The sequence below is a fragment of the Bos taurus genome, chromosome 1 (genome assembly GCF_002263795.3).
Source record: "Bos taurus isolate L1 Dominette 01449 registration number 42190680 breed Hereford chromosome 1, ARS-UCD2.0, whole genome shotgun sequence".
NCBI classification, from domain to species: Eukaryota; Metazoa; Chordata; class Mammalia; order Artiodactyla; family Bovidae; genus Bos; species Bos taurus.
In genome coordinates this window covers 177,203-321,381 of record NC_037328.1, presented here as the reverse complement: position 1 = coordinate 321,381, position 144,179 = coordinate 177,203, and the positions used below count along the sequence as shown (strand labels likewise).

General features: G+C 41.5%; 2 long non-coding RNA genes and 1 pseudogene across 2 annotated transcripts; all 3 read left to right on the top strand.

Annotated features, from left to right (window-relative positions):
- The first annotated feature begins 30,850 nt into the window (after window positions 1-30,850).
- On the top strand, window positions 30,851-36,671 carry LOC112447074 (uncharacterized). Its single transcript, XR_003035148.2, has 3 exons — window positions 30,851-32,450; window positions 33,295-33,559; window positions 36,243-36,671. It is a non-coding gene; the product is annotated as an uncharacterized lncRNA (long non-coding RNA).
- A 1,587-nt stretch (window positions 36,672-38,258) lies between these two features.
- Window positions 38,259-92,942, top strand: LOC101903639 (uncharacterized). Its single transcript, XR_003035135.2, has 10 exons — window positions 38,259-42,577; window positions 46,196-46,310; window positions 52,599-52,734; window positions 57,155-57,222; window positions 60,024-60,057; window positions 64,598-64,658; window positions 64,751-64,947; window positions 78,556-81,351; window positions 81,447-81,519; window positions 92,050-92,942. It is a non-coding gene; the product is annotated as an uncharacterized lncRNA (long non-coding RNA).
- A 10,859-nt stretch (window positions 92,943-103,801) lies between these two features.
- On the top strand, window positions 103,802-113,449 carry LOC112447009 (ankyrin repeat domain-containing protein 26-like; annotated as a pseudogene).
- Window positions 113,450-144,179: the final 30,730 nt, after the last annotated feature.

Below are 144,179 nucleotides of genomic sequence, written 5' to 3'. Positions count from 1 at the left end.
CCCTGGAGTTCCTCTTGAGTTTCAGTGTCAGTCCGGTCTCCTCCTGAGGTGCGACGGGAACCTCGGGATTCCTTTGCAGACGAAGCAGGGGAATGGACCCTCATCTCGAGATGAGGATATGAACCCGGGGCTCTTCATGAATTGTGGTGGGAAGCTTGGTGTTCCTCTCGAGTGGAGACGGATATGTCGGGGAACTTCTTGTGTTGCCTAAAGGGTGTCAAGTACCCTTTTGAGGCTCAAGAGGGAAGGTGGGATTTCTCTCGAGATGATGCAGTGGGAAGGGGCAAAATCTCACGTTGACTGTAGAATCCTCTGGGGTTTCTCCAGTCGCAGCTGGAAATTTGGGGTTCCTCTTGAGTTGCAACGGGGACCTCAAACCCTCTCATGTTGCCTCAGCAAAGTCAAGTCTCCATTCGATTAGCGAGGGGCCTCTCGGGATTCCTCTCTAGTCGGTGCAGAGGCATACAGCCTCATCTCGAGTTGATGCTGGAACCTTAGGGTTCCTCTCCAGTTCTGACATGGATCTTGGGGTTCTTATAGAGTCTCAACAGGGTAGTCAGGCCTCGTCTCGTGTGGAGACATGGAACTCTGCTTCCCTCTCGAGGTTTCTAAGAGATGTCAGGCTTCCTGTCGAGTGGACCTAGGGGTCTGGGGTTTTTTCTCGAGGTGCCATGGGGCTATCACACCTCCCTTCGTGTTTTGAGTCGATCCTTGGGGTTCCAGTCGAGTCAGTGCAGGGGAATCAGGCTTACCTGGAGTGGCTGGGAAAATCGGGGTCTTTTCAAATTGAGGCGTGACTCCCGGGGATGCACCCGAGTTTCAAGGTGAGACTGGCCTCCTCTTGAGGGGCAACGGCAACATCAGGATTCCTTTCCGGAAGAAGCAGGGGAATCGACCTTCATCTCGAGTTGAGGAAGGAGAAAACGGGGCTCTTCTTGAGTTGTGTCATGAAACTTGGTGTCCCTTTTTAGTGGGGACGGGTATCTTGGGGACCTTCCTGAGTTGCATCAAGGGTGTCAAGTTCCCTTTTGCGTTTCAAGAGGGATCGTGGGATTTTTCTCAAGACACTGCTCTGGAAAAGGGCCTCATCTCGCGTTGAGGGGAGAATCTCGTTGTTTTTCTCGAGTAGCAGCCAAAAACTTGGGTTCCTCTCGAGTTGCTATGGGGACCTCAGGGACCTGTTTGTGTTGCCTCAGTGAAGTCAGGTCTCTTTTCGAGTTGCAAGGGGCACGTCAGGATTCCTCTCGAGTCGCTGCCTGTGAATAGGGCCATGTCTGGAGTTCAGTCGGGAAACTCAGTGTTCCTCTCCTGTGGCGACTGGGATCTCGGGCTTCCTATCAAGGTGCAACTAGGGAGTCAGGCTTCGTCTGGTGTCGAGGCATGGAAATCTGCATTCCTCTTGAGTTGTCCAAGGCGTGTCAGGCCTCCAGTCAAGTTCAGGTGGGGAATTTGGGCTTTTTCAAGAGGATAGGCAGGGCCGAAAGGCCTCCCATTCTGTCGTGAGAGGATACTTGGTGTTCCATTGGAGCTGGTGCAGGGGAATCAGGCCTTATCTGGAGTGGATGGAGACATCAGGGTCTTTTCAAACAGTGGCACGACCCCTGGAGTTCCTCTGGAGTTTCAGGTGAGACTGGCCTCCTCCTGAGGTATGACGGGAATGTCGGGATTCCTTTGCAGACGAAGCAAGGGAATGGACCCCATCTCATGATGAGGAGGGGAAACCGGGGCTCTTCTTGAGTTGTGGCGGGAAGTTCAATGTTCCTCTTGAGTGGAGACGTGTTTGTCGGGGGAACTTCTTGCATTGCCTAAAGTGTGTCAAGTACCCTCTGGAGGCTCAAGAGGGAAGGTGGGATTTCTCTTGAGATGCTGCAGCAGAAAGGGGCCTCATCTCGCATTGAGGGGAGAATCTCCTGGGGTTTCTCGATTCCTGGCAGAAAACTTGCAGTTCCTCTCGAGTTGCGAAGATGACCTCAAACCCCTCGTGTCGCCTTAGGAAATTCAAGTCTCCATTCGAGTTGCGAGGGGCCTCTCCGGATTCCTCTCCAGTCGGTGCAGGAGCATAGTGCCTCATCTCGAGTTGAGGCCAGAACCTCAGGGTTCCTCTCCAATTATGACATCGATCTCGGGGTTTCAGTGGAGTTTGAACTGGGGAGGCAGGCCTCGTCTTGTGTTGAGGCGTGGAATTCGGCTTGCCTCTTGAGTTAGGAATGGGGTGTCAAGCCTCTTGTTGAGTTGGTTTTGTAACCTGTGGCTTTTTATGGAGGATGCAACTGGGGTGTCAGTGCCCCTTGGTGTTGCGACTCAGTACTTGGGGTTCCATTCGAATCAGGCCTTATCTCGAGTGGATGGGGAAATCGGTGCCTTTGGGATTGTGGCACAACCCACGAGGTTTCCTGTCGAGTGTCAATGTGAGACTGGCCTCCTCTTGAGGTGTGACGGGAAGGTTGGCATTCCTTTCCAGACAAAGCAGGGGAATTGAACCTCATCTTGAGATGAGGAGGGGCAAAGGGGCTCAGATTGAGGTGTGTCAGGAAACTCGGTGTTCCTCTCAAGTGGGGACGGGTATGTCAGGGAACTTCTTGAGTTTCATAAAGGGTGTCGAGTACCGTTTCGAGTTTCAAGAGAGAACATGGGAGTTCTCTCGATACCCTGAAATGGGAAAGGGCCTCATCTTGCATTGAGGGGAGAATCCCTTGGTTTTCCTAGAGGCTCGGCGTGAAGTTTGGCGTTTCTCTCGAGTTGCGACTTTGACCTCAGCATCCCGCTCGTATTGCCTCAGGGAAGTCAGGTCTCATTTCGAGTTGAGACGGGAACCTGGGGATTCCTCGCAAGTCACTGCAGGGTAAATATTCCTTAGATAGACTTGTGTCCAGAAACTCCATGTACCTCTCCAGTGGGGACAGGGATCTTTGGGTTGCGTTCAAGATTCCCCTGGGGAGTCAGGCCTTGTCTTGAGTTGAAGCAAAGAACTTTATTCTACTCTCGAGTTGCAACAGGTATCTCCTGGACTCCTTTAAGTGGCCTCAAGGGAGTCAAGACTCCTATGGAGTTTTCAGAGGGAACTCGGGATTCCTCTCTAGGCACTCCAAGAAAGAACGACTTCATCTAGTGATGATGGGGGAATCTTGTGGTTTTTCTCGAGTTGTGGCAGGAAGTTTGGGGTTTCTCTCGAGATACGACCAGGAACAACTGAGCCTCCCATGTTGCTCCAGGGAAGTCCAGTCTCCATTATATTTGAGATGGGAAATGTGGGATTTCTCTCGAGTCATGGCAGGGGAATCAGGCCTCAATTCATGTTGAAGGGAGAATCTAGAGGCCTTTCTTGAGTTGTGGCAGGAAACTTTGGGGTCCCTCGAGTAGCTACGGTGACCTCAGGCAACTTCTCATGGTGCCTCTGGGAAGTCAGGAATCCTTTCGTGTTGGGAGGGGCCTCTTAGGATTCCTCTGGTGTCAGTACAATGGAAGAGGGCCTCATCTCCTGTTCAGCTGGGAAATCAGGGTTCCTCTCCTGTTCTGATGTGGATCTCGGGCTGTGTCTGCAGTTTCAAATGGGAAGTCATGTCTCAACTGTGTTGAGGCATAAAACTCTGCTTTTCTCTCCAGCTGTAAAAGAGGTTTCAGGCCTCCAGTGGAGTTGACCTGGGGCTTTTCTCGAATTTCAAACCTGGGTATAAGTCCTCCCTTCGTGTTGTAAGTTGATTCTTGGGGTCCCGTTCGAATCAGTTCAAGGGAATCAGGCCTTATCTCGAGTGGATGGGGAACTCCGTGTCTCTCGAATTGTGGCAAGACCCCTGGGTTCCTCTCCAGTTTCAACTTGAGACTGGCCTCCTCTTGAAGTGTGACGGGAACATTGGCATTCCCAGATGAAGCGGGGGAATTGACCCTCATTTGAAGTTGAGGAGGGTATAAAGTGGCTCTTCTTGGGTTGTGGCAAGAAACTCAGCATTCTTCTGGAGTGAGGACGGGTATCTCGGGAAGCTTCTGGGATTTCGTAAAGGTTGTCAACTTCCCTTTCTACTTCCAAGATGGAACTTGGGATTTCTTTGGAAACACTGCAGCGAAAAAGGGCCTCATCTCGCGTGGAGGGGAGAATTCTGTGGTTTTTGTGGAGTGGTAGTGGGAAGCTTAGGGTCGCTTTCAAGTTGCATGGGGACCTGGGGGACCCGCTCGTGTTTCCTCAGGGAAGTCAGATCTGCTCTCGAGTTGCGAGGGGCACCTCGGGATTCCTCTTGCATTGCTGAAGGGATGAATAGGGCCTCATCTTGAGTTGAGGCGTGAACCTCAGGGTTCCTCTCCATTTCTGACATCGATCTCTGTTTCTGTGGAGTTTGAACAGGGGAGGCAGGCCTCATCTTGTGTTGAGGCATGGAGCTCGACTTCCCTCTTGAGTTGTGAATGGGGTGTAAGGCCTCTTGCAGAGTTGCATTTGGAACCTGTGGCTTTTTCTGGAGGATGTAACTGGGGTGTCAGTGCCCCTTGGTGTTGCAACTCAGTACTCGGTGTTCCATTCGAATCAGGCCTTATCTCGAGTGGATGGGGAAATCAGTGTCTTTGGGATTGTGGCATGACCCACGAGGTTTCCTGTCGAGTTTCAGTGTGAGACCAGCCTCCTCTTAATTTGCGACAGAAATGTCAGGATTCCTTTCCAGACAAAGCAGGAGAATCGACCCTCATCCTGAGATGCAGAGGGGCAAAAGAGCTCAGAATGAAGTGTGCCTGGGAACACGGTATTCCTCTCAAGTGGGGACGTGTATGTCGGGGAACTTCTTGAATTGCATAAAGGTGTCGATTCGAATTTCAAGAGGGTATGTGGGATATCTTGAGAGATGCTGCAGTGGGAAAGGGCCTCCTCTTGCTTTGAGGGGGGAATCCAGTGGTTTTCCTCGAAGTTTGGCAGGAAGTTTGGGGTTCCTCTTGTGTTGCAACCTGGACATCAGGGTCCGTTCGTATTGCTTCAGGGAAGTCAGGTCACTTTTGAGTTGTGACGAGCACTTCTGGATTCCTTGCAAGTCACTGCAGGGGAAATAGGCCTCAGATAGACTTGTGTCCAGAACCTCCGTGTTCCTCTCCAGTGGTGACAGGGATTTCTGGGTTGCATTCAAGGTTCACCTGGGGAGTCAGGCCTCGTCTCGAGTTGAAGGAAGGAACTCTGCTCTCCTCTCGAATTGCAACAGGCATCTCCTGGAGCCCTTGAGTGGCCTAAAGGGAGTCAAGCCTCCTATGGAGTTTTGAGAGGGAACTCGGGATTGCTCTCTAGGCCCTTCAGGAAAAGAAGAGCCTCATCTCGCGATGACGGAGGAATCTCGTGGTTTTTCTCGAGTTGCAGTGGGAAATTTGGGGTTTCTCTCAAGTTATGATGGGGAACTCAGGGAGCCTCCCGTGTTACCCAAGAGAACTCCAGTCTCTATTTGAGTTGTGTTGGGGAGCAGGGGATTGCTCTCGGGTCACGGCAGGGGAATCGGGCCTCAATTGGCGGAAAAGGGGGAATCTCAGGGTCTTTCTCGTGTTGTGGCAGGAAACTTTGGGGTCCCTCGAGTTGTGACAGTGACTTCAGGGAACTTCTCATGGTGCCTATGGGAAGTCAGGAATCCTTTCCAGTTGTGAGGGCACTCTTGGGATTCCTCTGGGGTCAGTGCAATGGAAGTTGAGGTGGGACCCTCAGGGTTCCTCTTTTCTGACATGGATCTCAGTGTGTGTCTGCAGTTTCAAACAGGGAGTCAGGTCTCGACTTATGTTGAAGCATGGAACTCTGCTTTCCTCTCGAGCTGTAAAAGAGGTTTCAGGCCTCCAGTCGAGTTGAATTGGGGACCTGAGGCTTTTCTCGAATTAGGAAATGGGGTATAAGTCCTCCCTTCATGTTGTGAGTTGATTCTCGGGGTTCCATTAGAATCGGTACAAGAGAATCAGCCTCATCTGGAATGGATGGGGAAATCCGTGTCTCTTGATTTGTGGCAAACCCACGGGTCCTCTCCAGTTTCACGTAGAGACTGACCTCCTCTTGAGATGTGAGAGGGACATCGGCATTCCTTTCCAGATTAAGCATGGGAATCGACCCTTATCTCGAGTCGAGGAGAGGAAAACGGGGCTCTTCCTGGGTTTTGGCGGGAAACTCAGCATTCCGCTGGAGGGGGGACGGCTATCTCGGGAAACTTCTGGGGTTTCATAAAGGGTGTCAAGTTCCCTTTCGAATTCCAAGAGGGAACGTGGGATTTCTTGGGAAACGCTGCATTGTAAAAGGGCCTCATATTGTGTTGAGGGGAGAATTTTGTGGTTTTTGTGGAGTTGTGGCGGGAAGCTTAGGGTTCCTCTCGAGTTGCGTGGGGATCTGGGGGACCCACTCGTGTTTCCTCAGGGAAGTCAGATCTGCTTTCAAACCCGAGGGGCACTTCAGGATTCCTCTCCCATCACTGCAGGGATGAATAGGGCCTCATCTCGAGTTGAGGCGGGAACCTCAGGGTTCCTCTCCATTTCTGACATCGATTTCAGGTTTCTGTGGAGTTTGAACAGGGGAGGCAGGCCTCGTCTTTTGTTGAGACATGGAATTCGGCTTGCCTCTAGAGTTGTGAATGGTATTTCAAGCCTCTTGTCGAGTTGGATTTGTAACCTGCGGCTTTTTATGGAGAATGCAACTGGGGTGTCAGTGCCCCTTGGTGTTGTGACTCAGTACTCGGGGTTCCATTCGAATCAGGCCTTATTTCGAGTGGATGGGGAAATCAGTGTCTTTGGCATTGTGGCACGACCTTCGAGGTTTCCTGTCGAGTTTCAATGTGAGACCGGTCTCCTCTTCAGGTGCGACAGGAACGTCGGGATTCCTTTCCAGACAAAGAAGGGGAATCTCCCCTCATTTCGAGATGAGGAGGGGCAAAGGGGCTCAGATTGAGGTGTGTCAGGAAACTCGGTGTAACTCTCAAGTGGAGACAGGATTGTCGGGGAACTTCTGAGTTTCATAAAGGGTGTCGAGTACTGTATAAGTTTCAAGAGGGAACGTGTAATTTCTCTCAAGACACTGCAGTGGGAAAGGGCCTCATCTCCTGTTGAGGGGAGAATCCCGTGGTTTTCCTCGAGGCTTGGTGGGAAGTTTGGCGTTCCTCTCGAGTTGTGACGTGGACCTCAAGATTCCGCTCGTATTACTTCATGGAAGTTCGGTCTCATTTTGAGTTGTGACGGGAACCTCGGGATTCCTCCCAAGTCACTGCAGGGTAAATATTCCTTAGATAGACTTGTGTCCAGAAACTCCATGTTCCTCTCCAGTGAGAACAGGGATCTCCAGGTTGCGTTCAAGGTTCCCCTGGGGAGTCAGGCCTTGTCTTGAGTTGAAGCAAAGAGCTCTACACTCGTCTCGAGTTGCAACGGGTATCTCCTGGACTCCTTTAAGTGGCCTTAAGGGAGTCAAGACTCCTATGGAGTTTTCAGAGGGAACTCGGTATTGCTCTCTAGGCCCTCCAGGAAAGAAGGGCTTCATCTCGCGATGATGGGGGAATCTCGTTGTTTTTCTCGAGTTGTGGTGGGAAGTTTGGGGTTTCTCTCGAGTTACAACTGAGAACTCAGGGAGCATCCAGTGTTGCCCCAGGGAATTCCAGTCTCCATTACATTTGAAGTGGGGAGCGTGGGATTGCTCTTGAGTCACTGCAGGGGAATTGGGCCTCAATTCACGATGAAGGGGGAATCTCGAGGTCTTTATCGAGTTGCAGCAGGAAACTTTGGGGTCCCTCGAGTTGCCACGGTGACCTCAGGGAACTTCTCATGGTGCCTATGGGAATTCAGGAATCCTTTTGTGTTGGGAGGGGCCTCTCAGGATACCTCTGGTATCGGTAAAATGGAAGAGGGCCTCATCTCCTGTTCAGGCGGGAACCTCATGTTTCTTCTCCTGTTCTGACGTGGATCTCGGGGTGTGTCTGAAGTTTCAAGTGGGAAGTCATGTCTCAACTGTGTTGAGGCATGAAACTCTGCTTTTCTCTCCAGCTGTAAAAGAGGTTTCAGGCCTCCAGTTGAGTTGAATTGGGGATCTGGGGCTTTTCTCGAATTTAGAATCGGGGTATCAGTCCTCCCTTCATGTTGTGAGTTGATTCTCAGGGTTCCGTTCAAATCTGTGCAAGGGAATCAGGCCTTACCTCGAGTGGATGGGGAACTCCGTGTCTCTCAAATTGTGGCAAGACCCCCCGGTTCCTCTCCAGTTTCAATTTGAGACCGACCTCCTCTTCAGGTATGATGGGAACGTCGGCATTCCCTTTCAGATGAAGCAGGGGATTTGACCCTCATTTCGAGTTGAGGAGGGGAAAAAGTGGAACTTCTTGGGTTTTGGTGGGAGACTCAGGGTTCCTCTGGAGTGGGGATGGGTATTTCGGGAGGCTTCTGGGGTTTCATAAAGGGTGTCAAGTTCCCTTTCTACTTCCAAGAGGGAACGTGGGATTTCTAAGAAACACTGCAGCATAAAAGGGCCTCACCTCACATGGAGGGGAGAATTCCGTGTTTTTTTTGTGGAGTTGTAGTGGGAAGCTCCGGGTTGCTCTCAAGTTGTGTGGGGACCTGGGGGACCCATTCATGTTTCCTCAGGGAAGTCAGATCTACTTTCGAGTTGCAAGGGGCACCTCGGGATTCCTCTTGCATCACTGCACGGATGAATAGGGCCTCATCTCGAGTTGAGGCGTGAACCTCAGGATTCCTCTTCATTTCTGATATCGATCTCAGGGTTTTTTTGTGAAGTTTGAACAGGGAGGCAGGCCTTGTCTTTTGTTGAGACATGGAATTCGGCTTGCCTTTCGAGTTGTGAATGGGGTGTCAGGCCTCTTGTCGAGTTGCATTTGGAACCTGTGGCTTTTTCTGGAGGATGCAACCAGGGTGTCAGTGCCCCTTGGTGTTGTGACTCAGTACTCGGGGTTCCATTCAAATAAGGCCTTATCTTGAGTGGATGGGTAAATCGGTGTCTTTGGGATTGTGGCACGACCCACGAGGTTTCCTGTCGAGTTTCAATGTGAGACCAGCCACCTCTTGAGTTGTGATGGGAACGTTGGGATCGCTTCCAGACAAAGCAGGAAACTCGACCTTTATCTCGAGCTGAGGAGGGGTAAAAGAGCTCAGAATGAAGTGTGCCCTGGAACTCGGTATTCCTCTTAAGTGGGGACACGTATGTCAGGGAACTTCTTGAAGTGCATAAAGGTGTCAAGTACCGATTCGAATTTCAAGAGGGTATGTGGGATATCTTTCGAGATGCTGCAGTGGGAAAGCGCCTCATCTCACTTTGAGGGGAGAATCCCGTGGTTTTCCTCAAGGTTTGGCAGGAAGTTTGGGGTCCCTCTCGAGTTGTGACGTGGACCTCAGTGTCCCGCTCGTATAGCCTCTGGGAAGTCAGGTCTTATTTCGAGTTGTAACGGGCACCTCTGGATTCCTCTCAAGTCACTGCAGGGGAAATAGGCCTCAGATAGACTTGTGTCCACAAACTCTGTGTTACTCTCCAGTGGTGACAGGGATTTCTGGGTTGCATTCAAGGTTCCCCTGGGGAGTCAGGCCTCGTCTGAGTTGAAGCAAAGAACTCTACTCTGCTCTCGAGTTGCAACGGGTATCTCCTGGAGTCCTTTAAGTGGCCTTAAGTGAGTAAAGACTCCTATGGAGTTTTCAGAGGGAACTTGGGATTGCTCTCTAGGCCCTCCAAGAAAGAAGGGCTTCATCTCGCGGTGATGGGGGATCTCGTTGTTTTTCTCGAGTTGTGGCGGGAAGTTTGGGGTTTCTCTCGAGTTACAACCGAGAACTCAGGGAGCATCCTGTGTTGCCCCAGGGAAGTCTAGTCTCCATTAGATTTGAGAATAGGAGCACGGGATTGCTCTCGAGTCACGGCAGGGGAATCAGGCCTCAATTCGTGATGAAAGGGGAATCTCGAGGTCTTTATCGAGTTGCAGCAGGAAACTTTGGGGTCCCTCGAGTTGCCACGGTGACCTCAGGGAACTTCTCATGGTGCCTACTGGAATTCAGGAATCCTTTCATGTTGTGGTGGGCTCTTGGGATTCCTCTGATGTCAGTACAATGGAAGAGGGCCTCATCTCCTGTTCAGCTGGGAAATCAGGGTTCCTCTCCTGTTCTGACGTGGATCTCGGGGTGTTTCTAGTTTCAAATGGGAAGTCAGGTCTCAACTGTGTTGAGGAATGGAACTCTGCTTTACTCTCCAGGTGTAAAGAGGTTTCAGGCCTCCAGTTGAGTTGAATTGGGGATCTGGGGCTTTTCTCGAATTTAGAATCAGGGTATCAGTCCTCCCTTCATGTTGTGAGTTGATTCTCAGGGTTCCATTCAAATCGGTGCAAGGGAATCAGGCCTTATCTCGAGTGGATGGGGAACTCCGTGTCTCTCAAATTGTGGCAAGACCCCCAGTTTCAATTTGAGACCGACCTCCTCTTCAGGTGCGTCGGGGAAGTCGGCATTCCCTTCCAGATGAAGCAGGGGATTTGACCCTCATTTCGAGTTGAGGAGGGGAAAAAGCGGAACTTCTTGGGTTTTGGTTGGAGACTCAGGGTTCCTCTGGAGTGGGGATGGGTATTTCGGGAGGCTTCTGGGGTTTCATAAAGGGTGTCAAGTTCCCTTTCTACTTCCAAGAGGGAACGTAGGATTTCTTAGGAAACACTGCAGCATAAAAGGGCCTCACCTCGCATGGAGGAGAGAATTCCGTGTTTTTTGTGGAGTTGTAGTGGGAAGCTCCGGGTTGCTCTCAAGTTGTGTGGGGACCTGGGAGACCCACTCGTGTTTCCTCAGGGAAGTCAGATCTACTTTCGAGTTGCAAGGGGCACCTCGGGATTCCTCTTGCATCACTGCATGGATGAGTAGGGCCTTATCTCGAGTTGAGGCATGAACCTCATGGTTCCTCTCCATTTCTGACATCAATCTCAGGGTTTCTGTGGAGTTTGAACAGGGCAGGCAGGCCTCATCTTGTGTTGAGGCATGGAGCTCGACTTCCCTCTCGAGTTGTGAATGGGGTGTAAGGCCTCTTGCTGAGTTGTATTTGGAACCTGTGGCTTTTTCTGGAGGATGCAACTGAGGTGTCAGTGCCCCTTGGTGTTGCGACTCAGTACTCGGTGTTCCATTCAAATCAGGCCTTATCTCGAGTGGATGGGTAAATCGGTGTCTTTGGGATTGTGGCACGACCCACAAGGTTTCCTGTGGAGTTTCAATGTGAGACTGGCCTCCTCTTGAGTTGTGACAGGAACGTCGGGATTGCTTTCCAGACAAAGCAGGAGAATCGACCCCAATCTCGAGAAAAGGAGAGTTAAAAGAGCTCAGAATGAAGTGTGCCCTGGAACTTGGTATTCCTCTCAAGTAGGGGAGTGTATGTCAGGGAACTTCTTGATTTGCCTAAAGGTGTCAAGTATCCATTCGAATTTGAAGAGGGTACTTTTGATTTCTCTCAAAACGCTGCAGTGGGAAAGGGCCTCATCTCGCTTTGAAGGGGAATTCCTTGGTTTTCCTCGAGGTTTCGCAGGAAGTTTGGGGTTCCTCACTGGTTGTGACGTGGACCCCAGGGTCCTGCTCATATTTCCTCAGTGATGTCAGGTCTCAGTTCGCATTGTGACGGGCACCTTTGGAGTCCTTGCAATTCACTGTATGGGAAGTAGGCCTCAGATAGAATTGTGTCCAGAAACTCCATGTTCCTCTCCAGTGGGGACAGGGATCTCCGGGTGCGTTCAAGGTTCGCCTGCGGAGTCAGGCATCGTCTCGAGTTGAAGGAAGGAACTCTGCTCTCCTCTCGAGTTGCAACAGGCATCTCCTGGAGCCCTTGAGTGGCCTAAAGGGAGTCAAGCCTCCTATGGAGTTTTGAGAGGGAACTCGGGATTGCTCTCTAGGCCCTTCAGGAAAAGAAGGGCCACATCTCGCGATGACAGAGGAATCTCGTGGTTTTTTCCGAGTTGTGGTGGGAAGTTGGGGTTTGTCTCGATTTATGACGGGGAACTCAGGGAGCCTCCCGTGTTGCCCAAGAGAACTCCAGTCTCTATTTGAGTTGTGTTGGGGAGCGGGGGATTGCTCTCGAGTCACGGCAGGGGAATCGGGCCTCAATTCGCAGAGAAGGGGGAATCTCAAGGTCCTTGTCGAGTTGCGGCAGGAAACTTTGGGGTCCCTCGAGTTGCGACGGTGACCTCAGGGAACTTCTGATGCCTATGGGAATTCAGGAATCCTTTCGAGTTTTGAGGGGCCTCTTAGAATTCCTCTGGGATCAGTGCAATGGAAGAGGGCCTCATCTCGAGTTGAGGCGGGAACGTCAGTGTTTCTCTCCTGTTCTGACGTGGATCTCAGTGTGTGTCTGTAGTTTCAAACATGGAGTCAGGTCTCGACTTATGTTGAGGCATGGAACTCTGCTTTCCTCTAGAGCTTTAAAGTGGTTTCAGGACTCCAGTCGATTGAATTGGGGACCTGAGGCTATTCTTGAATTAGGAAATTGGGTTTAAGTCCTCCCTTCGGGTTGTGACTTGATTTGCGGGCTTCCATTCGAATGGGTGCAATGGAATCAGGCCTTATCTCGAGTGGATGGAGAACTCCGTGTCTCTCGAATTGTGGCAAGACCCTCAGTTCCTCTCCAGTTTCAATTTGAGACCAGCCTCCTCCTGAGGTGTGATGGGTACTCGGCATTCCCTTCCAGATGAAGGAGGGGAATCGACCCTCATTTTGAGTTGAGGAGGGGAAAAAGTGGCACTTCTTGGATTGTGGCAGGGAACTCAGCATTCCTCTCGAGTGGGGACAGTTATCTCAGGAAGCTTCTGGGGTTTCATAAAGGGTGTCAAGTTCCCTTTCTACTTCCAAGAGGAACATGGGATTTCTTGGGAAACCCTGCAGTGTAAAAGGGCCTCATCTCATGTGGAGGGGAGAATTCCTTGGTTTTTGTGGATTTGTCGTGGGAAATGTAGCATTGCTCTCAAGTTGTGTGGGGACATAGGGGACCCTCTCATGTTTCCTCAGGGAAGTCAGATCTGCTTTTGAGTTGTGAGGGGCACCTCGGGATTCCTCTTGCGTCGCTGCACAGATGAATCGGGCCTCATCTCAAGTTGAGGCACGAACCTCATGGTTCCTCTCCATTTCTGACATCGATCTCAGGTTTCTGTGGAATTTGAACAGGGCAGGCAGCCCTAATCTTGTGTTGAGGCTTGGAACTTGGCTTCCCTCTTGAGTTGTGAGTGGGGTGTAAGGCCTCTTGCAGAGTTGCATTTGGAACCTGTGGCTTTTTCTGGAGGGTGCAACCGGGGTGTCAGTGCCCCTTGGTGTTGCAATTCAGTACTTGGGGTTCCATTCGAATCAGGCTTTATCTCGAGTGGATGGGGAAATCGGTGTCTTTAGGATTGTGGCATGACCCACGAGGTTTCCTGTCGAGTTTTAATGTGAGACTGGCCTCCTCTTGAGTTGCGACGTGAACGTCGGGATTGCTTTCCAGACAAAACAGGAGAATCAACCCTCATCTCGAGATGAGGAGAGTTAAAAGAGCTCAGATGAAGTGTGCCCTGAACTCAGTATTCCTCTCAAGTGGGGACAGGTATTCAGGGAACTTCTTGAATTGCATAAAGGTGTCGAGTACCGATTCGAATTTCAGGAGGGTACTTTTGATTTCTCTTGAAATGCTGCATTGGGAAAGGGCCTCATCTCGCTTTGAGGGGGAATCTCGTGGTTTTCCTCAAGGTTTGGCAGGAAGTTTGGGATTCCTCTCTGGTTGCAACGTGGACCTCATGGTCCCGCTCCTATTGCCTCAGGAAAGTCAGGTCTCATTTCACGTTGTGTCGGGCACTTCTGGATTCCTCGCAATTCACTGTATGGGAAGTAGGCCTCAGATAGAATTGTGTCCAGAAACTCCATGTTCCTCTCCAGTGGGGACAGGGATCTCCGGGTTGCATTCAAGGTTCGCCTGGGGAGTCAGGCATCATCTCGAGTTGAAGGAAGGAACTCTGCTCTCCTCTCGAGTTGCAACGGGCATCTCCTGGAGCCCTTGAATGGCCTAAAGGGAGTCAAGCCTTCTATGGAGTTTTGAGAGGGAACTCGGGATTGCTCTCTAGGCTCTGCAGGAAAAGGGGCCTCAACTCGTGATGACGGGGGAATCTCGTGGTTTTTCTCGAGTTGTGGCGGGAAGTTTGGGGTTTGTCTCGATTTACGACGGGGAACTCAGGGAGCCTCCCGTGTTGCCCAAGAGAAGTCCAGTCTCCATTCGAGTTGCAATGGGGAGTGTGGATTGCTTTCGAGTCACGGCAGGGCAATCTGGCCTCAATTCGCGTAGAAGGGTGAATCTCAAGGTCTTTCTCAAATTGCGGCAGTAAAGTTTGGAGTCCCTCGAATTTTGACAGTGACCTCAGGGAACTTCTACTGGTGCCTATGGGAATTCAGGAATCCTTTCGAGTTGTGAGGGGCCTCTTAGGATTCCTCTGGGGTCAGTGTAATGGAAGAGGGCCTCATCTCGAGTTGAGGCGGGAACGTCAGTGTTCCTCTCCTGTTTTGACATGGATCTCGGTGTGTCTGTAGTTTCAAACATGGAGTCAGGTCTCGACTTATGTTGAGGCATGGAACTCTGCTTTTCTCTAGAGCTGTAAAAGAGGTTTAAGGCCTCCAGTTGAGTTGAACTGGGGACCTGGGGCTTTTTCTGGAGGATGTATCCAGGGTGTCAGTGCCCCTTGGTGTTGCGACTCAGTACTTGGGGTTCCATTCGAATAAGGCCTTATCTCGAGTGGATGGGGAAATTGGTGTCTTTGGGATTGTGGTACGACCTACGAGGTTTCCTGTCGAGTTTCAATGTGAGACCGGCCTCCTCTTGAGGTGCGATGGGAACGTTGGGATTCCTTTCCAGACATAGCAGGGGAATCGCCCCTTATCTCTAGATGAGGAGGGGCAAAGGGGCTCAGACTGAGGTGTGTTGGGAAACTCAGTGTTCCTCTCAAGTGGGGACAGGAATGTCATGAAACTTCTTGAGTTTCATAAAGGGTGTCGAGTACTGTTTCGAGTTTCAAGAGGGAACGTGTGATTTCTCTCAAGACACTGCAGTTGGAAAGGGCCTCATATCACGTTGAGGGGAGAATTTCGTGGTTTTTGTGGAGTTGTGGTGGTAAGCTTAGGGTTCCTCTCGAGTTGTGTGGGGATCTGGGGGACTCGCTCGTGTTTCCTCAGTGAAGTCAGATCTGCTTTCGAGTTGTGAGGGGCACTTTGGGATTCCTCTTCCATTGCTGCAGGGATGAATAGGGCCTCATCTCGAATTGAGGCGGGAACCTCAGGGTTCCTCTCCAGCTCTGACAGGGATTTGGGGGTCCCTATGGAGATTCCACTCGGGTTTCAGATGTCGTATCGTGTTGGGGCATGGAACTCCACTTCCCTCTCGAGGTGCAAAAGTGGTGTCAGTCCTCCTGTCGTGTTGAGGTAGGGATCAGGGACTATTTCTAGAGGTGCCACGGGTCTCTCAGTCCTCCCTTCATGTCGTGAGTTGACACTCGGGGTGACATTCGAGTCGTTGCAGGGGAATGTGGTCTTATCTCGAGTGGATGGGGACATCAGGGTCTTTTCGAATGGTAGCACGACACTGGAGTTGCTCTCGAGTTTCAAGGTGAGACCGGCCTCCTCCTGAGGTACGACGGGAATGTCGGGATTCCTTTGCAGACAAAGCATTAGAATGGACCCTCATCTCGAGATGAGGAGGGGAAACCGGGGCTCTTCTTGAGTTGTGGTGGGAAACTCGGTGTTCCTCTCAAGTGGAGACGGGTATGTCAGGGAACTTCTTGAGTTGCCTAAAGGTTGTCAAGTACCCTTTTGAGGCTCAACAGGGAAGGTAGGATTTCTCTTGAGATGTTGTAGAAGAAAGGGGCCTCATCTCGCGTTGAGGGGCAAAATCTCCTGGGGTTTCTCGAATCGGGGCATGAAACTTTGGGTTCCTCTCAAGTTGTGACGGGGACCTCAAACCAGCTCGTGTGGCTTCAGGAAAGTCAAGTCTCCATTCAAGTTGCGAGGGCGAGCACAGGAGTGCTCTGGAGTCACAGCAGGGGGAATCAAGCCTCAATTCGCATGGAAGGGGGAATCTCAAGGTGTTTTTTGAGTTGTGGCTGGAAGTGGGGGTTCCCTCGAGTTGCCACGTGGACCTCAGGGTACTTCTCATGGTGACTATTGGAAGTCAGGAATCCTGTCTATTTGTCAGGTGCCTCTCAGGATTCCCCTGGGGTCGGTGCAATGGAAGAGGGCCTCATCTCCAGTTGAGGTGGGACCCTCAGGGTTCCTCTCTCATTCTGACATGGATCTTGCGGTGTGTCTGCAGTTTCAAACAGGGAGTCAGGTCTCGACTTGTGTTAAGGAATGGAACTCTGCTTTCCTCTCGAGCTGTAAAAGAGTTTTCAGGCCTCCAGTCGAGTTGAACTGGGGACCTGGGGCTTTTCTCGAATTTTCAACTGGGGTATCAGTCCTCCCTTCGTGTTGTGAGTTGATTCTCAGGGTTCCATTTGAATCAGTGCAAGGGAATCAGGCCTTAAATCGAGTGGATGGGGAACTCCGAGTCTCTCGATTTGTGGCAAGACCCCTGGGTTCCTCTCCAGTTTCAAGTTCAGACCGTCCTCCTCCTGAGGTGTGATGGGGACATCGGCATTCCTTTCCAGACGAAGCAGGGGAATCGACCCTCATCTCGAGTTGAGGAGAGGAAAATGGGGCTCTTGTTGGGTTTTGGTGAGAAATTCAGTGTTCCTCTCTAGTGGGCATGGGTATCTCGGGAAGCTTCTGGAGTTTCATAAAGGGTGTCAAGTTCCCTTTCGAGTTCCAAGAGAGAACGGGGCTTTTCCTGGGATATGCTGAAGCATAAAAGGGCCTCATCTCATGTGGAGGGGAGAATTTCGTGGTTTTTTGGAGTTGTGGTGGGAAGCTTAGTGTTCCTCTCGAGTTGCGTGGGGACCTGGGGGACCTGCTGGTGTTTCCTCAGTGAAGTCAGATCTGCTTTCGAGTTGCGAGGGGGCACTTCGGGATTCCTCTCACATCGCTGCAGGGATGAATAGGGCCTCATCTCGAGTTGAGGCAGGCACCTCAGGGTTCCTCTCCAATTATGACATTGATCTCGGGGTTTCCGTGTAGTTTGAACAGGGGAGGCAGGCCTCATGTTGTGTTGAGGCATGGAACTCGGCTTGATTCTCGAGATAGGAAGGAGATGTCAAGCCTTTGTCGAGTTGGATTTGTAACCTGTGGCTTTTTCTGGAGGATGCAACTGGGGTGTCAGTGCCCCTTGGTGTTGGAACTCAGTACTTGGGCTTCCATTCGAATCAGGCCTTATCTCGAGTGGATGTGGAAATAAGTCTCTTTGGGATTGTAGCAAGATCCACGAGGGTTCCTCTCGAGTTTCAATGTGGGACCAGCCTCCTCCTGATGTGGGATGGAAATGTCGGGATTTCTTTGCAGATGAAGTGGGGGAATGGACCCTCATCTCGAGATGATGACGGAAAAAAGGGTCTCTTCTTGAGTTGTGGTGGAAAACTCAGTGTTCCTCTCGAGTGGAGATGAGTATGTCGGGAACTTCTTGAGTTGCCTAAACGGTGTCAAGTGCCCTTTTGAGGCTCAAGAGGGAAGGTGGAATTTCTCTCGAGATGCTGCAGTGGAAAGGGGCCTCATCTCGCCTTGATGGGAGAATCTCCTGGGTTTTCTCAAGTTCGGGTAGGAAGCTTGGGGTTTCTCTCGAGTTGTGACGGGGACCTCACGGACCCACTCGTGTTGCCTCAGGAAAGTGAAGTCTCAATTCCAGTTGCGAGAGGCCTCTCAGGATTCCTCTCCAGTTGGTGCAAGGGCATAGGGCCTCATCTCGTGTTGAGGATGGAACCTCAGGGTTCCTCTCCAGTTCTGACATGGATCTCTGGGTTCCTATGGAGTTTCAACAGGGGAGTCAGGCTTCGTCTCATGTGGAGACATGGAACTCCCCTTCCCTATCGATGTGTAAAAGGGGTGTCAGGCTTCCTGTTGTGTTGGCATAGGTATATGGGGCTTTTTCTTGAGGTGCCACGGGGCTTTCACACCTCCCTTCGTGTTTTGAGTCAATACTCGTGGTTCCAGTCGAGTCAGTTCAGGGTAATGAGGCTTGTCTGGAGTGGATGGGGAAATTGGGGTCTTTTCAAAATGAGGTACGACTCCCAGGGATGCGCTCAGGTTTCAGGGTGAGACCGGCCCCCTCTTGAGTGGCGACGGGCACATTGGGATTCCTTTACCAATGAAGCAGAGGAATTGACACTAATCTTTAATTGAGGCAGGGAAAACGGGGCTCTTCTTGAGTTGTGGTGGGAAACTCAGCATTCCTCTCGAGTGGGTATGGGTATCTTGGGAAGCTTCTGGGCTTTCATAAAGGATGTCAAGTTTCCTTTCGAGTTCCAAGAGGGAACGTGGGATTTCTTGGGAAATGCTGCAGTGTAAAAGGGCCTCATCTCGTGTGGAGGGGAGAATTTCATGGCTTTTGTGGAGTTGTGCTGGGAAGCTTAGGGTTCCTCTTGAGTTGTGTGGGGACCTGGTCTACCCGCTCATGTTACCTCAGGGAAGTCAGATCTGCTTTCGAGTTGCGAGGGGTACCTCGGGATTTGTCTTGAGTCACTGCAGGGATGAATAGGGCCTCATCTCGAGTTGAGGTGGGCACCTCAGGGTTCCTCTCCATTTCTGACATCCATCTTGAGGTTTCTGTGGAGTTTGAACAGGGGAGGCAGGACTCTTCTTGTCTTCAGACATTGAACTCGGCTTGCCTCTTGAGTTGTGAATGAGGTGTCAGGCCTCTTGTCAAGTTGGATTTGGAACCTGCATCTTTTTCTGGAGGATGCAACCGGGGTGTCAGTGGTCCTTTGTGTTGTGACTTGATACTCGGGGTTACATTCAAATTGGGGCAGGGTCATCAGGCCTTAGCTCGAGTGGATGGGGAAATCGGTATCTTTGGGATTGTGGCACGACCAACGAGGTTTCCTCAGAGTTTCAATGTGAGACCAGCCACCTCTTGGGGTGTGACGGGAACTTTGCAATTTCTTTCCCGAGAAAGCAGGGGAATCGACCCTCATCTCGAGATGAGGAGGGGAAAAGGGGCTCAAATTGAGGTGTTCTGGGAAACTCCGTGTTCCTCTTGAGTGGGGACGGCTATGTTGGTGAACTACTTGAGTTTCATCAAGGGTGTCAAGTACCCTTTCATATTTCAAGAGGGAACGTAGTATTTCTCTCGAGACACTGCTCTGGAAAAGGGCCTCATCTCGCGTTGAGGGGAGAATCTTGTGGTTTTTCTGGAGTTGTGTCGGGAAGATTGGGGTTCCTCTCGAGTTGTGACAGGGACCTCAGGGACCCGCTCGTCTTGCCTCAGGAAAGGCAAGTCTCTGTTCGAGTTGTGAGGGGCCTCTTGGGATTCCTCTCCAGTCAGTGCAGGAGCATAGGGCCTCATCTCGATTTGAGGCTGGAACCTCAGGTTTCCTCTCCAGTTCTGACATGGGTCTCTGGGTTCCTATGGAGTTTCAACAGGGGAGTCAGGCCTCGTCTCGTGTGGCGACATGGAACTCTGCTTCCCTCTCGAGGTGTAAAAGGGGTGGCAGGCTTCCTGTCCATTGGCATAGGGATCTTGGGCTTTTTCTCGAGATGCCACGGGGCTGTCACACCTCCCTTCATGTTTTGCGTCGATACTCTTGATTCCAATTGAGTCAGTGCAGGGGAGTCAGGCTTGAGTGGACGGGGAAATCGGGGTCTTTTCCAATTGAGGCACGACTGCCAGGGATGTGCTTCGGTTTCAAGGTGAGACTGGCCTCCTCTTGAGGGGTGATGGCAACATCGGGATTCCTTGACTGCCGAAACAGAGGAATTGACACTCATATCGAGTTGAGGAGTGGAAAACGGGGCTCTTCTTGAGTTGTGGCTGGAAACTCAGTGTCCCTCTCAAGTGGGGACGGGTATCTCGGGAAGCTTCTGGGGTTTCATGAAGGGTGTCAAGTTCCTTTTCAAGTTCCAAGAGGCAATGTGGGATTTCTTGGGAAATGCGGCAGTGTAAAAGGGCCTTAACTCGCGTGGAGGGGAGAATTTCATTGTTTTTTGGAGTTGGTGTGGGAAGCTTAAGGTTCCTCTCGAGTTGCATGGGGACCTGGGAGACCCGCTCGTGTTTTATCAGGGAAGTCAGGTCTGCTTTCAAGTTGCGAGGGGCACCTCGGCATTTCTCTCACATCACTGTAGGGATGAATAGGGCCTCATCTCGAGTTCAGGCGGGAACCTCAGGGTTCCTCTCCATTTCTGACATAGATCTCACGGTTTCTGTGGAGTTTGAACAGGGGAGGCAGGCCTCATCTTGTGTTGAGGCATTGAACTTGGCTTGCCTCTTGAGTTATGAATGAGGTGTCAGGCCTCTTGTCGAGTCAAATTTGGAACCTGCGTTTTTTTTTTTTTTTTTTCTGGAGGATGCAACCGGGATGTCAGTGGCCCTTCGTGTTGTGACTTGATACTTGGGGTACATTCGAATCGGTGCAGGGGCATCAGGCCTTATCTCGAGTGGATGGGGAAATTGGTGTCTTTGGGATTTTGGCACAACCCACGAGGGTTCCTCTCGAGTTTCAATGTGTGACCAGCCTCCTCTTGAGGTGTGACGGGAACACTGGGATTCCTTTCCTGAGAAAGCAGGGGAATTGACCCTCATCTCGAGATGAGAAGTGGAAAAGGGGCTCAGATTGAGGTGTGCCACGAAATTCGGTGTTTCTCTCGAGTGTGGACAGGTATGTCGGGGAACTTCCTAAGTTGCATCAAAGGCGTCAAGTTCCCTTTCGCGTTTCAAGAGGGAACGTGGTATTTCTCTCGAGACACTGCTTTGGAAAAGGGCCTCATCTCGCGTTAAGGGAGAATCTCGTGGTTTTTCTCGAGTTTGGGCGGGAAGCTTGGGGTTCCTCTTGGGTTGTGACGGTGACCTCAGGGACCCGCTACTGTTGCCTCACAGAATTCAGGTCTCTTTTCGAGTTGCAAGGGGCAGGTCAGAATTCCTTTCGAGTTGGTGCAGGGGACTAGGGCCTCATCTCGAGTTGAGGCGGGAAACACAGGTTTCCTCTCCAACTCTGACAGGGATGTCTGGGTTCCTATGGACATTCCCTTGGGAAGTCAGAAGTCATCTCGTGTTGAGGCATGGAACTCTGCTTCCCTCTCGAGGTGGGAAAGGGGTGTCAGGCCTCCTGTCGAGTTGAGGTAGGGATCATGGGCTATTTCTAGAGGTGCCACGGGGCTCTCAGTCCTCCTTTCGTGTTGTGAGTTGATACTCGGGGTGACATTCGAGTTGTTGCAGGGGATTGAGGCCTTATTTCGAGTGGATGGGGACATCATCGGCGTCTTTTCAAATGGTGTCCCGGACCCTGGAGTTCCTCTCGAGTTTCAATGTGAGACCAGCCTCCTCCTGAAGTGTGACGGGAACGCAGGATTCCTTTGCAGATGAAGCAGGGGAATGGACCCTCATCTCGAGAAGATTAGGGGAAAATGGGGCTCTTTTTGAGTTGTGGCGGGAAACTCGCTGTTCCTCTCGAATGGAGACGGGTGTGTCAGGAACTTCTTGAGTTGCCTAAACAGTGTCAAGTGCCCTTTCAAGGCTCAAGAGGGAAGGTGGAATTTCTCTCTAGTCGCTGCAGTGGAAAGGGGCCTAATCTCGCCTTGATGGGAGAATCTCCTAGGTTTTCTCGAGTTGCGTCAGGAAGATTGGAGTTCCTCTTGAGTTGCGACAGGGACCTCAGGGACCCGTTCATGTTGCCTCGGGAAATTCAAGTCTCCATTCCCGTTACGAGGCGCCTCTCGGGATTCCTCTCCAGTCGGTGCAGGGGCATAGGGCCTCATCTCGAGCTGAGGATGGAACATCAAGGTTCCTCTCCAGTTCTGACATGGTCTTTGGGTTCCTATGGAGTTTCAATAGGGGAGTCAGGCCTCGTCTCGTGTGGAGACATGGAACTCTGCTTCCCTCTCGAAGTGAAAAAGGGGTGTCAGGCCTCCTGTCGAGTTGAGGTAGGGATCTGGTGCTATTTCTAGCAGTGCCACGGGGCTCTCAGTCCTCCTTTCATGTTGTGAGTTGATACTCGGGATGACATTTGAGTCGTTGCAGGGGAATGAGGCCTTGTCTCGAGTCGATGGTTACCTCAGGGTCTTTTCAAACGGTGGCCCATTCCTTGAGTTCCTCTCGAGTTTCGAGGTTAGACCGGCCTCCTGTGGTGCGACGGGAATGTCGGGATTCCTTTGCAGACGAAGCAGGGGAATGGACCTTCATCTTGAGATGAGGAGGGGAAAATGGGGCTCTTCTTGAGTTGTGGTGGGAAACTCGGTGTTCCTCTTGAGTGGAGACTTTTTGAGTTGCCTAAGGAGTTTCAAGTACCATTTCGAGTCTTAAGAGGGAAGGTGGGATTTCTCTCGAGATGCTACAGTGGAAAGGGACCTGATCGGGCATTGAGAGGAGAATCTCCTGAGTTTTCTCGAGTTGAGGCAGGAAACTTGATGTTCCTCTTCAGTTGCTACGGGGACCTCAGGGACCTACTCGTGTTGCCTCAGGAAAGTCAAGTCTCCATTCGAGTTGCAAGGGGGCTCTCAGGATTCCTCTCCAGTCGGTGCAGGGGCACAGGGCCTCATCTTGAGTTGAGGCTGGAACCTAAGTATTTCTCGCCAGTTCTGACATGGATCTCTGGGTTCCTATGGAGTGTCAACAGGGGAGTCAGGCCTCATTTCGTGTGGAGACATGGAACTCCTCTTCCCTCTCGAGGTGTAAAAGGGGTGTCAGGCTTCCTGTCAAGTTGGCATAAGAATCTGGGGCTTTTTCTCGAGGTACACCAGTGTTGTCACACCTCCATTCATGTTTTGAGTTGATACTCGGGATTGCAGTCGAGTCAGTGCAGGGGAATTAGTCTTATCTGTAATGGATGGGGAAATCTGGGCCTTTTTGAATTGAGGCACGACTGCCGGGAATGCACTCGAGTTTCAAGGTGAGACTGGCCTCCTCTTGAGGGGTGACAGCAACATTGAGATTCCTTTACCAACAAAGCAGCGTAATCGACAGTTATCTAGAGTTGAGGAAGGGAAAACAGGGCTCTTCTTGAGTTGTGGCAGGAAACTCAGCATTCCTCTTAAGTGGGCACAGATATCTTGGGAAGCTTCTGAGGTTTCAGAAAGGGTGTCAAGTTCCCTTTCCAGTTCCAAGAGGGAACGTGAGATTTCTTGGGAAACGCTGCAGCATAAAAAGGCCTCATCTCATGTGGATGGGAGAATTTCGTGGTTTTTGTGGAATTATAGTGGGAAGCTTAGGGTTCCTCTCGAGTTGCGTGGGGACTTGCGGGACCCACTTGTATTTCTTCAGGGAAGTCAGATCTGCTTTCGAGTTGCGAGGGGCACCTCGGAATTGGTCTTGCATCACTGCAGGGATGAATAGGGCCTCATCTCGAGTTGAGGTGGGACCTTCAGGGTTCTTCTCCATTTCTGACATGGATCTCGAGGTTTCTGTGGAGTTTGAACAGGGGAGGCAGGCCTCGTCTTGTGTTGAGGCACTGAACTAGACTTGCTCCTTGAGTTGTGAATTAGGTGTCAGGGCTCTTGCCCAGTTGGATTTGGAAACTGCGTCTTTTTCTGGAGGATGCAACCGGGGTGTCAGTGGCCCTTCGTGTTGTGACTTTATTCTCGGTGTTACTTTGGAGTCAGTACGAGGCATCAGGCCTTATCTTGAGTAGACGGGGACATTGGTGTCTTTGTCTCTTAATTTCTGTCATACTGATAAGGGATTTTAATTTTTTTACTAGTAATATATAGGAATATTTTGGACAATATGAAAAGTCTCATTGATTAAATTATTGTATTTTTATTGATTCTGCTTGCTACTAGTACTGTGATTCCTCTATAGAAGAAGTCGACTGAATTCATGAAATTCATGATTTTTATAGTAAGATTTTAATTTAAAAAATTGTGATAATCCAAAAGCAATATTTTATATAGGCCACATTTTGTTTATTCATTCATCTGTTAATGAAATTCCTCCTTCTGACTATTGTTAATATTGCTGCTTTGAACATTGGTACACAAATATCTGTCTGAGTCCAGAAATTTGAGTAATGGTTTGATTGAGAATTTTGAGTTCCTTTTGTAATCAAGATCTTTCTGTGAGATTTTTGAGAATGAATCATTTTAAATATTTTAGTTTGTTCTCTTCATTAAGAATGAACACTATGACACTATGTCTGCATAGAACCATTTTTCTGAATGACTGTATTTTTCATTTGTTAGGTTTTTTTTTTTTTTTTAGAGATGGGGGTTGCATGGGAATTTTTCAAAGATTATTTTAGTCAGGTGTGACTTAACAAAACCTGGAATATCTTGAACTATTGATGAAAATGATGTTAGAGCATCTCTAGAAAGTAAAATGTAAATATAGGCAGTGTTTATAAGAACTTTCATTAACATTTAGTATTTTATGTGTAAAAGTCTCTATTTTTAACAAATAAATGTTGGCAATTTAAATTCCAGAAAAATGATGAAATCATTTAAGTTGTTTTAGGAAAAGTCATCAATTTTGAAATCTGTTATTGGCATCAATCAGGTTTAAAAACTGTGTTTACTATAAATTCGTATTAACTTGTGAACTCATGAGAAATAATATGTTTAAGGAAGAGTAAGTCTCTCTAGGTGTTTAAAAATAATTTTCTAAACTTGTTTTTTTCTAAGTCTGAGGGTGAAAAGGAACAATTAAAGAAATGCATTGAATTAAAACAATCTCTGATAGCAATAACCCTGTGTATGAGACAGCAAAAGAGACACTGATGTATAGATCAGTCTTATGGACTCTGTGGGAGAGGGAGAGGGTGGGGAGATTTGGGAGAATGACATTGAAACATATATAATATCATGTATGAAACGAGATGCCAGTCCAGGTTCGATGCACGATACTGGATGCTTGGGGCTGGTGCACTGGGACGACCCAGAGGGAGGGTATGGGGAGGGAGGAGGGAGGAGGATTCAGGATGGGGAACACAGGTATACCTGTGGCAGATTCATTTCGATATTTGGCAAAACTAATACAATATTGTAAAGTTTAAAAATAAATAAAACCACACACAAGCACACACACACACACACACACACACACACACACACACACACACACACAAAACAATCTCTGGAAAATAGCTTGGACCAAGAAAAGAAGAAAAAGAAAAGAAGAAAAATAGTGAGTTAGAAAAAGAGATTACTGGGTAAGATTTTAATATTTCTGATAATCTCAACTATTAATTAAAGTATAATTTTATTTTTTTTAAAACCTTAGACACAAATTCATTTTTTATGTGTATGTTCATAATTAAACACATTATCCTATTTCCAGGTTTACTGTGGAAAGTCAGCACAATCTGAAATGTTTTTGAGTGCAGCAGTGTTATACTTATCTGTAATGATTTCTAAAACAGTAACAACCATGCCTCTGCATATAGTAATGTCACTCTCTTCCTCATTATCTATGCTGAATTTTTACTTCTGCAAAGTATCTTTGTTCTTTTTGGTAATCCTGCCTTCTTTTAATTGTGTTCCTTCCCTTCATCATTCAAGTAATTTATTATCTAAAAACCTACTTGTGTTATTGTTGGACAACGTTAAAAAGTATCTTGATTTGTCTTATATTTTCTTTTTGCCCCAAAATTTTAGTTATAAAATGTACATACAAAAATCTATGTGTAACTTAAAGAATAATAAAATTAGTGACCATGTTTTGATCGGTAAGATAAAAAAACTGCTTCTGTTTTTGTTCTGTTTTTTTTTTTTTTTTGCTGAGTGCAGTTAACTCTCATCATCTACAGATTCAGCCAACCCAAGATCAGAAGTATTCAGGGAAAAAAAATTTTTTTGAGAAAGTTCCAAAAAGCAAAACTTGGATTGGTCTCAAGCTGGCAACTATTTCCATAGTGTTTACACTGTATTTATAACTATTTACAAAGCGTTTACATTGTATTAGATAATGTAAGTGATTTAGGGATGACTGAAAGTATAGGAAAATGTGCTTTGGGAAACTTGAGCATCCGTGGATTTTGTATATACAGAGTGTTGGGGGATTTTTGAACCAGTCCTCTGTGGATGCCAAGGGATGATTATACAAAGGGTTCTTCTCTGATTCTCATTAATATTTTTCTCTTTTAATTTTCTCTACATTGCTTTGCATTATGTTAACAATGTGCTGGGCAAGATTTCTACACCTCTTAAAACAGTCTTGAAGAGACTGGTACCCTCGCTCTCTCTTCTGATTTCCTTTCTTCTAAAACTCTCAGCCTGGGTTATTTCCCATTTAACTCAGGCTCCAAATATTTTTCTTTTTCTTTTTTTTTTCTCAATTTTGAGTAAGAATCTTGTTGGCTTTTTGTATCTACTTCCTTTTCTTTTTGTAGAGGCTGTGGTCAATAGGGAAAAAAAACGTGTCTTGTGTCTTTTCAAAAAACATTCATATATAATATCTCTTCATCTTTAGCTTGAATACTGATCTCTGGTTTATAACTAACATTTAATAATAAATTAATATTTCACACTAGCATGCTAAAAATTGATGTTAACTTATTTATAAGAACTCATATATTATATATATCACACACAGTATATTTAAATGTGATAAAATTTTTCTTCATAATATTTATCTAAGATTAGAATTTAGTTATTATACTTTCAAGGAATATTAAATTTGAACAATGAGAAAGGATTATAATTTATAATTTGTTTGTTTTATCTGATAGAACATATATCTGTTTAATTATTAGATATCTGCTCTTAAAGAACTTACTCATTCTATACATTTATACAGATTTAAGAAACTCTTAAAAATGACAAGAAGGAAGTTAAATGAATATGAAAATGGAGAGCTTAGTTTCCATGGAGATTTAAAAACCAGTCAAACTGAAATGGATATTCAAATTAATATGCTAAAACATAAGGTAATTTTTAATCAGTTTTAGAACCCCTAAATCACTTAATTTGGGGAAATATAAATCATTCCATGCTTTCAGCAGTGAAACACAGATTTGTCTATTAATTTTTTAGGTTGGACACCAGTAAAAAAGACAGCTTTTCCCTATATCATTTTGAGATAAAAAGGGCACACTCTTGACTCTCTCTGTCTTGAACTCTGGCTGGTGATCTGAAGCTAACCAGCACAGCATTAATGACCCTAAGCATCCATTGTTTTGGGTGACAGGTTTGTTGAAATCTAATGAACATACCATGCAGTTCATTCATTTAAACCGTACAGTTCAGTAACTTTATTGTGTTTAAAGAGTTATACAGGCATTACCACGTTAGAACATTTTCATCACCCTTCAAAGAAAACACCCTGTGCCAGTTTTCCTTTCCTGATCTTCCCAGTCTGAGGAAACCATGACTCCACTCCCTGACTGTGTAGATGTCCCTTTTCTGGACATTTTGTGTCAGTGGAATCACACAATATGGGATCCTTTGTGACTGCCTTCTTTCATTTAGCATAATATTTTCAAGGTACATCTAACATGTATCAGTATTTCCTTGATTTTATTGCTCATTAATATTCTATTGTATGGATGTACCATATTTGATTTATTCATTTATCATCTGATGGACCTTTGGGGTTGTTTCTACTTTTTGGCTAATGTCAGTAATGTTGCTGTGAACATTTATGTCTAAGTTTTGGTGTGAATATATTTTTTCATTTCTTTTGGGAAAGCAGTTATGAATAGAATTGCTGTATTACACAGCAACTCTGTTTAACCTTTTGAGGACCTGCCTGGAGTGTTTTCCAGCACGGCTGCATCATTTTATATTTTTATCCAAAGTATGTAAAACGTTCCCATTTCTATACATTCCTGTCAACACTAGTCGTTACCTGTCTCTGTGAGTATAGCCATCCTAGAAAGTATGAAGTGGCATCTCGTGGTGTTTTATTTCTCTCTCTGAGGAAAGGACAATGAAGATTGAGTTCTAGATTAATAACTACTCAAAGCTACCCATCTGTTTTAGAATTTCAGTAAATTGAGATGAGGTCAAAAGTCTGATTTTGGTAATTAAACTATTTCTAGTTATTTCTTAAAGTTTGAATCATATGTCTCATTGCTTATTAGTCTTCATTGCTTTCAAACGAGCAGAAATTCTAAGGAGTCATACCTGCCTATTTGTAAGAAATTGTAATTGAAGGGAACCCTGAAAAAACTTCTTCCTGAATAGTTCTTAAGTCTTCCTTCTAGTTATATGCTTCTCATCAACATTGTCATTAAAAATCTCACCTTTTATTATATTCCAGTTTATAGGAGACCAGTTTCTACCTGCATTCAAGTTATGTTTCTTTATTTTCTCTTTTTCAAAAATCCATTTTTCTGTTTTTTCCTAATCAGCTTTAAGTTTAGTGGCTTCAATACACAACATTGGTTTTGTTCAAAATCTACACTTAGGAAAAGGTGGCCAGGACGGCTGGCTTCTTATCCCCTCAGCTTCCGGTGGGGCAGCTCAAGGCCTGGGGGCTGGAATCGGGTGAAGGTGTGTTCATTCCCATGTCTGATAGTTGGTATCTGTGGTTGGCTGGACTTTGGTGAAGGCAGACAAGTGAAACACCTACCCTGAACACCTAGGCTCTCTTTGCAGCCTGGGCTTACTCACAACGTGGAGCCTGGTTGCCAGGTTGAGAGCCAGGCAGAAGCTCTGCTGCCTTGTCTAATCTCGCTTTGCAGTTCACACAGCATCATTTTTATCATCTTCTGTTCAATAGGAGCAAGTCACTTATACTTGGCTTATATTCTACCGTTTTTTACAGAATAAAGTTTTTAAAAATAATGGGTAAATTTAAAACTAGCACAGTTACTCACTGGCCACATTTTTTTTATATTCCTTCCAATGAAAAATACCCTTTTCCCTACCCATTCCCTCACAAGTCTCAGTTGTTAACAGTGTCAGGCCCAGGCTCAAGTATAGGTCTTACCATCTTCATCAGGTACAGGTGGCACATGCAGATGAGGTTTCTGGGTGTGGTTTCTAGAGTGTGACCCTGTGAGCACAACCTTCTCAGTACTAAGACTTGAGAACTAAAGGGATAAGTTATCTGCCACCCACACCCCCACCATTCTGCTGAATGACTAGACTCTCCCATTCAGAAATGGGAAATGGGAGGCACCATAGTCCATAGCAGCTCTGAGGTCCGGTTTGGTGCTGCAAGCTCTTTGATGAGGACTTGGTCCTGCCCATAGGAGTGCTTCTCCTTTGCTCTACCCTCTGAGCTCTATGTGCTGTCCTTTTCATAAGAAATGACCTCTGTCTGTAGCTGAGTCATGTTTCTTAAGCCAGCTTCCTCTTTATTGAACTTCTAAGAAAATCCCAAAGGGCTATTCTTATTTGTATGTCTTGGTCTCTGTTAGGCCAAGCACTGTTTTTTTGCTGCCAAGGTTCTCTTTAAAGCTTTTACTGTCCTGAAAATTGGATTGGGGTTCACGTCATTGGAGAGGCTACCCTCACAAATCTTTTTTTGAGAGAAGCTCTTCACCTTGGGCTTCTTGTGAAGCTTTGTAGGATGATGCCTTTAAAATTCTTATGCCCTTAAGATCTTTAAAGGAATTTGAGGCACCACCTTAAGTCTTTCCATGGTCTTAATGAAGGGTTTTACAGTCTACAGGCTTCACCTTTAGACCATGTTTTCCTGACAGCACCCTAGGTTTTATCTTAGCCCAGAAGCTGTTTCTTTCTTTTAGCATTGTGTGACCACTGGACATGTGGAGATGCTGTAAAGGAGATAACAGATATTGAACCCAAATGTAATTGAGCCTGGTTCCTTTATATTGAATAGCCACCCCCCCTTTTTTTTTTTTGATATCTTATCCCTCTCATTGATGTTACTTTCAACTGGTTCGTAGCAAGAGTCTCCTTTCCCCTGTGTTTCAGTGTTGTTTTCTTCTCTTGCCTAGAAGCTGTTACCAGCAGCCTCTTTAAGGGCCATCAGGATTCAGTTTACAATGTCATGAAGCCCTTTGGGTTTTCATTTCTTTCTCTGAATCCATTCAGATCTTACCTACCTCCAGGTTGAAAGGCATTCTCACATCTTTTAGTTCTTTTTTAATGGCATTTTTAATATCAGTATCTGTGCCAGGTATTTATTGCCAGCAAATTGTATAATAAACCACGCCAAAGCCTAGTGGCTCAAAACAGCATTTACTTTGTTCAAACATTTGTGTTGGGGCAAGACTCAGTGAGTGAGGCCAGCACATTTCTTTTCCAGTCAGCATCAGCTGGGATATCATGAAGGTGGGGACCAGAGTCATCTGAAGATTAGTTCATGCACATGTCTGGCAGTTGGAGATGGCTTTTGTATGGGGCATTAGTTGGGGGCGGTCAGTGGGGGTACTGGGAAGGTGCTCAGCATGTTGTCTGAGCTTCTTCACAGTGTAGTGACTTATGCTAAGGGTGGGCTTTCCCACAGAGCAAAAGTCAGTTTCCCCAGACTCCATCCAGTAGAAATTAGTTACTGAGGCCAGCACATATTTAAGGGGAGGGAATTTCAGAGAAATGTGTCAAAGAATTTGTAGACAGTTTCAATACCACCACATCCACTCACCTCGACTTACTGAGTAATCATTCTGTCTAAAGGAAAGTTCTTTGCAACTCGGTGTCACTGAAATTCCTGCAAATTTTGTTAGTTGTTTTGTTTGGTATGTTCTGTTCTGTGAAAAGTAACAAAAATGGTTACAAAAATGAGGCATTTTTTTGTTGTTGTTTTTGTTCAGAAAAATGTGTGGATCATCTCACTAAGCTATTAGGAGATGGGATTTCTTTAACCTTTTGAATTATTTTTCTTTAGAATGCAGTTCAAATTAGCAAAAACTATTCATAGTTCAGAAAAATACATGGGATTAGAATCCATATTTATAAGATTTATTAATGAGAGTTATTTTCACAATCTTCTTTTGGGAAGTGTTTATTAACTCAGCCCTAGATAACTCAAACTTCTTTAAAACATGGGACATTAAGATGGGGGAAGGAGTAAGAGACATTCTACTAAGAGGTGACTTGTAGTGATTTTATGGAGAAAAAATAGAAAAGAGTGTAAAATCAAGTGCAAATGTTGTGTGACAAAGATGATGACAGTGAAGAATATATTTTGTGACTCCTGGTGGTTTGAACTTCTTTCTTGATTCTCTGAGTAATCCCTGGTCCTACATTCTACAATACAGATACCATCGTATCTATTTGATCCTGGGTTTGAGTTAGGCTGTGCTCAGTCCACTTGCCTCATTACCAAACAGTATTGTTTTATTCTTGCAGATTGATGATCTTACAGCAGAGCTGGAAACTGCGTCTTCAAAATGTCTGCACCTGGATGCAAAAAATCAAGTTCTTCTAGAGGAGTTATTATCTATGAAATGAATGCAAAAGAAATGTGAAAAACTAGAGAATAAAAAGAAGTTGGAGCAAGAAGTAGTGAACCTCAGAAGTCATATAGAAATGAATATGATAAAACACAGTGAAGTAGAGCAGTATAAATGGGAGATTGATGAAAGGGTGAGACAGGATCTCGTAGAGAAATTAAAGGAAGTCAACCTATTTTTGCAGGTTAATTTGTTCATCTGTCATGTTCTTGAATTCACCTCATTGTAAATTACGTTTTGGATCTATACAGCTTCTGTGTTTCCTCTACTTCCCTTAGAGCAGTTGGTTTGGTGGTTTTCTGGAAGGAAGGGGGCATTTGTTTCTCCCTTTAAATATTTCTGTTTCCATCACAGTTATCACCAAATTGACCTATCAGAATGATTCTCACTGGAGAGTCCTTTGAATTATTAGACCAATTGGTATAAAACAAGACTACTAGGAGGAAAAGAAAATATCGTGGTTTAGAACTGGTCCCATCCTCTTGAATTATGTTTAAGTTGTCTTGTTAAATTTTTAAAATTTTAAGTTGATCCTCTTGTTCTTTGAATTATCAGATTAAATAAACACCACTATAACAATAATTCCACTTTAATTTTATAATTCACATTTAATTCACTTCACATTGATAATAATTGTTTTAAACTTCTGCTCTTTTTGTTGTTGTTGTTGTTTTAATTTAATTTTATTTTTTAACTTTACAATATTGTATTGGTTTTGCCATATATCAAAATGCATCCGCCACAGGTATACATGTGTTCCCCATCCTGAACCCTCCTCCCTCCTCCCTCCCCATACCATCCCTCTGGGTCGTCCCAGTGCTTAACCTTTAAAATTGTTTTCTGAATCACTGACTCAAAAGTAAAGGGAGTAAATACCATTTTCCAGGTTAATGATTATTTTTAAAATATTATCTTTTTAAATTTGCCTTAGATACAAGCAACATCTCAGGAGAATTAAGAGCAGTTACAAGAGAAGAATAATGCTTCCATAAGAAGTCAGATGGAACTCAGAATTAAAGACTTGGAATCTGAGCTCTCCAAGAAGATTTTGCAAGAAGATTCTCATAAAGCAGAGTTGGGAAAATATAAGCAACTCTACCTAGTAGAACTAGAAGTTAGAAAGTCATTGGAAGGTAAACTAGACAAGTAAGTCAAAACACAGAATCACAGAAAGTAAATTTAGTTTGTTAATTTGTCTCTAAAGCCTAATTTTTATAGAGCGCAGTTCATGAGATTAGTAGGAAGTGAAAGCTAACTAGATGGTCACTGCTAGAGGGTGGCCTAAGACAAACTATTAACACGGTGTCCTTTTAAGTTTTACCACACAGAGTCGGAAATAACTGAGGTGACTTAGTAGCAGCAGCACACTGCATAAAGGCATGCTTGTGAAATTGGGGGCAATTAACACAGGAGTGAAAGACAGGATAATTCACAGAGTGGCTAGAAATAGTATGGTTATCTGACTGAGGGAGGGTGTGTGGAGGATGGAAAGGGCAGATGGCACCTCCAGTGCCTAGTCCAGGTTTCCCCACTGTCTGAGAGCAGAGCATTCCTAGGAAACCTTTCATAAGCCAAAGCAGCATAAAGCAGAGAAGCAGGTACCCGAGGGCACATTCTGCTAGTTGAAGCCTAAAATGAATATGCACAAGTGAAACACAGGTGCTCCCATATAGGGTTCAGGGTTGTGGTGACTTGACACTGAGATGTGAGGTGTGGCTTCCAGGGAAGGAGCTCAGTGGGGCCAGTCTCCCTGCTTGGGGAGCGCGATGCCTCTCACTGTAAAACATATGCTGAAACTTTTTATATGAAATCAAAAAGTCTCTTCAAAAAAAATTTTTTTTATTATCAAAAACAGATGCTGACTTAGGCCTTTCCTAGAAGTGAAGTAACATAAAGTGAACTTTGGAAAAGCAGGGGGTACTTGTAATTGTTCCTGGGGCTGTTTTAGCTCTTTTCAATAACCCATTGACTTTCTTGTCCTCCCCTCTAGATTGTGACTCTAGATGATTCCTCAGAGCCAAAACTTAATTTCTTCGAGGTCATGAGTGAAACATGTATACAAGGGTGGTGAAAGCAAATGCTTGAAAGTGACTTTGTGGGATGGGGTGTTTCTTCATCCCTGAACTGTTTCCTGGAGGGAGGTGTGTCCCAGAGGGCAGCAGGTGTCACTGTGAAGCCACCTCCCTTTCTCCCTGATGTCCTTTCTCTCCTCTCCCAACTGTGACTTGTTACTTGAGGAGCCTTACTTGACCAAGGTTAGTTCTATTATCTTTTTTTGCGCTGGGTTTTAGATTTTTGATATGAATGATCCTTGTTTTTAATTTGGTGAAATTCTGAGTTGTTTATTTGACTTAATGCACACTAAGTACAAGCCATAATTAGCTATGCTAATAAAGGAGACAGAAATTTTATGATTTTTTTGTCCCAGAGTTCTTGATTTTAAGAGATACTTACTAAATTATTAAATTTCTTGAAAAGCTGCATTTAAATTCTACTTTAGAAATGAAATCTTATTGCCTAGTATCCAAAATTATTCTTTCAGATGTTTCACTTCCTTTCTAATTGATTTCAGTTGGCAATGCTTCATAATCATTTCCAAGCTCTGCTGTACCCAATGAAGTTTTTCTACCTCTAAGCATAAGTGAATCACTGGCATCTAAACACTAACCACATATGGATGCTTTTTGTTTAAAGGAATCCTATGTAAATCCTTTTTATGAATTAAATAAACTTAAAATACTAAACCAAAACATTAATTTCTAGTTTTGGCTTAACATTTTTTGTCATTTTCTTACATAAATTTTGTCGTTTCTTACAAAAATGACATTTTTGTCACTTTCTTTAATTGCTATTTTACCTATAGCATTTTTATTTAAAATTAAAAAAGACAATCTTGCTGAGCATTTGTAGAATATTCCTAGATTTGTAGTTAATTCAAACATTTAAACATTATAAATGAAGATCACTTTATCTCTATCTTGACATCACCTGGATGAATGGTATCTAAGATAGCAATGATGGGAGTTTTAAAATGCAACCAGTTTTCACTGTTAATCATTATGATTAAAATATCCATTTCAGTCAGTGCACACAGGTTTATGGTTTCAATGGTGTTTTCCTGATGTTTGTGATGCACAGAAAAGTAGCCCTTGTTAACTGCAGTCTCAACCTGTTTTTTTTCTTTTTTTTTTTTTTACTGAACAAGTAAGCCTAAAAAAAAAAAAAAAAAGTGTCCTCAACCTGTTTTTTTTCATTTGGCTTCTTGCCATTGTAGGAGAGCAATTAAGGTTTCTTTGACAACACTGCATCTACAATGGGTCTTAGTACTTGAGAGCTGTGAAACTGGAGGATGTGCTTTAGCTGTGTGGTCACAGCGGGCCTCAGAACACTTCATCCCAAGTCAGACACTTCCCCATGCAGGCTTAAGAGGAGGAAGAAAATGCCTGATCCCCGTTCCAGACACAGGCCGCTTACTGCACACCCAAGTTCACAGTGCTGTGGGCACATACATCTTTTAAAAGTAGTGATTTGGAACCAAGCAAGCACTTTGGGAGAAGTTCCTTCTCCCAAACTCACCCATTAGGTAAATCTCCTCACCTCTCATAAGGAGGGTAGGATTATAAGTCCTCACCTTGAAACTTTTCTCCTTCAAGTTCCCTGTCGTGTGTGTGTGTGTTTTTTTTTTCTCTTAAATGTATGTTTATGAATTAACTATATCAAATGACTGCTACATATAGGAGTTTGACAATAATTTACTCTTTTTTTAAGATATTTATTTATTTATTTTATCTTTTTTTTTTTTTTTCACTTTACAATATTGTATTGGTTTTGCCATACGTCAACATGCATCCACCACGGGTGTACACATGTTCCCCATCCTGAAGCCCCCTCCCACATCCCTCTCCATACCATCCCTCTTACCTTTAAAACATGATTTACTTAGAAAGCTACTATGTCATGTCACGTCACAAGCATTATTGAACTATGTAAGAAGGTTTTACATATTCATTTTCTCTGCATTATAGTTAAAAATCTATGTGTTTTTTTCTTAATCTGAGGAAGTAGCTGGCATAGGACTCTGGACTCAGTAAGAAAGTCATTGGCTTTCTTACTTCTTTTGTAGAATTAAGAACTTTGCCTAAATCATGACTCTCATACCTTAAAAAAAGTTTGTTTTTTTTTTTTTCAAAGGAAACAAACTTTCTTTAAAAAAATTTTGTGTGGAACCATATTATATAAAACAGAGATAAGTGTAAACCCTTTTAGCCAAAGGAGTGGCCAGAGGTCCTGCACTTGTGACTTCTCAGTTCCTCAACCCTGCAGTGACCCCTGTGGGACCTTCCCCTTCTATGGGACATAGTTTGGAAACTAACAGTTATGTGTTAATCCTTCTCACTAAACACCTTTAGAATAAAAACTTGCTGGTACATTGTTGCCTTGTGTATAATTTTCTCATCTTTCTGTGTTTTTGTTAAATGGAAAAGTTTAAAGAAAATTTCAGGTGTGTTCTCCTTAAAAACATTCAACTCAAACTACTTCCTCCATTTGAACAGGATCCTCATCTAGAAATCAAAATAAAGGTCTCAGAAGTATGTATTTAGGGCAGGAGCTGTTAGGGGGAGAAGATAGTAATCATGTGGGTCATTCCTAGGATCATGGGTCATTCTCTAATTCTTTGAAATTATGTGTACTCGATAGACTGATATTTATTGTATTTTTTATCAGTTAACGTTCTATATATATGTTCTCTGTTATTTATAAGTGAAATAAGTAGGAATGCATTTTATTTATGTGATTATTTTTCTACTTAAGTAATCTTCAAGTTAGGTCTAGTCGCTAAAAGTATTATTTAAATGTCATATTTAGTAAGCTGTATAACATTCCTATGATAATATCTCTTGCTTAACTTAAAGATAAATAATATTTGACTTATTTCAGATGCAGCAGGAGTTGGAAAGGAGTAAAACTAGAGAACTAAGAGAAGGTATGTTGCCAAAATGTATGAATTAAATTTAGATATTGATTTCTGAAATACACTGTAGACAATAAATGGCATCTCTTTCCATTGTTTGGATTGCAGATGCTATGTTAAATATTTTTTTTCTTATACATGCTGCTGCTGCTGCTAAGTCACTTCAGTCGTGTCCGACTCTCTGTGACCCCATAGACAGCAGCCCACCAGGCTCCTCTGTCCATGGGATTCTCCAGGCAAGAATACTGGAGTGGGTTGCCATTTCCTCTTATACATAGCTAATGAAAAATGTGAAAGCATGAGCAGTCATAGTGAAAAATATCCTTCTTCATTATTTATTCATCATGTTCCATAGTTTAAAAAAATCTCAAAATATCTATGTATTTCTATTTATTTCTGGCTGTATCCTTTCTCTACTACTGCTGTCACTGTGGAACTGTCCATCTGCACCCTGACACCATTCTCAGAAAGCATGGAGTTCATCAACGTCTCAAGTGTCTGGTAGTGGTTAAGGCTAGAACACCCAGACTCACACCGTTATGTTTGTGTAGCTGTCACTTGGTGGGTGACTTTATAATTTCTGTGTCATTGACTTTGTCAGTAGTTTTATCTCTTGCCCTCAGGAAAAGCCCCAAACACCTGCATCAATGTGGGTCCTTCCAAAGTAGTTGGCCTTATCTCTTTACCACCTTATTCTGCCCCTTAGCTGTGCATCTAACCAGCCAGACTGTGTAGGATCCCACAGATTCTTTTCCTCACCTCTGGTCTTTGTACATTCTTCTCCCCTCTGACTCTTGTACTTTTTCCCATCCTTCAGGTAGCTACTTCCATACCACCTCCACCAAAAAGCTGGCAGTATTGACACAAAGCCTGCTGTCCCTTCTTAGTGTTCCTTGTGCCATCTTGTATATCTGTCTTAGTATTTATGATACCATATGGAAATTGTCTGTTCATCTATTTTTACAGTTTATGGCATTATCACTTCTCAGGGTGACTGGGTCACCTTCATCTTGTAATTCCAGTGTTTGTCTCAGCATCTTAGCAGATAGTTATTGAGTAAATGAGTGAAGAATGAGAAATCCAGAAGCTCTGATACTCAGCCACATGTGGGACCATGGGATGATTATATAATTGTAATCTTGTATTTTGTTTTCTGTCATTTATAGATATGTTTAATTTTTCAGAGCACTTAGAAATATCTCAGTTTTTTTTTTTTTTTTTTACTAATACTGAGTTAACTCAAGTATTTTAGATAAAGAATGTAATCCTTTTTCTTTCCAGCTGCTGCTAAATTTGAATCTGAGTCCTATGGATTGTCTCCTTTAGGAGCTACAGATGGGTCAAATCTGTCTCAGGACCTGCTTTTGAAAACATCACAAGAATATGTACAGATTTTGAAGAAAAAATATATGATCTGAAAGATAAATAGTAAAAATTCCCTTCTGGACTGTTTTCATGACATTTTAGTTTTTTCTCATTAAGCATGATGAGAAAATTCTTATTAAAGGGAAATATTTTTGTGTATATGATGAAAATTTATATGGTATTTTAAAAATACTACATTTAAGTAGTATTAATGCACTGATCATAGCAAACACCCTCTTCCAAAACACAAGAGAAGACTCTACACATGGACATCACCAGATGGTCAACACCGAAATCAGATTGATTATATTCTTTGCAGCCAAAGATGGAGAAGCTCTACACAGTCAGCCAAAACAAGGCCGGGAGCTGACTGTGGCTCAGATCATGAACTCCTTATTGCCAAGTTCAGACTGAAATTGAAGAAAGTAGGGAAAACCACCAGACCATTGAGGTATGACCTAAATCAAATCCCTTATGATTATACAGTGGAAGTGAGAAATAGATTTAAAGGACTAGATCTGATAGACAGAGTGCCTGATGAATTATGGATGGAGGTTTGTGATATTGTACAGGAGACAGGGATCAAGACCATCCCCATGGAAAAGAAATGCAAAAAAGCAAAATGGCTGTCTGGGGAGGCCTTACAAATAGCTGTGAAAAGAAGAGAAGTGAAAAGCAAAGGAGAAAAGGAAAGATATAAGCATCTGAATGCAGAGTTCCAAAGAATAGCAAGAAGAGATAAGAAAGCCTTCCTCAGCAATCAATGCAAAGAAATAGAGGAAAACAACAGAATGGGAAAGACTAGAGATCTCTTCAAGAAAATTAGAGATACCAAGGGAACATTTCATGCAAAGATGGGCTTGATAAAGGACAGAAATGGTATGGACCTAACAGAAGCAGAAGATATTAAGAAGAGGTGGCAAGAATACACAGAAGAACTGTTCAAAAAAGATCTTCATGACCCAGACAATCATGATGGTGTGATCACTTATCTAGAGCCAGACATCCTGGAATGTGAAGTCAAGTGGGCCTTAGAAAACATCACTACGAACAAAGCTAGTGGAGGTGATGGAATTCTAGTTGAGTTATTTCAAACCCTGAAAGATGATGCTGTGAAAGTGCTGCCCTCAATTTGCCAGCAAATTTGGAAAACTCAGCAGTGGCCAGAGGACTGGAGAAGGTCAGTTTTTATTCCAATCCCAAAGAAAGGCAATGCCAAAGAATGCTCAAACTACTGCACAATTGCACTCATCTCACACGCTAGTAAAGTAATGCTCAAAATTCTCCAAGCCAGGCTTCAGCAATACGTGAACCATGAACTTCCAGTTGTTCAAGCTGGTTTTATAAAAGGCAGAGGAAACAGTCCAAATTGCCAACATCCGTTGGATCATCGAAAAAGCAAGAAAGTTCCAGAAAAACATCTATTTCTGCTTTATTGACTATGCCAAAGCCTTTGACTGTGTGGATCACAATAGACTGTGGAAAATTCTTCAAGAGATAGGAATACCAGACCACCTGACCTGCCTCTTGAGAAGTCTGAATGCATGTCAGGAAGCAATAGTTGGAACTGGACATGGAACAACAGACTGGTTCCAAATAGGAGAAGGAGTACATCAAGGCTGTATATTGTCACCCTGCTTATTCAACTTATATGCAGAGTACATCATGAGAAACGCTGGGCTGGAAAAAGCACAGGTTGGAATCAAGATTGCCAGGAGAAATACCAATAACCTCAGATATGCAGATGACACCACCCTTATGGCAGAAAGTGAAGAGGAATTAAAAAGCCTCTTGATGAAGGTGAAAGAGGAGAGTGAAAAAGTTGGCTTAAAAGTCAACATTCAGAAAACTAAGCTCATGGCATCTGGTCCCATCACTTCATGGGAAATAGATGGGGGAACAGTGGAAACACTGTGAGACTTAATTTTTTTTGCGGGGGGAGGGCTCCAAAATCACTGCAGATGGTGACTGCAGCCATGAAATTAAAAGACGCTTACTCCTTGGATAGCATATTGAAAAGCAGAGACATTACTTTGCCAACAAAGGTTCGTCTAGTCAAGGCTATGGTTTTTCCTGTGGTCATGTAAGGATGTGAGAGTTGGACTGTGAAGAAAGCTGAGGGCCGAATAATTGATGCTTTTGAACTGTGGTGTTGGAGAAGACTCTTGAGAGTCCCTTGGACTGCAAGGAGATCCAACCAGTCCATTCTGAAGGAGATCAACCCTGGGATTTCTTTGGAAGGAATGATGCTAAAGCTGAAAGTCCAGTACTTTGGCCACCTCATGCGAAGAGTTGACTCATTGGAAAAGACTCTGATGCTGGGGGGGATTGGGGGCAGGAGGAGAAGGGGACAAAAAAGGATGAGATGGCTGGATGGCATCACTCACTCTATGGATGTGAGTCTGAGTGAACTCCAGGAGTTGGTGATGGACAGGGAGGCCTGGCGTGCTGCAATTCATGGGGTCGCAAAGAGTCAGACACGACTGAGCGACTGAACTGAACTGAACTGAATACTACTTTTAAACAGTAGTATCTAAGTACTTTTGATACTATTTTCTCTGCAGCTAACTTAAGTGATTTAAAAACCAGCACTGTTAAGTTTTCCATATTCAAAGTGAAAGTATTAGTCACTCAGTCGTGTCTGACTCTGCAACTAATGGACTGCAGCCCGCCAGCCTCCTCTGTCCTCCACTATCTTGTGGGGTTAGCTCAAATTCATGCCCATTGAGTTGGTGATGCTATCCAACCCTCTTGTCCTCTGTTGTCCCCTTTCTCCTCCTGCCTTCCATCTTTCCCAGCAAAAGGATCTTTTCTGATGAGTCCGCTCTTCACATCAAGTGGCTGAAGTATTGGAGCTTCAGCCTCAACATCAGTCCTTCCAATGAATATTCAGGATTGATTTCCTTTAGGATTGACTCGTTTAATCTCCTTGCAGTCCAAGGACTCTTGAGAGTCTACTCCTAACACCACAGTTCAAAAGCATTAATTCTTTGGCAGTCAGCCTTCTTTATTGTACAACTCTCATATCCAGACATGACTACTAGAAAATAGTGTATATATGTTAACTCCAATCTTCTAATTTGTCCTTCCCCTCATGTTTCCCCTTTCATAACCATAATTTGATTTTCAGATCTTTTGAGTTGGTTTCTGTTGTGTAAATAAGTTTATTTTTATTAAATTCCACATGTAAGTGATGTGATACTTGTTTTTCTCTGTCTGAGTTACCTCATTTAGTATTGTAATTTGAGATCCATCTGTGTTGTTGCAAATGTCGTTATTATTTCTTTTTATGACTGAGTAATATTCCATTTTCGCTGTGTGTGTGTGTGTCTGTCTGTGTGTGTGTGCGCGCGCGTGTGTGTGTATACTGCATCTTCTTTATCCATTCTTCTGTTGATGGACATTTAGGTTGCTTCAATGTCTTGGCTATTGTAAATAGTTCTGCAGTGAACATTGGGGTGCATGTACCTTTTTGAATTATAGTTTTCTCCAGATATATGCTCAGCACTGAGATTGCTGAATCATATGGCAACTCTATATTTAGTTTTTACAGCAAACTTTATAGAGTTTTCTACACTGGGTGTACCTAGTTGCATTCCATAAGCAGTGTAGAAGGATTCCTTTTTCTCTACACTCTCTCCAGCATTTATTGTTTGTATATTTTTTGATGGTGGCTATTCTGATTGGTTTGAAATGATACCTTATTATAGTATTTATGCATTTCTATAATAATTAGTGATGCAGAGCATCCTTTCTGAGCATCCCTCATGTGCTTTTTGGTTGTCTGTAGGTGTTCCTTACAGAAATGTGTATTTAGATCTTATACTCATTTTTTGATCAGGTTGTTTGTTTTTTGATATTGAGCTCTTTGAGATGTTTGAATATGTTATAGATTAATCCCTTGTCAATTGCATCATTTGCAAATATTGTCTCCCATTCTGTGGGTTGTCATCTTTCTTGTTTATGATTTCCTGCACTGTGCAAAACTTTTACATTTAATTATATCCCATTTGCTTATTTCTCTCTTTATTTTCATTACTGTAAGAGGTGGATGGAAAATGATCCTGCTGTAATTTATGTCAGAGTGTGTTCTGCCTATATTCTCCTCTGAGTTTTACAGGACCTGTCTTATATTTAGGTGCCTAACCCATTTTGAGTTTATTTTTGTGTATGATGTTAGGGAGTGTTCTGATTTCCTTCTTATACATGTAGCTGTTGAGTTTTCTCAGCACCACTTATTGAAGGGGCTATCTTTTCTCCTTTGTATAATCTTGCCTCCTTTATCCTAGATTAATTGACCACAGGTACGTAGGTTTCTCTCTGGACTTTCTGTCTTGTTCCATTGATAATTCAATATATTTCTGTTTTTGTGCTAGTACTGTGTTTTGATAACTGAAGCTTGCAGAGTAGTCTGTAGTCAGGGTACCTGATTCTGTTGGCTTTTGCTTTTCTTCCTCAAGATTGCTTTGTCTACTTGGGGTCTTTTGTTTCCATACACACTGTAAAATTTTTTGTTCTAGTTGTGTGAAAAATGCCATTGGTAATTTGATAGAAATTGCACTGAATCTGTAGATTGCTTTGGATACTATAGTTATTTTGACAGTTATACAGTTATAATGTCACTTTCATTTCTATATTTCAGTTTCCTTTTCTATATTTCAGTTTCTTTCCTTCTTAGTTTAGGTAAAGGTTTATTGATAGTGTTTGTTTCTTTCAGGAAATCAACTTACAGTTCTTGCATATGAGCACTGGGCTGGCATGCCAGGCCTCTGTGTGCATGGGCAATGTGTTTAGAAGTGTTGCTTAGCAACGATCATTCTGGGATGAAAGATTCCAAACCGTTGAGCTTCCCAGCTGGGAGGTTTTGGCAGGACGGCTCTGGCTTAACTGTAGTGCTCATGTTGGGTTTAGGGGACTCTGAAGAGCCGAGGGAGAGGTAAGGTGTGTTTGTCTGTAGGCTCTGCGATGAAGATTTTTGGCTTTGGGAGTAAGAAGGGTGTGTAGCGCTTTGGCTCCTCCATCAACCCAGTGAGAGACAGTGGTCATGGAATCAACTTCCAGCCCGGGTACCGCATCCGAGACAAAGACCTCAGAAAGATCCACAAAGCTGCCATTGTGGGCAACGTAGCCAATGTGCAGCATGTTCTGTTATTTGGAAAAAATGGCCTGAACGACAGGGACAAGATGGACAGGTAAGCAGAGTGGAAGGGCCTGGCAGAGATCCCTCCTGTGAGTTTCCCCTCCAAGGCTCCTGGATACCTTCCTGCGATCCAGCATCCCACAGACTTTAAAGGCAGCAAAAAGCCTTAGCTGGTTTTGGACCCATTTATAATTCCCCTTATAGAGCTTTACTGATAGTTTTGAAGTCATTTAACTGAATGTCGGTAATCACAGAAATTAAATGAAACATGAATAGCATCTGTTTTTCCTTTCTTCCTCCTACTTTTTATTCACATGGGTTAGCATGATGTACTCATGAGTAAAAGCTCTCAAGTTACATAGCCTTCAATAAATCTTCTCAACCTTATGGCTCTCACATTTTTTTCTCACGTGATTTATGAATGCACTTCTTCATGGATCGCCTATTGTGGATCATGGCAGTGGACAGATTTCTGGTGTTGTCAATATCTTATTTTTAATGTATACATTTTTTATACCATAAGGTTATATATTACAGAAAACTGCATAGTGAGCAAGATAATTCCCATGCCAAATAAACTTCTGGATTAAAAATTCTTCAGATACATTTCAATGTCCATTTTATATCAGTGTACACTTAGGTGTATGTGTTCTTTGCTGAAGGACCTTAGAAGACAGCTTTGAAGTAGGAAGCTGGCTGTGTCCTTGAATAGAAAGACATTTTCTTAGGATGTATGGTCTTTCTATATTTAAAGCAAATCAACATTTCATGGTTTTAAAGATTTTGGGTTACATATGCTGTCTTTAATTGTTGTGATGAAATTAAAAGTTTTGTATAGTAGAGGAAGATTTACCCTTCTAGATATCAAAACGTGCTATAAGTGCCCACAAAGTGTTCATTTACTAACAACTGTAAAGATAGATAAATGAATAGAACAGAATACCCAAACACCCAAATGTATGTAACACTTTAGAACTTGAAAATGATGACTTTTTCTGTTAGAAATGATAAACTGTGTGTAGATGGTGGAGAAATAACCTGGTAAAAGAGAAAAATAACTCAATTTTTATCTCACCAAAAAGTTTCAGATAGAGTATGGATCAAACATTTCAAATATGCAGAGTGAGAAAAGTACCAGAATAAAACTCAGATTCCTATTTATACATTTTTTATCTGCTAACAGAGACCTTCTGTTTTTTCTATTTCTACTGTTTCTTAACCTTATTTTTTTAATTGGAGAATAATTGTTTACAATGTTGTGTTCTTTTCTGCTGTATAACATCATAAATCAGTTGTAAGTATACATATATCCCCTTCCTTGTGAGCCTTCCTCCCACCCCAAAGATCTTTCTAAGAATGATTTCAAAAGTAAGAAATCTGGAGTTTCCTGGATTTCCACACAACACACACACACACACACACAAAGAAAATAAATCTGGGTGTTGATTTAACATTTTAACAACACAAAAAATTTAAAACTCTCTGTAGATCAAGCTGTCTATAGGCAAGTCAGCTTAGCAGACAGGGCTTGTCTTTTTGGCACAATTTCAATTTATTTTTATTTTATTTTTATTTTTTTGAGGATTGATATTTTAAGACAACTTTCAGCCTTTTCATAAGTCAAGGGAATCTAGGGAGTTCTTTAGTCATCCAGTGGTTAAGACTCACTGTTGTGGGCCTAGGGTTCGATACCTGGTGGGGGAACTAAAATCCTGCCAGCTACTGGAATGTATTGTACAACATGGGGAATATTGAAAATATCATATAATAACTTTAAATGGAGTATGACCTATAAAAATTGTGAATCACTATGTTGTGTACCTGTAATATATAATAATATGTAATATGCATCATCTATATTTTAGCTGGAATCAAGATTGCTGGGAGAAATATCAATAACCTCAGATATGCAGATGACATCACCCTTATGGCAGAAAGTGAAGAAGAACTAAAAAGCCTCTTGATGAAAGTAAAAGTGGAGAGTGAAAAAGTTGGCTTAAAGCTCAACATTCAGAAAACGAAGATCATGGCATCCGGTCCCATCACTTCATGGGAAATAGATGGGGAAACAGTGGAAACAGTGTCAGACTTTATTTTTCTGGGCTCCAAGATCACTGCAGATGGTGACTTCAGCCATGAAATTAAAAGATGCTTACTCCTTTGAAGGAAAGTTATGACCAACCTAGAGAGCATATTCAAAAGCAGAGGCGTTACTTTGCCAACAAAGGTTCATCTAGTTAAGGCTATGGTTTTTCCTGTGGTCATGTAAGGATGTGAGAGTTGGACTGTGAAGAAAGCTGAGGGCCGAAGAATTGATGCTTTTGAACTGTGGTGTTGGAGAAGACTCTTGAGAGTCCCTTGGACTGCAAGGAGACCCAACCAGTCCATTCTGAAGGAGATCAGCCCTGGGATTTCTTTGGAAGGAATGATGCTAAAGCTGAAAGTCCAGTACTTTGGCCACCTCATGTGAAGAGTTGACTCATTGGAAAAGAGTGATGCTGGGAGGGATTGGGGGCAAGAGGAGAAGGGGACGACAGAGGATGAGATGGCTGGATGGCATCACTGACTTGATGGACGTGAGTCTGAGTGAACTCTGGGAGTTGGTGATGGACAGGGAGGCCTGGCATGCTCCGATTCATGGGGTTGCAAAGAGTTGGACATGACTGAGCGACTGATCTGATCTGATCTGGTATTTTAATTAAAAAGAAGCAACCTTAGACAAAAAGACTTTATGGTAATTAGATCAACAGGAAAAATGAGAAATGAGCAAGCAAAAATGCTACCAATTATAGTTGTACAGACATTGTGAATTATAAATTTCATTCCAATGTCAGAGACATTAAAATGTCAGAAAATGAACATATTAGAATCATTGAAGCACAGTGTTGTCTCTAATCCTCAAAATGTATCTGCAAAGGAGGTATGATATCCTTTGACTTCATTGAGATGTTGTCCTTGTAAAATAGTAGTAATAGTAATAAGTATCATTATATTACCTAACAGTTACTGAGCTGTAACCTGTGCCAGGAACAGTTCTAAACTCTGCATGGATCTCATTTAAGCATAGCAGTGCTGTCCTGTGAGAGAACTGCTTCTCTCTCTCCATTTTGTTGATGAGGAAATTGAGGCACAGAGAGGCTGAGCAACAGCTAAGTGACAGAGTGAAAGTCAAATTCAAACCCAAGTTGAGCTGAATCTCAAGGTCATGGTCATTCTATTCAAGTAAATTGTTCTTTCATTAATGTTAAGAAGAGCTAATGCTAATATATAATGTTCTTTCTCCAGAAGGAAATGAAATATTTGTTTTAGAGCGGTAGGAATAGCATGGTATTGAATGTTTTCAATCACAGGAACAATTATTTGTTTTGAAACAGTAACACTACAGTTTCCTGAAAACTCCTCTTGCTTTCATAGGACTGTCCTCCACTTGGCCTGTGCCAATGGCCATTCAGCAGTGGTAACTCTGTACCTGGAGAGAAAATACCTGCTTAACCTCTATGACAATGAAAACAGGACAGCACTGATGAAGGTATGGGGCAGCGAATTGTGTCCACACAAGGTGGATGTGATTTAACTACTGAGACTAAAAGTGAATTCATCTCATTTAGATATAGCAAACTGGTGAAGCTTGTGGACTATTTACTTTGAATTCCTAGAATTTACACTCTGTTTCTTGGCACAACACTGACAAGGCCATAGAATGCCAAGAAGAGGAGTGTGCAACTCTTCTGCTGGAGCATGGTGCCGACCCAAATGTCTTGGATGTCTGTGGGAACACTGCTTTCCACTACGCTGTCTTTTGCCAGAATATATCACTCGCAACAAAGCTGCTTTCCTGCGATGCCAATATAGAAGCCAGGAACAAGGTGTATCTCAACTAACTTTATTTACAAAATATTTGCAAAGCATTTTTTTTTTAAACTGCTGCTGCTGCTAAGTCGCTTGAGTCATATCCGACACTGTGTGACCCCATAGACGGCTGCCCACCAGGCTCCCCTGTCCCTGGGATTCTCCAGGCAGGAACATTGGAGTGGGTTGCCATTTCCTTCTCCAATGCATGAAAGTGGAAAGTGAAAGTGAAGTCACTCAGTCGTGTCTGACTCTTTGCAACCCCATGGACTTCAGCCTACCAGGCTCCTCCGTCCATGGGATTTTCCAGGAAAGAGTAGAAGTGTTTTATTTCTAACTATGTAAATAGGTAAACTGAATAGTGTCCATCAAGCCCTGTTACAATGGAAACAACTCCAAAGCCACTGCAGTGGGAAACATGTTGGAGCCCACAGAGAGGGCAAAGCTCTGTCTCCCAGCCAGCCATCTACCCCAGAAGGAAGATTTCCCATCATAACATGCCTGGAGTGGGTGGTAGACTGAGAGCCCACAAATGATGAAGACCTGGGGGAAGTGAAGTGATGTGAAGAGTGGCTGCTTCCAGGGGCTCAAAGAATGGGTGCCCCTGGGGGTGGGTGGAAGGAGGAAGGAGACCCAGTGCCCATGAGGGGGATCTGGGTGAGTACAAGTGGGTCTGGGAGGCAGCAGGCCTGGAGCCCTGAGCCCTTCAGGACCCCGGTTCCGAGATCTGGCCAATAGGGTCAGGTCATGTTTGACTCCCAGCAAGGGCGTTCACTTGTGCTGATGACTGCTTGGTTTGCGATGTACACTTCAGGGTCTCCCGCAATCAGCCCCAGGGAGCTGCTCAGTGGGGTTGCAGCTGTGTGAGTGTGGAGCTGGTGACGGTGAAGCCGCCTCTCCTGCTTTCTGCAGGACACACGTGACGTCCTGCAGCTGCAGCCCCACCAGGAACTCCCTCTATTCTAACAGGTGGGCTCAGTTTTCCTTCTTTGGAAGCTCCAGCCTTCCCTGAGTAAAAGTATTTTGAAGGAACTAAATTGTCTAAGATTTCAATTTAAATTATATTCCCAAAGCATTAGAGAGTAAAGCATTCCTTTATGCGTTTATGGCTGGTATTCATGATAACACTGCACTTGTTAAAGGTAAAACATTTTGCAAATATTTTCCCCCACTTAAGGTTTTTTTTTTTTTTTTTTTGAATCAGTCTAAAATAGCAGAGTAAAGCAAAATTGGTCTCAGTAGACTTTGTCTTAAAATTCAGACATAACAAAAGCATTTTACAACATATTAGAAATCTTGGTGCTGTTCACAAATTGCCATTTTATGAAAAATGGTTTATATAAACACAGTTTCTCTTTCACTGCCCAAGTCTTAAGAGGGGAAAAGGAAATGAAAAGGAGGAAGCTAGTGAAAAGTGCAAGTCAAGCTGGAATTTTGGCAGTTGGGAAATGCCAAGAAGAGGATTTATTTATTTTAATATTTATTTGGCTGAGCTGGGCTTAGTTTCAGCATGTAGGATCTAGTTTCCTGACCAGGGGTCGAACACAGGCCCTCTTTCCTGGGACAACTGAGATCCAGCCACGGGACCACCACGGAAGTCCTGAGGTTTTGGTTTGTGCTTTTTATTCCCTTCAGTTTATATATTTCTTATATGCTTTTCAGTTTTCAGGGATAATAGTTGTTATTTTGAAAATGAGTGTGAGTGAATTATAAATTTGCCTAGGTGCCAGTTTTAAGAAGACTCTGATCAAAACAGACTGACAGTGAGCAGGTGATGATTAAGTGGGAATTAAGAGAGAAGAACAAATAACTACCTGATATTATCCTATTCTGGCAGAACCATCCACTTAGATAAGAGTCTAGACTCTGCTCTCCCATCTAGAATGTCTCAATGGGAAGGAAGTAAGGGGTTTATAAATAAATGAGATCAGGTTGCCTTTTGGGTTTACTATTCCCTGTTCTACCACTGTTTACCCAGGAAAATTTTAAAAATTGCAGTTTTGATGACTCTTGCCTCTTACACTTTTCTTTTTTATTCAAACCTTCATGTAAGAGAAGGAATTGGCCATGTGAGTAAGAGATGAGACTAAAGTGGTTGCTGCACTAATTCTCAGCTATATTCTGCTGGTGAACCACAATTATTTGGGAAAACTTATTTTAAAAATGTATAAGCCTAGGCTGTTCGCTGTAGATTTTGACTGAGTAAATCGAGGAACTCTTGGACGTGTGTATTTAGAACTATTCCCTTGAGATTCTGAACCAATCCTTGATGAATAACTATGGAGTGAATACATCTAATTTCTAAATGCACCCTTCACAAAAGAAAGTAGTCTCCTGAAGCATTGGAGTTTGATAAATGCTAGCTACTTCCATCAGCTCCCTCCTTTTCAACAATATTAGCCTGACTTTTTCTCTGCCCCTGTGCTTGAGATACTAAAAGGAGTATCTTTGGCAATATCTATGGGCTTGAACGATATCTCCTTTTCCTTCCAACCACTCATCATTCAGTGACACTCCAAGAGTCTTTAGCAATTTGCTCATGGTGAAGTCACTTCATCTGTAGAGTCTGACCCTTTAAGGATTTTGCACCTTCACTTATCATCCAGGTCATTAGGTCAACAGATGTTTGTTACCAGCAGGGTTTTCCTGACTGCAGTAATAGTAACTCATGAGCCTTTTTTGGTGTCAGCTTCAGGACAGACTCTTGCAGGGTGTCTGTTAGAATTGCTGATCCCTGGCATAAGCAGATGAGAGTTTTAAAACCCATGAAGTTAGTAATAGTACAGAGGGGAATTGTTGTAAGCATTTATTTTCAGCTGGCTTGGAAACTCATGATCCATTTTATTAACAATCTAGAAGAATTCTAGAGATAGATTGTAGTTTCAACAGGCAGTGGAAACATTCTTGACTGTGAATTTTGAGTCTTTTTAAAAGAATTTATGTTTAATTGAATGATGAGTCTTAATAGCTGTATTTATTACATATTGGGACCCACTTTTTTTTGTGAAACATTTTTTACAAAAAAAAACTTTTTTTATGTGATACTAAAGAAAGGAAAGGTTTCACATACAAATATTTGCTTTATACCCACCTGTTTGGAAACAGCAAACATAAAACCAAGAGTGGGCCATAAACCAAACATGACCCTTGGATATGTTTAGTTTACCTCCATACACTGAGTCAACATTTCAAATTTAGGAGGCTCATGCGGAAGTTCAGGCTTCTCCAAGGACCAAATCTGGACCCCCTTGAACCCATCCTACTGTTTGGTCTGCGTGCAGAGGCCACCCCTTCTGTGTGGGATGGGTGTTTTCTGGGTTACCGGTCTCACCTGGCTTTTTCACTTACTTAGGTCATCAGCTTTCCATCCATAAGCATTTGAGTTTCCAATTTTTGATAGTTTATTTTGATAAATATTTGAAGGTTTTTAAAGACAGTATAATTAATCTATAATTGATTTCATATTTTAAAAAATCTCTTAAGAATGGAATTAATTTTTTCAAATTAGAATTTTTAAGTTGGTTGTGGCAGTTTCACACTGAATAACTCTCACAAACACACAAGATTATAAGATACAGTGCAGGGAGAGCTGGTGGAAGAGCAACTCCCTGAGAAAATGTTGAGCATGTATATATTGGTAATTTTATGTTGCAATCTTTAACTAAGAGCAGTAAAGCAAGACAGACACCAGAACTCTAGGATTTTGGAAGCTTCCTCCTGGTGGTCTGGAGTTAATCACATGAGAGTCATCAAGAAGGGTCTTTGAAGATAAGGTGGGGAGGGTGCTCATTCTGCATGCAGTTAGCATCTAGCTAATGCTGACCTCTCCGCCAGAACGTCTAACTTAAGGAAGGGCGGTGGAAAGAGCAAGCAAGGAAGAGAGAATGAGTAAGATTAAATTCCAGGAGACATTTCTGAGAAAGCAGTAAAACAGGGTTCCCACAGTTGGCTTTTTGAAAAAGAAAAACAAAAGTTTCTCTCTTTGCATGTTCATATAGAGAATAATATTCCCACTGGAATGTCTGTAAACCTTTTGAGTTTACTCATGGTCATCCTTGGATAGGTTATGCATGCTATAGATAGTATTATATATTTCTGCCTCAGCATTGTCCCTAAAATATGCAGTTGATATAGTAGCTAAATGATAACCCCACCCCCTGCATTGGGAGCTTGACACTTAGCCACTGGACAACCAGGGAAGGCCCAGATGAGGAACATATTAAAGAGAAAGAAGATACACAGGGCAATTAGGAGGGGGCTCTCTTTCATTTACTTTCTGACTTTTATTTTTAAGTTCAGAAAATCGGTTGCACGATTTTAATTTCAGTTTAGAAATAGGTTAACTGTGTACATTGGAAACATCCTGTTTTACAGGATGACCTGACACCACTGTTACTTGCTATATGTGAAAGGAGAGGGTAAATGGTGGAGTTTTTAGTAAAGAAAGAAGCAAATATACATGCGGTTGATAAGATGAAAAGGTACCATTGTTCTTTTTCTTTTTAAAACCCTTAGTGCTATTCTAGAATGATAATATCAAGATTAAATGAATAAGAGAATTCATTTGTGATCTACTTAGGTAGAATATCAATTATTCTGACTGAGAATCGTGAACAATATATAGCAGGAATGTATATCAGGATTCATATTCCTTTAAAGTATTGACCGATGTCCTATGCAACCTCTTTTTGTTTGGTTGGTTGATCTTATAATAGCTGAGGTATTTCAAATTAGTTTTATTAGCTTTGTGAAATATGGATTCTGCTTTTTAGTTTACCTCATGACAGTATCGAGTTTCTTAATTCTTTTAAAAGAATTCTTTAACCTCTGCTTTGTATGTATATATTTTTATAAGATGCATAGTAAACCTAAAAGACTTGATTTTGTCTTTTGGATAACTCTTTGTTTTAAATTACTCTGATTGAAAAATGCTGATGTTACTAGGTTACAAAAGACTCAGATACAACATAGCAACTAAATAACAACAGCCACAAAAAGGTGATTATTACTTACGGTCACCTGATCCTGCGGTCTCATAGTTTTTATCCTTTCTCATTTTAATACATTTTTATATTTGCATTTTTAATGCAGGTAGAAGCAAGAAAGATAGCTTTTATTGGATAAACAGTTCCTTTAACCAAGACAAGTCAGAGGTGAATGATACAGATGAAAATGATGGGCTTTAGATTCAGGCTAGGTTCAATTCCTAGGTTTCCTACTGATTAGGGTTATCATCAGCAAATAAGTTTCCTGATACAAAAGGCAAATAGTAATGCATCTTTCAAAGGTGCCTGTGTGTGAGAAAGATTTTATATATAGTATTTCATTTTTAGCGCCTAGCACATGCTTGTCTACATCATTAACTGCCACCATGACTATTTTTATTCCCATTATTATCAATATTTTTGATTTAAACTTGCCAGTAGCCTTTCCTTAGCCCAACCTTTAGCTGACTTTGAAGCCAAATATATCAGACTAAGGAGGAAATAGGGAATTTATCCCTTAGATAGTCATCTGCCTCAGATAAGTGACCTCAGCATCGTTTCTTGTCCATCAAGGACTTCATTATTATTTTTAAAAAAACATTTATTTATTTGGCTATGTGGGGTCCTAGTTGTGGGAACTCTTAGTTGCAGCATATGGGATCAAGTTCCTTGACCAGGGATGGAACCTAGGCCTCCTGCACTGGGAGCCTGGAATCTTATCCACTGGCCCACCAGGAAAGTCCCCATCAGGGACTTTTGAAATAGTAAGTGCTGCTACCTGGATTCCCAGTGGGACAGGAGGCTTCTTTTCTGTCCCTTTATTTTGGTCTTGGAGGTAATTTGCAAAGATGCACACTTGAGCTTGTAAATGGTCAGTTCTTCATGAAAGGGCAAGGCGTTCACTTGGTAAACCATATCAAATTAACTGTTTAAGTAAATCAACTCAACTTCCTGAGGCTGAAGTCATCTCTCTGTTGTTTTAGAACAGCCCTCATGCTTGCTGTCAAGTATGAATCAACAAATGTCGTCAGACTTCTTCAGCAAGGTGCTGACATCTTTTCTCAAGATGTTTTTTAGGTGGACTGCAGAAGAATATGCTGTTATTAGTGGTTTTAATATGTAAGTGTTCACATTAAAATGCCAGTTCTGATAAGAACAGATACTACACTGATGTATAGATCAGTCTTATGGACTCTGTGGGAGAGGGAGAGGGAGAAGGTGGGGAGATTTGGGAGAATGGCATTGAAACATGTATAATGTCATGTATGAAACGAGTCGCCAGTCCAGGTTTGATGCACGATACTGGATGTTTGGGGCTGGTGCACTGGGACGACCCAGAGGGAGGGTATGGGGAGGGAGGACGGAGGAGGGTTCAGGATGGGGAACACAGGTATACCTGTGGTGGATTCATTTCGATTTTTGGCAAAACTAATACAATATTGTAAAGTTTAAAAATAAAATAAATTTAAAAAATAAAATAAAAAAATAAATATCACCAGCTCTGCAAAAAAAAAAAAAAAAAAGAATTTTCCACAGTTTGCTGTGATCCACACAGTCAAAGGCTTTGGTGTAGTCAATAAAGGAGAAGTAGATGTTTTTCTGGAAAAAAAAAAAAATCCTCCAGTCAGATGAAGATGGACAATGATTGGAAGCTGATGAAATAAGAATGGCAAAATGATAACTGTTGAAGCTGGGTGGTGGTGGTGGTACATGAGAGTATATTATATTCCCTCTTTTATGTATGTTTGAACACTTTTATAATAAAAAAGGATTTTTAAAAGAAATATAGATTAGGGGTATGAGCCCTACATCCTATTCTGATTTACCCTTAGTTGTGTAATTCTGGTCAAGTCACTTCATTACAGTACCTGAACTCTTTGCTTAATGACTTAGACATATAACTGAGGAGGGAGGAGGGTTCAGGATGGGGAACACGTGTATACCTGTGGCGGATTCATGTTGATATATGGCAAAACCAATACAATATTGTAAAGTTAAAAAATAAAATTAAAAAAAATAAAAAATAAAAAAAAGAAATATAACTGATAAAATGATGATGATAAATTTTATTGTGTCTAGTGTGTACCTATAATTATATCAAGTGGTAAAAAGAAACAAAGAACTGCATATATCCTATTCTCCAGGCATCAGGGTTGGGGTGTGAGAGCTAGAGGAGAGGAAATATGGCTTTGTAAATGTAAACCATTATATAGAATAGTTAGAATAGTTTATATAGAAGTTTCTTATATAATAGTTTCTTATATAATATAAAAGTTTCTTATATAATAGTTTCTTCTTATTATATAGAAGAAAACTATCATTTGTAATTCCATCATGCAGAAATAAACACAGTAAGATCTTGGTATATATTTATACACCTTCCAGACATTTTACTATCTACATACACTAGTCTTTTTAAAAAAAATAAAATTTGAACTATTCTGTAAAAAAAATAAAAATAAAAATAAATAAAATAAAATGCCAGTTCTCACTAAACTGCAGCCAAAAATAATTTTATCTGTTACTTGCTACATGACCAGTGAGAGTTCCAGTTTGGTGCAGGCAGTTTGGAGAATGGTGGTGAGATGTTCCCCCTCAAGAGCTGAAAGCCAAGCATAGGCCAATTAGATACTCTTCACTATGGGCTCGGGGTGCTTTATCTCAGGACATGTAGACCTTGATCCTTAGAAAGCCTGACATTAGCTATTTCATTCCAAGTGTGACCTCTTGGTATGGCATATGAACAGTGTCACAGTTGTGATATTTCTAAGTAGTTCTTTGGGTCTTGCAATATTTATTTCAGCAGCAAATCCTGTTTTCCCTTGAGGGCTTTCCTCTCTATACACTTCCACTTGAATTTTCCAAGAACCCGGAGGATTCCCTAAGATCAACAAAACAGTCCTCTTCCACAAGTCATTTGGAGGGGAGAAAATAATTCCTTCTCATCATTCTGTTCCTTGCATTGATTCTACTGCTGCAGCACTGCTGCTACAGCTGGTCTTGACAGGGTCTGCTTGGCAGCTGGATCTGGAGTCTGGATGTGGCTTTATAAAGACCTTTAATAAAATCATTTTAAAAGAAAAAAAACAAAAAACAAAACTCATCCTTCAGTGGGCTCATGATTGACCTTTGCTCCCAGGCTGCCCCTCTGGGTCCAGGTTCCCCAGCCTTTAAGGTGATGCACACGTCGACTTCAGAGTGAGAGCTCCTTTGTTCTCATATGTATGCTTGTCGCTCAGTCACTGCTGCAAACAAAGCTACAGCACCCAGTTCGGGCAGCTGGGCCACCTAGCTTCCCCCCTCACTCAGACACCTTATGTGGAGCCCACATGGAAGCCTAGATCTTCACAATGAGGTGCCCTTGAGGCTCTTATTTATCTTTTATTCTAGCAGATGTCAGGGGGGACCATTTTAGGCTGTCAGAGAGGGTCAAGTGCTCGTGCAGGGATTGAGCAGACTTCCCTTTCTCCTTTGTATCTAGACTTGAACCTCAAGGCAGCTTTCTGTCCTGTAGGGGCACCTTTTCTTAGGTCACAGGTTCCCTGTCATCCTTCCCAGAGTAGTGGGTGCCAGCTTGCCTGAGATTCCCTAATTATGCTTGGCCCCTCATGGGATCTCTTTCCTGTAATAATGAAAATCTTCCAAAGGATTTCTGTCTGCCTCCACCTTAAATGTTTTCAGAATCTGCCCCATAAGGAACCCATTCAGCAGAAATCCCTAAATCTCAAGTAAGATAGTTGGAATTCAGAGAGGTAAGCCCTATCTAGAACTTGCCAGTACCCACTGTAAGAGTAGGGATATGTCTTCCAAGTGAATTGGAGAGGAACATGGAGATTAAACAGCATTGTCAGAAAGATCTGCTGGTTTCAGAGTTTGAGTAGGTAGATAAGAAAGAGTAGTGGTCCAGCCCAGGTCTTGATTGTGATTAGTTTTCTGTTCTTGGTGTAATTAGCTGCAATAATGGGGGATCATTATGTTCTCTAATGTAGTGAATTCATATGTTATAAATAAATTTAGGTATACATTATCTAAAAGCTGAGATTCCCTAAATTACAAACCACAAAGAACAGCTAATCACCAGAATTAATAACAGTTTCATGCAACACTTGAATGATAAACGTATGAAAAAGCACACATTGGGATTTACTTGGAATTCCAAAGTAGTTACAGCAATAAAGTTGAAGATGAAATTATTCCACTCTTTGTTTCTGCAAGCATTTTGGGCATATATTATCTCATTACATCCTATTAATCCTCTTTTGAAATAAGGTAGTATTATCCCAGTTGTGTAGAGGAAGACTTTGAACTGAAGAGAAACAACTCCTCCAGAAACAAAGAGCAGTTGGTTATAGAGGTAGGATTTACAAGCTCGAGAGATTTTTCGTATGCCAAGCTAAATCTAGTTAATTATTGGAGCTGTACTGCCCTGAGTTCATGACTATATCATCTTCCTTTTCTTTTTCCTTTCAGTTCAGTTCAGTTGCTCAGTCGTGTTTGACTCTTTGGGACCCCATGAACCACAGCACGCCAAGCCTCCCTGTCCATCACCAACTCACAGGGTTTACCCAAAATCATGTCCACAGAGTCGGTGATGCCATCCAACCATCTCATCCTCTGTTGTCCCCTTCTCCTCCTGCCTTCAATCTTTCCCAGCATCAGGGTCTTTTCAAATTAGTCTGCTCTTCGCATCAGGTGGCCAAAATATTGGAGTTTCACCTTCAACATCAGTACCTTCAACATCAGTTCTTCCATTGAACACCCAGAACTGATTTCCTTTAGGATGGACTGGTTGGATCTCCTTGCAGTCCAAGGGACTCTCAAGAGTCTTTTCCAAGACTGCAGTTCAGAAGCATCAATTCTTCTGTGCTCAGCTTTCTGTATAGTCCAACTCTCACATCCATACATGACTACTGGAAAAACCATAACCTTGACTAGTTGGACCTATGATGAGAAAGTAATGTCTCTGCTTTTTAATATGCTAAGTTGGTCTAACTTTCCTTCCAAGGAGTAAGCGTCTTTTCATTTCTTGGCTGCAATCACCATCTGCAGTGATTTTGGAGCCCAAAAACACAAAGTCAGTCACTGTTTCCCCATCTATTTGCCATGAAGTGATGGGACTGGATGCCATGATCTTAGTTTTCTGAATGTTGAGCTTTAAGCCAACTTGTTCACTCTCTTCTTTCACCTTCATCAAGAGGCTTTTTAGTTCTTCTTCACTTTCTGCCATAAGGGTTGTGTAATCTGCATATCTAAGGTTATTGATATTTCTCCAGGCAGTCTTGATTCCAGCTTGTGCTTCATCCACCCCAGTATTTCTCATAATGTACTCTGCATATAAGTTAAATAAGCAGGGTGAATTTATACCATTACTTTCTCCTTTACTACATGCTAAATAAAAGTTTATAGAACTTAGAAACTTGAAATGTATATGACAATTGAAGTTTTGATATTATTTCTGACATTGTCTGAAACGATCTAAGAATTTGGTAGTTTTTTGTATCAGTGCTAAAATATTATTTATCGCATTTTTAATACATAGCTTTCGCCAACTGATTTCTGAATATAAAGAAAAGAGATCTAAAACTTCTCCTGAAAATAGCAACCCAGGTACGTCATCTGATACTGAATTACTCTTGGTGATTCTACCATAGATAAAGTAGGAATGAGGAAGTTTCAATAATGAAAGAACTATGAAAAAAGTAGTGTAAATTGCATGTGTATTTTATTTTTTAATTAATTTCTTTATATTCTAGTATTCAGAATTCTTTAAGAAGTTAATTGTAGGTGATTTAACATCAAAGACAGTATTGTCTGAAAAGAAATCTATCTCTTGAATATGGCCCCTAAAGTCCTATATTAGATCTTTGTGTAAATCAGAAAAAAAAAAATTAAGTGAGTATGATGTATATTTCATCTATAGTCATAGTACAGCAGATTGGATGTCTTATGAAAGTGAGCTTTCATTTTTAAAAATGGTTTGCATTTAGTGAGTGATGGCTTAGATGGTAAAGCATCTGTCTACAATGCAGGAGACCCGGGTTCGATCCCTGGGTTGGGAAGATCCCCTGGAGAAGGAAATGGCAATCCACTCCAGTACTATTGCCTGGAAAATCCCATGGACAGAGGAGCCTGGTAGGCTACAGTCCATGGGGTCGCAAAGAGTCGGACAGGACTGAGCAACTTCACTTTCACTTTCAGTTTCACTGTGTAGTGATTAGTCTCACTAAAATAGTTACCATCATTAAAACTGGGAACTTGAATAATCCCTTCCTGGTAGGATAAGAAATGATAAACAATAACTGCAAAGCTGAGGCAGTGTGCAGCATAGTAGAGAGAGAGATTATTTCTGAAAGATACCTACCGATTGTACAGAAGGCAGAAAAGCAATGCCTGGTTGAGAACCAGTTATTTTGCCTATTGTACCAAGCAGGTCTAGATTACCAACTTCATTCCTTACAGATCCAGAGAGAGTGAGATAGGTTGACTTCATTAGGCTCAGATATTTTCTTTTGTGTGTTGGACAATTGTCATGAGAGTATAGTTTTGTAAGAATAAGATGTTCTCTTGCCATCAGTTAAAAGATTATCATAATAGATATTCAAATAGAACAACTTGGGACTCTGCAGGTTCTAATAAAAGCACAAAAATACTTTGCATTAACAAAAACAGCATTAGGTCCACTGGATGTGGCATCTAGCACATTGTACAGGGTGTCCAAGGATACCTTTAACTGAGTAGACCTCTATCTAATCAAAGGGGGCTTCCCAGGTAACTCAGTAGTAAAGTATCCACCTGCCAATGCAGGAGATATGGCTTGATCACTGTGTCGGGAAGATCCCCTGGAGAAGAAAATGGCAACCCACTCCCATACTCTTGCCTGGGAAATTCCATGGACAGAAGGGCCTGGTGAGCTGTAGTCCATGGGATCACAAGAGTCAGACAAGATTTGGTGACTGAACCACAAAAACATCTATCAAAGAGCTGTAGTTTGGTTTATTACACTAGTCAGAGGAGATACAGTGATGACAGTGTCTTGGTCTTCAATATGCTCAGAATAGAGTTTTTCTCTGGTTAATTTCTGTATTTTTCTAAAGAAATTTCTCAAAGAAAACATGCTTATTTATTTGTTCATTTGTTCACTAAACAGATACATTTCAAGTGTCTTTTATGTACTAAGCATTGTTCTGATGTCACAGGGTGAAAACGTTTACAAATCACTGCCCCTGCCCTCCTTGCTTAAGCTTGCAGTGCTCCTCTCCCCGTGGAGTCACTGCATGTGAGTCATCCCTCCAGCATCAGATCATGACGACCCTGGAAAATGTTGTCCAACAGCACCAGAGTCCGTGGTTCCCTCCATCCTTCCCTAACTCCCTTTGTTCATCAGCTTAGGATGTGATGATGTATGCCTTCCAAGCTGAAAAAGCATGATTTCTATAAACATTTGCCATATAATGGGAAGGACTGATATAATGATATCCCTCACTAGTACACAGCACTCTTTGGGCAATCCTGATCTGTGTGGTCCAGATACTCCTGAGCAATGGAAGGAGATAGTCTCAACAGATTCTTTTTAAACATGTTAGTGTATATTTATGTATGTATGTATGTATATATATATATATATATATATATATATATATATATATACACACACACACACAGAGGCTGAACTTTTAAAAAAAGATTTTAAAAAGTTTTTTAAAAAGTTCAGCGTCTGTGTACCCTACTTCATGCTCACCACTACAAGTCTAGTCCCTATTCTCACCATTGAATTGAGCCCTTTTACTCGTTTGCCCTCCCCCACCTGCCTTTCAAGAGATTATCCTTTATAAACCTGGAATCACTACATCTTTCATACTTCTCTTGCCTTTGGAAAGAGGGCCAGGAAGAGAAGAGTTTTGTTTCTGATATTTTACCTTGCTGTGAGGTTCAGTGCCTTTGACCAAGCTTCCCTGTGATAGGGCGTTTTCATTGTGAACTGAAGAGCCAGAGAAGTAGTCATGTCCCAGCAAGACGTCTATAGTCTCTATTCAGTGCTCCAGGCAATAGAAATCCAGAAATACTATGCTGTTTAAGCATGCTATTGTCAGCTTATAGTACTTATTGTATTAATGGTATAGTATCATTTTCTGTCAGTTTCCTGGAGTTTGGTTAGGATTATGGTCATTGTAAACAGCAGTTCTTTTCTTTGATGTTTTGTTTGGCATTTGATGACTATAAAGGGGAGGAGTGGTTCTTAGGTATTAGTAACCTATGAGTATAGTACAACCACTGTTCTCTTCCTCTAGTGTGGCCTCCATGTGTGGTTTGAAATGAATACTTTTAAACAAAGCCTCAGTCTTGAGGTTTTAATACTCTGTATTTTTCTTCCATTGATTTAAAATGTATCTTGCTTTTTTCTTTAATAGTGGATGAGAGTTCTGAAGAGGACTCTTCAAGGAGGTAGGGTTTTATGGATGTTTTAAATTATATGTTTAAATAAGGGAACATGGAGAAGAGAAACTAATGGTTGTTGAGTGTTCTACTCTGGGTTAGACACTGCATTACGTGCTTAACATTTGTGACCTCATAGAGTCATCACAGCAGCTTTGTAAAGTAGCTGTGTTCTACTTTTAATTAGGCAACTGTGGTTTCAGGAGGTTAATGAATTGACCCTGGTTAAAATGAGCTGACCTGTGATTTGACAATTGGCCTTCCTGGCTCCCACATCCACTCCCATGGCCCTCAGCAGAGACTCAGAAGTACCTATGTAGCATATAAGTTAAAGATATAAATTAGTTCTTTGACATGTGTACATTTTAGTTTTCGACATTGTGGGGAAATTCCCTGTACTCCCTTAGAGTAAAGGAGAGAAGTGCCATCTCAGTAAGTGGTATCCCTGCTGACGGACCAAGACTCCCATTTTGGATGGACTCAGATTCGTCTCTGAACCTTGAACAGACAATGGAGAAGGAAAAGCCTATTCTTCCACTTTGTTTTAAGTCATCAGGTTTATTCCAGTTTGGGCAAACAAGAATTATTTCAATCCATCAGTTGGATTTTCAGTTCAGCAATTAGAACTTTTAGTGAAAAATTATTTTTAGGCTCTGCCGATACACTGGCTATCACTCTCTGTTATGGAAACTAAGAATGAGTGTTAACTAGATATTTCATAAGTTGGGAGAGATGGATTCAGAAATATGTAATGAAAAACTGCACCTGGGGGTGCAGTGATTAAGATGGTTAGTAAGACATCTTCCAATGTAGGCAGTGTGGGTTCGATACTCGGTCAGAGAAGCTAAGATCTCACATGACCCAGGGTCAGACAGACAAAAGATAAAATAGAAGCACCATTGGAACTAATTCAGTAAAGATTTTAAAAGTGGTCCACATCAGACAGAGAGAGAGAGAAGTCGCTCAGTTGTGTCCAACTCTTTGCAGCCCCATGGACTGTAGCCTACCAGGCTCCTCAGTCCATGGAAGTTTCCAGGCAAGAATACTGGAGTGGGTTGCCATTTCCTTCTCCAGGTCCACATCAAGAAATCTTTAAAAAAATTTAAAAAAAAGCTGTTTTAAAACAGGCCAAATTTTATTAATGTCAAGAAAGTTCATTTAATATATCGACAAACTTTCACTTGCTTTTTTTTTTTTCTTCTTTTATTCAAGGACATGAGGTCACTCATTTTTATTGTATGTTTTTGCTTTAAAGGTTTCCCAACAAACCTGGCATTGATTTAGGGCCTACATCAAAATGATGAAGTCTTAGATTTTAAAACCAAGGTAAAGTGTTCTGTTGTGAAATTAGTTTTCCTACTCTGAAATTAGTTTCATGTAGTATTTACTCTTATGATTAGACATGGAAGTGACAAATAGATTCAAGGGATTAGATCTGATAAACAGAGTGCCTGAAGAACTATGGATGGAGATTCATGACGTTGTACAAGAGGCAGTTATCAAGACCATCCCCAAGAAAAAGAAAAGCAAAAAGGCAAAATGGTTGTCTGAGGAGGCCTTTCAAATACCTGAGGAAAGAAGAGAAGCAAAAGGCAAAGGAGAAATGGAAAGATATACCCATTTGAATGCAGAGTTCCAAAGAATAGCAAAGAGAGATAAGAAGGCCTTTCTCAGTGATGACTGCAAAGAAATAGAGGAAACAATAGAAGGGGAAGGACTAGAGATCTCTTCAAGAAAATTAGAGATACCATGGGAACATTTCATGCCAAGACGGACACCATAAAAGATGAAATGGTGTGGGCCTAAGAGAAGCAGAAGATATTAAGATGAGGTGGCAAGAATACACAGAACCCTACAAAAAAGATCTTTATGAGCCAGATAACCAGGATGGTGTGATCACTCACCTAGAGCCAAACATCCTGGAATGTGAAGTCAAGTAGGCCTTAAGAAGCATCACTATGATCAAAGCTAGTGGAGGTGATGGAATTGCAGTTGAGCTATTTCAAATCCTCAAAGATGATGCTGTGAAAGTGCTGCACTCAATATGCCAGTAAATCTGGAAAACTCATCAGTGGCCACAGGACTGGAAAAGGTCAGTTTTCCTTCCAATCCCAAAGAAAGGCAATTCCAAAGAATGTTCAAACTACCACATAATGGCACACATCTCACATGCTAGCAAAGTAATGTTCAAAATTTTCTAAGCCAGGCTTCAAGAGTATGTGAACCATGAACTTCAGATGGTCAAGCTGGATTTAGAAAAGGCAGAGGAACCAGAGATGGGAATACCAGACCATCTGACCTGCTTCCAGAGAAATCTGTATACAGGACAAGAAGCAACAATTAGAACTGGATATGGAACAATAAACTGGTTCAAAATCAGGAAAGGAGTACATCAAGGATATACATTGTCACCCTGCTTATTTAACTTATATGCAGAGTACATCATGCAAAATGCCAGGCTGGATGAAGCACAAGATGGAATCAAGATAGCTAGAAGAAATATAAATAAACTCAGATACGCAGATGACACCACCATGATGGCAGAAATTGAAGAACTAAAGAACCTCTTGATGAAAGTGAAAGAGGAGAGTGAAAAATTTGACTTACAACAAAACATTCAGAAAACTAAGATCATGGTATCTGGTCCCATCACTTCATGGCAAATAGATAGGGAAACAATGAAAACAGTGACAGACATCTTTTTTTGGGCTCCAAAATCACTGCAGATGGTGACTGCAGCCATGAAATTAAAAGACGCTTGCTCCTTGGAAGAAAAGCTATGCCCAACCTAGACAGTAGATTGAAAAGCAGGGGCATTGCTTTGCCAACATAGTTCTGTCTAGTCTAAGCTATGGTTTTTATAGTAGTCATGTATGGATGTGACAGTTGGACTATAAAGCAGGCTGAGCACTGAATAATTTCTGCTTTTGAACTGTGGTATTGGAGAAGACTCTTCAGAGTCCCTTGGACTGCAAGGAGATCCAATTAGTCCATTCTAAAGGAAATCAGTCCTGAATATTCATTGTAAGGATTGAGGCTGAAGCTGAAACTCCAATAGTTTTGTCATCTGATGCGAAGAACTGACTCATTGGAAAATACCGGTTCTGGGAAAGTTTGAAGGCTGGAGGAGAAGGGGATGACAGAGGATAAGATGGTTGGATGGCATCACCAACACAATGGACAAGAGTTTGTAAAACCTCTGGGAGTTGGTGACGAACAGGGAAGCCTGGTGTGCTGCAGTCCATGGGATCACAGAGAGTTGCACACAACTGAGCAACTGAACTGAGCTGAACTGATGTTGATATTTTCATCAAATTTGAAGAACAGTGTAGATGCATACAAAATATTAATAAAATCATATGAAATGGAGGCTTTGCTCATAGTATATCCTTAAGAATACTGATATGTTACTGATCTATTGTATATAAATTCTAAATATATGTTTCTCCACATACCTTATTATACTTTTTTTTTCCTGTAAAGTTTGTTCTTGACTAGGAATGTCTCACTTTTTCCTTTCTTCTTCCTCTTCTACCTTAAAAAAATTTTTTTTTTAATATTTACTGTTAACCTAATTTTTCCTTGCAGAACACATTTCTTCAGTGTCTGTTATTTCAGTTCATCTCTCTCTGTCTCTATTGTGAACATGTTTGCTTATGGCTTTCTATTTAGAGTGTGGCTTTCATTCATGATCATTGCCCTATGGGTTTAACCTTGTTTTTTCCCTGTTTCATGGAAGCAGCTGAATTTCTTTCCCTGTTTCATTGGTCTCTAGCTGTTTGACAAACAGAAGTAGCTTATCGTGTTTGCAGTTCTAGCCCATCTAAATAAGGTTCTGTTAAAACCTAAACTTTCATATTTCCCTCCACAAGTGATAATCCATGTATATATTAATAATGGAAGCAAATTTCAAAATATAGCAATTAATTTAAATGTCTTAGTTTTTCCATAGTGCTCTAAACTACTGGCAGAGAAGGCATGGCAACCCACTCCAGTACTCTTGCCTGGAAAATTCCATGGACTGAGGAGCCTGGTAGGCTGCAGTCCATGGGGTTGCTAAAAGTCGGACACAACTGAGAAACTTCACTTTCACTATTCACTTTCATGCATTGGAGATGGAAATGGCAACCCACTCCAGTGTTCTTGCCTGGAGAATCCCAGGGACGGCGGGGCCTGCTGGGCTGCTGTCTATGGGGTCGCACAGAGTCAGACACGACTGAAGCGACTTAGCAGCAACAGCAGCTAAACTACTGGGGATAAATTATTACTCTAGAACATTTTGGTAGAGAAAGTAATCTAGTGGGTGTCCTAGTATTTGTATAGCAGTCAATTAGGGGTAAGGAGAGGAACATCTGGGGCTTCTGATGTTATCTATCATAATCCTTTCCCCACGAGCAGGTCAGTGACAGAACTGGGATTTGAATCCACATCTGAATGACTCCAGAGCCTGTGCTCTTTGTGTTAGATCATAGAGGAATGGGGGATATTATAATTCTTTTATTCAGGTTGATACTTGTTATATTCTTCAAACTCTTATTTTCTTCTCCAGCATGTCTTGAAATCAAAGTTAACGAGGCTAATGAAGGCTTCTCAGCAATCCAAGAGAAACAGTAAGTTATTTGAAGACTGTCCTCCTGGTGTTATTCCTTGATTTGAAATGACACATGTTCTCATGTACTCTCTCCTGTTTTCACTGTACTAGAAGAAAAATGTGGCATTTTGAGACCAGAGAGTACAACTTTCTCTCAGGACAGTAATTCTGATAGTAATGTTGAAGATGTAGTTGAAACAGTTCCCAAACCATCACCCTGGTTTGAGGGCATCTGTCATCCTGCCTTCCCATCGCCTGAGCCTGTTTCAAAACTTCTCAAGTCTGTAGCAGGCCTTGGTCGTACAAAGGTAAGTTGTTCTGTTTGTAACTCTTCTTTCCCTGTATTTGTTCACATAACAGTCCCCTGATCCTTATGGTGGCAAAGAAGATCCCACCGCAGAAATAGAAGCCCTCAAAGTCACGATATGAAATGGCGTGATAATAAAAGCCATACATGTACATGATTCAGATTTATAAATATTGGCATAATAAGTATGCCATTATGAAAGAAAAGAATTACAAAGCACTAAGGAAAAACAACTAGATGAATATGAAGTTGGGGAGGAGGATGAAGGGGAAGAATTCCTTTAAGAAGGACAAGATGAATATAAGATGGAATGAGGGTGAAGATGAGACAGATATTATACAAACCTAACAGAAATAGTGGGGTCAGTCAGACCAGGAACTCTATATTATAAATATGCAAGAAATTATTTCAAATTCAACTTAAGAAGAGAAAGTGAGGTTGTAGAAAAACAATGCTCATACTCTTTTGAAAGACATATAGCTGATTTTTATGAAGAACTTAAAAAAATGTGTTCATTATTTTTTTTGGTGGTTGTTTTCGAGGTTGGTGGTGATTCTTGTTTTTTCATTGAATTGAAGTGTAGTCAGTTTAAAATACTGTGTAAGTTTCAGGTGTACAGCAATGTGATTTGTTTATACTTGTGTATTTGTGTGTGTGTGTGTGTGTGTGTATATATATATATATTTAATTTAGTTCCCTCTGGAAGTTTACTTAAATTTGAAGTGATTTCTCTTTTAAAAAAAAATTCTCACTTTGAAATGAAGTGATGTCTTCTACTTATCCTAGCAAAACTTTTGTTTAGAGATAATTCAAGATGAGCCGTGTTTTAGGCCTTTGGATACGTATTATGAATTAAGAATTTCTGGCCCTTCTGTTTCTTATGGTTTCTAACTTCAGTTCAGTCGCTCAGTCATGTCCAATGCTAGATACTTAATGCACTTATTTAATTTATCTTACTGTTTGCTATAACCTTGGTGGATGTTTTAGATCTTTCTGAAAATAAAGAGGAAATACATAAGCATTTTATCTATTCTTTTTACTAAAATTATAATTTATAATTTTATAAATGAGATTCTAAATCTCTCTTCATTAAATGAGAAAATTTTCAGCTGCAATAGTCTGAAAGAAGAAATGTAGAAGTATATTTTTTTCCTCTGGAGAGATTCTGATTTCTTTTTTCTGAATGTCAGCAAATAATGGGTAATTACATACAGTAAATGAATGAAATCATGATTTATGCTTTTTTTTATATAGACTACTTGTTATTATTAAATCATAAAGAAAGAAAAATTACCAGCAGAGTTTATAAAATTATCTGTGGAAGATAATTTTCCTTTTAAAAATATCTCTAACAACATGTACATTCCACGTTATTTTTATTTATTTATTTTTATTTTAATTGGAGGCTAGTTACTTTACAATATTGTAGTGGTTTTCCCATACACGGACATGAATCAGCCATGGATGTATATATATTCCCCATCCTGAACTCCCCTCCCACCTCCCTCCCCATCCCATCCCTCTGGGTCATCCCAATGCACCAGCCCTGAGCACCCTGTCTCATGCATCAAACCTGGACTGGCGATCTGTCTCACATATCATAATATACATGTTTCAGTGCTATTCTCTCAAGTCATTCCACCCTTGCCTTCTCCCATAGAGTCCAAAACACTGTTCTTTATATCTGTGTCTCTTTTGCTATCTCACATATAGGGTTATCGTTATCATCTTTCTAAATTCCATGTATATGCATTAGTATACTGTATTGGTGGTTTTCTTTCTGGCTTACTTCACTCTGTGTAATAGACTCTAGTTTCATTCACATCATTGGCACTGATTTAAATGTATTCTTTTTAATGGCTGTGTAATATTCCATTGTGTATCTGTACCACAGCTTTCTTATCCATTCATCTGCTGATGGACATCTAGGTTGCTTCCATGTCCTGGCTATTATAAACAGTGCTGCGATGAACATTGGGGTACACGTGTCTCTTTCACTTCTGGTTTTCTCACTGTGAATGCCCAGCGGTGGGATTGCTGGGTCATATGGCAGTTCTATTTCCAGTTTTTTAAGGAATCTCCACACTGTTCTCCATAGTGGCTGTACTAGTTTGCATTCCCACCAACAATGGAAGAGGGTTCCCTTTTCTTCACACTCTCTCCGGCATTTATTGTTTGTAGACTTTTGGATAGTAGCCATTCTTACCTACGTGAGATGGTACCTCATGGTGGTTTTGATTTGCATTTTCCTCATAATGAGTGATGTTGAGCATCTTTTCATGTGTTTGTTAGCCATCTGTATGTTTTCTTTGGAGAAATGTCTGTTTAGTTCTTTGGCCCACTTTTTGATTGGGTTGTTTAATTTTCTGGAATGAGGTGCAGGAGCTGCTTGTATATTTTTGAGATTAATTCTTTGTCAGTTGCTTCATTTGATATTATTTTTTCCCATTCTGAAGGCTATCTCTTCACCATCCTTAGAGTTTCCTTCTTTGTGAAAAAGCCGTTAAATTTAATTAGGTCCCATTTGTTTATTCTTGCTTTTATTTCCATTACTCTGGGAGGTGGGTCATAGAGGACCCTGCTGTGATTTATGTCAGAGAGTGTTTTACCTATGTTTTCCTCTAGGAGTTTTATAGTTTCTGGTTTTATGTTTAGATCTTTAATCCATTTTGAGTTTATTTTTGTGTATGGTGTTAGAAAGTGTTCTCGTTTCATTCTTTTACAAGTGGTTGACCGGTTTTCCCAGCACCACTTGTTAAAGAGACTGTCTTTTGTCCATTGTATATTCTTGCCTCCTTTATCATTGATAAGGTGTCCATATGTGCATGGATTTATCTCTGGGCTTTCTATTTTGTTCAATTGATCTATATTTCTGTCTTTGTGCCCGTACCACATTGCCTTGATGACTGTAGCTTTGTAGTATAGCCTGAAGTCAGGCAGGTTGATTCCTCCAGTTCCATTCTTCTTTCACAAGATTGCTTTGGCTATTCGAAGATTTTTTTATTTCCATACAAATTGTAATATTATTTGTTCTAGTTCTGTGAAAATACCGTCAGTAGCTTGATAGCGATTGCATTGAATCTAGAGATTGCTTTGGGTAGTATACTCATTTTCACTTTATTGAGTCTTCCAATCCATGAACATGGTATATTTCTCCATCTATTTGTGTCCTCTTTGATTTCTTTCACCAGTGTTTTATAGTTTTCTATCTATCTATCTATCTATAGGTCTTTTGTTTCTTTAGGTAGGTATATTCTAAGTATTTTATTCTTTTCGTTGCAATGATGAATGGAATTGTTTCCTTAATTTCTTTTCTGTTTTCTCATTGTTCATGTATAGGAATGCAAGGGATTTCTGTGTGTTAATTTGATATCCTGCAACTTTACTATATTCATTGATTAGCCTAGTAATTTTCTGGTGGAATCTCTAGGGTTTTCTATGTAGAAGATCATGTCATCTGCAAACAGTGAAAGTTTTCTTCTTCTCTTCCAATCTGGATTCCTTTTATTTCTTTTTCTGCTCTGATTGCTGTGGCCAAAACTTCCAAAACTATGTTGATTAGTAGTGGTGAGAGTGGGCACCCTTTTCTTGTTCCTGACTTGAGGGGAAATGCTTTCAATTTTTCACCACTGAGGATAATGTTTGCTGTAAGTTTGTCATATATAGCTTTTATTATGTTGAGGTATGTTCCTTCTGTTCTGCTTCCTGGAAAGTTTTTATCGTAAATGGATGTTGCATTTTGTTAAAGGCTTTCTCTGCATCTGTTGAGATAATCATATGGTTTTTATCTTTCAATTTGTTAATGTGGTGTATTACATTGATTGATTTGTGGATATTGAAAAATCCTTGCATCCCTGGGATAAAGCCCACTTGGTCATGATGTATGATCTTTTTACTATGTTGTTGGATTCTGTTTGCTATAATTTTGGTAAGGATCCTTGCATCTATGTTCATCAGTGATATTGGCCTGTAGTTTTCTTTGTGTGTGTGTGTGTGTGTGTGTGTGTGTGTGTGTGGCATCTTTGTCTGATTTTGGTATTAGGGTGATGGTGGCCTCCTAGAATGAGTTTGGAAGTTTACTTTCCTCTGCAATTTTCTGGAAGAGTTTCAATAGGATAGGTGTTAGCTCTTCTCTAAATTTTTGGTAGAATTCAGCTGTGAATCTGTCTGGACATGGGCTTTTGTTTGCTGGAAGATTTCTGATTACAGTTTCAATTTCCATGCTTGTGATGGGTCTGTTAAGATTTTCTATTCCTTCCTGGTTCAATTTTGGAAGGTTATACTTTTCTAAGAATTTGTCCATTTTTTCCAAGTTGTCCATTTTATTGGCATATAGTTGCTGATAGTAGTCTCTTATAATCATTTGTATTTCTGTGCTATCTGTTGTGATTTCTCCATTTTCATTTCTAAGTTTGTTGATTTGATTTTTCTTCCTTTGTTTCTTGATGAGTCTGGCTAGTGGTTTGTCAATTTTAGTTATCTTCTCAAAGAAGCAGCTTTTAGCTTTGTTTATTATGGTTTCTTTTGTTTCTTTTGCATTTCTTTCTGCCCTAATTTTTAAGATTTATTTCCTTCTACTAACCCTGGGGTTCTTCATTTCTTCATTATCTAGTTGCTTTAGGTGTAGAGTTAGGTTATTTATTTGGCTTTTTTCTTGTTTCTTGAGGTAAGCCTGTATTGCTATGAGTTTTCCCCTTAACACTGCTTTTACAGTGTCCCATAGATTTTGGGTTGTTTGGTTTTCATTTTCCTTCGTTTCTATGCATATTTTGATTTCTTTTTTGATTTCTTCTGTGATTTGTTGGTTATTCAGAACCATGTTCTTCAGCCTCCTTATGTTGGCATTTTTAATAGTTTTTCTCCTGTAATTGACGTCTAATCTTACTGCTTTGTGGTTAGAAAAGAGGTTTGGAATGATTTCAATTTTTTTGAATTTACCAAAGCTAGCTTTATGACCCAGGATGTGATCTATCCTGGAGAAGGTTCCATGTGCACTTGGAAGAAAAAGGTGAAATTCATTGTTTTGGGGTGAAATGTCCTATAGATATCATTTAGGTCTAATGAGTCCATTGTATCATTTAAAGTTTGTGCTTCCTTGTTAATTTTCTGTTTAGATGATCTATCCATAGGTGTGAGTGGGGTATTAAAGTCTCCCACTATTATTGTGTTATTGTTAATTTCAGCTTTCATACTTGTTAGCATTTGCCTTACATATTGTGGTGCTCCTATGTTGGTGCATATATATTTATAATTGTTATTTCTTCTTCTTGGATTGATCCATTGGTCATTATGTAGTTTCCTTCTTTGTCTCTTTTCACAGGCTTTATTTTAAACTCTATTTTATCTGATACGAGTATTGCTACTCCTGCTTTCTTTTGGTCTCCATTTGCATCAAATAACTTTTTCCAGCCCTTCACTTTCAGTCTGTATGTGTCCCCTGTTTTGAAGTGGTCTTTTGTAGACAACATATATAGGGGTCTAGTTTTTGTATCCATTCAGCCAGTCTTTGTCTTTTGGTGGGGGCACTCAACCTCCTTACATTTAAGTTAATTATTGATAAGTATGATCCTGTTGCCATTTACTTTGTTGTTTTGGGTTTGAGTTTATACACCCTTTCTGTGTTTCCTGTCTAGAGAAGATCCTTTAGCATTTGTTGGAGAGCTGGTTTGGTGGTGCTGAATTCTCTCAGCTTTCGCTTATTTGTAAAGCTTAATCTGGGTTGTAGGTTTTTCTCTTTGATCACTTCAAGTATGTCATGCCATTCCCTTCTGGCCTGAAGAGTTTCTATCGAAAGATCAGCTGTTATCCTTATGGGAATCCTCTTGTGTATTATTTGTTGTTTTTCCCTTACTGCTTTTAATATTGTTCTTTGTGTTTGATCTTGGTTAATTTGATTAATATGCGTCTTGGGGTGTTTTGCCTTAGGTTTATCCTGTTTGGGACTCTGTGGGTTTCTTGGACTTGGAGGACTATTTCCTCCCCCATTTTAGGGAAGTTTTCAACTATTATCACCTCAAGTATTTTCTCATGGCCTTTCTTTTTGTCCTCTTCTTCTGGGGCTCCTCTGACTCGAATGTTGGGGCATTTAGCATTGTCCCAGAGGTCTCTGGGGTTGCCCTCATTTCTTTTAATTCTTTTTTCTTTTTTCCTCTCTGCTTCATTTATTTCTACCATTCTATCTTCTACCTCACTTATCCTATCTTCTGTCTCCGCTATTCAACTGTTGGTTCCCTCCAGAGTATTTTTTATCTCATTTATTGCATTATTCATTATTGATTGACTCTTTTTTATTTCTTCTAGGTCCTTGTTTAACATGTCTTGCATTTTCTCAATCCTTGGCTCCAGGCTATTTATCTGTAACTCCATTTTGTTTTCAAGATTTTGGATCATTTTTACTATTATTATTCTGAATTCTTTTTCAGGTAGACTCCCTATCTCCTCCTCTTTTGTTTGGTTTCATGGACATTTATCATGTTCCTTTACCTGCTGAGTATTTCTCTGCTTTTTCATCTTGTGTAGATTTCTGTGTTTGGGGTGGCCCTTCAGTACTCTGGCAGTTTGTGTTTCCTCTTTATTGTGGAGGTTCCTCGCTGTGGGTGGGGTTGGACGGTTGGCTTGTCAAGATTTCCTGGTTAGGGAAGCTTGTGTCAGTTTTCTGGTGTATGGAGCTGGATTTCTTCTGTCTGGAGTGCAATAAAGTGTCCAGCAGTGAGTTTTGGGATGTCTATGGGTTTGGTGTGACTTTGGGCAGCCTGTATATTAAAGTTCAGGGCTATGTTCCTAGATTGCCAGAGAATTTGTGTGGCTTGTCTTGCTCTGGAACTTGTTGGCTCTTGGGTGGTGCTTGGTTTCAGTGTAGGTATGGAGGCCTTTGGATGAGTTCTCATTGATTAATGTTCCCAGGAGTCAGGAGCTCTCTGGTATTCTCAGGTTTTGGACTTAAGCCTCCTGTCTCTGGTCTTCAGTCTTATTCTTAGAGTAGCTTCAAGACTTCTCCATCTATACAGCACAAATGATAAAACATCTAGGTTAATGATGAAAAGCTCCTCCACAGTGAGGAGCACTTGGAGAGGTTCACAGAGTTACATGGAGAAGAGAAGACGGAGAAGGGAGATAGAGGTGACCAGGAGTAGGGGAGGGGGAATCAAAAGGGGAGAGAGCAAGCTAGCCAGTAATCAATTCCCTATGTGCTCTCCACAGTCTGGACCCCTTGTAGAGGTTCACAGAGTTACAAAGAGAAGAGAAGAGGGAGGAAGGAGACAGAGGTGACCAGGAGGAGAAAAGGGTGAATGAAAAGGAGAGAGACAGATCAAGGCACTAATCAGGTCCCTAAGTATTCTCCACAGTCTGGAACACACAAAGAGATTCACAGAGTTGGGTAGAAAAAGAAGGGAGAGGGAGGAGATAGAGGCGACCTGGTTGGTGGAGACAAAGCAGAGTCAAAAAGGGAAGAGAGCAATCAAGCCAGAGAGCAATCAAGCCAGTAGTCACACTCCAAAGTAAAAATGGGTACCGCAGATTGGGTTCTTAAAGACACAAAATTGATAACAAATACCAAAAAGCAAGGATTAAAAATCTAGAGTAGAGGTTAGACTCTAAAAAATACAATATTAGAAAAACAAAACAAAGTCACAAAAATTATGAAATATATATATGAAGTTTGCTTTAAAAATAGGGTCTTTTTTTGCAAGGTAATAGTAGGTTATAAAAATGAAAATTAAAGGAGTGATGTCAGGGGACATTCAGCTTTAAGGAATCCAATATGTTATTCTTTTCTTTTGTGTGCCATTTCTCAAGGATTCTCTATTCCTCATCAGTTGCTGCAGGAATGAGCAGAGCTGCATGCATTTCCCGGGACTGAGATCCTGAGAAAGGGTGATCTGCTTGGTCCCTTCAGTGACTCCCTCCAGTGATCTCACTGAAATGTAATCTGCTCAGTTATGCAGACATGCAATGCTTTCTGGCCCTTCGAAGATGGTTATTTGCTTGGCTTTGTTTTTGCTCAGTTTTTTTTTTTTTTTAACTGCCTAAAGCTGCCTTGTATAAAGATATATAAACATGCTTTTCTGCAAACAAATCACCCTTGTTTCACTCGAGACTTGGGTCCCCTGTGTACCTCTTCTCATTGACTCCAGTCCCCAGGTCCTCATCTACAAAGACCATGACAAAATAATAGAGAACTTAAAAATTATATATATATATATATATTTATATATTTAAATAATGATAATAGTAAAAATATATCTAGGAATTTCTCTGGAGCTGTTGTGGGCAGTGTGGGGTCAGTTCAGTTTCAGATAGTTCCTTGATCCAGCTTATACTTCTCAAGATTTATAGGCCCCTTCCAATGAAGTCGCTGCTAACTACAGGGTTTTAATCTGTTGCACCTGTCACTTCCAAAGCAGTTCCCACTGTTTATTTTAGCTTCCGTTGCTGTTCTCTTCAGTGTCTAATTTCTGTCCTGATACAAAGGGGCAAAGGTGGTCACTTATTTAGGCTCACTTGTTCAGTACAGCTGTGGGGACAGAGGGACACTGCAAACAAATATTACTGGCATGTGTGGGGAGTGCTTACAGTGTCTCAGCCACACTGGGTTTGCCTGTGCTCATGGCTCATGTGCTTTCCCACTCTACACTTCTCAGGCTCTAGGTTGCTCTGCCAGGGAACTATCTGAAGCGGGCCCTGGGTTGTGTGCACTTCTGAGGTCTAAGCCACTCAGGTTCAGTTTCTCAGGTAGTCCACAAAGGGGCAGACTCCGTTGGGCCTGCGTTTTTTGCCCTTCCCAGGTCTGAGCAGCTCAGGCGACCAGGAGCTTGGCGAGCTCTGTCTCCCTAGGTGGGGAGTTTGTCTTATCACCTCCCTGGTCCCAGCCACTCAGTTTCCTGGGGGGCAGCGGGTGCGCCCGTCTCCAGTGTGCCCTATGTCTCTTCTGGGGAGCTGATCTCTGGCTGCGACCCTCCTGGCAGAAGTCAACCATCCAGAATCCCAAGGGGTTTTGGTTAGCGACTGGGTGCCTGCTTGCTAGAGGCTGCCTCTCTGGAGCCGAGTTTGCCTCTTTCCAGCTCTGGCTGTCCCCCTCCTGCTTCCCTGTCTCCAGTGGGGGATGGGCCGATACACAGCCATCTAGCTCTCCTCTGGTATTCACTCATTCCTTTTTTTTTTTTTTTAGTGAAAATCATATTTATTTATTTTTTAATTTTATTTTATTTTTAAACTTTACATAATTGTGTTAGTTTTGCCAAATATCAAAATGAATCCATCACATGTGTTCCCCATCCTGAACCCTCCTCCCTCCCCATACCATCCCTCTGGGTCGTCCCAGTGCACTAGCCCCAAGCATCCAGTATTGTGCATCGAACCTGGACTGGCATCTCGTTTCATACATGATATTTTACATGTTTCAATGCCATTCTCCCAAATCTTCCCACCCTCTCCCTCTCCCACAGAGTCCATAAGACTGTTCTATACATCAGTGTCTCTTTTGCTGTCTTGTACACAGGGTTATTGTTATCATCTTTCTAAATTCCATATATATGCGTTAGTATACTGTATTGGTGTTTTTCCTTCTGGCTTTCTTCACTCTGTATAATAGGCTCCAGTTTCATCCACCTCATTAGAACTGATTCAAATGAATTCTTTTTAATGGCTGAGTAATACTCCATTGTGTATATGTACCACTGCTTTCTTATCCATTCATCTGCTGATGGACATCTAGGTTGCTTCCATGTCCTGGCTATTATAAACAGTGCTGCGATGAACACTGGGGTACTTGTGTCTCTTTCCCTTCTGGTTTCCTCAGTGTGTATGCCCAGCAGTGGGATTGCTGGATCATAAGGCAGTTCTATTTCCAGTTTTTTAAGGAATCTCCACACTGTTCTCCATAGTGGCTGTACTAGTTTGCATTCCCACCAACAATGGAAGAGGGTTCCCTTTTCTCCACATCCTCTCCAGCATTTATTATTTGTAGACTTTTGGATCGCAGCCATTCTGACTGGTGTGAAATGGTACCTCATAGTGGTCTTGATTTGCATTTCTCTGATAATAAGTGATGTTGAGCATCTTTTCATGTGTTTGTTAGCCATCTGTATGTCTTCTTTGGAGAAATGTCTATTTAGTTCTTTGGCCCATTTTTTTGATTGGGTCATTTATTTTTCTGGAGTTGAGCTGTAGGAGTTGCTTGTATATTTTTGAGATTAGTTGTTTGTCAGTTGCTTCATTTGCTATTGTTTTCTCCCATTCTGAAGGTTGTCTTTTCACCTTGCTGATAGTTTCCTTTGATGTGCAGAAGCTTTTAAGGTTAATTAGGTCCCATTTGTTTATTTTTGCTTTTATTTCCAATATTCTGGGAGGTGGGTCATAGAGGATCCTGCTGTGATGTATGTCAGAGAGTGTTTTGCCTATGTTCTCCTCTAGGAGTTTTATAGTTTCTGGTCTTATGTTTAGATCTTTAATCCATTTTGAGTTTATTTTTGTGTATGGTGTTAGAAAGTGTTCTAGTTTCATTCTTTTACAAGTGGTTGACGAGATTTCCCAGCAGCACTTGAAGAAACTAAAGACCTAGATATAGAAAAATATAAAACACTGGTGAAAGAAATCAAAGAGGACACTAATAGATGGAGAAATATACCATGTTTATGGATTGGAAGAATCAATATAGTGAAAATGAGTATACTACCCAAAGCAATTTATAGATTCAATGCAATCCCTATCAAGCTACCAACAGTATTCTTCACAGAGCTAGAACAAATAATTTCACAATTTGTATGGAAATACAAAAAACCTTGAATAGCCAAAGCGATCTTGAGAAAGAAGAATGGAACTGGAGGAATCAACCTACCTGACTTCCGGCTCTACTACAAAGCCACAGTTATCAAGACAATATGGTACTGGCACAAAGACAGAAATATAGATCAATGGAACAAAATAGAAAGCCCAGAGATAAATCCACGCACATATGGACACCTTATCATTCCTTTGTTTTTTGAGCGGGCCTGGCAGTGCCTTAGGTTAGGGCTTTTTGCAGGATAGTTCTCTCTCTGTCTCTCTCTCTCTTTTTTCCTCTCTCTCTCTCTCTCTGGCTATCCCACAGTTTGGGTTGCTGTCTCATGTTAGTTCCCTCAGATTGCCCCCTCAGGACATTCAGGCCCAGTCCTTACCCTAAGCAGTGCAGCCCGTGCCTCCCTGTTCAGCCCCCACTTGCTGGTGGTGGATGCAAGCACAGGGAGTTCCAGTTAGGCACGTGTTCCATGGGGTTTATTTATTTATGTATTTATTTTTCCTCCCAGTTATGTTGCCCTCTGAGATTCCAAAACTCCCCACAGACCCACCGGTGAGAGTTTTTCCTGATGTTTGGAGACTTCTCCCCTTTTAAGACTCCCTCCCTGGGATGGATCTCTGTCCCTACCTCTTTTGTCTCTCTTTCTATCTTTTATATTTTGTCCTACCTCCTTTCGAAGACAATGGGCTGCCTTTCTGGGTGCCTGATGTCCTCTGCCAGCATTCAGAAGTTGTTTTGTGGAATTTGCTCAACGTTCAAATGTTCTTTCAATGAACTTGTGAGGGAGAAAGTGGTCTGCTCATCCTATTCCTCTGCCATCTTAGGACCATGCCCCAGCCCCCCGTATTATTTTTAAGAAACTATTAATTTCAGTGTTCATAGATGTGAAATTACCAGGTCATTTCTGTGTTTTGTGAAACTAACATGTAAATTCTTCCATATAGAAAAGTTAGTCCTTGTGGTTACTTGATTTTTTTAGTTGTTTTTTTCTTTCCCAATGTGAATATTGAGTCCTTATTGATCATCATAAATGTATTTGAAAACTTTTAAACCTTCAACTTGGATAATCATAGTTCTACTCCTTTTTTTATATCTAGGTCATTCCTTTAATCTTTACCTGCCATTCCAGAAGACATAGATAAGAAGTTACAGTCGTTAATGTGCTGTTTACAGGGAAAGAGGCAGTAAACCATCTGAATGTTCAAATAGGGTTGTAAAAAATTCATTTATTCTTAAATGAAGGATAATTGCTTTCCAGAATTTTGTTGTTTGCTGTCAGACATCAACAAGAATCAGTCTTAGGTACACCCATGTCCAATCCCTCCCAAACCCCCCTCCAATCTCCCTCTCCATCCAACCCTTCTGAATTGTTGAAGAGCCCCTCTTTGAGTTCCCCGAGTGATAGGGCAAATTCCCATTGGCCATCTATTTTATATATGGAATTGTTAGTTTCCATGTTACTCTTTCCATCCATCTCACCCTCTCCCCTCTTTCCCTTCACCCGTGTCTCTAAGTCCATTCTCTCTGTCTGTTTCTCCATTGCTGCCCTGCAAATAAATTTGTCAGTACCATCTTTCTAGACTCCATACATATGTGTTAGTATCAGATGTTTATATTTCTCTTTCTGGCTTACTTCACTATGTATAATAGGGTCTAGGTTCATCCACTTCAATAGAAATGACTCAAATGCATTCCTCTTTACAGCTGAGTAATGTTCGTTTGTATATATGTACCACCACATCTTCATCCATTCATGTGTCGATGGCCATCTAAGTTACTTCCACGTTCTAGCTATCATGAACAGCACTGCAATGAACATTGGGGTGCATGTGTCTCTTTCCATTTTGATTTCTTTAGGGTATACTCCTAGGAGTGGATTTGCTGGGACATATGGTGATTTTATTCCTAGTTTCTTAAGGAACCTGCATACCATCTTCCATAGTGGTTGTTATCAACTTATCTTGCCATCAGCAGTGCAAGAATGTTCCCTTTCCCCCCATACCCTCTCCGGCATTCATTGTTTGTAGCCTTTTTTTATGATGGCCATTTTGGCTGGTGTGAAGTGGTATCTCATTGTGGCTGAGCAGTAAAGAATCTGCCTTCAGTGGGAGACCTAGGTTTGATCCCTGAGTCGGAAAGGAGGGCATGACAACCCACTCCAGTATTTTTGCCTGGAGAATCCAATGGACAGGGGAGCCTGGAAGGTTTCAGTCCTAAGGTGGCACAGAGTCAGACATTACTGAAGCAACTAAGCAGCAGCAGAGGTAACAGACTTTTGGTTGATGGCCATTCTGCCTGGTGTAAGATGGTATCTCAGTGTAGTTTTGATTTTTATTTCTACTGTGGTTATTTACCAAATCGACGTTGACAAGATAGTGCTTGAGGCTTGAAAGTATTGCTACATTTGGATTGTCAAGTTGATCTGCAAGGAACGTTTCAAGAGATGCAAAAGCATGGGAAATAGTAATAAATATGTGGGGCTACAATAATAGTAGTTAGCTTTAGTGATGTTTTAGTAAGTGCAAGCCATTTTGCATAGCTTAAGTAGCACGTGCAGAGTACCTTTATGACAGCCGTACTTGAAGTAACATAAAGTAACGGTGCCCTGTTTGAAGGTGGCAGCTATGGAAGGAGATAATAAGGGCCTGATCTCCTAGATGTGGCAGCCACTGCTTGGTGATGCAGCACCGTGTTTGAATTCAGCATCCTGGTTCTGTCATATAGCAACTGTGGGATCTTGGCAAAACCTGTGTTAACCAGGTTAAAGGTAGGGTATTTCTTCAAAAGTGATTAGGAAAACTTCATGCAACTCATTGTTATCATCCATTCTAGCAGAGTATCTCTGAGAGCCTTCCACAGAAGTATGTGGATCATTTACCTGGAACTGCTGGTCAAAGAGGAAAAAAGACATTAATTGGACAAGTAGAAGGTAAGAACTGTATTTTACAGAACAATCATTTGACAGAACATTGATTGAAAATGGGAATGCTGATTCATTCTAATAGGCAAAGAAAATCACCTGTCAGATGGGTAGTGAGAAAAAAAGATGAGAAAAGGAGGGCAATTATGTATCTTATCAGGTGTCTACCACAGATTACATTGAGAATCCGGTTTAAGGAGCTAAATTATTAGTTCTTAGGCTTACTTTGCAGTCCACTGTTTAAGACTTTGTCCAGTTAAGATTCTCCAATGCAGGTGGTTCAGTTTCGATCCCTGCTCAGGGAATTAACATTCCATGTGACACAAGACCAAAAACAAATTATTAGTTCTGTTTCAAGATACTTTATGACCTAAAGAAAGTCAAGAAATAAGAGGCAAGAGGGAATGAAGGATGAGAGAGGCAGAGGGTACACGGAGGAAATGAAGAAAAGGAAGCACAGGTCTGTGGGGGAAGGGGGCAATAAGTAATGAAGGTCTTTAGATAAAGGGAGAGTATTTGACATGGACAGTGAATTGGAAGTGAGCTTCTGGCACCAAAACTTGTCAGAGAAGAACAGCAAAGTTCTCTCCTCTTCCTGTTTACTCGTTATTAGGAAGACGTTCAGAACTGTGGTCCCTGGGCGTGCAGAGTGGTGTGTCATCCTCTGGGGGAGCGTGGGCATAGGTGCTCAGCTGTAATGTGTACAAATTGGTGTCATACAAAATGTGCTGCTTTCCAGCATTGTGTCACATGGGACAAAACAAGAGAGCTGGGAAGAAGGAGAGAACAGGATGCGTGATGGGGGAGACCAAGGAACCCACAGCCTCATAGAGAGTCCACTGGAAGGTTTCCAACTTCTAATGCCATTTCAGTTTGAGGGGACGTGTTCACGTGAGGAAACAGAGGTTGAGATTTCTGGAGAATGAATTAAGTTGAAGTCATGTAGAAGCAGACTTCGTGTAGACCAGAGCTTCTCAAATTTTAATTAGTCACTTGGGGACCATGTGTGAAGTGCACATGCTGAGCAGGAGGTCTGAGATTCTGTGTTTCTAATAAGCTCTCCGAGTAGCAAGGGTGTAGCCTTGCATATAGAGAAATCTGGAAGAAGAGCATTGGATAATGCAGGACATAACAGGATCAAGGAAAAGCATTATTTTGTGTTTCTTTCTGAGTGTGTTTATAGCCAGAGGGAAGCAAAGAGTTGAAGTAGCAGTTATAGGTGTAAGATACCATTGCTAAGCAAAGAGGAGAAAGAAATGGTAGGTGTCAGGTAATGTTTAACGTTAGGACTCCTGTATGTTGTTTTCTGTTTTTCATGAACCCTCTGTTCCTTATCAGTTCCTGGTATACAGGAACAAGTGGAGCGGCACGCTATTCCCAGGACTGAGGTCACGGAACGGAATGCATACGTGGATTTCCTTCAGTAACTTTTACCCTACAGTAAAACTGTTTAGTCACGACCCTCTTACTCAAGATATGGATTGTCTTCTGGCCTTGTGGTGATTGTTATTCCTTGTTATTCCCTTGGTAACCATTGTTTTACATCTGGCTTTTGTTATTTTCTTAACTTTATTTTTTTGCCTAAAGCTTCCTTGTATAACAATATATAAACTCACACAAACATGAATAATGCACCCTTGTTCCACTGGAGACTTGGGTCTCCTGTGTCCTTCTTTGTTTTTCTGGCTAGTTCTTTGGAGCATGGAGGCCTGCCGAGCTCACTTTCCTGCCCAGGCTACCAAGACCTTGAGAAGACGCCCTGTGCCCTAGTGAGCAGTACAAGCCCTATTCTAGGGCCTTATTGGTTTACCACCTAACCCAGGGAATATTAGTCTCTCTCTTTTGCTTTCTTTTCATTGACTCCGATCCACCAGGCCCCAGTCTATAAAGAAGATCACAGGTAGGGATGATCCATAGAAAGGATGTCAAGGAGGAAGATTTAAGTCCACAGATCCAGATATTACTACCCTTTGGATAGGAGAGAATCTAGTGAAAGGACAAAGGGAGGAAAAGAGGGCCTTAGGGAGGTGAGTTTGGAGTTCATGAGGACACTTGATAGAACTCCTTCTAGATGACTTCAGTGTATTTGCCCTGAAAAGAGATAAGATCATTATTGCTCCAGAGAATCCTGGAGGTGGGAGGGAGTGCTAGAAGTGGGGGAAACCACAGACCCTCCGAGTAACTCTTAGGCATCAAAGATATATGTTGTGCTGGTATTTGTTATTCAAATTAGATTAATTTGAAAAAGGAGGCATTGACTTTTTTTTTTTTTTAAGATAGCTGATTCTTTGAAAGTTGTTTCATAGAAATCCTTTGAAGCATTAGTATGATGTACCAAGCCAAACTAAATTTTGAAGCCAAACAGATTAATAGGGTTCATTCCCTAAATGCTAGAAATATTTTTAATAAATACTACGCTGATTTTGAAATGTGCAAGATTTTTAATTTCTAATAATTCTGTGGCAATTAAATGTATTATTTCCTTTTCATTATCTTTGGTGGATTCCGGTGTCTGTCTTACCAGCGTCCTAAGATCCCCCTAAAAACAAGACACTAAAACTGAATGTATTCAGTGCCAAGGCTGAGTGTGAGGATTCTGCTTGGTACTAACTCTGCATGAATGTACAGCTGGATTTCATATTTACATGTAATTAACTTTGTGTCCCTTTTTCCTTTTAGATTCTCCTGGGAAATATCCTAATGTGAAGGTAAAAAGGTTTATGATTTTGTCTTGAATTCTGAACTGTGGATCGTCTCCTATGTACATTATTTAGTAATCAACTTGTTTCCAAACCCCATTCAGCCAGCAGTCAGAATGAAAGAGTCTGCAGCTAATAAAACAGTCAGAATGAAGGATTTACAAATATCCAGTTCAGGTAAATTTTGCAGTACACAGTTAAGTCTGGAAAGAGGGACACTGAACTATTTGAAATGCTCAGTCTTCATACTTCTAATATTTTCTTTGCAAATTTAATTGAAGAATTGGACATACACAAAGCAAATGTTATTGTTGATACTTGTGTCTTGAAATAAAAGATATTTACAAGGATAAGAACAAGAAATTTTTAAATTGTAAGCTTCAACTCAACATGTTTCTGTATATGCTTCAACACTCTGAAGTTCTCAATTTGGAATCTCTATACTTCTCAGGAACTCTCCGAGATTAAATTTTAGACTCTAAGTTTTTTCCAGTGTCCAAAAGTGCTTGTTTGAACTCGAACCTTTCCCTAGAGTAAAACTTCACTTGTTAATATGTCAGTTGTACTTCAGCTTATAATTGTTTCATTATAGTATTATTACACAGATGAATGTAGGACAATCAGATGTTTTGATGAGCAGGCTGTGTGTGTCTGTGTTTGTATGTGCATGTGTTTGTGTGTGTGTGTGTGAGTTTGTGGCATCTTTGATTATTAGAAGTAGGGGAAGTAATCATAATTTAATGACTATCGGATAGACATAATCTTTTGAAACAGTGATTCTGAAAGTTGTTGGCTTTAAGAAAGCTTGCTCCTTGGAAGGAGTTATGACCAACTTAGATAGCATATTCAAAAGCAGAGATATTACTTTGCCAACAAAGATTCATCTAGTCAAGGCTATGGTTTTTCCTGTGGTCATGTATGGATGTGAGAGTTGGACTGTGAAGAAGGCTGAGCGCCGAAGAATTGATGCTTTTGAACTGTGGTGTTGGAGAAGACTCTTGAGAGTCCCTTGGACTGCAAGGAGATCCAACCAGTCCATTCTGAAGGAGATCAGCCCTGGGATTTCTTTGGAAGGAATGATGCTGAAGCTGAAAGTCCAGTACTTTGGCCACCTCATGCGAAGTGTTGACTCATTGGAAAAGACTCTGATGCTAGGAGGGGTTGGGGGCAGGAGGAGAAGGGGACGACAGAGGATGAGATGGCTGGATGGCATCACTGACTCGATGGACGTGAGTCTCAGTGAACTCCGGGAGTTGGTGATGGACAGGGAGGCCTGGCGTGCTGTGATTCATGGGGTTGCAAAGAGTCGGATACGACTGAGTGACTGATCTGATCTGATCTGATACTCTTAAAAATTATTGAGAATTCCAAGGAACTTTTGTTTATGTCTATTGATGTTTACTATATGGGAATTCAGTTGAGTTCAGTTGCTCAGTCGTGTCCGACTCTTTGCGACCTTATGGACTGCAGCACACCAGGCTTCACTGTCCATCAGAACTCCCAGAGTTTACTCAGACTCAAGCTCATCGAGTTGGTGATGTCATCCAATCATCTCATCCTCTGTCTTCCCCTTCTTCTCCCGCCTTCAGTCTTTGCCAGCATCAGGGTCTTTTCCAGTGAGTCAGTTCTTCACATCAGGTGCCCAAAGTATTGGAGTTTCAGCTTCAGCATCAGTCCTTTCAATTAATATTCAGGACTGAGTTCCCTTCGGATGGAGTGGTTGGAGATCCTTGCAGTCCAAGGGACTCTCAAGAGCCTTCTCCAACACTACAATTCAAAACCATCAATTCTTAGGTGTGCAGCTTTCTGTACAGTCCAACTCTCACATTCATACATGACTACTGGAAAAACCATAGTTTGGACGAGACAGACTGATGTTGGCTAAGTAATGTCTCTGCTTTTTAATATGCTGTCAAGGATGGTCATAGCTTTTCTTCCAAGCAGCAAACATCTTTTAATTTCATGGGTGCAGTCACCATCTGCAATGATTTTGGAGCCCCCCCAAATAAAGTCTGTCACTGTTTCCATTCTTTCCCCATCTATTTGCATGAAGGGATGGGACCGGATGCCATGATCTGAGTTTTCTGAATGTTGAGTTTTAAACCAATCTTTCCACTCTCCTCTTTCACTTTCATCCAAAGGCTCTTTAGTTCTTCTTCGATTTCTGCTATAAAGGTGGTGTCATCTGCATATCTATGGTTATTGATATTTCTTCTGGATATCTTGATTTCAGCTTGTGCTTCATCCAGCCCAGAATTTTGCATGATGTACTCTGTGTATAAGTTAAATAAGCAGGGTGACAATATACAGCCTCGACATACTCCTTTCCCTATTTGGAATCAGTCTGTTGTTCCATGTCCAGTTCTAAGTGTTGCTTCTTGACCTGCATACAGATTTCTCAGGAGGTAGGTCAGGTGGTCTGGTATTCCCATCTCTTTAAGTATTTTCCAGTTTGTTGTGATCCACACAATTAAAAGCTTTTGGGTAGTCAATAAAGCAGAAGTAGATGTTTTTCTGGAACTCTCTTGCTTTTTCCATGACCCAGTGGATGTTGTCAGTTTGATCTCTGGTTCCTCTGCATTTTCTAAATCCAGCTTGAAAGTTTGGAAGTTCACATTTCATGTTCTGTTGAGACCTGGCTGGGAGAATTTTGAGTATTACTTTGCTAGCGTGTGAGATGAGTGCAATTATGCAGTAGTTTGAGCATTCTTTGGCATTGCCTTTTGTTGGGATTGGAATGAAAATTGACCATTTCCAGTCCTGTAGGCACTGCTGAGATTTCCAGATTTGCTGGCATATTGAGTGCAGCCCTTTCATAGCATCATCTGTTAGGATTTGAAGTAGCTCAACTGCAATTCCTTCACCTCCACTAGCTTTGTTCGTAGTGATGCTTCGTAAGGCCCACTTGACTTCGCATTCCAGGATGTCTGGCTCTAAGTAAAGGATCACACCATTGTGCTTATCTGGATCATGAAAATCTTTTCTATATTGTTTTTATGTGTGTGTTCTTACCACCTCTTCTTAATATCTTCTGCATCTATTAGGTCCATACTACTTCTCTCCTTTATTGTGCCCATTTTTGCATGAAATGGTCCCCTGGTATCTCTAATTTTCTTGAAGAGACCTCTAGTCTTTCCCATTCTGTTGTTTTCCTCTATTTCTTTGCATCAACCACTGAGAAAGGCTTTCTTATCTCTCCTTGCTATTCTTTGGAACTCTGCATTCAAATGGGTATATTTTTCCTGTTCTCCCTTGCCTTTAGCTTCTCTTCTTTTCTCAGCTATTTGTAAGGCCTTGTCAGACAACCATTTTTCCTTTTTGCATTTCTTTTTCTCTGGGATGTTCTTGATCAATGCCTCCTGTACAATGTTACAAATCTCCATCCATAGTTCTTCAGGCACTCTGTCTATCAAAACTAATCCTTGAATCTATTTGTCATGTCTACTGTATAACCCTAAGGGATTTGATTTAGGTCATACCTGGATGGTCTAATGGTTTTCCCTACTTTCTTCAATTTAAGTCTGAATTTTGCAATAAGGAGTTCATGATCTGAGCCACAGTCAGCTCCCGGTCTTGTTTTTGCTGACTGTATAGAGCGTCTCCATCTTTGGCTGCAAAGAATAGAATCAGTCTGATTTCATCATTGACTGTCTGGTGATGTCCGTGTGTAGAGTCTTCTCTTGTGTTGTTGGAAGAGGATGTTTGCTATGACCAGTACATTCTCTTGGCAAAGCTCTGTTTGCCTTTGTCCTGCTTCATTTTGTACTCCAAGGCCAAATTTAACTGTTACTCCAGGTATCTCATGAATTCCTTCTTGTACATTCCAGTCCCCTATATTGAAAAGAACATCTTTTTTCGGTGTTAGTTCTAGAAGGTCTTGTAGGTCATCATAGAACTGTTCAACCTCAGCTTGTTCAGTGTTACTGGTCAGAGCATATACTTGCATTATTGTGATATTGTATGGTTTGCCTTGGAAATGAACAGAGATCATTCTGTCATTTTTGAGATTGCATCCAAGTACTGCATTTGGGACTCTTGTTGACTGTGATGGCTACACCATTTGCTCTAAGGGATTCTTGCCCACAGTAGTGGACATAATGTTCATCTGAGTTAAGTTCACCCATTCCAGTCCATTTGGGGGCTTCCCTGGTAGCTCAGTTGGTAAAGAATCTACCTGCCATGCAGGAGACCCGAGTTCAATGCCTGGGTCAGGAAGATCTCCTGAGGAAAGAAATGGCAACCCACCCCAGCATTCTTGCTTGGAAAATCCTATCTCCAGAGGAGTCTGGCGAGCTACAAATAGCCCATGGGGTCAGAAGCATCAGACACGACTTACTGCCTAAACCACAAACCAGTTCCTTTTAGCTCACTGATTCCTAAAATGTCGATGTTCACTCTTGTCATCTCCTGCTTGACCACTTCAATTTCCCTTGATTCATGGACCTGACATTCCAGGTTCCTATGCAGTATTGCTCTTTACAGCCTTGGACTTGACTCCCATCACCAGTCACATCCACAGCTAGGTGTTGTTTTTGATTTGGCTCCATCTCTTCATTCTTTCTGGATTTATTTCTCCACCAATCTCTAGTAGCATATTGGACACCTACTGACCTGCTGATGGGGAGTTCATCTTTCAGTGTCCTATCTTTTTGTCTTTTCATTCTGTTCATGGTGTTCTCAAGGCAAGAATACTGAAGTGGTTTGACATTCCCTTCTCCAGTGGACCATGTTTTGTCAGAATGTTCCAGCATAGCCCGACTCTCTTAGATGGCCCATCACGGCATGGCTTGCTCATAATTTCATTGAGTTAGACAAGTCTGTGGTCCATGTGATCAGTTTGGTTTGTTTTCTGTGATTGAAGTTTTCAGTCTGCTTGCCCTCTGATGGATAAGGATAAGAAGCTTATGGATTCTTTACCAACTGAGCTATAGGGAAGCCCTGAAACTTCCTGATGGGAAATACTGATTGAGAGGGAAACTGGATCCTGTTCTGATGGGCGGGGCCATGCTCTGTAAATCTTTAATCCAATTTTCTGTTGATGGGTGGGGCTGTGTTCCCTCCCTGTTGTTTGACCTGAGGCCAAACTATGGTGGAGGTAATGAAGATAATGGCACCTCCTTCAACAGGTCCCATGCATGCACTGCAGCACTCAGTTATCCTGACCGTGCATCAGGCCACCTCCAACCCTCGCCTCAGCCAGAGACTCCTAGAAATAAAACTAAAAAAGGCACACACAATCATAATAGCTAATTCCATTCGTCACTAGAGTTCTTATATCACATATCCTGTCTCTGGAGAACTTCTGTGTACACTCAGAACATAATTGAGCATGCAATTACGTTTAGAGTTGTTGTGAAAAGAGTTTTGACCTCTTGGATCCCCTGGCCCAGTGCGTCTTTGGACTTCAGGGATTCTCAGGGCACACTACAGAACCACCATTTAAAACCATTGGCATGGTTGGATGTGAAATGATAAAGGAAGCCTTGTGTTGACACGGGGTTTAAAGTTTAACTTTTACATTTCTTGTTTGTCTCTTTGATTTCTCTGAAGAAATTTAGACCTGAGAGTTCCTTTTTTTTAAGCAAATATTTCTGTATTGCGTTCATTCTTCCCTCATGGTGCTCTGTGCTCTTTGGATCTAGTGTTGTCCTAGACTTATCCTATTTTCACATGGAAACAATTGGTCACCCACAAGACTATCAGGTCTTATATAAGTTTATGATATCTATCCAGGACTTAAAAATCAGTCCTGAAGATATTGATAATCTGAGGAAAGACCATCTCATTGTAATTAAAGAAGTTGTCATTGGTGGTAGTGTTCAGTCGCTAAGTCGAGTCCAATTCTTTGTGAGCCCATGGGCTGCAGCACGCTAGGCCTCCCTGTGCCTCACCATCTCCCAGAGTTTGCCCAAGTTCATATCCATTGCATCAGTGATGCTATCCCACCATCCCATCCTCTGCCATCCCCTTCTCCTCCTGCCCTCAATCTTTCCCAGCATCAGGGGATTTTCCAGTGATTCAGCTCTTCACATCAGTTGCCCAAAGTATTGGAGCTTTAGTTTCAGCATCAGTCCTTCCAGTGAATATTCAGCATTTATTTCTCTTAGGATTGACTGGTTTGATCTCTTTGCTGTCCAAGGGACTCTCAGATGTCTTCTCTAGCACCACTCTTTGAAAGCATCAATTCTTCAGTGCTCAGCCTTCTTTATGGTCCAACTCTCACATCTGTACATGACTACTGAAGACCATGGCTTTGGCTGTATGGACCTTTGTCAGCAAAGTGATGTCTTTGCTTTTTAATGTTGTCTAGGTTTGTAACATTAATTAAAGTAGTAACATTCATTAAAAGTGTTTTTAAAACCATGGTCTCTAGAGCACACAGTATTATAAGGCACAATTAAGTGTAAAATAAGGTAGATGTACATTTTCTTAATAATATATTTGTATGTTGAAAAATAGTCATGTATGGATGTGAGAGTTAGACTATAAAGAAAGCTGAATGCCGAAGAATTGATGCTTTTGAACTGTAGTGTTGGAGAAGACTCTTGAGAGTCCCTTGGACTACAATGAGATCCATTCAGTCCATCCTAAAAGAAATCAGTCCTGGGTGTTCATTGGAAGGACTGATGTTGAAGCTGAAACTCCAATATTTTGGCCACCTAATGCAAAGAGCTGACTCATTTGAAAAGACCCTGATATTGGGAAAGATTGAGGGCAGGAAGAGAAGGGGACGACAGAGGATGAGATGGTTGGATGGCATCACTGACACAATGGACATGAGTTTGGGTAGACTCCAGGAGTTGGTGATGTACAGGGAGGCCTGGCATGCTGCAGTTCATGAGGTCGCAAAGAGTCAGACATGACTGATTGACTGAACTGAACTGAACTGATGTTGAAAAAATAATTATTGGTAAAGTTCTTATGGAATACAGAATATGTAATAGAAGTTTAGTGAATCAAAATCAGTAATACTAGGCAATTAAAAAGTAGAAGAAATGAGACACACTAGTTTACATCTCTTCATGAATGATGGTGACCTGTGAGATACTGTAAGCTGTGAAGGACTAGTGAGTTTCAGGGAAGAGGAGGGCATGGAACTGATTCTCTGAAGAAAGACTTTGTACAAGTTAGTCAGAGTTGTATTCTCACATTCTAATAAGTTGAGACTTTGTTTTCACATTTTTCAAATGGGGCTTCTGCTGCTTTGAGTCTCAATAATGAGACTTGTCAAAGAGCCAGGCATTTGAAAGTTGATGGTCAGTGTGCATTTGTGTCCCATTCAATGACCAAAAGTCAGTCAGCATCCACAGAATTTGGACAGAAGACCATAATAGATAAAATGAAGATGAAGACTGTAACAGTGTTCCTGGTAGGGAATTACTCTCTCTGTCAGCTATGCAAGTTGGAGCTGCCAGGAAACAGAGGAAGCAAAGAAGGTAATACAGAAGCCCAGAGCACTCAGCTGTGGGCCACCTGGGCATGGCCTTACCATCCTTCTGATGGTTCCAAATTAGATTCTGTGGCAAAGTTTACCTTGTGCTGACTCCTTTTATGCAGCCTACAGCCAATCAATACCTCTTAGCAAGGTGTTTGCGTTCTCCATCTGACCAAAGTAATACAATAAATAACAAAGAGAGTTAGGAAAATGTAAGTTCATTCAGGCTGGTGTTTAGCATACACCTGAGAGTGGGTAGCAGGATTACATTTAGAACTCTGGGACTAGTTGGGAGACTAGGTAGCCATCTAGAGACTGCCTTCTCAAAATGGGACTTCATACCAGTGTTTTTATATGGCTGTCAATTCATAAGAATTAGTCATGATTATATTCAGTATAACTGCAAAAGCAACTCTGATACCAAATACTAAAATATTTTTTGTGTTTTCTGTGACTTCATATTTTTTAGAATTAGCTTTCCCAGTGGGAGTGGGAGTCATGGGAAATTTGCTACATAGTACCTCCTTCTCAGCTGTGTCCACATAGTATGTCAACTTGTTTTAGTATTTGTAATGAATTAAGAGTTCACAAGAAAAGTTGGTATAAAGGAGTGGTGTATCACTTAAAAGCAGTATATAGAAAGTCAATTCTGATTCTATTAGGATGCCCAGTCTATTGAGTAACCACGTCTAAGAAAGTGTTGTCCATAAATACTAACTAATTTAGCACCCTTAATCAGTCATATGGTCAGGACTATGGTAAGTTATTCTTTTCTATCTTCACCTTGCATTTACAGAATATTCTGTTATCTCCTAGAATAGTGACCACAGGCTCTAAACTCAACGTGTTTGTCTTTTTTTCTTTTAATCTATACAACTGAGTCATTTGCTCTTGTCTCTCCATGAACTTGGTAGGTCCAGGAAAAACAAATTAAAAAAAAAAATGCCTACATGAGTCCCTTCAACACTGGATGATGTGAGATAGGAAAACTACAAAATAGAAAAATAGATAGAAGCTGCTTCAGTCAATTCATGTTGATCATTTTCTTCTCAGTCAGTACATTTTATAAAATAGCTAGCAGTTATTTTATCCTTCAGGGCCCTTGGATTTGTACATTTATTGGTTTCTTAAAGATTTATTCTATACTGTACCCTGAAAGTTTTATATCCTAAATATTTCTGTAAACACTCCCTCAGTTCAGGCCTGCATCACCTTGTTATTCCCAGTATTAATGCCTTCAGATTCACCTTCCTCTGGTTATTCGTATGTCCTTCAGGTTCCTCCCTCCCGTGGTCTTCAGAGTCACCAATCTCAAAAGCACACGTGACCATGAGGCACTCTGAGTCACATTAATGTCTAGACCTCTTAAAGCACCGTTGATGCTCTCATAATTTGACTTCTGCCTGACCCTCTATCTCTAGCCCTTTCAGTCCTTTGCTCTAGAATTCTGAACTGCTGCTGGTGCCCTCGTCACTTGTCCCTGTTGCTGTTATTCAGTCGCTCAGTCGTGTCTGATTCTATATGGCCCCATGGACCGCAGCACACCAGGCTTCCCTGTCCTTCACCATCTCCTGGTGCTTGCTCAACTCACGTTCATGGAGTCGGTGATGCCATCCAACCATCTAATCCTCTGTCATTCCCTTCTCCTCCCGACTTCAACCTTTCCCAGCATCAGGGTCTTTTCTAATGAGTCAGCTCTTCGAATCTGGTGGCCAAAGTACTGGAGCTTCAGCACCAGTGTCAGTCTTTCCAATGAATGTTCAGAACTGATTTTGTTTAGGATTGACTGGTTGGATCTCCTTGCAGTCCAAGGGACTGTCATGAGTCTTTCTGAACACCACAGTTGAAAAGCATCAGTTCTTTGGTGCTCAATCTTCTTTTTGGTCCAACTCTCATATCCATACATCACTACTGGAAAAGCCTTTGCTTTGACTAGATGGACCTTTGTCAGCAAAGTAACGTCTCTGCTTTTTAATACACTAAGTTTGTCATATCTTTTCTTCCAAGGAGCAGGTGTCCTTTAATTCCATGACTGCAGTCACCATCTGCATTGATTTTGGAGCCCAAGAAAATAAAATCTGTTTCTGTTCTCATTGTTTCCCCATTTCTTTGCCACGAAGTTATGGGACTGGATGCCATGACCTTCGTCAGTCCCATCCCTTCACTTTGGACAAATATCTACCCTGTGGTGTGTGTGCTCCTCTCCCAATCTTGCTACAGCCTGAAATGCTGTCCCTTTCCTGCCCTCTGTTCCCTTGAACTGTGTAAGTCTGTACTCAGGCATTATCTCTAGAAAAGCCATCCCTGACACCTTTTCCTACATTTTTCATTAAACTCCAATGTCTAGTACTGAGCAGAATCCTGAGAAATAATTATTGAATAAGAGACACCGGGGCTCTGTATCAACCTAGAGGGTTGGGATGGGGAGGGAGATGAGAAGGAGGTTCAAAAGGGGCGATCTATCTGTACCTATGGCTGATTCATGTTGAGGTTTGACAGAAAACAACAAAATTCTGTAAAGTAGTTCTCCTTCAATAAAAAAAAAATAAATTAAAAAACAAACAAACAAAAATGCTATATATACCAAGGTGACTTGTAAGAGCTTGTCCCCTGCAGTCTAGGAGCCAAGAGGATAGACATGTAAAGAAATAATTTACAGTTCAGATCTATATCTATCACTAGGAAAATCTAGAAAGGTACACTAGGAAAATCTTTAAAGTACTAAGGGAGCTACAAGGAAAGGTGTACCTCTTTATCAGGGGAAAGATGGCAGTAATCAAAGACAACTTCACAAAGCACGTTGAGCCTTGAAATATGAAAAGTAATTTGTCGGAAGAGTATAGGGAAGCATTTCAGATGAAGGAACTGATAAAAGCTAAAAAGGAAGAGGAATTTTGTAAACCATGAATAATGTTGCAGTTGATGCTTGGCATGTTGTTAAAAGGTCCTGTTAGGAAGTAGAGAAGAGAATATATGGTGACTTTATATGTCTATCTTGTATTTTGTTTGGTTTCTGATTATTTTGTTCACTGCTGTTTTGATCAATCTGTGACTGAATCTTTGAGCTGTTTGTGTGCCTGTAACCTGGTGACATTTGGTATTTCCTAAATGGTTTGTTGAAGTTTTCAGGTCATTGGAAGTAGTTCTTAAAGAAGTAAATATTCAGCTGGAGATTAAGATTGATTTAATCTGTTGTTTTATACAATGTTTTAGATCTCTGTTTTAAATGAGATCTAACTAAACATTCTAAGTAATTTTAACGAAACATGCAGATTTGTCAAGAGAACTAGACTTGGAAATGATAACAGAGGAAGAACAAGGAAAATTTGATGAAGATGAGAATAACCATGCACAGGTATGTAAAACTGTAAATTTCAATATCTGGTGTAGTACTGTATGAAAAAATGTGTGTCAAACAAGGCAAATTAGAATGGAAAGATAAGTTAACACCCATCACAAATGAGTTAAAGCAGAAGTTCAGTGAAATTTTGTGAGGAATACCAAAATACCGACTATGTGATAACCCTAAATAAGGAGCAAACCAAAAGGAAATATCTCCTAATCTCACAAATAATATACCTGATTGTGAGGAAAAAGATGCATTTGGAGTATCTGTCTCTCTAGTATTCCAAGCATTTCCTGAACAAAAAGAACCCAGTCTCAAAAATGTTTTTCCATGGTCTGTAAACTCTGGGTCCCTTGGATAGACTTGTCGGTCATCTTCAAAGCTTTGTTTCTCTGAAAATAAAGTAGACTTTGAAAATTATCAACTAGACATTGAACATGTGTTTATGAAAATTGAGGAGAGTTTTTATAATGATACAGAAAATAAAAAAGTAGGGGAGCCGGTAGTTATATTTGAAGTGAAAGACCAAGAGATTGATATGCAAATGTCACAAAATATGAGGCAAGATCCCACTAGTCAGAAATTAGATACGGGACAGGCATGTCATTCTAGTCTGTGGCTTGTCTACTCTGGTAAGATGAAACATAGAATTCAAATAAAAATTCATGTTCCCCTTGCTGTTGTTAAAATACTGATCTGAAAAATAAAGCAATACAGGACTGGTTCCAGAAGCCACTGCATGCAGATAATTGCAGCACTAGTGACAATAGAAGCATGGGACCTGAATTAGAAAATGGGGATTCTTTTCCACCTAATAGTCACAGTGCATCTGAAGTGTATGTAAATGAAGAATTAGAGAAGGATATGCAGAGGTTTAAGAATGAAATAGACATGTTTCAAGTAGAGTTGCTGGCTCTGGAAAAAGAAAATTAAACTTCCAAAAGAGTTTCTCATTTTCTCTTGCTTCAGTTTTTCTCTTTCTTGATGATGTGGTCTGTTTTGATTTTCCATTTATGAATAAAGTGGTGTCATCCAAAGAGGTAATTGTTGGGGATTTTCTCCCTGGGACTTGGAAGCGACGAACCTGAAAGAATGACACTCAGACAGTCTGTTGCAAGGACTGACAAGTTTATTTCTGCAGTCAAGCCTTTTTATAGAAGCAGGAACAAAGAGCTTAAAGTAGACGGCCAGCAGAGCACATATGAGGTTAACACATAATCAGTAAAAACATTCAAGGACAGCACACTCTAAGTGACTCATGTGCTTATCCCACAACCCGTTGTCTCAAGTAACATCTCTATTTATTATTAAATCTTGGCACCGAGCATAACCAAAGGCAGGAGATGTTTTTCTGTCCGCAGTACACAAAGCCGGGTACTTCTGGCCTTTCACCATTTTCCCAAGGACTTTCTCCTAATACGGCTATTTTGACTACACTTCCCAACATATCCTCCTTTTGTTTTTAATTTAAGCACGGCAGCTGCTAGGTGGACTCCATTGTGGGAGGCATGGAGTCTTGAGTAAAGATGTCTGTATCCTATAAGCAATGACAAAAAGAGCAGGGTGATTAATACATATATAAAAATATTGCTTCCTGAAAGCCAAGCTCTAGGGTCTAGAGACAATAGGGTTTTGTTAAAGTATCATAGAATTGAGTGCTATACAATTCCCTAGGTACCCTAACCTGAAAATTAGCAACTTGTTGTTTCAACAAATTGATGTCTAAACTTGAGTTATCTGTGAGATCCCGCAAATGCGCCTTAACTTTATCCCAAGGATATTCAGTGGTATTATAGGGCATGTTAGTCAGACAAAAAGAAGTAAAATTCCAGTGACAATGTATACGTGTTTGGAAAGTCAGTTGCTGCATTTGATCTCCTAAGTAGATAATCACAGTTCGTAACTCATTAATTCATGTTTGTAATTGCTGATCTATTTAAGCTTGTCGAGTCCATAGATCATGTGAGTCCTTGTGCCAAGCAGTGATAAAATCATGATTTTGTATAGAATTATGTAAAGCCATACCAGACAAAGTTCCTACAGTCACAATGGAGATAAGGCTTAAGATGCCTGCAATAATCCACCCAATGATGCGCTTACATCACCTAAGCCCAGTTTTCAACAATACAGAAAGAAATACAGAATCAGGCCAAGGTTCAGTTAAGTTTACAGGAAGCCATAACTCAGATCTTTGTTTAACTAGCACAATGCTAACATTGTGATATGAAATGGTGTGATTAAGGCAGGTATACAATGCACATGCAGTACAATTGACAATCTTGGCCAATAAGTCAATATCAAAATGCCCTACAATAAACAAGTATGGAAAGTGAACACATTATTGAATATAGCCAGTACTATTATATAGGAAGATATAATTAGAAGGACGAAACACACTCATAGTCCCATAAACATTAGCGAAGTGCTCTAAAGCTGCTGGGATTTTCCAAATGTGCCATTGCTTTGGCCCCACAATGGGGATGATAATCCTGGGTCGTGGGGGTGATAAGCCCCCATTATACCAATTCAGCAATATGTCCTTATCAGTCCACAAACTTGTCTTAGATTTATGAAAGCCTCCAATGCTTGATCTATTAAACCAGGAGCAGTTATGATGTTCCTCTTGCTCTTCAGTGTCTGCTCAGCCTGACGAGTCATGTTTTTCACTTGAGCCCATGTTGGGTAAGGATTCAGATCATGGCGTTTCCTCATTGGCTCCTCCAGGGTCATTGATGAGAACCTTCGCATCAACTTTGTCACTTCCCAAGGGAGTCCAGTCTTGGGGGTCCCTCTCGGTAATGGACATGGTGAAGGGGAACCCAGATTTCCTCTCCATTTGCAATGACAAGACCATAACCCTTACCTAGGAGTCGTAAGATTCCTGGCAGCCATTGATTAAATTGCTTATACCATATTGGTGTATTGATGTCTAATTTGCTGTTTTTGTCTTCTGCAAAATGTCTATCTGCATGAGTATCATAATTATTTTTTGTTAAGTTTAAAAAATTTAGGGAATAAAGGGTTAAAGATAATAGTAATTGAGGGTTCATGGGATAAGAAGTGTATCTCCTCTTCCATATTCCCCCTTTCTGTTTTAATAAATGAGTTTTTAGGGTGTGGTGGGCTCTTTCAATAATAGTTTGACCCTGAGGATTATAGGGTATTCCTGTAATGTGTATTATGTTCCATTCTGATAAAAATGAACGAAATGAATGTGAGGTGAATGTAGGTCCATTGTCTGTTTTCAAGACAGAAGGAATCCCCATAATGGGAAAGTTGAGTAAGAGTGTGGAAATGGCGTGTTTGCTGGATTCTGAAGAGACAGGAACTGCCCAGATAAAGCCTGAAAATGTATCAACTGAGACAAAAAGTAAAGAAAAGTTTCCTAAGGAGCAGTGAGTGAAATCAGATTGCCAAAGGGAATTAGGCTGTTGCCCCTGGGGTTTAACTCCTGAAATCGTAGTTCATAAGTGCAGAGGGGCACAGACATCACAGGTTTTAATAATATGCCGTGCTTCAGTGAGAGGAATATGGTATTTAGAGTGCAATCTGTTAGCATTGGTATGAAGATTAGCATGTTCACCATTGGCAGATGTGAAAATAGGAGCTATGAGCCTGTCAACAGCACCATTTCCTGCGACCAGAGGGCCAGGTAAACCTGAATGAGCATGTATATGTGCAATAAAGAAGGGTTCCGTACATGAGCGAATTAAAGCTTGAGTCTGTGAAAAGAGAGTATATAATTCTTCATCTAGGTTGTATAAAAAGGCTGTAGCAAAATCAGGAAAAAGGGAAGCAAGGTATTTGGAATCAGTATATACGTTGAAGGATAATGGTTGAAGTGACAAAAGAGCATATAAAGCATATAACTCAACTTTTTGTATTGAAGAATAGGTAGTGGGTAATTTCTCTTTGATATCAGGGCCGACAATCCCTATTATGCCTTTCTTGTTGTCATCAATGAAATAGGTGGGTGCATTGGAAATAGGCTGGGATGCAATGATATTAGTTATAATGAATTTAGTACATTGTAGAAAGTCCCATAATTTTCCTTTCGGTAAATGAAATGAGATAACATTCTGAAAATCATTTAATGCCATTTGCATGGTCAAGTTATATTGTAAGGCAATTTGCAATTCTTTTTTTGTCAAGGGGACATGTATTGCATATGGATCAAATCCAATCAAAGTTTGTACATGGGTTCTTTCTGACAATTAAGTGCCCTATTTTCTCAATATATGATACAATTTTTTTAGACTAGTGTGTAAATATACGCATTCTATTGGGCTATGTTGAGCTATAATTGCAGTGGGCGAATGTTCAGTGGGGAATATATATATAAAGAAACTGGTTGATCGTAATCTAGCCAAGTTGAAAAAGATTGTCGAATGTGTTTCTCCATTAAGGCCAGTTCTTCTTTGGCCTCTTTTGTTAGCTGCCTAGGGCTATTAGGGTCAGGGGATCCCTCTAAAATTTTAATAGATTTGGTAAGGCATAGGTGGGGATGCCGACAGATGGCCACAGCCAATTAATATCTCCTAGCAATTTTTGAAAATCATTCAGCGTGCATAGAGATTGCACAGAAATTTGAGCTTTTTGAGGTTTGATTTTAGATTCTTCCATAACATGTCCTAAATAATTAAAGGGTGCTTTCCATTGAATTTTATCTGGTGCTACAAGCAGGCCATGATTTTGAAGAGTAGTAGTAACTTCATTGTATAGCTGTTGTAAACAGAGTTCAGATTCCATAGAGAGAAGTATATCATCCATATAATGAATTATAAATGCAGTAGGATACTTATTTCTAATGGGTTGTAATAAAACAGATATGAGATATTGGCAAATGGTAGGGGAGTTCATCATTCCCTGAGGTAGCACATTCCATTGAAATCTTTTAATAGGAGCCATGTGATTTATAGAAGGAACTGAAAAGGCAAAACATTTTATATCTTTAGGGTGCAAAGGTATAGTAAAAAAGCAGTCTTGTAAGTCAATAATAACTACAGACCATCCTTTTGGTACCATAGAAGGGGAGGGCGATCCGGGTTGTAAGGGCTCCCTAGGTAACATGGTATTATTAACATGTCTTAAATCTATCAACATTCGCCATTTTCCTGATTTCTTTTTTATTACAAATACAGGGGAATTCCATGGGGGAAATGAAGGTTCTATATGAGCTTTTTGTAATTATTCATTAACTAATTGCATAAGAGTTGCCAATTTTTCTTTAGTTAGGGGCCATTGAGGTGTCCATACTGGGGTATCAGATTCCCAATCGAGAGGCAGCAGTGTTAACTCAATGGCCCCCATTAAAAGGTTCATTTAAAGAAATTGTGGCTTTCGTTTGTTCAAGAAAATCCCGTCCCCATAAATTGATTGGGATATTAGTAATATATGGTTTAAGATAAGTTACAATTTGATTAGGGCCATACACTTGTAAATAGGATGCACTGAGAAAAGTTTGTGTGGCATCAGTTTCACCCACTCCTAATAGTCTAGAAGGAGCCATAACCTTACCCCAATCAAGGGGCCATTCTGCAGCTCTAATGATTGAAATGTTAGCTCCGGTATCTAATATGCCTGTGAAATTCTTTCCCTTTATGGTAAAGTAAGCATGAGTTTCTGATGTTCCTTTAATAAGGCGGATAGTGCAGCAGTAAGGTTGGTACTGCCAAAGCCTCCCTGCCGAACTTTATCAGATGCCTTCATTGGTTTGACATATGGTAAAAGTAATAATTGTGCAAAACTTTTCCCTTTTTATAAGTATATATTTCCCATTTTCATAACATTTACTGTAGCATGTATTCCCCTTCATAATCTTCGTCCATAACACTGGTCAATACTATTAAACCTCTCATTGTGCAGCTATAACGTCCCCAAATCAGTCCCATTGTCCTGGGTGGAATTGGGCTGTTATATCCAGTGGGAATTTTCTGGGGGTTGTATAATTCTATTAGTTCCATATCATAGGGACTAGGTATATCAATGCAAGCACTCTTAGTTATAGCTGCCTGTAGTGTCATAACATTAGGTCCTCCTTTTGTAGTGGGGCTAGAGGATGGTCCCTTTATTAGTTTCCCTGTTGTTTTTGTTGTGCACTGGGGTTCAAGGTGTTTCCATCCTTATCAAATTTAGAATGACATTCATTCAGCCAGTGGAACCCCTTTTTACATCTTGGACATATTCTTGGGGGTTTCTTCTTATTAGAAGTATTATTATTTTTTTTCTGGTCTGTGTTGGTATGTGGCATTGTTTTTTCATATGGTTGGGCTTCCCACAGTTAAAACATTTGGCATTAGCAGCTTTTTGTACATTAAAGGTTTCCAATGCCACCAATTTTGCTCTATGGGACATATATCTGATATCCCTACATGCTTTCAAATATTCCATAAAAGAGTTAGTCTCTCGAATTGGTCTAAGCATGGATTGACATTCCTCATTAGCGTTTTCAAAAGCAAGTTGTTAAAAAAAAAAAAAGCAAGTTGTTTTAAAATAATATTTTGTAAAGTCACATCCTTAATAGATTTTTCAATTGCATCCTTTAATTTTCCTATAAATTGAGAATATTCCTCCTCATGTCCTTGAATAATCTTAACAAATGAACCATCAGAGTTAGCGCTATCAACCTTTGCCCATGCCCTGCAGGCAGTTTCTTTAATGAAATGCAACATCTCAAGGGTAATATTAGCTAATTGCACCATTACATCAGTCATAGTCCTTGTTCTAGTCAGTATATCATAAGTTAAATTGGCAGGGTTACCATGAGAGTGCTGGTCAATCATCAGCTGTTGGGCCTCATCACTAATCCATATTTTCCATTGCAGTAATTGTTGAGGATTTAAAGCCATCTTTGCTACTTGAAAAAAATCATATGGCATCCAATGGTCAGCCCATCCTCTGAGAAATTCTATACAGTAAGGAGAAATAGGTCCATACAGAGTACATGCTTTCTTAAAATTAGACAACATGCCAAAATCTATACCATCCCAAGAATTTTGACCTTGGATGGGTTGATCAAATTGTATTGGGAAAGCAAAAGCACAAGCAGGCATCTCCCGAGGAGGAGTGAAGCGGTTAGTATGAGCAAAGTTCGCAATTGCTGTTACAGGCGGAGCAGAAGGAAAAACCTCAGATTTGGGCTTTCCGTTGAATTAAATGATCTCCGTTCTAAGTGGCTTCAGTTTTGACACATCCTGTATATATATGTCTCTAAGTTGTTTTTCTAAGGATTGTGTCTGATTGAGCATAACATTCTTATATTTCAAAGCACCTTGTATATCTTGTTCTTTAAGCTCATATTCATGTAAAGGTTGAATAGTTTTTACTTCCAAATCAACATTATGCCCTTAATTTGTTTTATGATAGCCTGTATAAGTGACCATGTAACCCTTGCTGATATGCTCGCAAAACATTATTTTTAACCCTTTTCTATATGTCTAGATTGAGTGTCCCCTCTTCTGGGAACCATGAATTGTTCCAGTAAAATATAGCAGTCATTCAACTGATCTCTTGAAACATTAACACTGTTTTGTTTCAAAAAATGATGCATTATAGAAATGAAAGGAATTTTACTGCTATGTGTCCCATCCTGCTTACCTCTTTCTGCAGGGGCTTGTCTCTTTGTTCAGCCTTCCTTTCAAGTCCCTGTTCATGGCACCACTTGTTGGGGATTTTCTCCCCGGGACTTGGAAATGATGAACCTGAAAGAATGACACTTGGACAGTCTCTTGCAAGGACTGACAAGTTTATTTCCCCAGTCAAGCCTTTTTATAGAAGCAGGAACAAAGAGCTTAAAATATATGGCCAGCAGAGTGCATACGGGGTTAACACATAATCAGTAAAAACATTTCAAGGACAGCGCACTCTAAGTGACTCATGTGCTTATCCCACAACCTGTTTTCTCAAGTAACATCTCTATTTATTATTAAATCCTGGTGCCAAGAATAACCAAAGGCAGGAGATGTTTTTCTGTCTGCAGTACATAAAGCTGGGTACTTCTGGCCCTTCACCATTTTCCCAAGGACTTTCTCCTAATACGGCTATTTTGTACTATGCTTCCCAACAGTAATTATGTAGAAATTGATTATTATCTCAATAACAGGAATTCAGGAAACTATTTTCATGGCTTTTGTCCTCAATCAATTCTCATACCTAATTCTTCTCTGTCAGTCTTCATATGGACTGGGAAACTCATTTAGCTATGTACCATGTGGTCTTCTGAGCTAGAATAAGCACCAAGGATATTGCTTAAGAAGAATAATCAGCTAAGGTTTTGTGTCTTTTTTTTTTCCCCTTTAAAGCTGTTGGGTTAAATATAAGTTATATTTCCATAGGATGGGAAGAAAGCATTGACTGATAGATGGGACATGAACATGTGTTCCCTCTAATCTCTTCATTGTGGTTGAATATGTGTGATCTTCTCTGCTTTCCACAATTGCTGGGAACTTAGATTTCCAGCATGGCTGCTTCAGGATCTTTTTAATAACAAACACATGTGCTCCCACATATGCCTTAATCAGCACTCGCAGATGTTTCTTTTGAGACAGACCTTTCCATTATGTTGTTTACTAAAATGTAGAAAGTTTTGACATGTGTGATTTTGTTACATAGATAGTGTGTACAAGTGTGCGTGTGTGTGTGTGATAGTAGCTCAGTCATGTCCAACTTTTTTCAAACCCTTGGACTATAGCCTGCCAGGCTCCTCTGCCCGTGGAATTCCCCAGGCCAGAAAGAATACCAGAGCAGCTAGCTGTTCCCTTCTCCAGAGGATCTTCCTAACCCAGGGATCGAACTCAGGTTTTCCCCATTGCAGGTGGATTCTTTAATATTTGAGCCACCAGGGAAGCCGATAGGTAATATAAACCCTGAGCAAAAAAGAAAAAAAAATAACTGTTTATCTACAAAGGAGAAGACTGAGTTCTGAGATGCTGTGAGATTTTTCTTTCTTCAGTAATAAGTTTTTAAAACTATTTGTTTGCTGTTTTGTGTAAGAGGTGCTTTGACTGAGTTTGAACAACAGACAGAAATACAAAACAAACAAAAACAAACAAACAAAAAAAACTCTATGTATTCTCCTGTTTAAAAAAAAAAAAGGAGATGAGCCCTATGCCCAACTAAGGCATTGAGTTACTGTGTCAAAGTCATGCTTTTAACTTATCTGATTAATCTGATGAATTCATTTGGTAATATAAAACATTCAACGTTCCAGAATTGTATCATCTCTTTTGGTGCCATAAAATGCTAGGGAGTGCCAGTTTAGGGCCTTAAACAAAACCTTGAACACTCTTTTTTTTTATTGCTGTTTTTGGTAAATAGTGGGACAATACTAGGTAATTATTTCTATATGCTCTAGCTGTAAGGTTTGATGGTTATTGAATGTGGAATTGGGAAGCATTACTTATATTCCAGAATTCCACATTAACTAACAAATCCTCAGTTTCATTCTGCTCCTTGTGTTTTGGTAAACTCTGGTTCATTTAATTTAGTGAACACCGTCACTTTTTGCTATCTCCCAGATCCAAGTGAAAAAAAAAATGTAAAAGACAGAGGGGAAAGAATAGCTTTAATGCAGAGAGAAGATTGTTTCCTTTCTGAGGTGCGAAGGTGTCACATCTATATCCGGCTGTTTAATGGAAAATCCAGGTAGTAAAGACCAAAGAGGACAGATTTTGTGTCCTTGTCTTTTTATTTCACTGTCTCTGCCAGCCAGATGGGTAAGACTGAATATGAATAATTGCATCTTATTAAGAAAGCCATTTTTGAAAATTTGGGGAATTTTATCTTTTCCTCAAACAGAAAGGAGCAGATTTTACAAAAATTTCAATGACTTGTAAGTGATAAAATTAAAATAAACACAAAAATGTTTTTATCACTTAAATTCAGGGTGAGCACTGAGTCAAATAATAAAATTGAAAACAAAGGTCTTTATAATCAATACATAGCAATTATTCTTAGTGTCCAACTTCCATTAAAGGTTGAAGAAGAAAAGAAACACAAAAGTAGTGAAGTGGAAATATCAGAGAACATATGTGATGCTGCTGATGAGAGTAGATTGTTTCAGCAGAGAAAGAGTGGAGGAAACAGCAACCAGTAGTTTCCTGCTGTGCAGAATGAGCATTCTGATAGGTAATCCTATATCACTATTTAACAGCACGTCCCTTATTATGTTCCTATAAAATAATTTCTAACTTGAGCTAATGTTTGTGATGTACAGATTTTATGTTTTACAAGAGATACAGTTATTTTTAATACTCTTGTCGTTTAGCCTTATTACTAGAGTTCCTTTGTTAACATACCACAATGTTACATATTAGAGTATTCTGGATTTGACTGCATATTTGCCTTAATCAGTGTGTTGTATATTTAAATTTGTTTTGTCACTAATGAACATCCTTTCATTTCAGTTTGAGGACTTCTTTCAGCATTTCTCATGAGGCGGGACTAGTGGCGATGAACTCCATCAGGTTTGCTTTGTGTGGGACAGTTTTTATTTCTCTTTTATTTCTGAAAGACAACTTTTCTAGAAAGAGTACTCTTGGCTGACAGGTTTTTCTCTCCTAGCACTTTGAGTATGTCCATGGAGGGAGGCCACATTGCTGTTGGTGGCGGGAGAACCAATGAGGCATCAGTCTTTCAGCCATGATGCTGCTGTCACCACATCATGCGGGTGGTTTAAAAGTGAGCTCTCCTCCCCTGGCCAAATATCTCCTTGGTTTCTTCTTTCATGGTATATGTGCCTCATGTCATTTAAAATACCACCTGAATTAAGTGTGGCTTTTTTCTGTCAATTCTCTTTTTCATTTATTTTTGGCTCTGCTGGGTCTTTGCCGCCACAGTGCTTGGGCTTCTCAGTGTGGTGGCTTCTCTTGATGCTGAGTGTGGGCTCTAGGGTACTAGCTTCAGTAGCTGTGTAGCATAGTTTAGTTGCACCATGGCATGTGGGATCTTCCCTGACCAGGAATGGAACACCTTCCCCCTTTATTGGTAGGTGGACTCCTAAGCACTGGACCACCAGGGAAGTCCCTAAATTCACCATTATTATATTTAGAAGCAAAATGAAAAATATAGTGTAAATCTACTTAGGACTCCCATGTCTAAGAGTCAAGGCACTTAGCCAGTAGACTCCAGGTTTTCAGTGTAGCCCTTGAGGTTCTTCTCAGTGTCTTTCCAGATGCATCTCTCTATTTTCTTCCATGTATTTTGTGCTCTTCCTTCCAGGTTCCTCGGAAAAAACCCAGATGCCCTGTGCCTGATGTTTGTGCTCACATTCGAATCTCCAAGTAGAATGATTTTCTCCCTTTTCTGTTTCTCATGACCTCCTCTCTTCACTTCTGCAAATCCTTCCTTATTTCACTTATCACTTTCATATGTCAAGTTTTATATATCATATTGTATCATAATCATATCTGTGTTTGAAGGAAGAATTTGTTTTCTTGAATATGGTTGGTACTCTATAACTGTCTTGTGAATTAATCAATGACTTAAGATGGGTAAGAGTTGGAATTTTATAAGAATTGGTTGTTTTTTATTCTTTATCAGTTGAATTATTAGAAAACATTGGCTTTTTTGTGGACTTTTTAAAGTAGAGATCCTGGTTTGCACAGGAAGAAAGTAAAGAAAAAGAATGATGACAAATGGACACTGGAAGAACGTGTGATGGCACCAATATTTGAAAAGACATGACTGGTGCTCTGCTGCACGTGAATGATGACATCATTTTAAGGGAAGTGGATCAAGTTGATGACAGGTACATTCTCCAGATTCCTTGTTTATAGGGGAAGAAATATTAGCACTGAATACTTCTTCTGGAAATAGAGCAGCATTATACAGTGCTCAGGACTAGACAAGAGATTGCGCAACTCTAGTGGACTAACGCTGCTGAAAGGTTAAGGTGAGGGCCAGTGCCTTTGGCCAGGAAGTCATTTCAGTAAATAGTCCCCTTGGAAGCTGGACTGTAATGAATACACGTAAACATTCAGTAGGGAATGTTATTGGGACAGGCAATGAAGAACTGGATGGTAACTGAAGAGGAATGTGGAGTTCACAGTCGTTACTTGTTTTATGCTAAGAAGGGAGATTTTAGAGTATGTATGGTATTGGAGGGAGAAGGCAATGGCAACCCACTCCAGTACCCTTGCCTGGCAAATCCCATGGACAGAGGAGCCTGGTAGGCTGCAGTCCATGGGGTCTCTAGGAGTCGGATACTACTGAGCGACTTTACTTTCACTTTTCACTTTCATGCATTGGAGAAGGAAATGGCAACCCACTCCAGTGTTCTTGCCTGGAGAATCCCAGGGAAGAGGGAGCCTGGTGGGCTGCCACCTATGGGGTCGCACAGAGTCGGACACGACTGAAGTGACTTAGCAGTAGCAGCAACATGCTATTGGAAATGAGCCAGCAGAGGGCGTGTTTATTTAGTTTAGTCTTGTTTGCATTTCCAATACTAGAAAGCTTATTGACTGTATGACATTATCTTTAAACAATTACAGTGAACTAATTGTACATACTACTTCTGTTCATGTGTAGTTTTATGGTAAGGGCTTGTTCATTGGTTCTGAAGTGTAATATTTCTATGTAATGGAATATGCAGATGGTTGCTTAAGTTAATTCTATCATATATAGATTTTCAAAAATTACATAATTGTTAATTTACAAACACTTAGGCCATACTGATAAGGATATGGTCATTCCTTGATTCTAGTTGACAGTAGCATGATGAGTAGCTATGATTTTGTAAAGTGCTCTGAAACATCACATCATATTAACTTCATAGTTGTTTATAGATTCCAGGGAAAAGGGAAAGATTTTGTTTATATTCAATAGAAAAACATTATTAACGATCTTTCACAAATTATTCCTTTTGTATGATAAAGATCTAAATGACAATACCCGTGCTTCCTTTACTAAGTGTGTCATTAACACATAATGTGTGGTCAATACATGTATGTCAGATGCATGAAGAAACAGTAGAATGGGTGAATGAATGCCTATTGATAAATTTCTTTACAGAAAACAAAACTTTATTGACAGTAGATTTGCAGGCTTGCCTACCTCTGAAGTCTTTTTAATTTTTGAGAAATATGTTTTAAGATTCAGAAATCATTATTTATAGCTATAACTAGACCTGAAATAATACTATAGATTCATTTGCTATTGTATTACTTAGAAAGACTTTTCAATATTACTTTATCAGCATATTTTGAAAGAGCAGTGTTGAAGCCAGACTTCCTGGCTTTGAATTCTTGGTCTGTTGGTGACATACTGAGTGGGCTTGGGCAAGTTCCTCAGCCTTTGTGTGCTCCATTTCTTCCTATACCTATATCCCAGAATGACTGTGGGGATGAAAATGCCTTTAGGACATGTCAGGTGCTTCTAATAATGCATGGCCAAAGCATAGGACGTCCTCAAAAAGCTAATATTTTGGTTATTCAAATAGATTTCTTTCTTAGAAGGACTGAAGGAATACCTCCCAGATAGGTCATATTGCCATAAAAGTTAGTTCTTACGGAAAAGAACAGGTGCCAAAAACACTGGTATACTGTTTCCTATCACACAACACAAGTAACTTTATGTTTTTACTTTTCCTTGGATCTAACTTTAATACTTTATTAATATTACTGACATATTTTCTGTGTCCTTTAATGCTGCTCTTATTTATTTCTGCATCCTTTATAGACAATTACTTGCCAAAGCAAAGAGTTATATAAAAAAGAAAAGTTTAGGTATTGTTTGTATTTTTGAATATTTAATATTAGCCTGAAAAGAATCATTTGTTCTTTTAGGCCTGCAAGGAAAACACTTTATGAAAAGAAGAAGGTATATTAAAAAAAAAAAAAAAGGAGAACTTTCAAAAATATTGTCCTTGTCGAAAATACTTTGTCAAAGGAATAGTGGTAAAATAGAAAGTTTTCCTTTGTTGTAGAGAAGTTTACTTTGAACACGTCATTTAGAAACACTGTTGATAAAGTTATCCTTTTGATAAAAATCTCTTCTTTTAAGAAATGTCTGATTTTGTTTTGATATGGAGATTTATCACCTCTGTACACTTGGTGTATTTATACAGATTTTAAGGACATTGTAAAACAGTATTGTTTATGTGTAGGTCTGCTAAGCTGCTAAGTCACTTCAGTCGTGTCCGACTCTGTGCGACCCCATGAATGGCAACCCATCAGACTCCCCTGTCCCTGGGTTTCTACAGGCAAGAACACTGGAGTGGGCTGCAATTTCCTTCTCCAATGCATGAAAGTGAAAAGTCAAAGTGAAGTCGCTCAGCCGTGTCCGACTCTTAGCGACCTCATGGACTGCAGCCTACCAGGCACCTCTGTGTAAGTCAAAGAACAAATTAATTATGTGAATGAACTGGATGATTTACTCAGTCGTCCGAGACTGTTTCTGAGGATGGTGACTTGCTTTACTCTACGAATTCCACTTTGCAAATAAAACTTCTCAACGTGGGGTGTAAAGGTAGGACCGCAGTGTAAGTGTTAATGGAAAGCCTGTCTGTGTATAGAGTAGTGATATATGCACACCTTGTCAGTACTGCTCTAGAGCCAGGGATATGCTACAGTGCTGTGCATCTCATAAGTTTGATTTGCATTAAAAGGACATGAAAGTCAGTGTATACTCTGAGCCACAGGCCTATGATACTCTCACTCACTGTACCTTCTGTTGACTCTTCTTCTTTCCTATGCCTTCACCCATGGTCAGGTCAGCATCATTTTCCTCCTAGAGTAACTGAAATAATCTCAGGACTTCTTTCCGTGCCACTCCACCTGGCAGAACCTCGGTCTGCACAGCAACTGTAATTATTGCCTATTTTTAAACATTCAGGTCTCATCATGCTACCCCCTTGCTTCAAGCCCAACTGTTGCCTCTCTTTGCTGCGTGATTAAAGGTCACAATTGTGTGGTTCAATCTGGTTTTAGTTTTCACCCTTCTTTCTACATGAATTCTAGAATCAGCTTGTCAGTTCCCTAAAATATCTTCTAGTCTTAACGATTTCATTTTCCTTCAGTTCAAAATACTTTGTACTTTCTCTTTTCATTACCTTTTTGATCCAAGGGTTATTTAGATCCATGTGATTTAGTTTCCAAATATTGAGAGTTTTCCAGAGATCCTTCTGTGGCTCTTGCTTCTCATGATTCGATAGGTGCATCCAGAGGGGCTCTGGGGCTAGGACTGATTATTTCCTGCCTTAGGAATTTTCCAGCCTAGCTCATGAGAATCGATAGAACTCCTGGGACTGAGTGAGCACCAGTCACAGGTTCCTATAGTCTTTTCAGATGGTTTCTCCCTGGTCTCAGGTCTCCCAGATGGGCTCTGTTCGTTCCTCTACTGAATACCCGAGGGGCTCCTCCTCAGATCTCCAGGGTCCTTTTTCTCTCTCTTCCACTCTCTCCTCTCTGCGGTTCTAATCTGTGTTCTCTGCCCACTTTGGTTCACCAGACTGTCAGCTTCATCACCTCCTGTCAGGGAGTCTGGCTAACTCAGCTTCCATTCCTTCTCCCTGTGTTGGGGCCTGGAAATTCTCTCAAGGCAGTGAGCTGGGGCATTCCTTAGGCTAACCTCATGTGTTTCCAGGATCATTGTCTTTCATTCCCTGAAGTCCTTTGTCATGAAAATCATTGTTTAATATATTTTGTCGGCGTTGTTTTTGCTCACTCCACTCAGGAAGGTAAATCAGTAGCCGTTCACTCTGTCTTGGGTAAAAACATAATGGCAGCTGGAGACTGTCCACAGGGTTGTTCTTCCTACTCTACTTACTACTTCCTGTTCATCCTTCATTTCTCAGTGTGACATCTCTTCCCCAGGGAAATCTTTCCTGGACCCAGTTCTGTTATGTGATCATAGAACTCTCTTTTCTTAGAGTATCTATCTGAGCTCATAATTATTTTATTTGTCTTTGTCTTCTACTAGACTTCAAGCTAAACAAAACCCAGGGGCATCTGTTTTATTTGCAGAGCTTTAGAATATCTTCCACATTATAGACCCTTAATACTTGTTCAGTGCATGGATGAGTGAACGTGAATTGCACAGTCCTTTATACTCAAAAATTACTCATATAAATTTTTGTTTGTTTCTATCTTTGTTTTATTCATCATGCAGGTTCTGTTGGCTTGTTGAAAATTCAGGATACAATTCTTTTGCATGAAAGATTAGTAGATTTTCAAAGAAGCCACTGTGAACTACTTAGAGGAGAATTTTACAGAATGAAAAGTAAGGTTCATGGGCTACAAAAAGAGCTGTCAGAAACCAAAGAAGTGAAATCACAGTTAGAGCATCAGAAAGTGGAGAGGGAACGAGAGCTCAGCAGCTTGAGGTACTGTACACCTCGCTTTTAAAGAAATATTTGAATTATTGTTTCCTTTAATACTGCAGAGACATAGACATGTTATAAGGACTAATATCCTCTAGGATTTTACAGAGGAGAAAGTTTTAGTAGTATTGTGGAATGTGAAATTCTTTGAAATAATATAGCATTTTCTTAACAGTGAATGCTTCCAATAACTTAATGTATATTTTTCCAAATCATCATTTTCATGAGCATACAGAAGTCCACCATAATGGAAACCCCATTAAATATTTACCAAATTGACTTTCAGTTGTTTTTCACTTTTCTGCACTCTATTTAATACTGCAAGGAACACCTTTTCTATAAATTCATTTCTACCTTTCTAATTATTTTAAATACATTTTCTTTAATAATATCGTATAATTTGGTCAAAGTATGAGAACTTAAAAATGGTCTGTGATCTATATTTCTAAACTATTCTTAGGAAGGTTTATATTACTTTACATTCCCATCGACAGATTTATGAAGTAGCCATTTTTCACAAGAGAAAATGAGGACAGAATTTATGCAGTTTTATTCTTAACCCTCTGTCTGAAAACAGTGACCATTATTAAGTGTTTTTCATTGTATTCCCCCCATGTTTACTATTTTAAAAATTGTGAAGAGGGAACAAAAGTTATTAAAACAGTGAATAATATCATGATTTTCTAAGAAGAGTTTTAAATTTTGCAGATTCACCTTAAAGCAAGAAGAAGAGAATAGAAGAAATGCTGAGTTGTTTTATGAAAAAATGAGGGAGCATTTAAGAAGAAAAGAAGACCAATATAGTAAAGAAGTTGAAGTGAAATAGCACCTAGAACTCACTTTCCAAGCAGTAGAAGTGAAAGTGAAGACTGAGAGAAATAATCTGAATTGGATAGAGTAATCTTTGGTGAATCAAAGATTCACCAAGTCAATATTATTTATAATATCCCCCTTTAAAAAAATACCATTTATTTAGTGTCATTTTGTTTAGTGTTATAGGAAATTTTAGGTTAATTGTTAAAAACAAAAGAAAAGAAATTCAATGTTCCCAAAGTAACAAGGCCAGAAATAAGAATTGTATGATCCTGACATGCTGGATGCACTTTTTTGAGCAGAGGTAGGAAGAGGTCACGTCAGTAGCTCACACAATAGATCCTGAGAAATCACAGGGTTGAGAATGGTGTAGAAACTGGAGGTTAAGCTCTCAGCCCACCTCAGGCAACCAATCCTTCAGCCTTGATGGACCATTCATGAGTGAATAGGTCTAGAAGAGAAGGGGCAGTGGGAGGGAAGATCGTGCCTAATTTTACATCAACTTGCCTCTGGCCTTCAATCTGGCAGGCGGCTGAGGGTCGTGGACCCACCTCCCTCTGTGCCCATCAGCCCTCCAGTCCACCTGCCCCATGAACAGCTCAGAGCTGGCTCCAGCTTTCCCAGCTGCGTTCTCCCTCACAGTGGAGTCCTCAAGGACAGGTGTTAACGGATGTCCTTGAGAGGTGCAGGAATTTTTTTCTAGCAGTTGGTAGAAACCAGACACTCTTGAAGTTGGTTGTCCTTCCTTCTGCAGAGTTCTCGAATGGCATCTCACAGCAGAGGAATTTGCTTCCACACCCGATGTCCCTCTCAAACTTCGACTGTGTCCCATCCCCGAGGTCCTAGCAGCAGAATTCCCACAACAAAAAGCTCTTGGGAAGAGCTCAGGAAAGTAGTATTTGTAACTCAAATCCATTTGTCTAGAGCAGTCAGGTAGTAACATACGATGGCCTCATCCAAGGAGAGGCCTTTAATATTTTCCATAGGAATCAAACTCAAATCTTTTCTGACTATCTCAGAGGAGCCGGCACCCTGATTGTGGTTTAGGCAAGGAAGACCATGTATGGTCCACCATTGACTGCGTTACCCGACCAAGTCCCTCTGCTTTGGAGTGAATGTGTTGGTCACTCCATGCACGTTGTCACCTTCAGTGTCTGAATCAGAGTCCATTCTTGGCTCCACTGTCATTTCTTTAACCAATGCCCTGTCAACGAGCTTTTCACATCATTTACTGTTTTTCATTTTGTAAAAACTGTGGCATCAGTTGTAAAAACACTTTTGAACACTTTAAAAACTTGTTTCTTTAGAATAAACTTACAAAAGTGCCTCCCCCACACCAAGGAGTGGGGGGAAACTCTCGCTACCAATTAAAGTTATTCTGGGTTTTGGTAATGATTTCACTTCCTCAATTGATTGTTAGGTTAGTTTATCACTTCCCCTAATGGTAAGGAGGAAACTATAGGCAGTTCAGAGACCACATTTTGGATGGGATTCTTCTACTTGTGAGAAAATGAGCACTCTGCTCTGTGAGTGTCCTATTTCAGTACAAGGAACTTTTGAAAACAGTGATAGATATGGCATAATATATATTTAGTGATTGTAAGTGTTTTTCATTGTATTTTCCCCATCTTATTATTTTAAACATGGAGAGATAATGAAAGTTATTGCAGCAGCAAATAATCTCATAGTTTTCTAAGAGCTTTCTAAATTTTAGCTTATTTACCATTAGTGTATGTACCATGAATGAAATAGGAAGCTTATTTGTGTTGATATGTTTGTACTAGAGACAAGTGGTTTGATGCAAGAAGACTAGTTGAGTCCAAAGACCTGGCGAAAAGGCTGCAGCTTACTCATATTTTTAATCTTTTCCTTTCCAGAATCATTACAGCTAATGAGTTAATTAATGTTTGTAGAAGTGCCTAGTACAGTTGTCAATAGGTGTAATTCTTGTAATTGCCTATTAAAATGTTAGAAGGTAGCATATTCTCAAGGAAAAACTTTTGCACAAAATTTAGTCTATTTATGCAGAGTTAAGGCTCTTACTGTGAAGTAGATGTATAGGAGGTATCAAATGCAGCGTTTATAAACCTAGCAGGTGGTGTTGTTTATTGAATTATAGTTGATTAACAATATTCTGTTAGTTTCAGATATACAGCACAGTTATTCAGATATATATGTATATGTGTGTGTATATTATATAAATGGGGCTTCCCTGCTGTTTCAGACTGTAAAGAATCTGCCTGCAATGCAGGAGACCTGGGTTCAGTCCTTGGGTTGGGAAGATCCCCTAGAAAAGGTGGAGAAGGCAATGGCACCCCACTCCAGTACTCTTGCCTGGAAAATCACATGGGCAGAGGAGCCTGGTAGGCTGCAGTCTGTGTGGTCGCTAAGAGTCAGACACGACTGATTGACTTCACTTTCACTTTTCACTTTCATGCATTGGAGAAGGAAATGGCAACCCACTCCAGTGTTCTTGCCTGGAGATTCCCAGGGATGGGGGAGCCTGGTGGGCTGCAGTCTATGGGGTCGCACAGAGTCGGACACGACTGAAGAGACTTAGCAGCAGTAGCAGCAGCAGCCTGGAGGAGGAAATGGCTACCCATTGCAGTATTCTTGCCTGGGAAATTCCATGGACATAGAAGCCTGGCAGGCTATAGTCTATGGGGTCCCAAAGAGTTGGACATGACTGAGTAACTAATACACATACACACTCACTCACACACATGCTCACATGTACACACATATTCTGTTTCAGATTCTTCTTGCAGAATATTAAGTGTAGTTCCTTATGTTGTACAATATATCTCTGTTGGTTATTTTATATCTACTAGTGTGTATATGTTAATCCCAACATCCTAATTTATCCCTTCCCCTACCCTGCTTTCCCCTGTGGTCACCATAAGTTTGTTTTCTGTGTCTATGAGTCTCTTTCTGTTGTGTGAATAAGTTCATTTTAGATTCAACATATAAGCAGTATGATATAATACTTGTCTTTGTCTGACATACATCACTTAGGGTGATAATGTCTAGGTCTGTCCCTGTATGCAAATAGCATTATTTCATTCTTTTTTATGGCTTACTAGTTTTCCATTATATAAATATTCCACATCAGATGCAATTTTTAAGTGTAGTCAGATCTATGAATCTTTTATTTTAAGCCTTCTGGGTTTGTTGTAGTTCAGAGAGAAGCCTTTCCAGTTCTGAGCTTCTTGAAAATCTCTTGGGATTTTTTTTTTTTTTTTTACTTTCATGGATTCATTGTCTTCCATTAAATTTTTGAAACCTTTGGGAATTTCTGCTTGTATAAAGTCTGAGGATTGAATTGAACCTTATTTGTTCCTGTTGGAGACACACTTGGTGCAGTCTTTTCATTGTATAAACATACAAGTTAGTCTTTCATTTCCGAAGAAATCATGGAATGTCACTTTACTGAGTACTAGCTAAAAATCTCCTTTGTTTCACTTAGGTTTATGATAGTTGTGAAGAAACAAAAGACCTGTTGCACAAAAAGCACATGCTGCAGGAGGAAATTTCCATGCTAAGACTGGAGATAGATGCACTGAAAAATCAGCACCAGGAAAAGGAAGAGAACTATTTTGAGGACGTTGAAATTCTCAAAGTAAAGAATGAAGACGAATGATAAAGAATGATGATAAAAAATTCAAAAGGCAATAAAACTGAATGAGGAAATGTTAACAAAAACTATATCCCACTATACAGGCCAGCTTAATGCTCTGACAGCTGAGAATATGATGCTAAACTCTAAGCTGGAGAAGAAAAAAGAAAGTAAACAGAGATTGGAAACGGAAGTGAAATCCTACCGTTCTAGACTGGCTGCTGCCTTACATGATCATGATCAAGGTCAGACACCAAAAAGAGATCTGGAACTTGCCTTCCAGAGAGCAAGAGACGAGTGGTTATGCTTGCGGGACAAAATGAAGTACGCTGTGGCTAATCTAAAAGATAACAAGGAGACACTTTCCCGGCAACTATCTACGGTGGAAAGTATCTTCAATAAGCTGAAAATCAAGCTGCATCACATGAGAGATGATCTTAGAGAAAAGACTTTGATGTTAAAACGTGTCCAGAGAGATCTAAGCCAATCAGATTGTCAAAAGCAGGAAATTGAACATATGTATCAGAATGTACTCTGCATATAAGTTAAATAAGTAAGGTGACAATATACAGCCTTGACTTACTCCTTTTCTTATTTGGAACCAGTCTGTTTTTCCGTGCCCAGTTCTAACTGTTGCTTCCTGACCTGCATACAGATTTCTCAAGAAGCAGATCAGGTGGTCTGGTATTCCCATCTGTTTTAGAATTTTCCACAGTTTATTGTGATCCCACACAATCAAAGGCTTTGGCATAGTCAATACAGCAGAAATAGATGTTTCTCTGAAACTCCATTGCTTTTTACATGATCCAGCGGATGTTGGCAATTTGATCTCTTGTTCCTCTGCCATTTCTAACCAGCTTGAACATCAGGAAGTTCACAGTTCACGTATTGCTTAAGCCTGGCTTGGAGAATTTTGAGCATTACTTTACTAGCATGTGAAATGAGAGCTATTGTGTGGTAGTTTGAGCATTCTTTGGCATTGCCTTTCTTTGGGACTGGAATGAAAACTGACCTTTTCCAGTCCTGTGGCCACTGCTGAGTTTTCCAAATTTGCTTGCATATTGAGTAGGAAGTCAATTTGCCTGAAGTAACAGGCAAATTTGGCTTTGGAATATGGAATGAAGAAAGGGAAAGACTAATAGAGTTTTGCTAAGAAAATGCACTGGTCACAGCAAACACCCATTTCCAACAACACAAGAGAAGATTCTACATATGGACATCACCAGATGGTCAACACTGAAATCAGATGGATTATATTCTTTGCAGCCAAAGATGGAGAAGCTCTATAGAGTCAACAAAAACAAGACCAGGAGCTGACTGTGGCTCAGAACATGAACTCCTTATTGCCAAATTCAGACTTAAATTGAAGGAAGTAGGGAAAACCACTAGACCATTCGGGTATGACCTAAATCAAATCCCTTATGATTATACAGTGGAAGTGAGAAATAGATTTAAGGGCCCAGATCTGATAGATAGAGTGGCTGATGAACTATGGACGGAGGTTCATGATATTGTACAGGAGACAGGGATCAAGACCATCCCCATGGAAAAGAAATGCAAAAAAGCAAAATGGCTGCCTCGGGAGGCCTTACAAACAGCTGTGAAAAGAAGAGAAGTGAAAAGCAATGGAGAAAGAAAGAAAGATATAAGCATCTGAATGCAGAGTTCCAAATAATAGCAAGAAGAGATAAGAAAGCCTTCCTCAGTGATCAATGCAAAGAAATAAAGGAAAACAACAGAATGGGAAAGACTAGAGGTCTCTTCAAGAAAATTAGAGATACCAAGGGAATATTTCATGCAAAAATGGGCTCAATAAAGGACAGAAATGGTATGGACCTAACAGAAGCAGAAGATATCAAGAAGAGGTAGTGAGAAGACACAGAAGAACTATACGAAAAAGATCTTCACAACCCAGATAATCACGATGGTGTGATCACTAACCTAGAGCCAGAAATCCTGGAATGTGAAGTCAAGTGGGCCTTAGAAAGTATCACTACGAACAAAGCTAGTGGAGGTGATGGAATTCCAGTTGCACTATTTCAAATCCTGAAAGATGATGCGTGAAAGTGCTGCACCCAATATGCCAGCAAATTTGAAAAACTCAGCAGTGGCCACAGGACTGGAAAAAGTCAGGTTTCATTCCCATCCCAAAGAAAGGTAATGCCAAAGAATGCTCAAACTACTGCACAATTGCACTCATCTCACACGCTAGTAAAGTAATGCTCAAAATTCTCCAAGCTAGGCTTCAGCGATATGTGAACTGTGAACTTCCTGATGTTCAAGCTGGTTTTAGAAAAGGCAGAGGAATGAGAGATCAAATTGCCAACATCTGCTGGATCATGGAAAAAGCAAGAGTTCCAGAAAACCATCTATTTCTGCTGTATTGACTATGCCAAAGCCTTTGACTGTGTGGATCACAATAAACTGTGGAAAATTCTGAAAGAGATAGGAATACCAGACCACCTGACCTGCCTCTTGAGAAATCTGTATGCAGGTCAGGAAGCAGCAGTTAGAACTGGGCATGGAAAAACAGACTGGTTCCAAATAGGAAAAGGAGTATGTCAAGGCTGTATATTGTGACCCTGCTTATTTAACTTATATACAGAGTACATCATGAGAAACGCTGGAATGGAAGAAACACAAGCTGGAATCAAGATTGTCAGGAGAAATATCAACAACCTTAAGTATGCAGATGACACCACCCTTATGGCAGAAAGTGAAGAGGAACTCAAAGGCCTCTTGACGAAATTGAAAGTGGAGAGTGAAAAAGTTGGCTTAAAGCTCAACATTCAGAAAACTAAGATTATGGCACCCGGTCCAGTCACTTTATGGGAAATAGATGGGGAAAGAGTGGAAACAGTGTAAGACTTTATTTTTTGGGTCTCCAAAATCACTGCAGATGGTGACTGTAGCCATGAAATTAAAAGACGCTTACTCCTTGGAAGCAAAGTTATGTCCAACCTTGGTAGCATATTCAAAAGTAGAGACATTACTTTGCCAACAAAGGTTCATCTAATCAAGGCTATGGTTTTTCCTGTGGTCATGTATGGATGTGTGAGTTGGACTGTGAAGAAGGCTGAGCGCCAAAGAATTGATGCTTTTGAACTGTGGTGTTGGAGAAGACTCTTGCGAGTCACTTGGACTGCAAGGAGATCCAACCAGTCCATTCTGAAGATCAGCCCTGGGATTTCTTTGGAAGGACTGATGCTAAAGCTGAAACTCCAGTACTTTGGCCACCTCATGCAAAGAGTTGACTCATCGGAAAAGACTCTGATGCTGGGAGGGATTGGGGCAGGAGGAGAAGGGGACAACAGAGGATGAGATGGCTGGATGGCATCACTGATTCGATGGACGTGAGTTTGAGTGAAGTCCGGGAGTTGCTGATGGACAGGGAGGCCTGGCGTGCTTCAATTCATGGGTCGCAGAGAGTTGGACATGACTGAGCGACTGAACTGAACTGAGCAGGGTCTGGAAGGGCGGTCACACTGGAGTCTGTGCATGCATTACACCAGATTCAGGATCTTTTTGGGGATGTCATCCTGGATATTTTGTAACTGTGACCTCAGGTACTGGGTATGAAGGGTGTCCTCTGGAGATGGCAAACATTTAACCCCAGGTACAGGGTCTGGGTGGGGGTTCACATTTGAGACTGTGGACATGTGACCCAGGTACAAGATCTGGGAAATGACAGCACCCCAGAGACTATGGACATGTGTCACCAGGTACTGGGTCTGAGACAATGCAATATGGGAGAGACTATATATGTGACCCCAAATATAGTGCCTGGGAGAGGTCACCCTGGGGACTGAAGACATGCGATCTCAGATACAGGGTCTGGGACAGTGTCACCCTGGAAACTGTAGACGTGTAATACCAGCATATGTTCTGGGAAGGGAGCTCACAATGGAAACTGTGGCTGTGTCATCCCAAGTGCTTGGACTAATGTGGTAGTGTCACCCTGAAGTCTGTGGACTGTATCCACAAGTATGGATCAGGGGGAGGGTGTCACCCTGGTGACTGGAAATGTGACCAGAGATTCAAAGTCTGGGAGTGGTGGTCACCATGGAGACTATCCAGAGGTAAAAGTTCTATTGAGGTGGGGTCACCATGGATAATGTGGATATGTGACCCCAGGTGTAGGATCTGGCATAGGCGGTTACCCTGGAAACTGGAAATGTGACCCCAGGTACAGGGTCTGGGCAAGGTGTCACCAAGGAGACTGGACATTTGACTCCAGGTGAAGGTTTTGTTAGGTGATTTCTCCCTGGAGAAAGTGGACAGGTGACCCAAAATGCAGTGTCTGGGATAGAGGTTGACCCTGGAGCCTGTGGATGTGTAAAGCCAGGTGAAGTGTCTTGGAGGTGGGGTCACTGTGGAGACTGTGGACATGTGAACCCTGGTGCAGGGTCTGGGAGAGTGTTCACCCTGGAGACTATGAACATGTGACCCTATGAATCGGGTCTATGAAGGGGTTCATCAGGGAAACTTTGGCCATGTGACACCAGGTAAAGGATCTGATGTGGGGTGTGAACGTGGAGACTGTGGTCATATAACCCCCGATGCAGGGGAGAAAGGGGGTCACCCTGGAAACTGTGGGTGTGTGATCCCAGGTGTATGATCTGAGAGGGGTTCATCATGGAGACTATGGACGTGAAATTCCAGGGATAGGGTCTGGGAGGTAGGGTTACCGTGCAGATTGTGTGCAAATGTTTCTGGTTACTGGGTCTAGTTGGTGGGGTCATCCTGAGGACTGAATGTGTGACCCAAAATTCAGGGTCTGGGGGGTGCTCTCCCTGCATACTGTGGATGTGTGATCTCAGATGCAGGATCTGGGACGTGGGGTCACTCTGGGGGTTGTGGACATGTTACATCAGGTGAGTGGTCTGGGAGGGTGTTACCTTGGAGACTCTGGACATGTTACCCTAAGTGCAGGGACTGGGAGGTGGTGTCACAGGACATTGTGGTCATGAGACCTCAGGTACAGAGTCTGGATGTTGGCTCATACTAGAGACTGTGTACATGTGATCCCATGTATGTGGTCTGGGAGGGATTCACCCTGGATACTACAGAAATTTGACCCCAAGTACAGGATCAAGAGGGGATTACCCTAGAGACTTTATGTGTGATCCCACGTGTAGTTTCTGGGAGGTGGAGTCACACTTCAGACGGTAGAAATGTGACCCTGGTCCAGGGTGTGGGAAGGGGTCACCCTGGATCTTATGGACATGGGACCTTAGGTGCAGGCTCTGGGAGGAGATGTCACACTGAGCACTGTGGTCATGCGACCCCAGGTACATAGTCTGGAGGTGGTCTCATCCTGGAGACTGTTTATGTGTGAACCCAGGTGCAGGGTCTGGGAGGTCAGTCACCCTTTAGACTCTAGACATGCAACCCAAGGTAGAGGGTCTGGGAAGTGGGGTTACCCTGGGGCCAGTGGACATGTGACCCAGGGTCCCAGGTCTGGGGAGGGGTCACACCAAGGAGACTGTGGATGTGTGACCACACATACAGGCTCTGGGAGGGTGTCACCCAGATGAATATGGACTTGTGAACCTGGTAAGGTGTAGTCACCCTGGATACTGTGGACATGTGAACCCAAGTGTGGGGTGTGAGCGATGTCAACAAGAATTTTGACATGTGACCCCAGGTGCAGGTACGTCAAAGCAGTCAACATGGAGCCTGTGGAAATGTGAACCCAGGACAAGGGTCTTGGAAGTGAGGTCACCCTTAAGACTGGGCGTACAACCCCAGGTGCAGGGTCTTGAGGTGGGTTCACTTTGGAAACTGTGGATATGTGACCCCAGGTTCAGGGTCTTGGAGGACATTCACCCTGCAGAATGTGGACATGTGATCCCATGTACAGGGTCTGCAAAGGTGTTCACCAGGGAGACTGTGGCCATGTGACACCTGGTATAGTATCTGAAGAGGGGTGTCAGCATGGAGACTGTGAACATGTGACCCCAGGTACAGCATCTGGGAAGTGGTGTCAGCATGGGTAATGTGGACGTTTGATTCAAATTGTAGGGTCTGGGGAGAGGGCTAACCCTGAAGACTGGATGTGTGATTCCAGGTGCATGGTCTTGGAAGGTGTCACCTTGGAGATTGTGGATGTGTGACTCCACATATAGGGTATTGGAGGTGGGATCACACTTTAGACTGTAGACATGTGACCCTGGTCCACAGTCACCCTTGAGACTGTGGACATAAGATCCCAGGTACATTGTTTGGGAACTGGGTCACTGTGGATACTGTGGACATGTGACCCCAGGTGCAGGGTCTTGGAAGGGGGTCACCTTGGAGACTGGACATGTGACCCCAGATACAGTTTCTGGGAGAGTGTCACCCTAGACTGTGGATATGTGACCCCAAGTGCAGGATTTGGGAGAGGGGTCACCCTATTGACTGGAAATATGTCACCAGGTGCAAGTTATGGGCAGGAGGGACACCCTGGATATTGTTGAAGTGTGACCCCAGGCACAGGGTCTGGGCATTCCCTCATAGCTCAAAAGCTTCCCCCATAGCTCGGTCGGTAAAGAATATACTGCAATGCAGGAGGCCCGTGTTTGATTCCTGGGCTGAGAAGATTTCCTGGAGAAGGAAATGGCAACCCACTCCAGTATTCTTGCCTGGAGAATCCCATGGATAGAGGAACCTCGCTGGCTACAGTCCATGGGGTCACAAGAGTCGGACACGACTTAGTGACTAAACCACCACCACTAAGAACTGTTAAGGGGTGAGAGTTTAGCAAATAGAAAATAAATAGACAGGTTCTGGGAGAGGGTGTCACCTTGGAGACTGTGTACGTGTGACCGCAGGTACAGTGTTTGGAAAGGGGGTCATCCTAGTGACTATGGACGTGTGAGCCCAGGTAAAGAGTGTGGAAGGAGGGTCACCATGACCCCAGGTACAGGGTAGGTGATGTGAGGTCACCGTGGAGACTGGACATGTGACTGCAGGTGTAGGGTCTGGGAGGGGTCTATCTCAGAGACTGTGGACAAGTGACATAATGTGTAAGGTCTGGATGTGGGGATTACCCTGGAAACTGGAAATGTGACTCCAGGTACACGGTCTGGTAGGTGGGGTGATCATGGAGACTGTGAATTTGTGACAAAATGTATATGGTCTGACCCTGAGACAATGTACAGGTGACCACAGATGTATGTTTGTGAGGGAGTGTAAGAGTGTGTGAGGGTGTGAGAGGGAATTTAAGAGTGTGCAAGGGAGTGTAAGAGTATTTAAGAGTATGTGAGGGAGAATAAGAGTGCATGAGGGCATGTGAGGGATTGTTAAGAGTGTGCAAGAGAGTGTAAGAGTGTGCAAGAATGTGCAGGGGAGTGTAAGAGTGAGAGTAAAAGTGTGAAACAGTGTATGATGGAGTGAAAGAGTGTGTGAAGATGTGTGAGGGAGACTCAGAGCATGTGAGGGAATGTAATAGTGTGCGATGGTGTGTGAGTATGTGTACGAGTGTTCAAGGGTGTGTGAGGGAGTGTAAGAGTGTGTGAGGATTGCAATGGAATGTAAAAGTGTGCAAGGGTGTGTGGGAGATAGGAGCATGAGAGGGAGTGTAAGAGTGTGGAAGGGTGTGTGAAAGAGTATAAGTTTGTCAGATAGTGCCACAGAGTGTAAGAGCATCAAGGGAGTGTAAGAGTGTGTGAGGGTGTCTGATGGAGTGTAAGGGTGAGTGAGGGTGTGCAAGGGATTGTAAATCCTTGCAAGGAAGTTTAAGTGCATTTAAGGTTGTGTAAGGTAGTATAAGCATGATAGTGTAAGAGTGTGCAAGGGTATGCTATGGAGTGTAAGGGTGAGCAAGGGTGTGCAAGGGAGTGTAAATCCTTGCAAAGAAGTTTAAGTGCATTTAAGGTTGTGCAAGGGAGTATAAGAGCATGATAGTGAGTGTAAGAGTGTGCAAGGTTGTGGGAAAGTGTGTAAGAGCGTGTGAGGGACTATAAGATTGAAAGTGTGCAAGTGAGTGTAATAGTATGCAAGAGAGTGTAAGAGTGTGTGATGATGTGCAAGGGATTGTAACAGCATGCAAGGTAGTGCAAGAGTGTGCAAGAATGTGCTATGGAGTGTAAGGGTGTGTGAGGAAATCTCAGAGCATGCAAAGAACTATAAGAGTGTGCGAAGATGAGTGAGGTAGTGTAAGTGTGTGTGTGTGTGCGCGTGCGCAAAGGAGTGTAGGAGGGTGCGAGACATTGTAGTAGCATGTGAGAGAGTGTAAAAGTGTGGAATGGTGTGCAAGGGAATGGAAGAGCATGTGAAGGAGTGTAAGAGTTTGTGAAAGTCTGCAAGGGATTATAAGAGTGTGTGAGGGTGTGTGAGAGAGTGTAATAGGGTGTGAGATGAAATGTAAGAGTGTGAGAGGGTGTTCCAGGGAGTTTAAGAGAGATCCCAGGTGCATAGTAGATTTGGAGTCACTTGGAACTAGTGGTCATTTCAGGGATTATAAGAACATGGGAGGAAGTATAAGAATGTGTGAGGGTGTCCAAGGACTGTAGAGTGAGCAAGGCAGTGTAAGTATGTGAGCGTGTGCAATGGAATATAAGAATGCATGAGGGTTATCAATGGAGTGTAAGAGTGTGCAAGGGTGTCAGAGGAAGTGTAAGAGTGAGTGACAATGTGTGAGGGAGTGTAAGGGTGAGCAAGGAGGTGTAAGATTGCAATGTTGTGGGAGGAGTGTAACAGTGTGTGAGGTAGTGGGAGGGAGTGTAATAGTGTGTAAGGGTGTGCAAGAGCATGCGAGGATGTGGGAGAGTGTGTGATGGTGTGCAAGGGCAGCCAAGTAGATTCAAAGATGTGTAAGGATGTGCGAGAGCATAGAAGGATGTGCAAGGGTGCACGATGTTGGGAAAGAGTGTGAGGACTTGTGAGAGCATGTGAGGACATGGAAGAGCATGTGTGGCCATGTGAATGCATGCAAGGGCAATGAGGGCATGCAAAGGCATGTTAGAGCATGCACAGATGTGTGTGAGTGTGCGAGAATGTGTGAGGGCATGAATAGCATGAGAGGGCATGCAAGGCCATGCGAGAGTATGTGGCCGTGAGATGGTGTATGAAAGCAGGTAAGGGCGTGGTATTGAACTGTGGTGTTGGAGAAGACTCTTGAGAGTCCCTTGGACTGCAAGGACACCCAACCGGTCCATTCTGAAGATCAGCCCTGGGATTTCTTTGGAAGGAATGATGCTAAAGATGAAACTCCAGTACTTTGGTCACCTCATGCAAAGAGTTGACTCATTGGGAAAGACTCTGATGCTGGGAGGGATTCGGGGAAGGAGGAGAAGGGGACGACAGAGGATGAGATGGCTGGATGGCATCACTGACTTGATGGACGTGAGTTTGAGTGAACTCTGGGAGTTGGTGATGGACAGGGAGGCTTGGCATGCTGTGATTCATGGAGTCGCAAAGAGTTGGACATGACTGAGAGACTGAACTGAGCTAAACTGAAGGGTGTGAGAGATGTGTGAGGACGTGTGAGAGTGTACAAAGACGTGCAAGGGCATGGGAGTACGTGCAAGGACAGAGAGGGAGTGAAAGAGCATGTGAGGCCCTGCAAGAGCCTGCGAGGGCATGTAAAGGCATGTGAGGGTTTCCGAGGGCCTATGAAAGCATGTGAGTATGTGCGAGATTTAGCGAGAGTGTGCAAGGGCATGTGAGACAATACGATGGTGTGCAAGAGTGGGTGAGGGCCTGTGAGGGCATGTTAGGGTTTGCAAGGACGTGAGGTCATGTGAGAGTGTGTAAGGATGTGCAAGGGTGTGTGAGGGTGTGCAAGGAGTTGTGAAAGTGTGTGAGGACATTCGAGGGAGTGCAAGGCCATGTGAGAGTGCGTGAGGGCATGCAAGTGGGTGTCAGAGGGTGCAAGGACATGCAAGAGGAGGTGAGGACATGAGAGGCCATGTGAGGACATGTACGGGTGTACGAGGCTGTGGGAGGGCATGCAAGTGCATGTGAAAAATGTGCGAGGGTGTGTGAGGCCATATGAGAGCATGTGAGGATATGTGAACATGTGCGAGAGGATGCAAGGATGTGTGAGGGGATACGAGGACATGCAAGGGCGTGCTAAGGGGTGCGAATGGATGTGAGGGCATGGTAGGGTGTGCGATGACAGGCAAGAGCATGTGAGGTCGTGTAAGGGTGTGCGAGGGAATGTGAGAGCACATGAGGGCGTGCAAGTGCATGCAAGAGGGTGTGAGGACATGTGAGAGGAAGTGACGGCATGCTAGGGTGTTAAAGGGCATGTAAGGGCATGACAGGGTGTGGAAGGGTGCATGAGGTCATGGGAGGGTGTGTGAGAGTGTGCAAGGATGTTTAAGAGTGTGTGAGGTTTTGTGAGCACTTGAGAGGGCATGCAAGGATGTGCAAGGGCATACAGGAGGGAGTGTCTGAGGGCTTGTGAGGTCATTTGATGTCATGTGAGTGCATGCCAGGATGTGTGAGAATGTATGAGCATGGGTAAGAGTGTAGTAGGGCCTGCAAGGGTGTGTGAGGGCGTGCGTGGTCATGTGAGGGCTTGGGAGTACGTTTGTGGATGTGCAAGAGTGTGTGAGTGTGTGCAAGAGCATTTGAGGGCAAATGAGGGCGTGTGAGGACATGTGAGGCCACGCATGGGTGTGCTCAGTTCCATTCAGTTCAGTCACTCAGTCGTGTCCGACTCTTTGCAACACAATGAATGGCAGCACGCCAGGCCTCCCTGTCCATCACCAACTCCTGGAGTCTACCCAAACACATGTCCATTGAGTTGGTGATGCCATCCAATCATCTCATCCTCTGTTGTCCCCTTCTCCTCCTGTGCTCAATCTTTCCCAACATCAAGGTCTTTTAAAGAGTCAGCTCTTTACATCAGGTGGCCAAAGTATTGTAGTTTCAGCTTCAACATCCCTATAATACCTGTGATATGTTTAATAGAAAAAGATTGTAAAAATTGTTTAACGTGTCTAGAAATATAGGCAGGGTATATCATGTTGTGTAGCTTCACTGTGAAGAGGTGTGGCCCAGATAAAAGAGGAATTTATGTCTGTAGAGACATGTAGGAAAGAAAATGGAGAAAGTTCAGGGCAAAGAGTTACATCTGTTTGTCATAGTTCATTAGGTTGTAAACCGTGAGGATTAATACCTTGTGTGTGATGGGTAGAGGTCTACAAGTGTGATGGGTAGAGGTCTACAAGTAGAGCAATTACTAATAATTTCAAAGCCAATTAGAGTTTTAGTCCTTTTTTATTGATAATGATTAGAGCAATTAAATCAAGGTAGGGTGTAAGTAACTTTATTTTCTTAAAACGGATATAGATCCATATTACTGGGTGTTTTTGTTCAAGAAGTCTTGTGGGAAAATGAAGAGAGGGGAGTAATACATTGTCTATTAACAACAAACCCCAAATAATGGTAAGGTGTAGAGGTTTGAATTTTTTCAGGGACAATGATTAATCCAGAATTTTTTAAGCATAGTTGAGCTATATCAAACATGCGCTGGGTTTCTAAGATAGATGGAGCCGAAAACAATATATCATTCATATAGTGAATAATAAGTTAGGAAATTGTTTTTTCACAGGCTCAAGGGCTTTGGTTACATAGTACTGAAACATGGTGGGAAAATTCATCATCTCTTGTGGCAGTACAGTCTATTGGTACCGTTTATGAGGTCCAATATGATTAGGATAAAGGAGAGAGAAAGTGAATCTCTCTCAGTCTAAAGGGTGTAAAGGTATATTAAACAAACCATCTTATAAATCAATAATAATATTATGCCAATTTTGAGGAATAGTAGTAGGTGATGGGATTCCTGGTTGTAATGTACCCATAGGTTTCATAGATGCATTAACTTTTCTAAGGTCTGTTAGGAGACACCATTTGTTATATATATATTTTTTAATAACAAAAATAGGAGAATTCCAAGGAGAACAAGATTCCTCAGTATGTTTTAATTCTAGTTGTGTGTCTATAAGTTCCTTCAGTTCAGTTCAGTTCAGTTGTTCAGTCGTGTCCGACTCTTTGCGACCCCATGAATCACAGTATGCCAGGCCTCCCTGTCCATCATCATCTCCCAGACGTCATTCAAACTCACAACCATCGAGTCTGTGATGCAATCCAGCCATCTCAACCTCTGTAGTCCCCCTTTCTTCCTGCCCCCAATCCCTCCCAGCATCAGAGTCTTTTCCAATGAGTCAACTCTTCACATGAGGTAGTCAAAGTACTGGAGTTTCAGCTTTAACATCATTCCTTCCAAAAAACACCCAGGGTTGATCTCCTTTAGAATGCACTGGTTGGATCTCCTTGCAGTCCAAGGGACTCTCAAGAGTCTTCTCCAACACCACAGTTCAAAAGCATCAATTCTCCGGCGCTCAGCTTTCTTCACAGTCCAACTCTCACATCCATACGTGACCACTGGAAAAACCATAGCCTTGACTAGACGAACCTTTGTTGGCAAAGTAATGTCTCTGCTTTTCAATATGCTACATAGATTGGTCACAACCTTTTTCCAAGGAGTAAGTGTCTTTTAATCTCATGGCTACAGTCACCATATGCAATGATTTTGGAGCCCCCAAAGATAAAGTCTGACACTGTTTCCACTATTTTCCCATCTATTTCCCATGAAGTGATGGGACCGGATGCCATGATCTTGGTTTTCTGAATGTTGAGCTTTAAGCCAAAATTTTCACTCTCCTCTTTCACATTCATCAAGAGGCTTTTTAGTTCTTCTTCACTTTTTGCCATTAGGGTGCTGTCATCTGAATATCTGAGGTTATTGATATTTCTCCTGGAAATCTTGATTCCAGCTTGTTGCTTCTTCCAGCCCAACATTTCTCATGATGTACTCTGCATATAAGTTAAATAAGCAGGGTGACAATATACAGCCTTGGCGTACTCCTTTTCCTATTTGTAACCAGTCTGTTTTTCCATGTCCAGTTCTAACTGTTGCTTCCTGACCTGCATACAGGTTCCTCAAGAGGCAAGTCAGGTGGTCTGGTATTCCCGTTTCTTAAAATTTTTCCACAGTTTATTGTGATCCACACAGTCAAAGGCTTTGGCATAGTCAATAAAGCAGAAATAGATGTTGTTCTGGAACTCTCTTGCTTTTTCCATGATCCAGCGGATGTTGGCAATTTGATCCGTGGTTCCTCTGCCTTTTCCAGAACCAGCTTTAACATCTGGAAGTCCACAATTCACGTATTGATGAAGCCTGGCTTGGAGAATTTTGAGCATTACTTTACTAGCGTGTGAGATGAGTGCAATTGTGTGGTAGTTTGAGCATTCTTTGGCATTGCCTTTCTTTGGGATTGGAATGAAAACTGACCTTTTCCAGTCCTGTGGCCACTGCTGAGTTTTCCAAATTTGCTGGCATATTGAGTCCAGCACTTTCACAGCATCATCTTTCAGGATTTGAAATAGCTCAACTGGAATTCTATCACCTCCACTAGCTTTGTTTGTAGTGATGCTTTCTAAGGCCCACTTGACTTCACATTCCAGGATGTCTGGCTCTAGGTCAGTGATCACACCATCGTGATTATCTTGGTCATGAAGATCTTTTTTGTATTTTTTTAAATTTTATTTTATTTTTAAACTTTACATAATTGTATTAGTTTTGCCAAATATCAAAATGAATCCACCACAGTATACATGTGTTCCCCATCCTGAACCCTCCTCCCTTCTCCCTCCCCATACCATCTCTCTGGGTTGTCCCAGTGCACTAGCCCCAAGCATCCAGTATCGTGCATCGAACCTGGACTGGCATCTCGTTTCATACATGATATTTTACATGTTTCACTGCCATTCTCCCAAAGTTCTTCTGTGTATTCTTGCACATCTTCTTAATATCTTCTGCTTCTCTTAGGTCCATACCATTTCTGTCCTTTATCGAGCCCATCTTTGCATGAAATGTTCCCTTGGTATCTCTAATTTTCTTGAAGAGATCTCTAGTCTTTCCCATTCTGTTGTTTTCCTCTATTTCTTTGCATTGATCACTGAGGAAGGCTTTCTTATCTCTTCTTGATATTATTTGGAACTCTGCATTCAGATGCTTATATCTTTCCTTTTCTCCTTTGCTTTTCACTTCTCTTCCTTTCACACCTATTTGTAAGGCCTCCCCAGACAGCCATTTTGCTTTTTTTGCATTTCTTTTCCATGGGGATGGTCTTGATCCCTGTCTCCTGTACAATATCACAAACTTCCGTCCATAGTTCATCAGCCACTCTATCTATCAGATATGGGCCCTTAAATCTATTTCTCACTTCCACTGTATAATCATAAGGGATTTGATTTAGGTCATACCCGAATGGTCTAGTGGTTTTCCCTACTTCCTTCAATTTAAGTCTGAATTTGGCAATAAGAAGTTCATGTTCTGAGCCACAGTCAGCTCCCGGCCTTGTTTTTGCTGACTGTATAGAGCTTCTCCATCTTTGGCTACAAAGAATATAATCAATCTGATTTTGGTGTTGACCATCTGGTGATGTCCATGTGTAGAGTCTTCTCTTGTGTTGTTGGAAATGGGTGTTTGCTATGACCAGTGCATTCTCTTGGCAAAATTCTATTAGCCTTTGCCCTGCTTCATTCCGTATTCCAAGGGCCAAATTTGCCTGTTACTCCAGGTGTTTCTTGACTTCCTACTTTTGCATTCCAGTCCCCCTATAATGAAAAGGACATCTTTTTTGGGTGTTAGTTCTAAAAGGTCTTGTAGGTCTTCATAGAACCGTTCATCTTCAGCTTCTTGAGCATTACTGGTTGGGGCATAGACTTGGATTACTGTGATATTGAATGGTTTGCCTTGGAAACAAACAGAGATCATTCTGTCATTTTTGAGATGACCTCCAAGTACTGCATTTCGGACTCTTGTTGACCATGATGGCTACTCCATTTCTTCTAAGGGATTCCTGCCCACAGTAGTAGATATAATGGCCATCTGAGTTATATTCACCCATTCCAGTCCATTTTAGTTCGCTGATTCCTAGAATGTCATTCACTCTTGCCATCTCCTGTTCAACCATTTCCAATTTGCCTTGATTCATGAACCTAACATTCCAGGTTCCTATGCAATATTGCTCTTTACAGCATCGTACCTTGCTTCTATCACCAGTCACATCCACATCTGGGTATTGTTTTTGCTTTGGCTCCATCCTTTATTCTTTCTGGAGTTATTTCTCCACTGATGTCTGATAGTATATTGGGCACCTACTGACCTGGGGAGTTCCTTTTTCAGTATCCTATTATTTTGCCTTTTCATACTATTCATGGGTTTCTAAAGGCAAATTTGTCATACCTTGTGTCTTTTTATTAAAAGCATATATCTTACTTTTCCTTAGCAAGTATGAAGTATCTTGTATGTTAGCATTTTATAGATTGGTGAATATATTTATCATATTATATATATTTATTATATATAAATTATATATAAATATATTATACACTATATAATATATTTATTAATAGTTAAAAATCTCTTTCATTTTTCTGTAAGAAAAATTTTTTGTAAGAGGAAATTAATGTTCAGTAATTAATGTTTTAAAATCTTATTTTATTTGGAAATGACCTATCTGTTTAATAAACTTTTACTATTTAGTACAACTCTAGAAATGTAAATATCTCAATCCTAAGAGATTATTTTAGATTATAATAATAGATTATTCTATTAAAAATATGATTATTTTATAGAGTTTATCTAAAAGTTTTCATCTTATTTATATATTTATATATACATATATAAAGAGTTACCTTTTTGTTGACAAATTTAGTTTACCTTAAACCTAGGCATAATAAAAGTATTATATAATATTGATGACTTAAGACATGTCTTAATTAGATTAGCAAACAATTATATTTATATTTAAATAAACATTATAATATTAAATATTTTTCAGTTCACATGAATTTGAATTTAAATAGAGCTCATTAACTTCATAGGATCTAAAAACAAAGCTGGTATATCAACGGCAGCACTGCCAGATGTTGAGGGTTTGAAGGAAAAGATGGAATTTTCCCGTTTTTGTTGAAGGGGACCTGGGGGGTCCCCTGTTTGGAGTTTCTTGGAATAGGTTTGTTTCCCTTTAACGTCAAATTTAGATTTACAATCTTTTGCCCAATGTATTCCTTTACGGCAGCGAGGGCAGATTTTTGGAGTCTTTTTATTTTTTTCCTTTTATTTATTTATTTTTTGCTTTCTTAGGGCAGTCCCTTTTTAATTGGTCCTTATTTCCACATGTAAAGCATCCTTCATTTCCCTTTCTTAAGGCAGCAATCATTGTTTCAGTTAGCATTTGCATCTTTTGAGTTTCTAATCCTAGATTGCAACAAGCCTTCAAATAATCAATAATAGTCCCTGTCTCACGAATTGGAGCTATAGATTTTTGGCATTCCTGATTTGCATTTTCATAAGCAAGTAATTTCTCTAGTTGCCTTTTGGCTTCTTCTCCAATTACAGTATGGGAAATATCAGTTTGTAATCTAGCTAAAAAATCAGCATATGTTTCATTAAGTCCCTGAACTTTAAATAAGTGGTGAACTAAAGAAGAAAAGTGGTGGGGTTTCCAGCCGTTTTACCCATGTCTTAGTACTTACTGGCCTCAATAGGCCCTGGGGTCACACCATCCAAATTTTCATACATGTACCAAGCTCCTGTTCTGGGTGCCACTTGTTGAGGTCCTTTAATAGACCAGAACCTGGTGGTCCAGAGTCGACCGATAAGGAAGTAAAGGAGAGGGAAAGAGGCTGATATTCCTTCGTTAAGGCAGAGAGCCAATAAAGTCCCTGACATGGGGCTTGCTCTGTTCATGGAGGCCTCAGGCGCCCTTTCAATTGCAGAGCACCTTCTTGAGAGAGTCTTAGAAGCCCGGGCAGAAAAGTGAACTCAGAGAGCCTCAGCACTCCAGGGGATCAGTCTGAAAAAGGGAGAGAAGGAGAGAGACAGAGAGAGAGAGAAAGCAAGACACAGGGACCAAAGTTCTGATGGAGCAAAGTGTTTTATTCAACATTGTGTAGGTATTTATACTGTCTTACAAGAATAGCTATTTTCAGCAGAGATAAAACCAAAACTTACAAGTTATCAAGGGAACATGAGGTCATTAATATTGAAAGATAAGAGGGTGGTAAATAATCACTTTTACCATATGGTTCATAAAAAGAAAGAGGGTACTTCTCACTATATAGAAAAAATAACGAAGGAAATGCCTGGATTCTTCAGCCTCCAGGGGATGCTTGGAGACATCCTCTCCTCTTAATTCTTAATAAGGAACAGAGAATTCCTGACAGATCCAAAATAGCACACAGGAAGCCTCCTGTTAAGTGCTTCCTGACAGTGCTGGTTTTTGCCATACATTGACATGAATCAGCCACAGGTGTACATGTACCCCCCCCCCCCCACCATCCTGAACACCCCTCCTACCTCCCTTCCCATTCCATCCCTCTGGGTTGTCCCAGTGCACTGGTTTTGAGTATTCTGTTTCATGCATCAAACATGGACTGGTCATCTATTTCACATATGGTATATACATGTTTCAATGTTATTCTTCCAAATCATCCCACCTTCGCCTTCTCCCACAGAGTCCAAAAGTCTGTTCTTTACCCCTATGTCTCTTTTGCTGTCTTGCATATAGGATCATTGTTGCCATCTTTCTAAACTCCATAAATATGCATTAATATACTGTATTGGTGTTTTTCTTTCTAACATCACTCTGTATAATAGGTTCCAGTTTCATCCACCTCATTAGAACTGATTCAAATGTATTCTTTTTGTAGCTGAGTAATATTCCACTGTTTATATGTACCACATATTTCTTATCCATTCATCTGCCAATGGACATCTAGGTTGCTTCCATGTCCTAGCTATTGTAAACAGTGCTGTAAGGAACAATGGGGTACACGTATCTCTTTCAAATTCTGGTTTCCTTGGCATGTATGCCCAGCAGTGGGATTTCTGGGTGGTATGGCAGTTCTGTTCCAGGTTTTGAAGGAATCTTCACACTGTTCTCCATAGTGGAGAATGTTCGCATAGTGGAGGAATGTTCACATTCCTACCAACAGTGTAAAAGGGTTTCCTTTTCTCCACGCCTTCTCCAGCATTTATTGTTTTTAGACCTTTTTATGGCAGCCATTCTGATCAGCATGAGATGGAACCTCATTGTGGTTTCCATTTTTACTTCTCTGATAATGAGTGAGGTTGAGCATCTTTTCATGTGTTTGTTAGCCATCTGTATGTCTTCTTTGGAGAAATGTCTGTTTAGCTCTTTGGCCCATTTTTTGACTGGGTTGTTTATTTTTCTGGTATTGAGTTGCATGAGCTACTTGTAACTGGAGATTAATTCTGAAAGGTTGTTGTTGAATCACGCGAATACACCGGGATTCTTGGCACCTGGAGGAGAAGAATTCAATCCGGGGCCAGAGACGAGGCTTGATCGCTCAGAGCTTTTGTGTAATAAAGTTTTATTAAAGTATAAAGGAGATATGAAAGCTTCTGACATAGGCATCAGAAGGGGGCAGAAAGAGTACCCCCCTGCTAGTCTTCAGCTGGATGTTAAATAGTCACTAGCAGTCTGTTAATGAAAGAAAGGAATATCTTAAAATTCAGAATGGCACCAGGCCCCTCACCCATAAGATGCATTTTGGGATAATCTTGGCACCAAATGGTTTATCCTGGGCCATAAAATGATTAACTTGAATCTTGAAGAAGGGCAGACCACCATATAAATAGTTTCATTTACATAGATTAGGGGAACAGTATCCATACTGGTTTGTCAAGTAGGTTCTGGGCCAAGAGGCGGAACTGACTTGGAGACAGAGTTTGGGGTAAAGGTATAGTACATTAGCATAGCTTAAGACAAACATTTCCATAAGAAAAAGGCATTGGTTATCTCTAGGCTCAAGAATAGCTAACTTCAGGTGAAACCAGGTGTCATTATGGCAACACAGTATTTTAAGAGAATCCTCCCTTTAAATTTGTATAGAGAAGGAAAAACTATTGCTAGTTTGTTTCCTCCTGCCGCTTAAGAGAGATAAAAAATGTCTGACACTTTCAGGCTATTTCCTCCATTTGGAGACCCCTGGCCTTCCTGCCTGCTACCCTCTCAATTCTTTGTAAGTTGTTTCATTTGCTATTATTTTCTCCCATTATGAAGGCTGCCTTTTCACCTTGCTTACAGTTTCCTTCATTGTGCAAAAGCTTTTAAGTTTATTTAGGTTCTGTTTCTTTATTTTTTGCTTTTATTTACATTATTATGGGAGGTGAGTGATAGAGGATCTTTCTGTGATTTATGGCAAAGAGTGTTTTGCATATGTTTTCCTCTAGGAGTTTTATAGTTTCTGGTCTTACATTTAGATCTTTAATCCATTTTGAGTTTATTTTTGTGTATGGTGTTCTAAAGTGTTCTAGTTTCATTCTTTTACAGGTGGTTGACCAGTTTTCCCAGCACCACTTGTTAAAGAGATTGTTTTTTTTCCATTGTAAATTTTTGTCCCTTTTGTCAAAGATAAGTTATCCATTGGTGCATGGATTTATCTCTGGGGTTTATATTTTGTTCCATTTATCTACATTTCTGTCTTTGTTCCAGGACCATACTGTCTTGATGACTGTAGCTTTGTAGTATAGCCTGAAGTCAGGCAGGTTGATTCCTCCAGTTCCATTCTTCTTTCTCAAGATTGCTTTGGCTATTCGAGGGTTTTTTTGTGTTTCCATACAAATTGTGAAATTACTTGTTCTAGTTCTATGAAAAATACTGTTGGGATTGCATTGAATCTATAGATTGCTTTGGGTAGTATACTTATTTTCACTAAATTGATTCTTCCAATCCATAAACATAGCATATTTCTCCAATTATTTGTGTCATGGATTTGTTTCATCAGTGTTTTATAGTTTTCTATATATGGATTCCTTTTATTTCTTATTCTTCTTTAATTGTTGTGACTAAAATTCCAAAACTATGTTTAATAGTAGTGGTAAGAGTGGTCAACCTTGTCTTGCTCCTGACTTTAAAGGAAATGCTTTCAATTTTTCGCCATTGAGCATAATGTGTGCTGTAGATTTATCATATATGACTTTTATTATGTCGAGGTATATTCCTTCTTTGCCTGCTTTCTGGAGAGTTTTTATCATAAATGGTTGTTAAATTTTCAAAGGCTTTCTCTGCATCTATTGAGATAATCTTATGGTTTTTACCTTTCAATTTGTTAATGTGGTGTATCACATTGATTGATTTGTAAAAATTGAAGAATTCTTGCATTCCTGGCACAAAGCCCACTTGGTCCTGATGTATGATCTTTTCAATATGTTGTTGGACTCTGTTTGCTAGAATTTTGTTGAGGATTTCTGCATCTATGTTAATCAGTGATACGATCTGTAGTTTTCTTTTATTGTGGCATCTTTGTCTGGTTTTGGTATTAGGGTGATGGTGGCCTCATAGAGTGGCTTTGGGAGTTTACTTTCCTCTGTAATTTTATGGCAGAGTTTGAGTAGGATAGATCTTAACTGTTCTCTAAAGTTTTGGTAGTTTTCACCTATGAAGTCATCTGGTCCTTGACTTTTGTTTGCTGAAGATTTTTTATTACAATTTCTATTTCCATCTTTGTGATGGGTCTGTTAAGACTTTCTACTGTTTTTCTGGTTCAGCTTTGAAAGGTTTTACTTTTCTAAGAATCTATCCACTTCTTCCAAGTTCCCCATTTTATTAGCATATAGCTGCTGATAGTAGTCTCTTATGATCCTTTGAATTTCTGTGCTGTCTGTTGTGATTTCTCCATTTTCATTTCTAATTTTGCTGGTTGGATTATTCTCCCTCTTTTTCTTGATGAGTCTGGCTAATGGTTTGTCAATTTTATTTATCTTCTCAAAGAACCAGCTTTTCGTTTTTGTGGTATTTGCTATAGTCCCCTTTGTTTCTTTTTCACTTATTTCACTCTGATTTTCATGATGTCTTTCCCTATACTAACTTTGGGGTTCTTCATTTCTTTTTTTTGTAGTTGACATAGATGTAAAGTTATGCTATTTTTTTTTTTTTTCGCTCTTGTTTCTTGAGATAAGCTTGTATTCCTATGAACCATTCTCTTAGCACTGCTTTTACTGAATTCCATACATTTGGGTTGTCATGTTTATATTTTCATTTGATTCTATGCATATTTTGATTTCCTTTTTTAATTCTTCCATTATCTGTTGGTTATTCAGTAGCATGTTGTGTAGGCTCGTTCAGTTCAGTTCAGTCATTCAGTCATGTCCAATTCTTTATGACTCCATGTACTGCAGCATGACAGGCTTCCCTGCCAGCACCAACCCCCAGAGCTTACTCAAACTCCTGTCCATAGACTCGATGAGGCCAAACAACCATCTCATTCTCTGTCGTCCCCTTCTTCCCCTGCCTTCAATCTTTCCCAGCATCAGGGTCTTTTCAATGGGTCAGCTCTTCTCATCAGGTGGCAAAAGTATTGGAGTATCAGATTCACCATCAGTCCTTCCAAAAAATATTCAGGACTGATATCCTTTAGGATTTACTGGATGGATCTTCTTGCAGTCCAAGGGACTCTCAAGAGTCTTCTCCAACACCACAGTTCAAAAGCATCAATTCTTCCAGGCACAGTTTTCATTATAGTCCAACTCTCACATCCATACATGACTACTGGAAAAACCATAGCTTTGACTAGACGGACCTTTGTTGGAAAATAAATGTCTCTGCTTTTTAATATGATGTCTAGGTTAGTCAAAACTTTTCTTCCAAGGAGCAAATGTCTTTAATTTCATGACTACAGTCAATATCTGCTGTGATTTTGGAGCCCCCCAAAATAAAGTCTGTCACTGTTTCCATTGTTTCCTGCATCTATTTTCCATTAAGTGAGGGGACCAGATGCTATGATCTTACTTTCCTGAATGTTGAGTTTTAAGCCATTTTTTTTCACTCTCCACTTTTACTTTCATAAAGATGCTCTATAGTTCTTCTTTGCTTTCTGCCATAAGAGTGGTGTCATCTTCATATGTGAGGTTATTGAGATTTCTCCCAGCAATCTTGATTCCTGCTTGTGCTTCATCCAGCCCAGTATTTTGAATGATGTATTCTGTATGTAAGTTAAATGAGCAGGGTGACAATATACAGTCTTGACATATTCCTTCCCTGATTTGGAAACAGTCTGTTGTTCCATGTTCAGTTCTAACTGTTGCTTCTTGACCTGCACACAGATTTCTCAGGAGACTGTTCAGGTGGTCTGGTATACCCATCACTTTAAATATTTTCCACAGTTTTCTGTGATCCACCCAAAGGCTTTGGCATAGTCACTAAAGCAGAAGTAGATGTTTTTCTGGAACTCTCTTGCTTTTTTGATCATCCAACGGATATTGGCCATTTGATCTCTGATTTCTCTGTCTTTTCTAAACCAGCTTGAACATTTGGCAAATCATAATCCATGTACTGTTAAAGCCTGACTTGAAGAAATTTGAGCATTACTTTGCTAGCATGAAAGATGAGTTCAGTTGTGTGGTAGTTTGAGCATTCTCTGGCATTGCCTTTCTCTGGGATTGTAATGAAAACTGACCTTTTCCTGTGGCCTGTAGCCACTGCTGAATTTTCCATATTTGCTGGCATCTTGAGTGCAGCACTTAACAGCATCTTCTTTTAAGATTTGAAATAGCTCAGCTGGAACTCCATCACCTCCGCTACCTTTGTAGTGATTCTTTCTAAGTCCCACTTGACTTCTGACTCCATAATGTCTGGCTTTAGGTGAGTGATCACAGCATCATGGTTATTAAGCTTTGTGTGTGAGTGTAGTTCTGTGTATTCTTGCTCCCTCTTCTCACTCTCTTCTCATTCTGTTAGGTCCATACAATTTCTGTCCTTTCTGCCCATCTTCTCATGAAATGTTCCCTTGGTATCTCTAGTTTTCTTGAAGAGATCTCTAGTTTTCCCAATAATATTGTTTTCCTCTGTTTCTTTGCATTAATCACTGAGGATGGCTTTCTTATCTCTCCTTGCTATTCTTTGCAACTCTGCATTCTGATGGACATATTTTTCTTTTTTTCCCTTGCCTCTGACTTCTCTTCTTTTCTCAGCTATTTTTAAGGTCTCCAGAGACAACCATTTGGTCTTTTTGCATTTCTTTTTCTTGGGCTTATTCTTGATCACTGCCTCCTCCTGTACAATGAAATTGAGTTGTGTCCACAGTTCTTCAGGCACTCTGTCTATCAGATCTAACCTCTTGAATCTATTTGTCATTCCATTGTATAATCGGAAGGGTTTTGATTTAAGTAATGCATGAGGAGTTTAATGGTTTTCCCTACTTTCTTCAATTTAAGTCTGAATTTTTCAATAAGGAGTTCATGATATGAGTCACAGTCAGCTCCTAGTCTTGATTTTGCTCACCTTATAGAGCTCCATCTTCAGCTGCAAAAAATATATAATCAATTGATTTTGGTATTGATCATCTGGTGATGTCCATGTGTAGAGTCGTCTCTTGTGTTGTTGGAAGAGAGTGTTTGATATGACTGCTGCATTTTCATGCCAGAACTCTGTTAGCCTTTGCCCTGCTTCATTTTGCACTCCAAGGCCAATCATGCCTGTTACTCTGGGTATCTCTTGACTTCCTACTTTTGCATTCCAGCCCTCTATCATGAAAAGGACATCTTCTTTTGGTGTTAGTCCTAGGAGGTCTTGTAGGTCATCATAGAACCATTCGACTTCAGTTCTTTGGGATTATTGTTTGGGGCATAGACTTGGATTATTGTGATATTGAATGATTTGCCTCAGAAATGAACAGAAATCATTTGGTCATTTTTGAGATTGCACCCAAGTATTGCATTTCAGACTCATTTGTTGACTGTGTGGGTTACTCAATTTCTTCTAAGGGATTCTTGCCCACAGTACTAGATAAAATGTTCATCTGAATTATGCAGAGTACATATCATGAGAAATGCTGGACTGGATGAAGCACAAGCTGGAACCAAGATTGCCAGGAAAAATTAATAACCTCAGATATGCAGACAACAGCACACTCATGGCAGAAAGAGAAAAAGAACTAAAGACCTCTTGATGAAAGTGAAAGAGGTGAATGGAAAAGTTGGCTTAAACCTCAACATTCAGAAAACTATGATCATGGCATCTGGTCCCATCACTTCATGGCAAATAGATGGGGAAACAGCGTAAGCAGTGACAGACTTTACTTTGGGGGGGATCCAAAATCACTGCAGATGATGAGTGCAGCCATGAAATTAAAATACACTTGCTCCTTGGAAGAAAAGTTATGACCAACCTAGACAGCATATTAAATAGTAGAGACATTACTTTGTCAACAAAGGTCCATCTAGTCAAGGTTTTCCCACTTGTCATGTATGGATGTGAGAGTTGGACTATAAGGAAAGCTGAGTGCCAAAGAATTGATGCTTTTGAACTGTGGTGTTGGAGAAGACTTTGAGAGTCCCTTGTACTACAAGGAGATCCAAACAGTCCATCCTAAAGGAGATCAGTCCTAAGTGTTCATTGGAAGGACTGATGTTGACGTTGAAACTCCAATACTTTGGCCACCTGATGCAAAGAGAAAAGACCCTGATGCTGGGAAATACTGAATGCAGGAAAAGGGATGACAGAGGATGAGATGGATGGATGGCATCACCAACACAATGAACAAGAGTTCGAGTAGACTCCTGGAGTTGATGATGGACAGGGAGGTCTGGCATGCTGCAGTCCATGGATCACAAAGAGTTGGACACCCCTGAGCAACTGAACTGAACTGAATTCCAGTCCATTTTAGTTCACTGATTCCTAAAATGTTGATGTTCGATCTTGCCATCTCCTGCTTGACCATTTCCAATTTACCTTGATTCGTGGACTAGGTTCCTATGCAATTCATTCCAGGTTCCTATGCATTTTGTTCTTTTCAGTTTCAGGCTTTACTTCCATTACCAGTCACATACACAGCTGGGTGTTATTTTCACTTTGACCTCGTCTCTTCATTGTTTCTGGAATTATTTCTCCATTCTTTTCCAATAGCATATTGGGCACCTACCAACCTGGAGAGTTCATATTTCAGTATCATATCTTTTTGCCTTTTTATGCTGTTCACGGGGTTCTCAAGGGAAGAATACTGAAGTGGCTTGCCTTTCCTTTCTCCAGTGGACCACGTTTTGTAAGAATTCTCCACTATGACCCATCCATCTTGGGTGGCCCTAAATGGCATGGCTCATAGTTTCATTGAGTTAGACAAGGCTGTGGTCCATGTGATCAGATTGGTTAGTTTTCTGATTTTGGTTTTAATTCTGTCTGCCCTCTGGTGAATAAGGATAAGAGGCTTCTTGAAACTTCCTGATGGGAGAGACTGATTGTGGGGGAAACTGGGTCTTATTCTGATGGGGGAGCCATGCTCAGTAAATCTTTAATCCAATTTTTTGTTGATGGGTGGGTCTGTGTTCCCTTCCTCTTGTTTGGCCTGAGGCTGAACTGTTGACCCATGCCTCCACAGGAGACTCGTGGACACTCACAAGCAAGTCTGACTCAGTCTCCTGTGGGAACACTGCTCCTTTCTCCTGGATCCTGGCACGTGCAAGGTTTTATATGTGGTCACCTAGTCTGTTTCCCCAGTCCTGTGAAAGTTCTGCAGTCAGTCCCACTGGCCCCCTAAGTCAAATTTACTGGGGGTTCTCAGTCCCTTTACCAGATCCCCAGGTTGGGAAATCTGTTATGGGTCCTAGAGCTTTCCTAACAGTGTGAGATTTCTTTAGTATACTTGTTCTGCAGTTTGTGGGTCGTCTGCTTTGTGGCCCTATGTTGAATAATGCTGCGTGACCCAGGTCTGCTGCAACCAGCACCCCTGTCCCCATGGCAGGCCACTGCTAACCCATGCCTCTGCAGGAGACAAACACTCAAAGACAGTTCTGGCTCAGGTGCTTGGGGGGGCTGGTCCTTCCCATACAGGATTATGGGTTGTGATTCCTAATGTGGAGCCTGCATTCTTTGCTGGTTAGGATAAAGATCTAACCCTTTGTGATTCCACTCAGTTGTGGCTCACTGGTTGGACTGCTGTATTTTTCTTGGCAAGACTGTCTCTCTGCCTCTCCCACCCATCTTAATGCTATATTTTCCCCCTTTTGTTGTAGACTCTTTGTTCATTCAGTTTTCAGGTCCCTTTCTGCGAGAATTATTCCATATGTGATTGTAGATTTGTTGCATCCATGAGAGGAAGTGAGTTAGGCTTCAACACTGCCATCTTGAACTCTCAAGACTGGGATATTTTTAATGTGTATTGTGCTTTGCTTTCAGAAGTATCTGTACTATCTGCTAAGTCCCTTCAGTCGTGTCTGACTCTGTGCGACCCCGTAGACGTCAGCCCACCAGGCTCCCCTGTCCCTGGGATTCTCCAGGCAAGAATACTGGAGTGGGTTGCCATTTCCTTCTCCAATGCATGAAAGTGAAAAGTGAAAGTAAAGTCACTCAGTCGTGTCCAACTCCCAGTGACCCCATGGACTGCAGCCTACCAGATTCCTCCATCCATGGGATCTTCCAGGCAAGAGTACTGGAGTGGGTCGCCATTGCCTTCTCCATCTGTACTATCAGATGCTCTCAAACTTTAATATAATTTTGTCATTTAATTTTTTAAGCATTAGAACATCTTTCATAAGTCAACTAATTATATTGTCACCATTTTTAATTCAGTATTTAATGAAAATAGGAAACAGTTTTACTTGGAGAGAGTGATGAAATGCCACAAAAAGGCATTTAAAGATAAACATTGCTTCTGAAAATAAAACTAGAGATCACTTTTATGCTACTTTTGACGGCCAACCTAAATTTCAAATAGCTTCACAATGTGAAATAATTAGATTACTTAAGGAGAGCAAACACACTAACTTCAGAATTAATAAGACATCAGTATTTATCCCCATTCTACTGTTGCAGAAGAATGTTTTTTAAAAATTCATGTTAGATGTTTGTGAGGCTCTGTGTTATTTTCAGTAAAATGAGGACCCTTCCAGGATTAATAAGGCAATTATCTTAGATTGTTATATTGCTTTCTTAAAATTCTTTAAATTCTGCAAAGCATTTACATCACAAAGCAGAAACTAATACTTTTTTTTTTTAAATTATTTGTCTTCCTAGATGTTTAATTGAGCATCAGCTTGAGACCAAATGAGTTACTCGGCAACATGTAATTGTCAAGCAGTTAATATATGCCACAATTTTGTCAAACCTCATGGAAGAAGATAATAAATGGCATCATAATTCCTGAGGAGGCTGAAGGATGCATTTGGAATTAAATATGATCCTTTTAACACCATGAAATCTATCAAAGGCTCATTTCATGTGATATATAAGATATCATGTGAAACAGAGCTTTTAGAAATTTAGAATATATTTTTGAAACACCCTTAGTATTTATAGCATAATTTCTGTAAGATTTCTTATCACAATATCTATGCATGATTTGTGTAGGACCTTTAATTTCACAAGATCTCTTTTCCACACACAGATTTTTGCCACCGAATTCCAAAGCTTTTATCTACCTCATGCCTAAGGGAGGGAAAAAAGCAACAATAAGTAGTGATACTTTCATCATATGGGCAAGTTCGTCTAAAATTTCTTTTCCTTTCTTTGGTATTACTTTCCAAAATTATATATATATATATATATATATATACACACACACTTTTTTTTTGTAAAATCACCTTATTACAATATGTACCCTTAAGTAGAGAGAAAATTTCAGGAAGGCTGGGCCATGTTAAGATCAGCTCAAACTGCACTCTTGTTGTCTTAGCACACTGTCTGGTACATAGTAGAAATTCGGTAAGCACTCTATGAATTTAAATCTATTTGTTTTGTGACTTCACCAATTAAACCTAGTTTTACTTTTGAAAACTTTCAAAACAGGTCTCTATTGTGGCAGCAATTTGAATGAAGGTATTGTGAAAGAAACAGGTGATTTTTTTCTGTATATCATGTAGAACTAGGTTTGCCTATGTCAGAACAAATAATAATAGCATACAAGAGACAGAAGGTAATTTCTGTCTCAGGAAGCACCCTAGAAGAGTGTAATCATGGACTGATAACTGATATCTTATTGTTGCATCCTGTGACTCATAAAAAAAAAAAAAACATCATGGAAGGTTCTCTTCCTAAATTCTCTTTATAGACAAATTTATTGATACACTTGAGCTAGCTTATTTATGTTGTAGACATCAAAAAAGAAGAAAATTGTTCCTTCCTCTTTAACAGTGTTATACTCGCCAAACTTTAAGCAGAAATATGGATGAAAAGAGTACAGTATTTTTCCAGGTACCTTGGAGCTGAGTGTGTCCACATGACTAGGTTTTGGCCTCTGAGATATCCATGAAGATGACATGTGCAGATTCTGGGGATTTTCCTAAAAAGTAACCTTCTTCTAACTTTCTTCCTTTCTTCTTGTTAGCTAGAATGACAACATGAAGGTTGGAGTTGAAGCAAATTTTGGGGCATCTATGGTCCCTTAACAAAAGAGGCCTGAATGTCTGATTAGTAAGAAAGAAGATGCTTGGTTCCACAGAGCACACGAGCTCTTGGACCACCATCTCCAGGATCTACCATGAGAAAAAAAACTAATAATAATAATTTGTGTTTGATTTACAGAACTATTCTCTGGCAACCAAAATCTAATCCAAACCAATAAATTACCATGTTTCTTCATATCTCATCCCAGGATGGTTAAGCTGATCACGTGGCTGAGCAAGCACTGATCAGGTGGCTATCATGCACTGATCACGTGACTGAGAGGCGCTGATCACATGACTGAGCAGGCACTGATCACATTCCTATCATGCAGTGATCACGTGACTGAGAGGCGCTGATCACGTGCCTCAGCAGGCTATAATCAAAGAGCTGAACAGGCACGAATCACGCAGCTTACCAGGCACTAATAAAGGAGCTGAGCAGGCACGAAGCACACAGCTCAGCAGGCACTAATCAAGGAGCTGCGCAGGCACGAATCACGCAGCTCAGCAGGCAATAATCAAGGAGCTGAGCAGGCACGAATCGCGCAGCTCAGCAGGCACTAATCAAGGAGCTGAGCAGGCATGAATCCCGAAGCTCAGCAGTCGATAATCATGGAGCTGAGCAGACTGTAATGACGTGACTAAGCACAGTCGAATCACATCTCAGCAGGCTCTAAACCCGTGACTGAGCAGACATTAATCAGGCAGCTCAGCAGGCACTACTCAGACGCAGCTGAGCAGAGACTAATCAAGCAGCTGACCAGGAACTAATCAAGCAGATGAGCAGGCGATAATCCCGTAACTCAGCAGGCCCTGATAACGTGACTGAGCAGGCACTGATCCGGTGGCTATCATGCACTGATCCCATGACTGAGAGGCTCTGATCACGTGAATGAGCAGTCACTGATCACGAGGCTGATCATGCACTGATCACGGGACTGAACCAGCACTGATCACTTGGCTATCTTGCACTGATCACGTGACTGAGAGGCGCTAATCACGTGACTGAGCCGGCACAGATCACGTGCCGATAATGCACTTATCACCTGCCTCAGCAGGCAATAATCAAAGAGCTGAGCAGGCACGAATCAGGCAGCTCAGCAGGCACTAATCAAGGAGCTGAGAAGGCAGGAGTCAGGCAGCTCAGCAGGCAATAATCAAGGAGCTGAGAAGGCACGAATGACACAGCTCAGCCGGCAGTAAACAAGGAGCTCAGGAGGCAGGAATCACACAGCTCAGCAGTCGATAATCATGGAGCTGAGCAGACTGTAATGACGTGACTAAGCACACTCGAATCAAGTCTCAGCAGGCTCTAAACACGTTGCTGAGCAGACAGTACGGGCAGCTCAGCAGGCACTTCTCACGCAGCTGAGGAGGGACCAACCACACAGCTGAGCAGGCACTAATCACGCAGCTGAGCAGGAACTAATCAAGCAGATGAGCAGGCGCTAATTCCGGAACTCAGCAGGCCCTGATCACGTGACTGAGCAGGCACTGATCACTGGCTATCATGAACTAATGACGTGATTTTGCAGGCACTGTTCAGGTGGCTATCATGCACTGATCATGTGACTGAGAGGAGGTGATCACGTGCCTATCAAGCACTGATCCCGTGCCTCAGCAGGCAATAATCAAAGAGCAGAGCAGGCAAGAATTACGCAGCTCAGAAGGCAATACTCAAGGAGTTGAGCAGGCACAAATCACGCAGCTCAGCTGGCAATTATCAATCAGCTGAGCAGGCAGGAATCACGCAGCTCAGCAGGTAGTAATCAAGGAGCTCAGCAGGCAGGAATCACGCAGCTCAGCTTGCAATTATCAATCAGCTGAGCAGGCAGGAATCACGCAGCTCAGCAGGCAATAATCAAGGAGCTAAGAAGGCAGGAATCAGTCAGCTCAGCAGGCAGTAATCAAGGAGCTGAGCAGGCAGGAATCACGCAGCTCAGCTTGCAATTATCAAGCAGCTTAGCAGGCATGTATCACGCAGCTCAGCAGGCAATAAACAAGGAGCTCAGGAGGCAGGAATAACACAGCTCAGCAGTTGATAATCATGGAGCTGAGCAGACTGTAATGACGTGACTAAGCACACTCGAATCATGGGTCAGCATGCTCTAAACCCGTGACTGAGCAGACATTAATCTGGGAGCTCAGAAGGCACTACTCACACAGCTGAGCAGGCACTAATCACGCAGCTGAACAGGAACTAATCAAGCAGATGAGCAGGCGATAATCCCGTAACTCAGCAGGCCCTGATAACGTGACTGAGCAGGCACTGATCAGGTGGCTATCATGCACTGATCACGTGACTGAGAGGCGCTGATCACGTAACTGAGCAGGCACTGATCACCTGCCTATCATGCACTGATCACCTGACTGAGACTCGCTGATCACGTGGCTATCATGCACTACTCACGTGCCTCAGCAGGCAAAAATCAAGGAGCAGAGCAGGCAGGAATCACGCAGCTCAGCAGGCACTAAGCAAGGAGCTGAGCAGGCAGGAATCAGGCAGCTCAGCAGGCACTAATCAAGGAGCTGAGCAGGCAGGAATCCCGCAACTCAGCAGGCAATAATCAAGAAACTGAGCACGCATGAATCCCGCAGCTCAGCAGTCGATAATCATGGAGCTGAGAAAACTGTAATGACGTGACTAAGCACAGTCGAATCACTTTTCAGGAGGCTCTAAACACGTGACTGAGCAGACATTAATCAGGCAGTTCAGCAGGCTCCACTAACGCAGCTGAGCAGGGACCAATCACACAGCTGATCAGGGACCAATCACACAGCTGAGCAGGCACTAATCACGCAGCTGAGCAGGAACTAATCAAACAGATGGGCAGGCGCTAATCCCGAAACTCAGCAGGCCCTGATCCCTTGACTGAGCAGGCACTGATCAAGACGCTGATCATG